Source organism: Urocitellus parryii, chromosome 11 (assembly GCF_045843805.1).
Source record: "Urocitellus parryii isolate mUroPar1 chromosome 11, mUroPar1.hap1, whole genome shotgun sequence".
NCBI classification, from domain to species: Eukaryota; Metazoa; Chordata; class Mammalia; order Rodentia; family Sciuridae; genus Urocitellus; species Urocitellus parryii.
The window spans coordinates 102494374-102634625 of NC_135541.1; the positions used below are offsets into that span (position 1 = coordinate 102494374).

At 46.5% G+C, this 140252-nt stretch overlaps 6 protein-coding genes and 1 long non-coding RNA gene across 16 annotated transcripts; 5 read left to right on the forward strand and 2 right to left on the reverse strand.

Moving 5' to 3' along the window:
* The first annotated feature begins 31368 nt into the window (after positions 1-31368).
* LOC113192602 (glutathione S-transferase Mu 1-like) lies at positions 31369-36609 on the forward strand. The gene is made up of 8 exons (XM_026402758.2): positions 31369-31497; positions 31804-31879; positions 32336-32400; positions 32687-32768; positions 32868-32968; positions 33853-33948; positions 34028-34138; positions 36136-36609. Exons 1-8 carry the CDS (start codon positions 31462-31464, stop codon positions 36223-36225), a joined length of 657 nt encoding a protein of 218 aa, XP_026258543.1. The 5' UTR covers positions 31369-31461; the 3' UTR covers positions 36226-36609.
* Positions 36610-50991: 14382 nt separating this feature from the next.
* LOC113192628 (glutathione S-transferase Mu 2-like) lies at positions 50992-56783 on the forward strand. The gene is made up of 9 exons (XM_077803707.1): positions 50992-51016; positions 51190-51283; positions 51609-51684; positions 52131-52195; positions 52529-52610; positions 52709-52809; positions 53724-53819; positions 53899-54009; positions 56320-56783. The coding sequence occupies exons 2-9, from the start codon at positions 51248-51250 to the stop codon at positions 56407-56409; spliced, it is 657 nt and encodes a 218-aa protein (XP_077659833.1). The 5' UTR covers positions 50992-51016; positions 51190-51247; the 3' UTR covers positions 56410-56783.
* Positions 56784-59814: 3031 nt separating this feature from the next.
* Positions 59815-66578, forward strand: LOC113192603 (uncharacterized). Of its 6 annotated transcripts, none has more exons than XR_013342130.1 (4): positions 59815-59881; positions 60108-60295; positions 60903-60968; positions 61518-63049. It is a non-coding gene; the product is annotated as an uncharacterized LOC113192603 (long non-coding RNA). The 6 variants fall into 6 exon arrangements; XR_003302036.2 differs by having other exon boundaries at positions 59821-59881; positions 60046-60295; XR_013342129.1 differs by lacking the exon at positions 59815-59881 and adding an exon at positions 59946-60022.
* A 494-nt stretch (positions 66579-67072) lies between these two features.
* LOC113192600 (glutathione S-transferase Mu 2) lies at positions 67073-72619 on the forward strand. Of its 4 annotated transcripts, none has more exons than XM_026402752.2 (9): positions 67073-68124; positions 68483-68558; positions 68990-69054; positions 69333-69414; positions 69514-69614; positions 69964-70059; positions 70136-70246; positions 70913-71089; positions 72150-72233. In XM_026402752.2, the coding sequence occupies exons 1-8, from the start codon at positions 67975-67977 to the stop codon at positions 71039-71041; spliced, it is 810 nt and encodes a 269-aa protein (XP_026258537.2). In that variant the 5' UTR covers positions 67073-67974; the 3' UTR covers positions 71042-71089; positions 72150-72233. The 4 variants fall into 4 exon arrangements, with proteins under 4 accessions (XP_026258537.2, XP_026258538.2, XP_026258539.2 ...); XM_026402754.2 differs by having other exon boundaries at positions 68046-68184; XM_026402753.2 differs by lacking the exon at positions 70913-71089 and having other exon boundaries at positions 67081-68124; positions 72150-72619.
* Positions 72620-76746: 4127 nt separating this feature from the next.
* Positions 76747-82632, forward strand: LOC113192601 (glutathione S-transferase Mu 2-like). Of its 2 annotated transcripts, XM_026402756.2 has the most exons (9): positions 76747-76830; positions 77114-77189; positions 77303-77401; positions 77619-77683; positions 77973-78054; positions 78154-78254; positions 79191-79286; positions 79365-79475; positions 81425-82632. In XM_026402756.2, the coding sequence occupies exons 1-9, from the start codon at positions 76783-76785 to the stop codon at positions 81512-81514; spliced, it is 768 nt and encodes a 255-aa protein (XP_026258541.1). In that variant the 5' UTR covers positions 76747-76782; the 3' UTR covers positions 81515-82632. The 2 variants fall into 2 exon arrangements, with proteins under 2 accessions (XP_026258541.1, XP_026258542.1); XM_026402757.2 differs by lacking the exon at positions 77303-77401.
* A 10898-nt stretch (positions 82633-93530) lies between these two features.
* Positions 93531-96476, reverse strand: Gstm3 (glutathione S-transferase mu 3). The gene is made up of 8 exons (XM_026402781.2): positions 96355-96476; positions 95937-96012; positions 95520-95584; positions 94789-94870; positions 94603-94703; positions 94194-94289; positions 93992-94102; positions 93531-93706 (listed from the first exon to the last, which is right to left on the reverse strand). The coding sequence occupies exons 1-8, from the start codon at positions 96400-96402 to the stop codon at positions 93608-93610; spliced, it is 678 nt and encodes a 225-aa protein (XP_026258566.2). The 5' UTR covers positions 96403-96476; the 3' UTR covers positions 93531-93607.
* A 4510-nt stretch (positions 96477-100986) lies between these two features.
* Eps8l3 (EPS8 signaling adaptor L3) lies at positions 100987-111852 on the reverse strand. Its single transcript, XM_026402786.1, has 18 exons — positions 111822-111852; positions 111626-111690; positions 109747-109905; positions 109344-109493; positions 109125-109180; positions 108892-109031; positions 108701-108816; positions 108420-108543; positions 108277-108338; positions 107989-108063; positions 107538-107686; positions 103578-103659; positions 103294-103328; positions 102598-102712; positions 102256-102384; positions 101872-101945; positions 101257-101389; positions 100987-100998 (listed from the first exon to the last, which is right to left on the reverse strand). The coding sequence occupies exons 1-18, from the start codon at positions 111850-111852 to the stop codon at positions 100987-100989; spliced, it is 1707 nt and encodes a 568-aa protein (XP_026258571.1).
* Between the last annotated feature and the right edge of the window lie 28400 nt (positions 111853-140252).

Below are 140252 nucleotides of genomic sequence, written 5' to 3' on the forward strand. Positions count from 1 at the left end.
GCACATCCTTCTCCGACATGGTGTACACCTCTTTAAAAAAGCTCAGTTCTTCCTGTCTGGCCCTGGGATAGCAGCTTGAAGAATGACCACGCTAGAGCTGGGTTCAGGCTGCCTGGCTCTGGGACAGGGTGCTGGGTGATCACAGACACCCCCCCTCTCTCCCCTGAACCCTGGAAGTGCAGGCTGCACAGCCTCCCCAGCTGCTAGTCCCCGTTCTCTGCCCCACCCTCTTTGTCTCTTCCCCATGTGCAGCCTGAGACCACAGGGCCGTCCCCTGGGTCAGAGTGTTCCTACTTCCTCCCTGCAGGCTGCACCCTGTAGCTAGTGTCCAGGGAGGGCTGCTCAGGCCTCCTTCCTGCTCGCCAGCATTACTAGGACAATGGTCCAGTTGTGGCTTTTTTTTTTAGGTTGTTGATGGATCTTTATTTTATTTATTTACTTATATGTAGTACTGAGCATTGAACCCGGTGCCTCACACATGCTAGGCAAGTGCTCTACCACTGAGCTACAACCACAGCCTCAGTTGTGGCCTTTGATCTACTCGTGGTCTGTAGTCCAGGGTTTCTCAACCAGGGCACAACTGCCACTGGGAACCACATTAATTCTTTGTTCTGGGTACCGCGCTGTGCATTGCCGGGGGTGGGGGTGGGGTGGGGGTGGGGGTGGGGGAGTGGGGGGGTGTTTAGCGGCACACCTGATCTTGAGAGGCCAGTAGCACTTCTCAGTCTGTGAGCATTGCCAAATCCCCCGAGGGGATAATCACCTCCTGTTACAGAGCAGTGATGTGGATGGAGAATGCCTTTTTTAATAAAGAAAAATAATTTTAAAATTTGGAATTCCACTTATGCAGTCAATCTGGGGTGTTTTTGACTTTACTTGTATTTTAATTAGTAATATATGTTGGTGTGTCCTGGGTCAGGTGGTAAATGTATTTCCTTAAAAAATTTTTATTTGATATAGTCTCAGACTTTGGGAAGATATGAAAAAAAAAAGCACAAAGAACCCTATGTACCCCAACTGTTCACTGTGTCCCCTCTCCTTCCCCACCCTTTTCTCTCTGACCCTCCCCAGAATGCTGGGCAGGAGCACAGGACACGATTGACTACACCGTGTTCTTTGTCTAAGATGCCAGCACCTGATAGTAGACCCAGACCTATAAAAGACAGGGCTTTGCAACCATCCCCACTGCATGTCTCCCCAGGGGACATTTCTCATGCCATACAGGGGTGGAATTTATGACAATTCATGTCACACCTTCCTTTCTGGAAAGCTTTGAAAATTCTTGGTACAAATCCCTAAGGCCAAGGATGCCTTTATTTTGCTTTTTCATTATTGCTTCCTATTACTCCATCAGATCTTTATTTCTTCCACACATTTTGTTGTGTTTGACCCACTTGGTTGCAATAGTCACATGTAGGCAAGAAAAAATGACCCCCTATTTTAGGAATCATTTGTACTGATTTATAAGTCTTATTTCTTAGTTCTGATTTGTGTAAATTTTTGAATTCCTTTTTGTTTTTGTGTTTGGACTAATGCTCAGTCAATGAAGGTGATGAGTTTAGAGAAGCAACTGTCAGCTTAACCACTATGTTGGTAGATGTTCCAGTAGATCCTTCTTTCTTTGTTTTTCAAGTTGCATGGTTTATTATTTCTTTTATGCTTTGATTTGCTTTGTTGAATTCTATACTGATTTGCAGTACAATGTTACAGTTTCTCATCTAACTTAAACACATTTTTTTACTGAATCATCAGGAGCAAGGCTAGGATGGGAATGCAGGGACCTGGACAGCTGAGGTCTGGCCCTGGCCTAGCTGTGTCCTGTGTGGAGTCCTCTAGGGTCCCCTATGGATCCGTTCCTATCTCCCTTTGAAAACAGGAAAAGTGTCTGCTCCTTGGAAAACATAATCTTCCACCCAAGCTCATACCCCAGCCATGACCAATGCATTTGTGTCTGCTCAGTGTGAGAGTCTGCAGACTGGTAGTACTGGTGGCACCTCAGTGTCCCCATTTCTAGTTCTTGGATTTTCTTGCACAAACAGGGCCAAAATACAAATTGGCTAATGGGTATATCCTTAGTCAGGTGACCACAGTTCTGGGTCCCTCAAATTCCCTAAAAGAAAATCCTTTAAAGGAAGACCACATGTTCTGTCGCCCCTGTCCTTGTATGGTTCCCACCAAATGACACTCTTCCTATTGACTTGAAACTGGGGAAGCATCGGCACCCCAGGGTGGAGGCTGGTGCTTATGAGTACACATGTGGGGATCCTTGGGGACTTTATTATGGCTCTTTGGATGGTTGGGATCTTGCTTTCAGCCATCATCCTCTCTCCTCTTGAGTATCTCCAGCGTTCTGTGTGTGAGCTGGGGTTGTACACTGATTTTCACGCTTATTCAGTGTCTCCTCCACATGAGCTTTGGTGTCAGGCCCAGTGGACATGTATGGAGGCCCCATCCTGGGACTGAGTGCAGCAGGGAACAGCAGGCACCTGACTAAGAGTTGCCAGTGGTGCCACTTGGGTGCTGAGGATCACAGCCTGCACATCACTTCAGAGAAACTCAGGGGTTTCCCCAGGTTCACGTTGACACCAATAAAACCTTCTTTGGTGCTGATCTGGGAATTTGAGACATTAGTATAGCAGGTTTCTCAGCCAGTGAGCTCTTGTTTTCCCACTCTTCATGTAGTAAAGCACTTTCTCAGCTACTTCCTCAACAATTCTGGTTTTCTGGTCTCTGCTGAGAGGCCTTGGGAATTGTCCAGGATGTGGCAGGACTATGGGAAGGAAGTGCTGGAGGGGTGGGGACCAGAGGTCTTGTGAGCCTGGCTTGTTGGCTAGAGCACCCTGCATCTTCTTGAACATGATCCACAGTCACTCTCCTGGAGGGAAGGCACATGATATAAACAGGGAAGAGATGGCCTGGGTCGTGGAAGTGTTGGAGATGAGCTAGTTTGGGGCTTAGTAGGCTTGGGATCAGGTACCTGGTAGAAACATTTGGACTTTCTAGTCTCAGGAGATAGATTAGATCTTTGCCCAGCAATTCTTTGTGGCTCTTCCCTGTGTCTCAGTTCATCCAGAATTTTCTTGTGAATAACTCAGTGTGGTCTTCAGTCTTTTCCAACAGACAGTGCACTGTTCTCTGCCCCTTTGTCCTGGTAAAATTTTTCTCTGTATGAAATTTAGGTATGGGCAGTTTTTAGTGCCTAAAGGACAATGTTTGTGCAAACTGGGAGTGACAAGGCCTCCGTAGGGGCACAGGAAGGGAGTGGAGCAGAGAGCACAGAACTGGAAAGGCAAGAGCCAGGCTCTCTCCAGCCCCTCCCACTTTCTCCTGTGTGAGCATGAGGAAGTTCCCTAAACCCTCTCCCTGCACCTCAGGTTCCCTCCTGATAGATGGTGATACATGATCAATCTTGCTGGGTTGTTAAGTGGGTTTTCTAAGCTGCATTGCAATTTCTAGTGCATATAATGCATTTTGCATTGCATACTCTCTTCAATCACTGCAAATTGAAGAATGTCCCTGAAGGGTGTCCTTCCAGACCCCAGAAACTGTGGTGACTGTGCGCTGCTCAGCACTGGCGCTCTCCTGGCAGGGCTGCTCCTGCACTGGGGCTGCTCCAGCCCAGTGGGACAGCAGCCCTGAGCTCCTGCTTCCTCTTGCCACTCACAGGGCCTGAAGAAGATCTCTGCCTACATGAGGTCCAGCCGCTTCCTCCCAACACCTCTGTATTCCAAGATGGCCACATGGGGCAACAAGTAAGAGGCTTTAACACCCAGACTGAGAGGAAGGAGCCATCCTTGGCCCTGCTGGCCCCGGGTTCCTCACACAGCTGGCTCTCTGCACCCAGGCACCAGTCTTCTCAGTCCTTGCTCCTCTTTCCACTCCCTCCTCCTCTGCAAGGCCTCCTTGGCTCCCTCCTCCTTTGGAACCTCTGCCTGCTTCATTTCTCAGTCTTCTTCAGCAATGTCCCTTCCCTCTTGCTTCTCTGTGTAATTCAACCTTGAATCCTTGGCTCTGATTTGCAGAGCAGACTGCACCCCTGCTCCTGAGAACTGTCTGAAAATCCAGTATTCCCTTGTGTGCAGCTCAGACCCCAGAGTGGCAGCTGATCCCAATAAAGGCTGAAACACACCTGCTGGCGTTACCTTGTTCTAAGTTTTCCTCCCTGGACTTGCCAAGTGTCACTACCACTCCTATAAAGGAACACCTGTGGAGGAATACCTGCGAGGAGGTGCACAAAAGAACAGACACAGACACAGAAAGTGCAAGCAGACAGACAGGAGGAGCAGAGAGGAGTGAAGTGAATGGTGAAGAAGAAGTTCAGAAGTAAAGTGTCCGCTCCTCCCTGCCTGGGAGTTTATTACCATGTTGATATTCTGATTCGTCTTACTGTACCCTAAGTCCTAGCTAACCGAGATCAGGTTCAGGTTAGAAGTAACATGGGGCTCCTACCTACCAAGGGCATAACCATGGAAACCAGATACTGCCCGCATGGTTGTCTCATTACCTCAGGGGGAAACGGCCGGGCATTCCAATCGTGGGAATCAGGGCACCAGTTACCCTCGTGAGTTTGCTCACCGGGGAATGCTCCCTGTCTACTTACCCACTTCCATGGCATTTGACACTGGAAATGGCAGGAGGCTTCACAAGGATTCTGACAGGATGAACAGGATTTGACAACCTGGTTCCATTTTTGATATCCTTAGAGCAGGTCTCCAGGAGGCTTTTTAGTGAATTTGTGGACACTGATTGTCCCTTTCCTTAGAGTTCCGTCTCCTGTTCTCTGGCCCTGCCAAAAAGACACTTGCTCAGTGCTTGTCCCTGTTCCTTTGAGCGCCCTGCCACACAGCCTTTCCTTGTGCCCAGTGAAAACTCAACCCCACTTGCTCAGCTTTTGTCTAATTGCATCGGCTCCCTGCACTGGCCACCTTTCCTTGCTACTTCCAAGGGAATGACTGATGTCCCTGGCACTTGCTGGGTTTCTGAGATTCTGGTGGAGTCTGAGACTTCCTGGTCCCATTTCTGACACCCTCAGAGCAGGCAGCCTAGGAGGCTGTCTAGAGAATAAAGGACCCCTTTATGCATGCAATCTTGCTTCCTCCTGTGGTCATGGAATCCTTCCACAGGACAATAGGGCTGTGGCTCACAGTGAGCAGGGACAGGGTAGTGGGTCCCCAGCAGGGAGACCAGGACCCTTCTTGCCATCCATATGAAATGGCTGGTGTCCATCTCTTAAGTGTCCAGCATCCTGGCTCTACTCAGTTTTCTAGATGACTTCAAGGTGTCCTCCTGGGCTTCCTCCACACCTGGCATGGGATCATCTTTCTTGGTTAGTCCCTCTTAGCCTACAAGCTTGGTATATTGATCTCTGTGCTCACTCTTTGTTACTTGTTACTGTCTGTTTTTCCTGAAGAATCGCTGTGGATGACTCTCCGTGTCAGTGAATCTCCCTGTGTTCAGCTCAGTTGACCATCTCAACCTGTGACTCAGGCAATTCCTGGAAAACAGGTCAAGGCTGAGCTTGTGGCAGACCCAGCCTTTGTTTGCCTCAGGATATTGTAAATTCCATCACCTCACGTGGTGCTGGTTTCTTGGGGTCCAAGGAGCTGTGCTGAGGGCTGCCCTGAGAACTAGTAAAACGTTTTGTTTGGGGTGTCTGCCACCATGTTTCCAGAAGAAATGGGCATCTTGAGTCATTAGGTTGAGTAGAGAAGACTCTTCTCAGTATTGGAGGAGGCCATCCAAACAGAGAAGACCCTGGATGGAAGAAATAGTGAGAGGACGTGTGACTTCGCCATCGTCATGCCTATGACATCCCTCATCTGCTCTGGGCCATCTGTGCTCCTTGTTCTTTGGATTTTAGACTTGAACTGGGATGTACCCCAGCACCTGCCTCCAGTCACCCCTGCACTCAGGTCTGTAGCCTGGGACCGAATACACCACAGGCTTCCTGTCTTCGTCTGCTGGTAGAGGGCAGATCATGGGATCCATTCACCTCCATGACTGCATGAGCCAATTCCCATAATAAATAAGGCATGCATGCATACCACATGAAACAATATGTCTATTCCTTTTATTGATTCCGTTTCTAACCTGAGTCGTACACACACAGCAAACAAATACACACATTTGTCACAAACATCAGTGACCAGTTTGGTATAGTCACACATTGCCCCAAACACTAGAGCATGCTCATTTACTTGGGGGCTTTTCCTGTTTGTCATGGACTCCCAGAGGTGTCTGAGAGCTCAGCGCTCAGGGGGCTTGGAGGGAAGGTATCTCCTTGTGGAGGTAAGGTACATACCTTTCTCCTGGTAATGCTACAGACAGCTGGGTTCTTGTCCCCAACACCAACCCAAAAATGAGGACAAGGGTTTGAGAAAAAGGAAAAATAAATTTTCTTGCTTTGCTGGCCAATGAGAAACTCCTGGGACCCTTGTCCCAGGTGCATCAGGGGAACAGAGGACTTTAAAGGTGATCCAAAGGCTACCTTCCAGGGGTGCCCAATCAGGGGTCGTGATTCAGCTGTAGCCTTGAAAGATGGCTGATTCTTGGTTCTTGTGGTGTCAGTCTGCAACGTCTGGAGTACTGCATTCTTGCGGTATGTGTGGGCTAGGGATAACTTACTTGGCTTAGGAGGAGAAGATGTGAAATATTGCTTCCCCAAGGCTAGAAAGTGGGGAGGGAGAGAAGAAAGGGAATAACCCCCCCCCCAATCCACTTCAGGGTCATGTTCATAGCACAAAGTGGCCCCTGTTACAGTAAAGGTTCCCATTCATCACCGGAATTTCAAGGGTGTTCAGAAGAAAATCATCTCTTTGTGGTCACTGTGCACAACAGTCTCTGTGCAGCTGTCGAGGGAGGGTGAACATGGGAAAGGACCTGCTGGCTAGGTGACTTCCAACCTGGATTTCCATGGCTGTGAATGTCATGAGAAGCTTATATATTCAAGATTTGGTGTCCCCTGCTCTGGTATTAATTGCAGGGAGGGTCTCAGTTATGCCATTGAGAATTGGAAGTGACTGGCAGGAACTTTCTGCACATCCTTCTCAGACATGGTGGACATGTCTTGAAAAGGGCAGAGTTTTTCCTGTCTGGCCCTGGGCCAGCAGCTCTGGAGGAATGACCACTGTGGAGCTGGGTTCAGGCTGCCTGGCTCTGGGACAGGGTGCTGGGTGATTACCAGACACCCCGTCTCTACCCTGAACCCTGGAAGTGCAGCTGCCCAGCCTCTCCAGCCAGGAGTCCCAGTTCTCTGCCCCGCCCCCCTCCTTGTCTCTGGCCTGATGTGCAGCCTGAGGCCACAGGGCTGTCCCTGGGTCAGATTGTTCCTACTTCCTCCCTGCAGGCAGCACCCTGTAGCTGGTGTCCAGGGAGGGCCACTCAGGCCTCCTTCCTGCTCGCCAGCATTTCTAGGGCCCTGTTCCAGTTGTGGCTTTTGATCCAGGGTTTCTGGAGCTGGGCACAACTGCCAGTGTGGACCACAAAAATCTTGGTCACAGGCTCCATGCTGTGTATTTCAGAGTATTAAGCAGCACACCTGAACTTGAGAGGCCAGTGGCACTTCTCAGTTGGGACAATTCAAGAAGTCTGTGAGCCTTGCTGAATGCTCTGAGGGGATAATTACCTCCTGCTTTAGAGCAGTGATGTGGTGGATGGAGAATGCCTTTTTTTATTAAAGGAAAAAAGACTTTTTAAAATTCAGAATTTCACTTATGCAGTCAATATGGGCTGTTTTTGACCTTACTTTTATTTCAATTAGTAATATATGTTTGTGCGTCTTGGATCAGGTGGTAAATGTATTTCTTTAGAAAAATTTATTTTGATGTAGTTTCAGACTTTGAGAAAATGTGTAAAAAGAGCACAAAGAACTCTATGTACCCCAGCTGTTCACTGTGTCCCCTCTCCCTCCTCCCCACCCTCTTCTCTCTGACCCTCCCCAGAATGCTGGGCAGGAGCCCAGGACACTCTTGACTACACCATGTTCTTTCTCTAAGATGCCAGCACCTGATAGTGGACCCAGACCAGTGAGGGACAAGGCTTTGCAACCACCCGCACTGTGCCGTCTCCCCAGGCAGGTCTCTCATGCTATACAAGGATGGAGTTTACGACAATTCACGTCACACCTTCCTTTTTGGAAAGCTTTGAAAATTCTTGGTGTGATTTTCTAAGGCCAAGTATACCTTTATTTTGATTCTTCTTTATTATGTGTTATTACTTCATCAGATCTTTATTTATTAAACACATTTTATTATTTTTGTGTTTGACCCACTTGATCATAACCGTCACACATAGGCAAGAAAAATGACCCTGTATTTTAGATATCATTTGTATTGATTTATAAGTCTTCTTTCTTAGTTCTGATTTGTATTAACCTGTAATTTCCTTTTTGTTTTTTTTGTTTGGACTAATGCTCAATCAATGAAGGTGGTGAGTTTAGAGAAGCAGCTATCAGTTTAACCACTTTGTCAGTGAAAGTTTCAGTAGATTTTTCTTTCAAGTTGCATAGTTTTATTATTTCTTTGATGCTTCTATTTACTTAGGTGAATTCTGTACTGGTTTGCATTATCATGTGGTATGACTCTCAAAGCCAGGAGATCCTGGAACAACATATACCAAGCTCTAAAAGATAATGGATGCCAACTGAGAATCTTAGGTCCAGCAAAATTAAGCTTCAAATTTGATGAGGAAATAAAAACCTTCCATAATAAACAAAAGCTAAAAGAATTTGTAGCAAGAAAGCCTGCACTACAGAACACTCCTGGCAAAATATTCCACATGTAGGAAATGTAAAACAACAATGAAAGTCTGCAAAGGGAAGAACTACAATAAAAGGAGAAACCAAGTCAAGCTAAATACCAAAAATAAACAAAAATGATCGGTAATACAAATCATATCTCAATAATAACCCTAAATGTTAATGGCTTAATCTCACCTATCAAAAGACATTGGCTGGTAGATTGAACTTAAAAAAAGACCCAACAATATGCTACCTTTAAGAGACTCATCTCATAGGAAAAGATACCCACAGACTGAAGGTGAAAGGTTGGAATAAAATATACCATTCACATGGTCTGTGTGAGTAAGCAGGGGTTTCCATCCTCATATCAAATAAAGTAGACTTCAAGCCAAAGTTAATCAAAAGGAATAAAAAAGGACATTCATACTGCTTAAGGGAAATATAGGTCAATAAGACATAAGAGTTATAAATATATGTGCCCCAAACAATGGAGCATCTACATTCATCAATCGTTCTCTTCTCAAGTTCAAGAGTCAAATAGATCACAACACAATAATTCTGGGTGGCATTAACACACCTCTTTTACCACTAGATAGATCTTCTAAAAGCTAAACAAAGAAACTATAGAACTTAATAATACAATCAATAACTTAGACTTAACTAACATATTAAGTATTATCCATTACACTTTCTTCTCAGAAACACATGGATCCTTCTCTAAAATAGACCATTTGTTATGCCACAAAGCAAATCTTAATAAATACAAAAAAGTGGAGATCCTACCCTGCATTATATCAGACCACAATGGAATTAATTTAGAAATCAATGATAAAATAAAAGAATAAAAGCTACTCCAACACCTGGGGACTAAGTAATATGCTATTGAATGAACAGTGGGTTGCAGAAGATATCGAGGAGGATATTAAAAAATTCTTAGAGGTAAATGAGAACACTAATACAACATATTGAAATCTCTGGGACACTATGAAGGCAATTCTAAGAGGAAAATTCATTGCATGGAGTTCATTTCTTCAAAGAAGAAAAAGTAAACAAATAAATGACCTAAAATTACCTCTCAAAGCCCAAGAAAGAGAAGAATAAATCAACCCCCAAAACAGTAGGAGACAGGAAATAATTAAAATCAGAGCTGAAATCAATGAAACTGAAACAAAAGAAACAATGAAAAAAACTGACAAAACAAAAAGTTGGTTCTTTGAAAAAATAAATAAAATTGATAAACATTAGCCATGCTAACAAAGAGAAGGAAGAGAGAAAACTCAAATTACTAACATCCATGATGAAAAAGGAAATAACTCATGATGGACACTACAGAAATTATTTCTTTCTAGAATATTTTATTTTATTTTTTTTTATTTTTTTTTTAAATATGGTTTTATTTATTTATTGGCATTGGGAATTGAACCCAGGGACATTTTATTTTTAAAGTAAGAGTGAGAGAGAGTGAGAAAGAGGGAGAGAGAGAGAGAACTTTAATATTTATTTTTCAGTATTTGGCGGACACAGCATCTTTGTCTGTATGTGGTGCTGAGGATCGAACCCGGGCCGCACGCATGCCAGGCAAGCGCGCTACCACTTGAGCCACATCCCCAGCCCTCTTTCTAGAATATTTTAAAACCATATTCCTTCAACTTGTTTTTATTGGATTTTGGGTCATTTTAATCCAGAAAATATATTTTTATTTTTCTGATAACTTTTTTTTTCCTCAGATTTAGTAGCTTTTGCTCACTTAAAAAAAGAAATTTTATTTTAGCAAGGTTTCATTCTCTACTTTAGGAAGCTGCTGTTTATTTTTTTCCCCCAAACCAAATTTTCATTGTTGGCAGTTAATTACCATTTTTTTTAGGACTTAGAAGATGGTTGATACCAGCAATCAGAAAACCTTCAATTTCATATTTCTCACAAAATATTTCTTTAAATTTTTTTAAAGTTTGATCCTTTTAGTTATACATGACAGTGGAATGTATTTTGACATATCACATATACGTGGAGCATAACTTCCCATTTTTGTGGTTGTACCTGATGAGGAGTTACAGTGGTTGTGTATTCATATACGAACATGGGTAAGTTCTGCTGTCTTTCTCATTTCCATGCCCCCTCTTTTCCTCTCACTCTGCCCTGTACAATCTGGTGAATCTCCCACCCCCCATTTCTAATCAGTAAAATGACAAATCATGCTCCTACACAAGCACATAAGATCCATCACAGTCATCTCAACCTCATGTTGAAAATGGATTTAAAACCAAATCACATGGTGTTAGATATTTTGAAAGTACTTTTGTTGTAGGGACAGGCGAGGCACCCAAGATATTTGGCTGCAGCCCAGGTTCAGAGGGCACAGCTTTTGCTGTAATCAATCAATCCCTGAACCCCAAGTTCAGGTAGTTTCAGAGTTTCATACAAAGCATGTCAGGGGAGGGGCTCAGAAGTCCACAGTCTGCAGAAGTTTACATAAAAACAGCCTTTTCTTTCACTCTTCTGGGCAAGTTAACCCTTCAAGGACAACACCTGAGAAGGGGAGAGCTTCTTCTCCCCTTTCTTTCCTCCCCCTGCCAGCTGTTACCATGGAGCCCAACTGGTACCTTCTCTTATCTTAGGAATGTAGACATCTCTGTGAAGCCCAGCTCAAAGCCAGAGGCCTTGTTTGCACATTTCTACAAACTACTGTAGTGGATACGTTTGTGAAAAACTAGAAAGGGGGTGTCCAGCACCTGGAGAGCTGGTATCTTCCCAGCCAGTGGCCAAGTAAAATAGGGTGACACGAAAATAGGAAGTTTATGTACATTGAACTCTTTTGCAGAGACTCTTTTGCTGACAGTCCCCAAATCAGCCATGGTGAAGATTTCTGGAGAAACCCAGTTAAGACTTTTCTGTGGAGAAAAGGGGTGCCACTTCAATTCCCCCCTTTAATGATGTTCTCCATAATTTAATTATTTTTTTAATATTTATATTTTAGTTTTAGGTGAACACAATATCTTTATTTTTTTTTAAATTTTTATGTGGTGCTGAGAATCGAACCCAGTGCCTCAAGTAGGCTAGGCGAGCGCACTACCACTTGAGCCACATCCCCAGCCCCCCCCCTAATTTAATTCTTTTAATTAAAGGGCATCATCATCATCATCTTGGCTTAAAGCCTTGTATAATGCCAGAAATTTTAGTTGTTGTCCTCCTTTCAATAGGGTTTCTATAGTGGATCTAATTGTTTTAATGCACAGTGGAGCCAAACATGGGATCAATAAACAGTTTAACAGCAGAATACCCACTATACCAATGAAGCTTCTAAATCCCCCACAAAGTGTGTTTGGGTCCCAAACTTTAATGCCTTTCCAGGTCTGAACTGGCACATGTGCCAGTTTTCTTATGTTGTTGGTTATATCCTTAACTGCTTGTCCATTGTCATCTATTTGGGTGCAACAAATCTGAGCTGTTGAACTTTTCACATATTCCTCCTTCCTCGGCCAATAGGTAATCTAAGGCCAAGCAGTTTTGATAGATAGCCGCTTGCATCTGGGTCTGTTGTGTGGCTATGAGGTCAAAACCTGTGGCAGTCTGATTAGTAATGATTTCTAGTACAGCTTGTAAGCGGATAATTCTGTTCAGCATGTAAATAGGAGTCCTATAACCCCAACTGCCATTTTGTACCCAGGTAGCAGGACCATAAGGGGCAATAATCCTCTGGGGTGTCCACTCATCTTCACCCCAAGATTGGTGACCTCCCAGACCAATCTCTTGTCCAATGGATCTCTTTTTTCTTAGCCCTAGATCCTCGTACAAGGGGATCCCTAGGTCTTTTCCAGTTGCATTGGGCAGTAAGAAAAACCCAGGTTTAATAGTACCAGTAGTACAAGTTCCTCTCCAATTTGTTGGGAGTTGGGTATAGGCCTTTTCCCCACAAATCCAAAATAGCCCATCAGGTGCTTTCCAGTTAGAGGGAGCTGGATTGCTCCAGAATTTATGGATCTCAGGGATGGCCCGAAAAGAACTGATTTGGTTAGTGTCTGGACATGTACAGTTAGTTAAAAAGCACTCTTTTCTTATGGGCTTTTTGCATCTTAGACCTCTAATCCCCAGCCAGCCTGGGTTATCTGCTCCAAACCAAGTAGGTTTCTCTGGCCACCAGGTGGAGGTCCAAAACAATATGTTATTACATGGAGTTTCACTGACCCATTGGGTGTGGTGGGGTCCAAATCTGCCAACACATTCTTCACCACATACTTCTGAAGTGAGAACCCAGCCTTGGGGCTTTCATTTCTTGGTTCCACTTGGGTCTTATTCCACAGTAGTAGGGTACAAGCATCTAGATTTATTCCTGTCCACGGCCATTCTTCACTCACAGCCCCCCGCCAAGACCCAACAATTTTTAACCCCAAGGTTTTTGGCAATTCTTCTGTTAGGTCCAGAAAGAGACTCTTTCCTAAGGGAGGAAGGTTGAGATTTGGGCTTGACCCCTTATATAGTTTAGCTTTAGGGTTAGGACCTATGGTGGGTCTCAAGGCACTTGGTTTGAATCACTTTTTATAAAACTTTTCCATGTCAGTGGCTGGGAGTCTAGAGGCCAATAATACCAAATTCCACTGGTAAAGGGAAAATTTCCTGGGCAAGTTATATTTCCCTTAAATTGGGATTAGTACAAGCCGTGTATTAATTTCCTTTTCAGAGACAAACAGTCATCCACCTATAGAATTCCTCTGGTGGGACAGGTCCTAAGTATATGTTTAATAATAGATTGGCTTGACACATGGTTCACGTGATCTCCACTGTTGGGATAGGAGTAGGGCAGAGCCCCTTAAGATTATCAAAAGAAACTACACTAAATGATAGACTAGCATTTTCATTAGCATAGGTTGAACAACATAAGTTAGTGAAGCCAAACTAATAACAGCAAACAAATCCTAGAAAACTTATATAAGCAAGATTTAAAAAAAATTTAAATTAAATTTTGTTGCCCAGAATTCAGCCAGTGGGAGTTATTATTATCAAACCAGCAGCAAAAAACCAAACAGAGAACTATGTATATACCTGGAAATGAGGGGTGGCAATGCATTACGCTATAAGAACTACCTTAGAGGTTGAAAGAGTCTGTTAGTCCTGGTTGGGAAGTTTATCTTTCACCGTGCATTGATCAGCCAGTCCCTCCCATGTGGCTGACACAGGGCAGTAGTCTCTTCAAGCTTCAACCATGCATAGACCATCCATAAGTCTCACTGGATGCTAAGTTTCACTATAGTCCCCTAATAAGAGGGGAGGGCCTCCCGAACATTATCTCATAAGAGAATCCAGTCCTAGTGGGAGTGGATCTAATCCTTAACAGTGTAATAGGGAGACGTTCATCCCAATGTAAGTGAGCCTCCTGACATAGCTTACCCAATTGAGTCTTTATTTATTTATTTAAAATACCTTTATATTATTTATTTTTTATGTGGTGCTGAGGATCGAGCCCAGAGCCTTGCACATGCTAGATGAGTGCTCTACCACTGAGCCACAACCGTAGCCCCCAATTGAGTCTTTAAAGTCCTGTTCATCCTTTTAACTTTACCAGAACTCTGCAACCTATAGGTGGTATGTAATTTCCATCTGATGTTTAAATTTTTGGCCAGTAATTGTATCACCTCAGCCACAAAAGCTGGCCCATTGTCTGAGCCAATAGTCATTGGGATACCAAATCTGGGAAAAATTTCCTGGAGGAGCATTCTGGCTATCTCCCTAGCCTTTTCAGTGTGGGTTGGAAAGGCTTCTACCCAGCCAGAGTATGAGCACACAAAGACCAAAAGATATTTATACACCTGTGAGCGTGGTAGTTCAGTGAAGTCTACTTCCAAGTCCTCAAAAGGTGCTCCTCCTATAGTTCAGATTCCTGGTGGAAGTCTTGGCCCTGGCGGGGAATGTTACATGCACAAACCTCACATTGTTCACAGATCACCCGGGTAATGCTTGTGAGCTGGAGGATATAGAAATGTTGGCTCAGAATTGTCTCAAGTGCTATACATCCAATATGTGTTCTCCTGTGGACTGTCTGATAAAGGCTGGGGCTAGAATCTCCAGTATGGCTATGTGGCCATTAGAAAATCTTCACCATCCACCTGGGAGATAGTTTCCTTCTTCAGACTTAAACAAATTACTTTCATATAGGGAATATTTTGGCTCCCATTGTGTTAGAGGATCAGGCTGGAGAGCAGCATTTAAATCTGGGACTGGATTTCCTTCCCATTTTTTTTTTTTAAGTAGCTAATCTGGCCTCTCTGTCAGCTCTCAGGTTTCCCTGAGCAACCACAGTATTTCCTTTTTGATGACCCTGGAAATGCATAATGGCAACCTTTTTGGGAGTCCACACTGCATCTAAAAGTTTAAGAATTTCCTGCCCATATTTTATGTTTTTTCCTCCCGAGTTAATTATCCCCTTTTCTTTATAAAAGTTCCCATGAACGTGAAGGGTAGTGAACGCATATTTCGAGTCTCTGTAAATATTTGCACAGACTCCTGCTGCCAACTGAAGTGCTCCAGTCAGAGCAATAAGCTCTGCCTTTTGTGCTGAGGTTCCCTGAGGCAGAGGTTCTGCCTCAACAGTAGAGTCCAAAGTGACCACGGCATATCCAGCAAAAAGTATCCCATCTTTTATAAAACTGCTTCCCTCTGTGAAGTTCTCTGCATCAGGGTCCTTGAGAGGCTGGTCTGTTAGGTCTAATCTGCTGGAGAACACTTCACCCATGATCTCAACACAGTTGTGATCAGGTTGTCCAGGTCCAATGGGCAGCAAAGTTGCTGGGTTTAGAGTTTGGACAACCTCAATGTAGATACTTGGGTTTTCACATAACATGCCGTGATAATTGACCATTCTTTCATTAGTCAACCAATAGTGTCCTTTATACTCTAACAATGTCAAAATTGAATGAGGAACCCTGACAACGAATTCTTGTCCCATAGTCAGTTTATCAGCTTCCAACACCAGCAGAGCTGTGGCTTCGAGGGCCCACAAACAAGATGACCAGCCTTGGGCTACAGAGTCCAGCTGTTTAGACAAGTAGGCCACTGGATGGTGCCATGTCCCCAGCATCTGAGTCAAAACTCCTACAGCTACTCCAGATTGATCAGGGACAAACAGAAAGAAAGGCTTTGCGGGGTCAGGGAGCCCTAATCCAGGTACACTGGTGAGTGCTTGTTTAATGTCCTCAAAGGCCTTTTGTTGTATTGGCTCCCACAACAGAGGATCTTGTTCTCCCCCCTTTGTGGCTTCATAGAGGGGTTTTGCCATGACTAAAAAGTTGGGGATCCATAGATGGCAGAATCCAGCAGCTCCCAAGAATTCTCTAATTTGACAGCGGGTGGAAGGGACTGGAATTGAGCAGATCGCCTATTTCTTTTCAGAGGCCAGCTGTCGATGCCCCTGAGTCAGATAGAAACCAAGGTATTTGACCTTTTCCTGACAGATCTGGGCTTTTTCCTTTGAGGCTTTGTAACCAGCCTTGTATAGAAGAGAGTGAGAAGCAGTTGTGTCCCCTTCATGCAGTCCTCTTTGGTTGATCCGGCCAGCAGCAGATCATCTACATACTGGAGCAGTGTGCACCCACACTGTCTTGCAGGAAAGGCTTCTAAGTCAGAGGCCAGTGCCGTCCCAAAGATAGTGGGTGAGTTTTTAAAACCTTGTGGTAATCTAGTCCAGGTCAATTGGCCTTTGTTCCCATTAGAATCTCACCACTGGAAGACAAAGAGCGGCTGACTCTGTGGTGCCAGTCGAATGCAAAAGAAGGCATCTTTAAGGTGCAGGCATGTGAAATAGGCTGCTTCAGCCGGGAGCAGACTTAAGAGAGTATATGGATTGGGGACCACAGGATGTAAGGTGACCATGGCTTGATTTACTACACATAAATCTTGGACTGGCCTGTAATCATCAGTCCCTGGTTTTTGGATAGGTAAAGAGATGTATCCCAGGGTGATTAGCACGGCCTGAGAATCCCATGTTGCAAAAGTCCGTCCAAATGTTTTTGAATTCTGAGTTGTGCCTTATGAGGAATATGATATTGTCTCAGGTGTACTGGCGTGGCTCCTGGTTTTAATTCCGCTGTTACTGGAGCAATATTTTGGGCTAGTCCTGGTGGACTGTCCTCTGCCCATACTCCTGGCACTTGGAAAGGAAGTTCTGGCTCCTGCTATGGTGTCTCTACTTGGCTGAAGAGACTCCATTCCTCTTCTTGGGGAATGGTGAGGGTTAAAATTTTCGCCTCAGGGTTTCCCAATGATAAGTCTGCCTGACCTCTTGCATAAAAAGTTATTGGGGCTTGGAGTTTTCCTTGCAGGTCTCGACCCATCAACCGTACTGGGCAATCTGGCATACACAGGAAATCATGAGTCACTTCTTGGCTGCTAAATTGCGTCGCTGGGGCAACAGGAAAGGATGACGAGCTTTGTTGCCTGTGGCCCCGATAATTTTGTGGTCTGTTTCTTTGAAAGTGGGCCCACAGGTCTGGTCACCACTGAGTGGTGAGCTCCAGTGTCCACCATAAAGTCCATGGGTTAGCCCCCTATAAACATTCGGACCATAGGCTCCTGGGGACCAAAGGGATGGAGCCCGGTCAGTCCTAGTTCTCATCATAACTTTCCATGGCTGCCAGTCCCACAGAATCTATCTCAGGGGTATCAGATGGGTGTTTGTGGCATTGGGCATCATGGGTGACCTGTTTGTAGGCTGGTATCACCCTCGAATGACTTCACCTCTCTTGTCCTGGTAAGGAGTAGCCGCAGCCCAGTTGTCTTTCTTCAGCCGGGGGCATCCAATCTTCCAATGGCCCTCCAGATGGCAGTAGCTGCACTGGTTTGGTCTCAGCTTAATCCCGGGATGGGATGGTCCCTCCAGCCAGAATTTTCTTTGGCTTTGCATTTGACCCCGATTTTGAATATTGTTTTGGTTTTGTTCTGGCAGGACACCCCCGCCCCTTTGAGTAATTCCTGAGTTCGCAATAAAGGCAGCCACAAGGAAATCCATTTTCTTTTTCATCTCTTGGTCTGCTTCTCATTGAGCCTCTTGGTCTCAATTGATAAAAAAACACTGTAGCGGCGACCTCAGTCAGCTCATTGGCACACTTTCCAGCAAAACCCCTCTAGTTTTTGTAATTTTCAGCCAATGTCATTCTGAGCTTGTCCCACAAAGGCTGCGTTGAGTGCCTCAGGATCAAAGGGAGTAAAGAGTCGGAAGGCCTCACTCAGATGTTCATAGAGTTGGCTGGGGCTTTCATCAGGTTTCTGGAGCAATTCTGATATCTTGTTTATATTTAGGGCTTTCTTTCCCTCTTCCTTGAGGCCTCCTGTGAAGGCTTCTTGATATCTCTTTATCTTTTGGAGGTCCTCCTCATTGTTGGGGTCCCACGGGGGGTCAGTGGCAGGAAATTGGGCCTGGGCATAGGCTTGGATGTTGCCTTGTACCTCTGGAGCCTGTTCCTCTAGCCATTTTAAAGCTGCTCAGGTTACCCATCTATGCTCCTCTGTATTAAATAGAGTCAGAAGAAGCTGGCAGCAGTCCACCCAGGTAGGCTGGTGGGTCTGGAAAATGGATTGTATCAAATCAATCATGGCCTGAGGCTTTTCTGTATAGGAGGGAGTATGATTTTTCCAATTTAAAAGATCAGTGGAGGTGAAAGGCTGAGACATACAAATGCATTGTCCCCCTTGAACATTTCCCTCCTGGTCAACATAGGCTGGTCCTCTAACCTCTCTTAAAGGCATCTGGAGGGCTCTCCTTTGGGTAATGGCTCTGGTCTTAGGATGTGTTCCCACTCCGGTCTCGGGAGGTGGAAGAGAAGACTTTTGTTCTGGGGAAGTTTCTGGCTCTGAGGATGAATTGGAGGAAGGAGTAGAAGGTGCTGGAGAACTATCATCTGTTATCTCTGAGGATGAGGGGGCTGTCGGGGCAGGCTGTTGTTCCAGTGGCCTTGGTAAGGTTGGGTAGAGTGGTGCATAAGGTGGTGGAGTCTCTTCTGGCTCGCTGGATTTTCTTCTAGCTTTTTTTGGTCAGGTTCCTTCTGTCTAGTTGCCTTCTGCTGGGTTTTAGAGGCTGCTACACTTCGTGCTAACATCAGCTTGGACTGTCCATCTAGACAGGCTCTCAACCAAGGGGGCTGTTTCTGTACTATTTCTTGCCAGAAATCAATATAAGGGAACTGGTCTGGGTGCCCAGAGGTTCCGACAACTATTAAAAGGACCTCAGCAATGACACTCTCATCTAAAGATCCTTCTGGTGGCCAGCCCACACCTAGGGTGGGCCATTCTGCTTCACAGAGAGTACATAACTTTTGTGGAGTGAGTTTTACCCCATAATTTCCCTTAAAACCCATCTTAAAATTTTTCAACTTACACTCCAAGGGGTTCAAGGAACTCTGTTTCCTTTGTGTGCCTCCCATGTTCCACCCTGTGTCAGTGTGGCACACTTAGGACAAGGCTCACTTCCCCCTTTCAAGGACTTAGGGCCCTCTTAGCCTTGCGGGTCGGTATCAACCCCCCCCCCCCTCCCTGGAGCTTTCACCTAGACGTTGGTTGGTGAAATTCCACCATAGACCATAGGAGGTGCCATAGAGCTGTGGATCACAACTCCGAACTCGCTTTGGCTCTCGGGTTGGGTTGGAACCCTCCCCTTTGTCTGTCTCAGTCACGCACTTTCACACAGACATGGCCAGAACAAAATTTCTATACCGCCCAAATTCCAACAATTCCAAACCAAACAAAAAGGGCGTCACGGTTTCCCCTCTGCTCGCTGACCCCGAACAGAGACTACTCAGGCAACTCCCTGGGTCGGTTTCAGCTCCAGCCACTTTGGAGGGTATTCAGGACCCAACTGAGGTTGATCAAGCCTCTCTTCCACCTGCTTAGGCCTCGAAGGGGAAGTCAGGTGGGCTGCCAAAACAAATGGACCTGGATCCTACTTGTTCATTTGGGTGGTGCTCCAAAACCCTAATTCTGGTTCCTGCTCCTTGTGGGTTCCATTGTACTGGGGGGGGGGTCGCAGCCCCAGGGTGCCCAGTGAGTTGATCCTCCTTCAGGCCAAGAGTGACCTATGCGTGCCAAGGGGAACACTGTCCCCCCATCACCCCGGGGAAGCTGGTCCCCGGAGACAAGAGAGGCAGAATAGCCTTCCTTACCTCCTCTGTTGTAGGGACAGATGAGGCGAGGCACCAAAGACAGGAGGAAACAGTTTTATTTAGCTGCAGCTAGATTCAGAGGGCACAGCTTTTGCTGTAATCAATCAACCCCCCTGAACCCCAAGTTCAGGTAGTTTCAGAGTTTTATACCCAGCATGTAAAGGGAGGGGTGCAGAAATTCACAGTCTGCAGAAGTTTACATAAAAACAGCTTTTTCTTTCACTGCTTTTGGGCAAGTTAACCCTTCAAGGACAACACCTGAGAAGGGGGGAGCTTCTTCTCCCCTTTCTTTCCTCCCCCTGCCAGCTGTTACCATGGAGCCCAATTGGTAACTTCTCTTATCTTAGGAATGTAGACATCTCTGTGAAGCCCAGCTCAAGGCCAGAGGCCTTGTTTGCACATTTCTACAAACTACTGTAGTGGATACGTTTGTGAAAAACTAGTAAGGGGGTGTCCAGCACCTGGAGAGCTGGTATCGTCCTGGCCAGTGGCCAAGTAAAATAGGGTGACACGAAAATAGGAAGTTTATGTACATTGAACTCTTTTGCAGAGACTCTTTTGCTGACAGTCCCAAAATCAGCCATGGTGAGGATTTCTGGAGAAGCCCAGTTAAGACTCTTCTGTGGGGAAGAGCCACTACACTTTCTGAAATTTTAGGCCTTCCTTATAAATATTTAATTAAAAATGACTGGTAAGGCAATGTGGAAAGCCATATTTTCAAGCACATACTGAAGAATGATAGTAAAGGTATTAGCCAGTGAGAAGTTGAAAATATCATTCAGACTTCCCATTTCAGCTCCAACACATGAAGAAGTGGGAAATAGTATTCCCATCCTTATAGATGTCCTGGTCAAAATCAGAGAAATCTGAGGAATTGTCACAGCTTAGAGGAACAGGAGACATCACTTCTAAAAGTACTGTGGAATACAGCATGAAATGGTATTTCTCCACATCAGCGCATTTCTTTAGCTTGAATTTGCAGCTATGTCGACAGGATTTCAGAGGTCTCAGTTTATAGATGGCTGACACCATTGCTCTGGGACCAACGTGAGACAGAATATCATGACAGAAGGTCAAGGCAGAGAAAAACAGCTCAGGACACAGCAACAGGAAGAAGATATCAGCAGATTTTTCTTTGTTTCCACAAATTTCTACCTTGAACTTTGGTGCTATTCTGTTGGGGTTTAAGTGTGCAGAGTTTAGCTCCCTCAGCCTGACACTTTGCAAGAAGCTATGGCTGTGATTTAGGTCAGCTGAAGGCATGGCTCGCTAGGAGGAGGAAAAGTCCTCTTCCCCTTATCACAAGACACAAGCTTCTGCATGGTTTGGCCTAGAGGAAGAAGCTTCCTGCGTACTGGACCTGGGAACAGTACATTTGGGGATTAGATAATGTCTACAAAGAACTTTGGGAGGGTACTTATCAAAAAGAACAGGAACAACTTGAATTTAGCTCTGTGTACCCACTGAGGCATGATATTTGGGCTATGTGGGTGAAGTGTTACTGAAGAATTGTTTGCTTTGTTAGAAGAAGAATATAAAAGGAACATGCAAATAAAGCTCAGCATGCAGTTGCAATTGCTGCCTTGGCTCTGCATCCCCTGTGTCCCGGTGATTTCGAGACCCTTACCCAGGGACCCGAACGCACTAGACGTTCACACTATTCTACTTTTTTGAATTGTTATTTTGTTTTGTCTCATTCTTAAATGTTGGATACATAGAACATTTTTTTTCTCAATTCAAATTTGGCAGCATCTTGTAAATGGTGATAATTGTTTCCTTTTTCTAAAAGTTTAAATCAAATAAAAATGTAAAACTCATGCACAAAAACAAGAAATCATCCACTTTTCTTGTGTACCATGTAATGTTTCAATTGTGTTCAACATATTTATCTCCTTAAGTGCTAGAGCCACAGCAAAAATATTGATACAGGCACCTTTGGGTTTAGTGACTGCCAACCAGCCATTCAGATTATGATTATGTTAAGTTACATTATGGTAATTGTCTCCTGCTGTTTACCTGGGCCCGTTTCGGGACTCAGGTTACTCATGTCACTCTTGTAATGGGAGAGTTCCCATTGGTTGGGAAAGGATGGTAGGAGGGTGTTCCGGGGGAAGTGGAGCCCCCCCCCCCTCAGGTAGAACACACGTGGTGGACCCACTTGTTAGGGGACGCACACGGCCTCTCACAAAATAAAACTTTGTCTCAGTTTGACTGGCTTGTGTTTTTGTGCCCAACCGGGTTGCAAGATTGCAAGCCGGCGTGCACTGACAGCCCAGCAGGGAAGCGCTCAGCAGGGGTGCGGCAGGCAGTGCTCGGCAGCGGCCGAGCAGCCTGCAGCACTTAAGTACATATTGTTTCTTTGTAGTGAAATAATTCAAAATCCTTACTTCTGGAGTTTGGAAATATGCAGCACATTATCATTATCTGTAGAAAATCCGAGTGTGCAATGGCACACCCAACTTTCCTGCTTCCATCTAATTGCAACTTAGTACTCATTGACTAACTTTGACTCCTTTCTCTTCTCTTCTCCTCTCCCCTGGTGACCACCATTCTCCTCTCAAAACCTATGAGATCAACATTTTAGATTTTGCAAATGAGTGAGTTCATGAAGCATTTGTCTTTCTGTATGTGGCTTATTTGACTGAATGAAGTGATCTCCAGTGCCATCCATGTTTTGACAAATGACAGAATCACAATTTTTATGGCTGAATAGTATTCCTTGGTATATATGTACCACGTTTTCATTATTCATTCATCAATAGATAGCCTCTCTACCTATTTGGTTAAATAAGGATAACACAGTCTATTGTCATCCACTCCTTCTCCCCTCCAGGGCTCCAATGTTGGACCTGTTACAGTGGGGACATCATCCTTGACTCTATAAAATAGATTACTTTTTACAATAGATATAACAGGACTTTAAGGGCCCTAATTATGAGTATAATGACAAATGCAAACATCAGGAAAGGCTGAAAACTGGTTCAGGCCCTCAGGAACGTGTCTCTCTCTTAGAACAATAGCTGAGAGAGAGAGAGAGCTATTGGCCTGTTTCCTCTGGATGCTCAACACTGTCTATAGTGCCTCCATAATTTGGGGTAAACACAATACACAAGAATCAGAGTTTCTCTTTGGGAAATTACACTAAGAAAAGGAATTTTAAATAATGCATTGATAAGAGCAACTAATCCAACCAGCCTGAGTCAAGCCTCATTACATGGTTGCTCACATTTTGAGCATCATAGTAGATAAAAAAGACTTTGAGGGAAGGGACATTGAGTGGTGCATCGGTAAGGGGTGACTAATCTGAATGGCTCAAAAGTCCTAGATAGGTCTCAAGGAGTGATCCCAGCAGCTTTGAGGTCCACAGGGGATTGAGCGACACTTCAACCTGGTGGAGGAACAATGAAGGAATGCCATGTGGGATGTCTTCTTCCTCCTTGTCTTTCAGAGGGGGGACACTCCATCTGATACAAGTAGTACTTATACCCTGGGATTCTTTTGACCCTCAGACCCCGGGGGAAGAAATGCCTAATGCCTTTCTGTACTCAAACCTGACCCAAATACCAGCAGGAGGATGGGGAGAGAGGGCTCCTGAGGGAAACAGGAACTATAACACCATCTTACGATTGGAGTTGCATGACCAATTGCCCAAACCAGTTTGAAACCAGAGGTGGGAAAAAGATGTCACTTTTAAATCCAAATTGATGGAGGACTTTTCTTGAACTCTGGGATTCTACTCTTTCAGTAAGTTCCTTCCTAAATACTACAGAAAGGGGGAGACCAAGGGGAAGGAGATCTGGAAAGGCCGGTTGCTCCAGGTCTAGGCCTTTTGAGAATGCTTAAAATGTCTACCTTCGGCTTTGAAAATAATGTAGCAGGTGTTACCCCAAATTTAAGGGACTCAGCTTCAGGAAACTCACATGATTGGCCCAGGAATGTCTGAAAACACCCTAATTCCTGCAGGGTTTTATCTTCAGGCACAGGAGATTAAAAAAAAAAAAATCCTGGGCTGGAGTTGTAGCTTAGTGGTAGGGTGCTTGCCTAGTACACATGAAGCACTAAGTTCAATCCCCAGCCCCACATAAAAATGAACAAATAAAATAAAGGTATTGTGTCCCCCTACAATTAAAAATAAAATAAAATAAATCCTGTTGGAGGAAAAAATAAAAGGATATGATGCTATATGTACAAGTTTATTTTTCTTTAAAAACATTTTCCTGAGAACTTCATGGGTCCCCATATTCTTTTTTTTAAACTTTTTTATTAGTTGTTGATGGGCCTTTATTTTTTTTTATTACTTATTTTTATGTGGTGCTGAGAATCGAGCCCAGTGCCTCACACATGCTAGGCAAATGCTCTACCACTGAGCTATAACCCCAGCTCCCCCGACATTCTTTAAATATCTGGTTGACAACTTTGATCCAAAAGTACACTCTGGTCTGACAAAGACGTTCCACATGAAGGAGCTGGGGACAGTGATGCACACCTGTAATCCCAGAATGTGACAGTGTGAGGCAGGAGGATTGCATTTCAAAGCCATCCTCAGCAAACTAGCAATGCCCTAAGTAATTTAGTGAGAGCCTGTCTTGAAATAAAGAAATTAAAAGGGCTGGTAATGTGGCTCAGTGGTTGAGTATACCTAGGTTCAATACCTGTATAAAAAAATAAACAATCAATAAACCCAACATGTTCCATATGGTCCTTTTCTAGATTAATTATGGCCATTACATTTTTTGGAGAATTATCTGTCTTTTTTTTAGCTCACTTTTTCTGGTGAATTCACCTTTAATCCTGTGAGATATATATTTAGTCAGATTTTTAGTCAGATTTTTCACTGCTGTGACTAAAAAATCTGACCAGAACAATTTTAGGAGGAAAAGTTTATTTGAGGACTCATGGTTTCAGAGGTCTTAGTCCATAAAAGGCCAGCTCCATTCCTCAAGGCTCCAGGTGAGCAGAACATCATGGTGGAAGAGTGTGTCAGTGGGATTCAGCTCACATGGAGATCAGGAAGCAGAAAGAGAGGTCTCCATTTACCAGATACAAATATGAACCCCAAAGCCATGCCCCCAATTCCCACCTCCTCCAGCCACACCCCACCACTTCACTTCCTACTCAGTTAATCTCTATCAGGGGATTAATTCATTCATTGTGTTCAGACTCTCACAACCCAATCATTTCTCCTCTGAACCTTCTCTCCTTGTCTTACATGTGAGCTTTTGGGGGACACCACATGTAAACCATAACATTCCATCCTGGCCCCCCCCCCAAATCCCACACTCATCTGACAATGCAAAATACAGTTAGTTCATTCCCAAGAGTCCCCGATAGTCTCAATAGTTCCGAGATTGCTCAAAGTTCAAGTCCTAAGTCTTCTCTGAGGCTCAAGGCAATCTTGCATGGTGAGCTCCTATAAAATTAAAAGCAATTTACAAGTATCCAGTATATAAAGGTACAGAGTAAACATTTCCATTCACAAATAAGGGATGTAGAAAGAAGAGATAGGACCAAAGCAAGACTGAAATCCATCTATGCAAACAAGTGCTATAGCTCCATGTCTGGCATCTGGAGTACATGGCATCTTGATGTTTTTTTCCAAAGGGCTTGTGTAGCTCCATATCTGTGGCCTTGGTTGAAGGATTTGGAAATGACAGCCTGAAACGACAACTCCCCAAGACAGTGTGTGGCCTGGGAGAGAGTGGGAGGGAGAAGCCAAAACATTGATCCTTCCCCTGAGAAGGAGATAACCATCAGTTGTTGGGAAGAGGACAAGTATTGATCCTTTCCAAAGTAAATTTTAATAACAGTGAAATGACACCTTAATCCTGTCTCTGTGACAATACAATGAACTCTGGAGGACAAGATTAAAAATTGAACACTGAGCTCTGAACCCTCCACCTTGCACTGTAAATACCCAGCCTAGTAAAAACAGTATCCAGTAAAAAACAAGTTCCAAATGTTTGCAACCTTTTACTCACATCCTGTTAAAGTCTTCAAGGGCTGAGTCACTTCCCAATGTAACCTATATAAACCCATAGACTTTCTGTAACTGGGAGCCATTTTCTACCCAGAAAATGAGCCCCTCTGATGGCCGACTCTGGTGCTAAATAAAAGGCACAGCTGATCCATGAAGTCTGCTCCTGTCCTGGTTATTTGTGCTTTCATTATGGGGCCAAAACCATTTTCATTATTTTTGTTTACATTGTTGGTTGCATCCCGAGCAGCCTTTCCGTTGACTTGCCTCTACTCAACACCTGCAGCTTTCCTAGGATGATGTCCCACATTACTGGCATTTCTTACTCTTGGGAGTCTCCACTGCAACTTTGACTTCCTCCTCACATCTCCACACTTTGCCCTCTCAGGGGGAGCCCACAGGTACTACAACCCTGTTGCACTTTGCCTGGCCTCCCAGGCCTTCCTTTGAAATTTTGGTGGATGCCTCCATGAACCCCTAACTCCAGCATCCTGCAGTCTGCCGAACCAGCCCATGTGGTTGAAGCCAAGGTCTGTCACCATCTTGAGCAGGATAGATATAGTACAATGCTAATTTCTAGTACTTATATGGATGCTAATTAAACAAAAGAGATAACTGTAAAATTACAGACATTAAAGTTAAGACCCATTACTCCCACTTAAAGACTGACGAGACTGGCCTCCTGGATGTTTTAAAACCAAAATTTGAAGCCTAAATGCAAGAAAGTTGAAAAGGCTCAGGAAAAAATAGCCAATATTTTGGTCCTTGCCTCTTAGGTTAGCCAAAACACATGGAAAAATGGGTCCCCACTAAGGGCTTTGCCATGCCAGTGAGTCACCTGATCTCCTGATTGGGGGATTGATAGGATACTAGAGGACAGGAAGCCAACCAGCGCACATTGTGTAAAGGGAAGGGTCCTTGAAGAGGGAAATGTCCCTGATGCTTCCAAAGAAACCACAGGTGGTCAGGTCAGCAAGACTCTGATCTGTCCTGGCAGATGGTATGACTGATATATAAAAACTTAAAGTCGTGTATATGTTTCTAACAATTCTGAATGGTCTGCCACTCACAAATCAGTGGCATGTTAGACCCCACTCTCAAGTTTAATGAGTCTCTGTCTTTGCAGTTTTCAGGGGATGGCTGATAGTACTGATTGCTTTTCTGCTGATTGTTTACCAAAAAAAATCATGCTTTGCTATCTTGTATGTTATTTGTCTTATCATGATCCCTGCCCTATGTGGGCCTCATCCAACTGCCACCAGAGACCTCTGGACTGCCCTAATGTGTGAGGTGCCCAAGCTATAAATGACTGTTAGGTCGGTGGCGGCGACTTGGCGGCGACTTGGCGGCGACTTAGAGGCAACTTAGAACAAAGCAGCCCGCAATGGAAAAGAACATTAATCAGATGCCGACGGAAACGCCTGTCAATCAGCCAGATCTCCTGACTAACGTCTGTCAATCATCAGGACCCCCTGGCCAATCCTGGAGTTCAGCCAACTCCTCTGACCAACTCCAAGGGGGCAAAGGACCCTAGAAACACCTTTTCCTGTCCCAAGCCCTTCCCTTCCTGCTGTAAGCCCCATAAAAGTCCAGTCCGGTCCGGCTTCCACGTGGTTTCTCCTCAGACCCTTCCCCTGTCCCCTCTGTGGGTCTGATGAGTTCCGCCCAGGAGTGATATCTCAATAAAGCCTGTTCAGCGGTCCTTTTAAATCTCCTCCTTTGGCCGCTGCCTGCCTCAGCTGATCTGACAATGACCTTATAGATAAAATCCAAAAACAAGCTTCCCTTCTCCTTAGAATTCATAGATAGGCCTCTGTAGCAGGACCTGACTGCTGTTCTACTTTGAACATCCCTTTTTCAGTCTAAAGTACCAGAGTAGTCATTGCCCTTTTTTCCTAAGGGCAGCTAGGGACATTTTTTCAGAGAGGGAAATGCATAAGATAGGATAATGTGTCCCGATTGAAGTTTTTTTTTTTTTTTCTTTTTAATGTAAAGTCTATGAGGTTAACCTGTAGAAACACTCTAAACATTCCAGCCAACTCATTTGTCCCAGGATGATGGAAATAGGGAGGCAGGACAGACCTGAGTAAAAGCAACAGACTCAAGAGCAACCAAGAGAATTCATATTTTCCCAATACTAGTGCAGCCATGTTTTTTTTTTTTTAAATAAGTGCTCCTACTAATTTAAAAAACAAGCCAATCTGTCTTTTCTGTCAACCCAGAGAAGCTCTGTTCTAAATCCCCTTGCTTCCTGAAGGCCATCTTCTTACAATAACTGTCTATAAAACATCTTCACTCCCCTCCCTCTTCACTTCCCCAGTACCTGTGCACATGCCCAGAGGCACTCACCTCAGGGGAAATTTCCCACCACAAGGGAACAAAGGGAGGTGGGGACAACTAAAAGGTATTTCTTTAAATAACCCAATAGGAAATAGTACAGTGGGCCCTACCACTGTAGGGTTGACAGAAAAGATAGATTGGCTTGTTTTTTAAATTGGTAAGAGGGTAATGATTAAGTACCCTCTTTCCTCAAAAGCTATTCATGCCAAAGATTGCGAGGTCAGCTCCAGCAGTGGGCAACAACCCAGTGCCTGTGTCAGTGATAAATGCTGAACAGATTGCCTGCTCAGTGCGACTGCTTTTGGCTTTGGTGGCTGTGTACCCCTTCTGCCCATGGAAGTAAAATTCTTACCCTATCCACAGAGCTGATTAGTCTCTGAGTGTTTATTCTGACCCCCCAAATTGCCATATAAACCCCTGGGCTAATATATCTAAGTGGAAAAACTGCTGTCAGGCCCCCTGTCAGCTTGCCAGAGATCTGTCTCTTCTATTTAAATGAATCCTATTTCTTTCACTCTTGCCCTCTGTGGTTGCCCACGGATTCATTCTTCGAATTTGCAAGATAAGAACACAGAAAGAAATTGGTGGTGAGCTTCCTGGGTCTGCCATTAAGAGCTGGAGCATCCCCTTCCATGGTAGTGGAGAATCTGGCTTTGCCTGCTGAGACCCTTGGAGCTGAGGCCAGCAGGCATCCCTTGCTGTGATTAGCTGCTAAGGTTAAAATGGGGTTTCTTGGCTGTGGTAGCTTGCAACTTACACAGACCCCACCCATCAGCAAAAGCAGAGAATTGAGTTTTGTCTCAAACTCTATATTTACCATGTTATCCCTTGGTATGCTCCTCCTAGCCCCTGGGACCCACCTTGCAGAGTCTGCTGGACTCCTTCTTCCCCTCCTTCTGCAGAGAGGTCCTACTCCGAAGGGTTCCTGTGCTCTGGCTCCATCTTCCCGGCTCAGAGTCTTTGTCCTGGGCAGCAAGGCCTCCTTGTATGTTCAACCTCTCTTCCTCTCCACTCTGCTCAGTGTTTTTTTTCATTATACAAAATACCTGTATGAAGATGTGAATTTGGTGTCAACATGCCTTATATACAAACAGAGATATGATAAATTATGGTATAAAGGTGTATTAAGAATTGTAATGCAAAAAGAGAGCTCATGTATAATGGCATAATTTGGCATGAACATACTTTATATACAGAGTTACGGAAAATTGTGCTGTGAGTGGATAATTACGAATGTTAAAGCATTCCACTATTGTCATGTATGTAAGAAATAAATAAAAAATAAATAAAAAATAAAAATACTACATACGTCTCATATTTCCAAAATCTCTCCCTTGTAGCTTCCATCTGACTTCCAGTTCTTAATAGTCAAACTGTAATTAAGCTTATAGACAGTCTTAGTCAAGGGGTATCTCTGTGTTAGCATATTCACAAGTGTATTTTCAAAAAGGAAGGGACCATGGGGCAGGGGCTGTGGCTCAGTGGTTGAGCATTTGCCTCACGTGCATGAGGCACTGGATTTGATCCTCGGCACCACATACAAAAAATAAATAAATAAAACAAAGATACTGTATTCATCTACAACTAAAAAAAATTTTAAAAAAAGGAAGGGACCAGATGGATGAACACCAACATACAATATCCATCCTATGCCTTTCAGAATTATGATTCTATTTAATGTTAGCATATAAAAATGATTTTTTCCCTGTAATTTCTGTAGAATTTTATCTGAAGATAAAATTTTAGCTCAAGATGTAGAAAACTGAGAATGACAAATCTTTAAAGTGTCATGAGAACAATAGCAGATCCAGGGGAGGTATTTTGCACGCAAGTGTGTTTGTTTGTGTGCACGTGCGCCTGGTGAGATGGTCTTGCTCTGGACAAACCTGCAGGGCAATTCACATGGAGGCCTAAGGCTGTAACCTAACTCTGAACAAGGTCCAGGAACCTGAGCTGTGTGCATGAACCCTATCTGAACTTGGAGGCAGCATTTGCAACAGGGAATGCATTCTGCAAGCCCAAGTGGTGTGGTCTCAGAGCTCCCCATATTCACAGTGACTTGCAGAATATGTGACTTCTCTGACTTGATGGGGATGAGGTGACCTTTGCCTGTGCTGCTCCACCCCCACCCAATATCTTGTCCCAGTGGTGGGAAACCTTTATTGACATGCTGGGTTCACACCCTGCAGTCCCAACAAAGTCTTAGCTAATTTCCAAACTTTACTTCCTGAAGAGCAACAATCTTGCCCTTTAACATGTAAACCCATTTCATTTTTAGTTCCACTCACCTATTTTCATATTTCCATTATGTCTTTTAAGATCCTTTATACAGGTACAATCAACAACGATACAATTTATCTCACCTCTCTTTGTTTTGAAATGGTCCTCTGCTTCTCAGGAAAAAAGTTGGCAATCTATTTGGGTAGGATGTTATCCTGATGAGGGATGCAGGATGCAGATCCCAGAGTGGCCTCAAAAGCCATTTGAGTCACCCTCTGATACCAAGAGTACACATGGGTCAGGAGTCAGGGTCAGGCTAAAATACAGGGACCTGGACAGTTGAGGATTGGCCCTGGCCCAGCTCTGTCCTTTTTGATGTCCTCTAGGGTCCTCTCTGAACCTCCTCCTGTCTCCCTTCTAACAGAGGAGGTGCCAAGGGCAGCATGAGCCGTCTGAACCCCAGGGAACTGGGCTGAGCGATGGGAGGATGTTGGGAAGAGAGAAAACCCTTGCTCTTGTCACCATATGTCTGGTCTCCAAGTGCACTGCCAGCTCCTGGTGGACCCCGTGGGGGTTTATTGGGGGGTGGAAAGCTGCTGGAAGACAGAGCCTTGCCTTCGGCTTCAGGGCCCACAGATTTTCTCCTTGCCCTATGGGGCTGAGGCTGGATAGGATCATTTATTTATTTATTAATTTAATTTAATTTAATTTAATTTAATTTTATTTTATTGGTTGTTCAAAACATTACAAAGTTTGCTAGGAAAGGTAGCAGAATACAACAGTTACTAATATGGCATTATGTAAAAATGTGGATGTGTAACCGATGTGATTCTGCAATCTTTGGATAGGATCTTAATCCTGTCTCCCCTTAGGGACTGATGGAGCCAGGCTTCAGGTTTCAGGGAAGTCTCTCAGGGGGAGGGCGGTGCATAAGAGGGGCAGGGCGGGACTGACCACCCGGTCCCGCCCCTGCCTTCTCTGTGCGCTGTGATAAAGCCCCCGCACAGTCCCACCGAGGCCAGTCGTCTCTGTTCACGAGCGCCAGCACCATGCCTATGATACTGGGTTACTGGAACATCCGCGGGGTGAGCGAGGGTTTTTCCTGGCGGCTGGAAGGGGAGGCGAGGCGGGGACCAGTGGAGCAGATGGGGTGCAGTTGCACGGGGTGGATCCAGTTCTGGATTTGCTGGATTAGCCGGCAGGGAGTCTCAGCCCTCAGCTCTCAAACTTCTGAGAAGTGTACGTGTTTACGCATTAGCTTGCTTGCACGTGAGTGTGCGTGCTTGGGAATTGGTGGTCACAGGGGCGGGGGGGTGGTCACCCGGAGGAGATGAAGTCATACAGCAGGGGTCTCTAAATCCCTGACCTGCACCTTGGGCTCTCTCTCCCAGCTGGCTCACCCCATCCGCCTGCTCCTGGAATACACAGACTCAAGCTATGAGGAGAAGAAATACACCATGGGGGACGGTAATGGCATCCCTCGGGTTCAGGTCCCTTCCGGGCTTCTGTTGATTGGTGCCCAGCAACTCAAGCTCCGCTAATTCTGACTACACAGAACTGGTGTTGAGTTCTGCGGAACTCCTCCTGCTGGACTCTTTCCCAAAAGGACTGGGGAGGGTGCAACATGATCTTGTAACACAGGATTTGGGGAGTGGAGTTTCTGGTTATCCCTCTGTTTATGTTTGGTTTGGGTTCCCTATTAAGGCTTGCCAAAACCATGTGAAAGCCGTAGTCATGTAGGTCCAGGACCCCTACTACAGATTTCTCCTTCACCCTCCTCCTCCCAAACCTTGGGATCTAAGATAGTGGCTCAGATTCCAGATCCACCATCTCCAGGGTCTTGTCCCTGACCGGTTAGGAGCATCCTGGGAAGGGAGGTTGGACTCAGGAGAGGTTTGTTTTCACAACATCTTTTCTTCACAGCTCCTGACTATGACAGAAGCCAGTGGCTGAATGAGAAATTCAAGCTGGGCCTGGACTTTCCCAATGTAGGTGTGGGGGATGGGGTGGTTGGGGAAAGTGATTGAATCCCTTCCTTATCTACATGCCCTGCTTAGAGTTTCTGGGCTCAGTGCATCTGCTACTCTCATTCCTGGCTCCATACTGTGTTTCTGGGATGATCTGTGTCCCAGGTCATTTATTCATTGAACAGTGTATTTACATAGGGATTCCTAAGGACAGTTACAGTGAGTGCCAAATATCTTATATCCCTAAATTAGGGAGAGGGGACTGAGACCTGGTGTCTCTCTTGATTTTCCTTGATTGTCCATCCAGCTGCCCTACTTGATCGATGGGCCTCACAAGATCACCCAGAGCAACGCCATCCTGCGCTACATTGCCCGCAAGCACAACCTGTGTGAGTGGGGCTGGCTGCAGGATGTGGGGGATGGTTGCTGTGTCCCTGACTTGGCTGGGGTAGGAGGCTGAGGGTGCACCTCTGTTGCATGGACTATAGGTGGGGAGACAGAAGAGGAGAAGATTCGTGTGGACATTTTGGAGAACCAGGTTGTGGACGTCCGCATGCATTTCATCATGCTCTGCTACAACCCTGACTTTGTGAGTCTCCCACTGTGTGGACCAGACATGGTTAGAGAGTTAAAGTTTTCCATTCGCATCTTCAGTGGACCGATATGCTGTTTGCATTAAGTAGTAGTAGGGATTCTCCATGCTTTCCTGTTCTACCAACAGAGTGACATTCATAAAACGGCATCTTGACAAACAGACTTGAAACAATCCCCACCCTTCTTATGATAGGGTTCGGACTCCCCAGCTTAAACAGTCTCTTCATAGACATTCATGTGTACTTTAAAACCCCTTTCATTCCTGTCCCTGACCTCTTCCACGGCCCTTCACATCATGTGCCTCCTGCTGGAGCACAGAGACTCAACCCATGACAAAGGAAAGTACAGGTTAGGGGAGTGGAATGTGGCCTGCTCTTCAGATGTCTGCACAGTGGCGTCCTTGACTCCAGCGTGAATGAGGACTTTTCCTAAGGGGCAGCTCAGAGTCCTCCAGAGAACCTCTGTCCTTTCCCTTCCTCCTTTCAATATCAAACACATCTCAGCTTTATGCACACTATTCAAATGTCTATTCGGAACTTCTGCCACCCCACTAGGTAGAACGTTGTCTGTTTTCCTGGGTACCTGCCAGATACTGAGTCTGACTCCCAGGAGGTGGTTTGGACCCATGAGTGGTGAGAGACAGTTTCAGGGACCATGTTGTGTTCCTGTCTGACTTTGCATCACTCTGAGAGATGCGAGATGCTACCAGATAGGAGTCTAAGCAGTGGTGTTGCAGGGAATGAAAACCTCACCCTGACACAGGCTGAGGGAAGTTGGCGGCCGAGCCCTGGCAGGTGGGCCATGCACACCACTGCTGATGCCAGCCCCTCAGGCAGGGAGCTCCTGTCTGAGGGTGGTGACAGCTGATTTCTGCCTCAGGAGAAAAAGAAGCCTGAGTACTTGGAGGCCATGCCTGAGACGATAAAGCTGTTCTCACAGTTCCTGGGGAAGCGGCCCTGGTTTGCAGGGGACAAGGTAAAAGGGGAGGAGTCTGGAGGTGTCACTCTTTCCAGGGTAGAGATTTTCATGCCCACTCATCCTGAGCTTTCTGCAGATCACCTACGTGGATTTCATCACTTATGATGTCCTGGACCAGCACCGTGTATTTGAACCCAAGTGCCTGGAGGCATTCCCAAACCTGAAGGACTTCATGTCCCGCTTTGAGGTGATGCTCCTGCTCTTTTTCACTCTTCAATGCCCTTTTTCCTTTCTGCTTTCCGGGAAGTATTTTTGAATCCCATAGGTTACAAAAAGAACAAGGAGTACATTTTGAGTTCTGGATTTCTGTTAGGACCCTTGGCCACATGTTATCTCCACTGTGACAAATTTATTGACACAACAACCTGCAAGGCTTTAGATAGAATTACCAGGCACATTGGACAGAGATGGAAACTGGGACTGTAGAGGGGAAGTCATTTGTTCAAGGTCCCAGGTCCAGTGGACGCTGTGCTGAGCTCTCTGTCAGCCTTGGCTTCTAAGGCCCTGGTGGGTGTCTTTCCTGCCTTCTGTCAGAAGGAGCAACCTCAGGCCCTCATGAAGCCTGGGTTTCACAGCCCAGGATGCTGTGCAGGGGGAGAGTGAGGCTAGTTGTGTGCAGCTGGAGGTGGGAGGCTGAGGTGAGGCTGGGGGACTGGCAGAGCAAGGCCCAGACAGTGGTGAGAGCTGCTCTGCAGCAGGCTTGGCTCCATCAGATGCCACCCAAGGAAGCACAGGTACCCCAGGATGGTGGCTGGTGCTGAGTGAGTACATATGTGGGGACCCTTGGGGACTTTATTATGGCTCTTTGGATGGTTGGGATCTTGTTTTCAGCCGTCATCCTCTCTCCTCTTGAATATCTCAAGCGTTCTGTGTGTGAGCTGGGGTCGTACACTGATATTCACTCTTATTCAGTGTCTCCTCCACATGAGCTTTGGTGTCAGGCCCAGTGGACATGTATGGAGGCCCCATCTTGGGACTGAGTGCAGCAGGGAACAGCAGGCACCTGACCAAGAGTTGCCAGTGGTGCCACATCGTTGCTGAGGAGGACAACCTGCACATCACCTCAGAAAAACTCAAAAGATCTCCCCAGGTCCACTTTTTGTCACCAGCAAAACCTACTTTGGTGCTGATCTGAAGAGGGCCAGCGAGCTCCCTTCTCTTCCCAATCCTCATGTCACGATGCGCTTCCTCAGCTACTTCTCATCAGCTCTGGTCCTGGTCCCTGCTGAGTGGCCTTGGGGTTTATCCAAGAGCTGGCAGGACTGTGGGAAGGAAGCACTGGAGGGGCGGGGACTGGAGAGCTGCAGCCTGAGACCTCCTGAGCCTGACTTGTTGGCTAGAGGCAGCCCTGCGTCTCCTTGAACACGATCTCCACAGACATTTTCCTGATAGGAAGGCACGATATAACTAAGAGCGAGATGGCCTGGGTAGTGTAAGAGTGGGAAATGAGCTAGTTTGGGCTTAGTAGCTTGGGATCCGGTACCAGGTGGAGACATTTGGACTTTCTATTCTCAGGAAACAGATTAGAAAGTTGCCCAGCAGTTCTTTGTGGCTCTTCCCTGTGTCTCTGGTCATCCAAAAAATTCTCGTGAAATTATGTTGTGAGTCACTCGGTGAGGTCTTTACTCTTCCAACAGGCAACGGATTGTTCTCTGCTCCTTTGTCCTGGTAGATCCGTCTCTGTGTGAAATACAGGCATGAATAATTCTTAATGCCTAAAGGACAATGTTTTTGCAAAGGGGGAGTGACAGGGCCTCCTGTCTGGGCACAGGAAGGGAGTGGAGCAGAGAGCACAGAACTGGAAAGGCAAGAGCCAGGCTCTCTCCAGCCCCTCCCACTTTCTAGCTGTGTGAGCATGAGGAAGTTCCCTAAACCCTCTCCCTGCACCTCAGGTTCCCTCCTGATAGATGGTGATACATGATCAATCTTGCTGGGTTGTTGAGTGGGTTTTCTAAGCTGCATTGCAATTTCTAGTGCATATAATGCATTTTGCATTGCATGCTCTCTTCAGTCACTGCAAATTGAAGAATGTCCCTGAAGGGTGTCCTTCCAGACCCCAGAAACTATGGTGACTCTGCGCTGCTCAGCACTGGAGCTCTCCTGGCAGGGCTGCTCCTGCACTGGGGCTGCTCCAGCCCAATGGGACAGCAGCCCTGAGCTCCTGCTTCCTCTTGCCACTCACAGGGCCTGAAGAAGATCTCTGCCTACATGAAGTCCAGCCGCTTCCTCCCAACACCTCTGTATTCCAAGATGGCCACATGGGGCAACAAGTAAGAGGCTGTAACACCCAGACTGAGAGGAAGGAGTCCTTGGCCCTGCTGGCCCCGGGTTCCTCACACAGCTGGCTCTCTGCACCCAGGCACCAGTCTTCTCAGTCCTTGCTCCTCTTTCCACTCCCTCCTCCTCTGCAAGGCCTCCTTGGCTCCCTCCTCCTTTGGAACCTCTGCCTGCTTCATTTCTCAGTCTTCTTCAGCAATGTCCCTTCCCTCTTGCTTCTCTGTGTAATTCAACCTTGAATCCTTGGCTCTGATTTGCAGAGCTGACTGTACCCCTGCTCCTGAGAACTGTCTGAAAATCCAGTATTCCCTTGTGTGCAGCTCAGACCCCAGAGCGGCAGCTGCCCAGGCCTGGTCTGATCCCAATAAAGCCTGAAACACACCTGCTGACATTTTGTTTCATTCCAAGTTTTCCTCCCTGTATTTGCCAAGTGTCACTGCCATTCCCATGGGATTGGATACTAGAAATGGCTGGAGGGTTCACAAGGATTCTGGCAGGATGGAGGGGGTTTGATAGTCCTGGTTTCTGTTTCTAATACCCTCAAAGCTGGTGGCCTCAGGAGGCTCTTCAGAGCATTTGAAGATGGTGTGACTGTCTTCCTTGGATCTCAGTTCATTGTTCTATGTCCCTGCAAAAGACCCCTCTTGCCTGGTGCTCACCCCTGTTTCCCTTTGAGCTCCCTAACAAACAGCCTTGCCTGGTCCTCAGGGAAGACTCAACCCCACTTGCTCAGCATTTGTTTAATCGCCTTTGGCTCCCTGTACTCGCTACCTTTCCCAGCTACTCCTGAGGGACTGACTCATGTTCCTGGTATAGGATAGGTTACCAGGATGCTTGTGGGGTCTGAAGGGGTCTGAGACTTCCTGGTCCCATTTCTGACACCCTCAGAGCAGGCAGCCTAGGAGGCTGTCTAGAGAACAAAGGACCCCTTTATGCATGCAATCTTGCTTCCTCCTGTGGTCATGGAATCCTTCCACAGGACAATAGGGCTGTGGCTCACAGTGAGTAGGTACCAGGGTAGCGGGTCCCCAGCAGGGAGACCAGGACCCTTCTTGCTGCCCATCTCTTAAGTGTCCAGCATCCTGGCTCTACTCAGTTTTCTAGATGCCTTCAAGGTATCCTCCCGGGCTTCCTCCACACCTGGCATGGGACCATCTTTCTTGGTTAGTCCCTCTTAGCCTACAAGCTTGGTATATTGATCTCTGTGCTCACTCTTTGTTACTTGTTACTCCCTATGTTTCCTTCATGGGAAGAATCGCTGTGGATGACTCTCCGTGTCAGTGAATCTCCCTGTGTTAAGCTCAGTTGACCATCTCAACCTGTGACTCAGGCAATTCCTAGAAAACAGGTCAAGGCTGAGCTTGTGGCAGACCCAGTCTTTGTTTGCCTCAGGATATTGTAACTAGCTGTGCTCTACTTCCATCACCTCACGTGGTGCTGGTTTCTTGGTGTCCAAGGAGCTGTACTGAGGGCTGCCCTGAGAACTAGTAAAACGTTTTGTTTGGGGTGTCTGCCACCATGTTTCCAGAAGAAATGGGCTTCTTGAGTCATTAGGTTGAGTAGAGAAGACTCTTCTCACTATTGGAGGAGGCCATCCAAACAGAGAAGACCCTGGATGGAACAAATAGTGAGAGGACATGTGACTTTGCCATCGTCATGCCTGTGACATCCCTTATCTGCTCTGGGCCATCTGTGCTCCTTGTTCTTGGAATTTTAGACTTGAACTGGGAATATACCCCAGCACCTGCCTCCAATCAGCCGTGCACTCAGGTCTGTAGCCTGGGACTGAATACACCACAGGCTTCCTGTCTTCGTCTGCTGGTAGAGGGCAGATCATGGGATCCATTCACCTCCATGACTGCATGAGCCAATTCCCATAATAAATAAGGCATGCATGCATACCACATAAAACAATATGTCTATTTCTTTTATTGATTCTGTTTCTCAAATAACTGTGAGTCGTACACACAGCAAACAAATACACACATTTGTCACAAACATCAGTGACCAGTTTGGTATAGTCACACATTGCCCCAAACACTAGAGCATGCTCATTTATTTGGGGGCTTTTCCTATTTGTCATGGACTCGCAGAGGTGTCTGAAAGCTCAGCGCTCAGGGGGCTTGGAGGGAAGGTATCTCCTTGTGGAGGTAAGGTACATACCTTTCTCCTGGTAATGCTACAGACAGCTGGGTTCTTGTCCCCAACACCAACCCAAAAATGAGGACAAGGGTTTGAGAAAAAGGAAAAATAAATTTTCTTGCTTTGCTGGCCCAGGAGAAACTCCAGGGACCCTTGTCCCAGGTGCATCAGGGGAACAGAGGACTTTAAAGGTGATCCAAAGGCTACCTTCCAGGGGTGCCCCATCAGGGGTCGTGATTCAGCTGTAGCCTTGAAAGATGGCTGATTCTTGGTTCTTGTGGTGCCACTCCTCTATGGTGGACATACTTCATCCTTGTGGTGTGTGTGTTACAGACAAGTGACTTGGCCTAGGTGTGGAAGAAGGGTAATATGGTTTCTCAAGGTTAGGAAGGGGGAGAAGGAGATAAGAAAGGAAAAAAACCCAGAAAGTCCACATCAGGGTCACATTCATAGCACAAAGTGGCCCCTGTTACAATAAATGTTCCCATTCATCACCGGGATTTCAAGGGCATTAAGAGGAAAATCATCTGTCTCTGGTCAGATGATTGCGTTGGGGACAAGAACCCAGGTCTTTGTCGGTTCTTAAGGAGGGGGAACATGGGAAAGGACCTGCTGGCTAGGTGACTTCCAACCTGGATTTCCATGGCTGTGAATGTCATGAGAAGCTTATATATTCAAGATTTAGTGTCCCCTGCTCTGGTATTAATTGCAGGGAGGGTCTCAGTTATGCCATTGAGAATTGGAAGTGACTGGCAGGAGCTTTCTGCACATCCTTCTCAGACATGGTGGACATGTCTTAAAAAGAGCTGAGTTCTTCCTGTCTGGCCCTGGGCCAGCAGCTCTGGAGGAATGACCACTGTGGAGCTGGGTTCAGGCTGCCTGGCTCTGGGACAGGGTGCTGGGTGATTACCAGACACCCCGTCTCTACCCTGAACCCTGGAAGTGCAGCTGCCCAGCCTCTCCAGCCAGGAGTCCCAGTTCTCTGCCCCGCCCCCCTCCTTGTCTCTGGCCTGATGTGCAGCCTGAGGCCACAGGGCTGTCCCTGGGTCAGATTGTTCCTACTTCCTCCCTGCAGGCAGCACCCTGTAGCTGGTGTCCAGGGAGGGCCACTCAGGCCTCCTTCCTGCTCGCCAGCATTTCTAGGGCCCTGTTCCAGTTGTGGCTTTTGATCCAGGGTTTCTGGAGCTGGGCACAACTGCCAGTGTGGACCACATAATTCTTTGTCGTGGGCTCTGTGCTGTGCTGTGCATTGCAGGGTGTTAACTACACATCTGACCTTGAGAGGCTATTAGGGCTTCTTAGTTGGGACAATTGAAGAAATCTTTGAGCCTCCATGAATTCTGTGGGGGGAATAGTCACCTCTTGTTACAGAGCAGAGATGTGGTGGATGGAGAATGCACTTTTAATAAAGAATTAAATAGATTTTTAAAAAAAATTCAGTATTCCACTTTTGCAGGCAAGAGGAGCCTTTTTCTTTTCTCTCTCTTTTTTTTAATTGTACTGTGAATTGAGGCCAGAGGTGCTTCTGTACTGAGCCAAATCTTTCACTTTTTTTTGGTGGTGGGGGGGGATACAGGCTCTAGGCTCTTGCTAAGTTAGCTTGAACTTTGGTTCTTCTGCAGGAGTCTCCTGAGTCACTGGGATTAAAGGCATGTGCCACCATTTCTGGCTAACATGAGCCTTTTTTGACATAACTTTTATTTCAATTAGTATGTGTGTCATGGATCCCCAGGTGAATTTTTTAAAACTTTTATTTTGATAGAGTCTCAGACTTGAGAAAATTTGCAAAAGAACACAAAGAACTCTGTGTACCCCAGCTGTTCACTGTGTCCCCTCTCCCTCCTCCCCACCTTCTTCTTTCTGTGTGACCCTCCCCGGCATGCTGGGAGGGGCACAGGGTGCTCTTGACCACAACACCATGTTCTTTCTCTAAGATGCCAGTGCCTGATAGTGGACCCAGACCACTGAGGGACAGGGCTTTGCAACCACCCCAGGGCAGGTCTCTCATGCCATACAAGGGTGGAGTTTGTGACAATTCATGGATCATGTTTCCTTTTAGGAAGATTGTGCATTCATATTGGAATTCCTAGATATTATGTGCTTTTGCCTGGTTATTTTTCTTTCTTATGCACCGTCATTTCATTGAGATCATTTTACTTTTAGCCCATACTTGGTTATGTTTGTGTTGGTTTTACTTATTTGTAATATTCATGAGTAGAAGAGAAAGCATGCTTCACCAATTTTAGAAGTCATTTGTATTAGTTTTTAAATCTTTTCTTAGCCCTGATATTTACTAACTAGAAATTTTCTTTTTGTTTTTTGTTAGAAGAATGCTCTATCAATGATTCTAATCGTTTTGAATGTCAACTATTGATTTTCTAAGCATATTGACGAAATTTTCAATATTTTTCTCTTTGGTATTGTTTCTTGTTTTTGACAGTTTTTATGTTAAATCGTGTTTTAATTCCTTCTTCTTAATATCTGAGTGTGTTTAAACTAATTATTGTTATCTTAGAAATGGAAATTCTCCTCAATTCTAATTTGGCAGCATCTTGAGAATGGTGATATTTATTTATATTTCTGAGATAAGAAAATACGCTGTATTTTCTGTGTTAGACCACGACGCAAGAAAAGACCACTGACTCCAATTAAAATCAAATTAAAGCAAGCTTATTATTTCGACCGGCCGGGCTGCCTTGCCCCTCAAAATCGTGGGAGCCAAGGACAGCCCCGAGGCTTCTTTGTGGCCCAGTTTTATAGCCCAAAAAGTTACACAAAATGGGGGGGGGGTTACAGATAACAACATTCTGAAGAGCATAACACAAGTTTACATTTTTGCTGGCCCCGGCATCAGAATTTATGGAGATCTTAGAGACTCAGAGAGGGTCGTTGTCTGGCCAGGGAGGGCCAGAATTTATGAGGCGTCACTAAAGTTTAGGAAAGGGTTGTTATATGGTCAGGGAAAACCGGACTTGGGTGAGTTCAGGGCACGGGCAGGCATTCCAATCAGCTTTACAACATCAACTAATGGCCAGGCCATACAGACATCCTGATATTTTTACAGAAAACAGAAATGAATCCTTCATAACTTGTGACAAGCTGGCTTCTAATCTAATGAGATAATTAGGCTAGGTATATTATTCCCCCCTTTTCTGATGTGTCCCTTTCAAATCTTTGATAGGGAGCAACCAGTAATGTCAGCAACATATGTTAATACTGTCGGTGGTACATAACAGAATTGAGTTGTAGCCCTATAAACCTGAGCACATAGTTAATAATGCATGGGACAATAACTAATAGGAGAAGAATACAAATTATAGGACCTGCAAGAGAAGTTAACCATGGAAACCAGTTTTTTAGGTCTGGCCAAAAGTTGTCCATTTGAATCTTGTTTATTTCCTTTTTCATTTCATCTATCTGTTGTTGAATAACATTAGAATAGTCAGTAATATTAAAACAGCACATGCCTGGGAATTGTTGGCAGCCCAAATGATGTTTCAGTAGCAGAAAGTCAGTAGCTGCTCTATTTTGTAGTACTGAGGTTCGGAGTTCTTTCATCTCTTGATTAATTTCTGCTAAAACTTGTGCTGTAAGGTTAGCTGTTTTGCTAAAACTACAGGCTAATTTAGTGATTTCTCTTTGAATTCCTACCATTAGTCCCGGGACTGGTAGAATGAAAGCTGCTGCAATTGCAACGTCTAGTGGATCCAGGAGGATTACATTGTCATTGCAATTGGGGGGCAGACTTCGGATAACTCGGTGGGGAGCTGCCAGGGATGGCAGTAAAGGAAAAATCCTCCCAACAGAGCAGATTCCAGAGAAATTGGTAGGCAACGCTTGGAAGGTTGTCTTATTACAGAGAAAAACCCATCCTGTAGGAAGTCGTTTGCCATTGGGTAGGGAGATATATTGTTCAATAGAACAATTTGGTGGGGATCGAGGAAGGGTGCAGTCTATGCATAAACAATGTTTCTGGACGATTAGTGAAGCCGGCAAGGCTGACTCTGTATGAGACACAGGCCAGTTTTGCTGTGTAACTCTATCCCCAGTCACCTTAACATAGTCATCATATTTTATAGACAGGCCCATAAGATTATTAGCTAACAATTGATGGACTGAGCTTCCTTCTTGTATGCAGAAGGAACTTTTGTTCATAGTATCAACAGCCAATTGTAGCCAGAAGTTCTGGTTATTTACAGACTCTAGGGGGCTCACAGAAACATCCACATTTAAAGTGGCACTTGAATAGACAGTATCCACCAGGGCTCCCTTTTTAAGCTTAACACAGGAATATTGCCCTGAATCTCGTGGGTGAGCTGAGTGTTTATAGATTCCAAAGTTTATATTACCTCTTTGGGACTGATCTGTGAGGTTTCTCCATGGTCCCTCCCTGAACACCTGACTAAAAACTTCTTGGTTATCTTTATACCATCTGATAGGGCCAATTATTGGATCCTGACAGGAGTAAGTGCAATTTAATATTAGTGGGGATCCTGCAATGGCAGGTCCTACCTGGGTTACAGAAGGGGTGCAAGGCTCGTTGAAACTGGCATAGCTAAAACCCAAGAATAAATATATACTACAACAAGTGAAAAACATTAGCATAATGTTTACAATGACAAGGAAAAAAATGAGAAGTTAATGACAAAACATTAACCCTTAGAAATTTTAATTTTAAAGGGTCCACGTTTAGTCACTTTCCACCTTTGGTTGCTTGATTTTCCTCCAGTGGGTTCTGCAGGTGCCTTCTTAAGCTGTGAATGGTGAATCCATGCAGGAATGCCAGCAACTTTGACGGCAGTGGGAGTGCGGAGAATCACGATGTAAGGGCCTTTCCACCTGGGTTCAAGACTGTTGGTTTTTAACCGTCTTATCAGCACAGCGTCTCCAGGCTGGAATGAATGATCAGGCGATCTGTGTCCGATGGGTTGAGCAGCCTGGACCTGAGGAAAGATCTTATCCATGATTAGTTGTAACCCTTTAAGTGCCTCTGAGACTGGAATGTCTCCCAGCAGATCTAGATGTATTCTGGGAACCACAGGCGGTGGCCGCCCATAAATTATTTCATAAGGGGTAAATTTTTCCCGATAAGGAGTACAACGGGCCCTCAGCAGGGCAAAAGGCAGGAGATCAACCCAGTTACCACCAGTCTCAAGAATTAATTTAGTCAGTGTTTCCTTCAATGTTCTATTCATCCTTTCTACTTTCCCTGAGCTTTGAGGATGATACATACAGCGTAATTTCCAGTTTATATTAAGGGCCTTTGAAATCAATCGAGATAATTTGGCCGTGAAGGCCGGGCCATTGTCAGACCCCAAAATTAGAGGGAGGCCAAATCTAGGAACAATCTCAGTTATTAGCTTTTTAACTACTATTTGTGCTGTTTCCGTCCGGGTTGGAAAAGCCTCTACCCAGCCCGAGACAGTATCAACAAAGACTAACAAGTATTTATATCCATATAGTCCAGGTTTAATTTCAGTGAAGTTTAGTTCCCAAAATTCACCAGGTACAGTACCTTGACTTCTGTTTCCTTGTGGAAGTTGGTTCCTTTTAGCGTTTACCTGTGCACATGTCATGCATCGATTTGAGATATCTTGAAGCATCTCTCGATGTCCTGGTAGCCAGACATAGGGTGAGATCAATTCTGACATCTTCTTGGGGGATAAATGCATGGCTTGATGAAGATTAGTTAACCATTTTCTCCCTAGTAGCTTAGGTATGCAGATTTTTTTTATCTGGGAGGGTCCACCAGCCATGACAGTTTTGCTGGGCCCCCATTGAGGAGTATGAGTTTATTTCTTCTGTAGTATATGACGGGGCCTCTTCCCAAAATTTAACTGGAAATTTTGGATAATTGGAGAGTTCTAGGACAGCTTGGTATTTTGGCTCTCCAAGGGCTATTTCCCTGGCTGTTTGATCTGCCAGGTTGTTACCCTGGGTCTGAGGACTATCGTCTTTGCGGTGTCCAGGCCAGTGGATAATAGCCAATTTGTCTGGTAACCAAATTGCCTCCAGTAGTTCAAGAATTTCTTGTTTATTTTTGATGGTCTTGCCATCTGAGGTTAGAAGTCCCCTTTGTTTATATATTTGTCCATGCACATGTGCCGTAGCAAAGGCATAACGGCTGTCTGTGTAGATATTCACCCGTTTTCCTTTTGCCCATCTCAATGCCTGTGTCACAGCAATGATTTCTGCTTTCTGGGCTGATGAGCCCCTGGGCAGAGCCTGGGCCCAAATAACTTCGTTTTGACCTGTGACTACAGCTGCCCCTGCATACCTTATTCCATCCCGGACATAGCTGCTGCCATCGGTGTAAAGGTCTGCGTCTCTGATGGTGAGAGGAATGTCAGTCAGGTCTAGTCGAGTACCTTGGATGACATCCAGCATCTCTGAACAGTCATGAATTGGCTCCTCTGGATTGCTGTCCGGCAGCAGAGTTGCTGGATTGATGGCCAGGGATTTACTGAAGGTTAATCTGTCTTTATCTAGGAGTAGAGCTTGATATTGAGTGAGGCGCGCATTTGACATCCAATGATTTGTGGCATCCCTCAATAGAGCTTCCACTGCATGAGGGGCAGTCACAGTTAGAGTCTGCCCTAGGGTAAGCTTGTCTGTTTCCTTCACCAGAAGTGCAGTAGCCGCTATGGCTCGTAAACAAGTGGGCCATCCTGACGCTACTGGATCCAGCCTTTTTGAAATGTAGGCAATAGGCCTTTTCCATGGCCCTAGATTTTGGGTAAGAACCCCTTTTGCAATGCCCTTTTTCTCATGAACATACAGATGGAAGGGCTTAGAGATATCAGGGAGGGTTAGGGCTGGAGCCTGTGCCAGGGCCTTTTTTAGATTTTTAAAAGCTAAGTCATTTTCTTCAGTCCAAACTAAGGGTGAGTTGCCCCCTGCAGTTGCAGTATATAAAGGCTTGGCAATCTCAGCAAATCCAGGTATCCAAAGACGGCAGTACCCAACTGCCCCCAGGAACTCCCTAACTTGCCTTTTAGTAGTTGGGATTGGGATCTTCATTATGGCCTCTATGCGGGCTTGGGATAGCAGCCTTTTCCCTTCCCTCAGTTCATATCCTAGATAAGTAACTCGAGGAGAACAGATTTGTGCTTTCTTTTTGGAGACTCGGTACCCCAGTTGAGCCAAGGTTCTCAGTAAACCCTGGGTGGCCCTTAAACAGTCCCTTTCATCCCTTGCTGCTAGTAAAAGATCATCCACATATTGGAGCAAGGTTATCTCGGGGTACTCACTGCGGAAGAGGCTCAGATCTTTGTTGAGTGCTTCATCAAAGATGGTGGGGGAGTTCTTAAATCCTTGAGGTAGTCGAGTCCAGGTTAGTTGTCCTGATATCCCCTGTTCCAGGTCAGTCCATTCAAATGCAAAGATGGGCTGACTCAGTTTTGACAAAGGAATGGAGAAAAATGCATCTTTCAGATCTAATACAGTGTAGACTGTATGTTCTGGTGGCAACATACTGAGCAAGGTATAAGGGTTTGGGACGGTTGGGTGTACAGTTTCCACCCGTTTGTTTACTTCTCTTAAGTCCTGTACTGGTCTGTAATCATGAGTCCCAGGCTTTTGGACCGGCAGCAAAGGGGTGTTCCAGGTTGACTGGCATCTAATTAGTATTCCCTCTTTTAGGAGACGTCTGATGTGAATTTTGACACCTTCTCTGGCTTCAGAGCTAATGGGGTATTGTCTAACCCGAATGGGCATAGCCCCAGAGGTTAGTTGGACTACGACTGGTGGCACATGTTTAGCTAACCCCGGAGGATTATCTTCAGCCCAAACTGCAGGAATTTCTTGGATTAATAGTTTTTTCCACTTTCCCTCTGAAGCTTGGATAGGATTTTGAGAAAGCAGATATTCCTCACTTAATGGGCATGTTATAGTTAAGGCTCTTGTAGGACTCCCCAATTGTAGTGTAGGCATCTCCCCTGAAAATGATATAGTTGCCTGAAGTTTGCTTAGAAGGTCCCGCCCCAGCAATGGGAAAGGGCATTCAGGGATAACAATGAAAGAGTGAGTCACTGTTCCTTGTCCTACATCAACAGTCCGATCTGTGGTCCATCTATAATTTTTAATTTCTCCTGTTGCCCCTTGTACTTCCATAGTTTCATTAGAGAGGGGTCCTAGGGGCTTCTGTAACACCGAATATGAAGCTCCTGTATCCACCAAGAAATTTACAGGTTGGCTCCCAATTGTGAAGGTTACCATTGGCTCTCGGGAGCCTAGTTTGAAAGAGCCATGGTCCCCCTATTCTTCTAAAGTTAGAGCCGGTTGTGGCTGAGGGGCTCTGGTCTGCAGCGGGGGAAAGTCTTTTCGATTTCGTTGGGGGCACTGATTTTTCCAGTGTCCATGTTCCCGGCAATAAGCACACTGATCTATTTGGAGGGGAGTCCTTCTTTTGCCCCTGCCATGTGCCGCCTGCATCTGTCTGGAATTAAAAACTTCGGGAGACCTTAGTGCAGCTACTGTGGCCCGATTTACTTTCCTTATCAGTAGATCATCCTGGCTCTCTCTGTTTTCGAACACCTTTTGGGCTATCTCCAATAATTCTGACCTATTCTTCCCTGCAAAGCCATCTATCTTTTGAATCTTTTTACGGATGTCTGGGGCTGACTGAGCTACAAAAGCCAGGTTAATCGCCTTCAGATTTGTCGGGTCCTCAGGATCTATAGGAGTATATAGACGGTATGCCTCTAGGAGCCGTTTGAGAAACGCTGAAGGCGATTCGTCTGGGTTTTGTTTCACCTCTGCTACTTTAGAAAGATTGGTGGGCTTGCGAGCTGCCCTCCTAAGACCCTCTAATAGAGCCTGGTGGTAATCGCTGAGTGCTCTCCTACCTTCCGCCGTTCCATAATCCCAGTCTGGTCTTCTTTTAGGTAAAGCCAAGTTGATTACTTCCGTTTTCTCGTCATGCGTAAGAGAGTTTATTCCAGGCAGCGCTTTAGCTGCTTCTGCCAGGATTCGCTCCCTTTCCTCCGTAGTGAAAAGGGTATGCAGAATCTGTTGGCAGTCATCCCAGGTGGGGAGATGATTAAAAAAGACAGAATCAACCAGGGAAATCAGGGAACTAGGATCCACACTAAACGGGGGATTCTGGTTTTTCCAATTGTAGAGATCAGTTGTGGAAAATGGTACATATATGTAACGACCTTCTGGAACCTGGCGGAGAGGAAGGACAGGGGCGGGAGTCACCTCTTCCTCTGGGATAGAAATAGAAACAGTGCCTGCGGGTCTGCCTGGGGAGGGGATCGAATCAGGCCTTCCATAGGGGCGACCCTGTCGGGTATGAGGAGGGGATGGAACAGGGGCTGGCTTATTTGGGGAAGTGATAGCAGAAGGAGTGGTGGAATGAGGTAGTTGCAGCGGCTCAGGGGAGGGGCAGGGAGGCGGTGGTGCAGTTTTTGCAGCTGTCTCCATTGTTCCCGCACCAGCAGCAGGGAGATAAAGAGGAGCCCCAGTGTACGGGGGGGGGGGGGGGAGGAGGAAATCCTCCTGAGCGTCCTGTAAAACAGGGCTCTTAATTGAGGGCTCCTGGGAAGTTTTTTTGGTCACAATCAGGGCCTGCCCTCCCTGTCCATTCCGGACCATACAAACCTTCATCCAAGGGGGTGGATTAGTTGTTGCTTCTGCCCAGGGTAGGATATATCCTATTTGATCTGGGTGGCCGGGGTTGCCAAGAGTGGTATTAGTTACAGCCCATGCCACCTGGGGATCAAAGGTGCCCTCAGGGGGCCAGCCGACTCCAAAAGTGGGCCATTCTGCCTCACAGAAAGTTCGGAGGCGATTCTTGGTGATGGGATAATCATAGCTCTGCTTAACAAAAGAGGGGTAAAGTTTATCAAAATTCCTTAAAACACAGTTCAAAGGGCTATCAGGCTTACTTGCTTTATTACCCATTTTGATGTCCACTTTCCTTAAGTTTCACCACAGAAGTCACACAACAAAAGACAGAAAAAAACATATAGAACACAGAACAAAACACAAGGAAACACAAACCCGGCACCGAAACAGAAAAACAGAGGAGCAATGCAACGTCTTGCCAAAGCTCCGGGGTAGGAGTGCGTGCGTGCCCGTCGGCACCTCTCTACCCTTCCAGAGGAATTCCCTACAGAACAGAACAGAAGACAGAACGATTTCTCGTTACTGTCCAGACAGGAGTATATGTGAGCCTCGCCAGGCCACCTCTCTGTCTTCAGAAGAGATCTCCCTTAACCAGATATCAGATGTTATAAAGGCGCCACTTACCTATGGAGGCCTCCTCCACCAGATGCTTGCTAATTGTTTTAGTGCGGCAGTTCACTCCAGCTCTCCGAGGACCAAAGGCTCACCCTGGGGCCTTGGAACGTCTCAAGGTGCGCACCCCCTAGAGTGGCTCTCCAGCCCGGAGCCCGGGAGCGAAGGTCCGACTTCAGAATTTCCAGCAGCCTGATATTGCAGTCTGGTCCTGCAGTTTGATCTCGCTGGGGCCTCCAAAATGTTAGACCACGACGCAAGAAAAGACCACTGACTCCAATTAAAATCAAATTAAAGCAAGCTTATTATTTCGACCGGCCGGGCTGCCTTGCCCCTCAAAATCGTGGGAGCCAAGGACAGCCCCGAGGCTTCTTTGTGGCCCAGTTTTATAGCCCAAAAAGTTACACAAAATGGGGGGGGGGTTACAGATAACAACATTCTGAAGAGCATAACACAAGTTTACATTTTTGCTGGCCCCGGCATCAGAATTTATGGAGATCTTAGAGACTCAGAGAGGGTCGTTGTCTGGCCAGGGAGGGCCAGAATTTATGAGGCGTCACTAAAGTTTAGGAAAGGGTTGTTATATGGTCAGGGAAAACCGGACTTGGGTGAGTTCAGGGCACGGGCAGGCATTCCAATCAGCTTTACAACATCAACTAATGGCCAGGCCATACAGACATCCTGATATTTTTACAGAAAACAGAAATGAATCCTTCATAACTTGTGACAAGCTGGCTTCTAATCTAATGAGATAATTAGGCTAGGTATATCATCTGTATTATGTAAGTTTACGTAGACATTAGAAAAAAGTCTTAAAAATTTTTTCATTAATAATGTCATAATTAATTTGTTTATAAGTTTATATTTTTAATACCAGGGATTGAGCCCGAAAGCCCTCAACCACTGAGACATAAGGGCTAGGGAGCCCTTTTTATTTTTTTAAATTTGAGAAGGGGTTTTGCTAAGTTGCTAGGGATTTGGTAAGTTGCTAGGGATTCGCCAAGTTGCTGAGGCTAGTGTTAAACTTGTGATACTTCTGCCTCAGCCTCCTAAGCTACTTGGATTAGAGGCATGCACAAACATGCCCAGCCTCATCCCATGGACTTTGATTATCCCACGGTGTTCCTCTAATCAGTTAGAACTGTTCTACACTGTACAGTCGGAGCACGTGGACATATAGGGGACCAGGCAACATTGGGGTGAATTTCTGTAAGGTCAGATCCACTAACAATCCTTGCTTCTGATGACTTTCTAGGGTCCCTAATCCCCACTGCTCCCTAGTGCCATTCAGAGACCCATGCCACCTCTTGGGGTGATCTTCCTGGCCTCTGGGGCCCGCCTTGGGGAGTCTGCTGATCTCCTTCTCCTCCTTCTGCAGAGCTGTCCTGCTCTGAAGGGCCTCGGTGCTCTGACTCCACCTTCTCAGCTCCTCAGAATCCTGTCCTCCGCAGCCTGGCCTCCTTCTCCTGCACTTGACCTCTCTCCCTCTCCACTATGCTCAGAACTAAACCTGCCTGAATGTGAAGGCAGCACTTGCAACAGGCTTTGCTCTCTGCCAGCCCAGTAAGGTAGCCTCAGAGCTCCCCTCTTCACAGAGACCTGCGGAGCATGTGACATCCAGACGACCTCTGTCTGAGCTTCTCCACCCCTACTGCATACCTTGTCTTGGTCAGGGAAGCCTTTTCTGACATGTTGGGGTCACTCCCTGCCATCCCAGCAAAGTGTTAGCTAATTGACAAATTTTATTTCCGGCAGAGCAACAATCTTGCCCTTGAACATGTAAACCCATTTCATTTGTAGCTGCACTCTCCTGTTTTCATCCTCTTGTTGTGTCTTATGAAATCCTTTACACAGGGCAAGACTGACCACAGAGCAATTTGTCCCACTTTTCTTCATTTAGAAACAGTCTCTTGCCTTCAAGGAAGAAAAGTTGGGAGGAAGAACAGTGTTCTTGTATAGGACCTTGTCCTGGTGAGAGTTGCTCCACAGGTCCCAGATCCCAGAGTTTCATCAAAGGCCATTTGAGACACCTCTTATACCAAGAGCACACATGAGTCAGGAGCCAGGGACAGAGCCAGAATATAGGGACCTGGACACCTGAGGTCTGGCCCTGGCCTACCTGTGTCCTGTGTGGAGTCCTCCAGGGTCTCCTATGGACCCCTCCTGTTTCCATTAGGAAGCAGGAGAGATGTCTGCTCCTTGGAGAACGTGACCTTCCACCCGGCTCTCACCACACCACTTGTGACCACTGCACTTGTGACTATTGTGAGTGCACCGTGAGTCCACTGACTGGTCTGTCTCCAAGCACACTGCCACTCCCTGTGCACCCAGCAGAGGGGGTAGGAGGGAGCCGCTGGTGGGGATGGGCAGCAGGCCAGCAGAACACTGCTTTTGATTTCTGCACGTGAGACCGGTCCTCGGACCTTCATAGCTGGGGTGGTGTTAGATCCTACTTGTCCCTCCGCTGGGTCATAGTTTACTCTCAGGGGTCTGTGATTGGAGGATTCAGGAGGTGGTGTAGGGCCGGACCAACAGATAACACTGACCACAACAAGTCCCCACTTTTCTGCTGGCCAGAGGCTCTCAGAACTGAAGGCCATCCTGACAGAGGCCTGTCTGCTCAGTACACAGCACCATGCCTATGAAACTGGGTTATTGGGATGTCCGTGGGGTAAGCAGGCAGGTGGGATGGGGATGAGAGACTAGGCTATGCAGATCAGCTTAGGGTGGTGGGTTCTAGAACATTGATCCTCTTTAGGATTTTCTGGAGTCTCCAGCCTGTCCCTGACAGGAGGCCTGTGCCAGACTCTGTATGTGTGTGTGTGTGTGTGTGTGTGTGTGTGTGTGCATGTGTGTGTGTGTGTGTGTGTGCATGTGTGTGTGTGTGTCCCCACTGGCATGAGTGCTGGTGATAGGTGTAGGGTGGTAGGGAGAGGGCTCACCTGCAATTAATGAATTCTTCTGTCTCTAACCTCTGTCATGACCATCTCTCCCAGCTTGCTAACCCCATCCGCCTGCTCCTGGAATACACAGACTCAAGCTATGAGGAGAAGAGATACACCATGGGGGATGGTAATGGCACCCTCCTGTTCAGACCCCTGACCAGCTCCTCCTGCTGATTGGTGCAATGAGACCATGCCTGGCCACTTTGTGCTCAGGCCTACAGCCCTCCTCCTGCTGGACCTAGGGCCTGATGCTTCCTGAATTTGAGGATACATCTTGGTGTGAAAAGGCATGATGTTGGCAGCAGAGTCCCAGATCCCTCTCCAAGAGCAACTGGGTTGGATTCCCCTTAAGACTTGCCTGAACCTTTCGTAAGCCTTAGTAGTTTAGGATCCAACAGTAATTATGAGCATTGTCCTCTCCATACCCACCCAAATCTAGGAATGTGAGGCTGAGTGACTCAGATTTCACATTCACCTTCTCAGGCGTCTTATCCCTAATCCCTTGGGAGGATGCTGGGGAAGGGGGGTTGGACTCAGGGGAGGTTTGCTTTCACATCATCTTCTCCCCGACAGCTCCCAACTACGACAGAAGCCAGTGGCTGGATGAGAAATTCAAGCTGGGCCTGGACTTTCCCAATGTAGGTGGGGAGGATGGGGTGGTTGGGGAAAGTGAAGCCATCTTTTTCTCATCTCCTTGGTCCAGGGTAGAGTTTCTAGGGCCAGAGCTTCTCCTCAACTGACCTCATTGCTGTGTGTTACTCTTTGCCCCAACATCACCTCTGATGGATGGGTGTCTACACTGTCTTTGAGTGATGGTCTGTGTCCCAGATCATGCACTTATTCCACAGTGTGTTTGTGTGGTGATTACCATGGGCCAGACACACTAATGCCAGGTCTCACATGTGCCCTAAATCAGGGAAGGGGGACTGGGATTAGGTGGCTCACCTGACCATCCCTGGTTGTCCATCCAGCTGCCCTACTTGATTGACGGGCCTCACAGGATCACCCAGAGCAACGCCATCCTGCGCTACCTTGCCCGCAAGCACAACCTGTGTGAGTGGGGCTGGCTGCAGGGTGTGGGGGATGGTGGCCGTGTCCCTGGCTTGGCTGAGTGGGAGGCTGAAGGTGTGTCCCTCTTGTGTGGGCCATAGATGGGGAGACAGAAGAGGAGATGATTCATGTGGACATTCTGGAGAACCAGGCTATGGACACTCGTGTACAACTTGCCATGATCTGCTACAGCCCTGACTTTGTGAGTCACAGTTCTGGAGCAGACAGGATTTAGGGGATTTAAACCTGTGCTTTCACATCTCTATTGGTCCAGTTCAACATTTGGATTCCTTAGTGGTACTCCTTCTCCAAGCTTTCTTATCTTGCCAACAGACTGACTCTCATAACCTATGAAATCTTGTCATAGAAACACTGGTGGATCAATTCTTACCACTCTTGGGGTACAGTCCAGACTCCAATATGACATCCAGTTTCTATACAGTAGAGTCAGGCATTCAGATTCTCTCCACCTTGACCTCTGCCGTGGCCACTGTCTTCCACAGCTTCACACTACCTCCCTGTTCCTGGAATACAGAGATTGAAAACTCAAGAAGTAATAGACGGGGGAATGTAATGCACTCTTCTCTTCAGACATGTTTCCCCCGTGTTTTGTCCTTGACACCAGCAGGTGTCAGAACCTTTCCCAATCAGCAGCTCAGAGTCATCCATCGAACTTTCCTTCTCTCCTTGCAACATCAAACACTCCTTAACGTTATTCATGTTACTCAGATATGCATTTCATCCTTTAACCTCCTATTGGGTAGAACTTTGTTATATCTTCAGAGCTCTTTTAGTACTTTGCTTCTTCAAGTCCATAGCCTGCCATGTACTCCTGAGTCTGACTCACGGGATATGTACTAGACCCACGAGTGGTGACAGTTTCAGGGACCATGTTGTGTTCCTGTCTGACTTTATATCACTCTGAGAGATGGGAGATGCTACCAGATAGGAGTCTAAGCAGTGGTGTTGCAGGAATGAAAACCTCACCCTGACACAGGTTCAGGTGCATGGCAGGTGCTCAGCCCTGGCAGGTGGGCCATGCACACCACTGCTGATGCCAGCTCCTCAGGCAGGGAGCTCCTGTCTGAGGGTGGTGACAGCTGATTTCTGTCTCAGGAGAAAAAGAAGCCTGAGTTCTTGGAGACCCTGCCTGAGAAGATGAAGCTGTTCTCACAGTTCCTGGGGAAGCGGCCCTGGTTTGCAGGGGACAAGGTAAAAGGGGAGGAGTCTGGAGGTGTCACTCTTTCCAGGGTAGAGATTTTCATGCCCACTCATCCTGAGCTTTCTGCAGATCACCTACGTGGATTTCATCACTTATGATGTCCTGGACCAGTACCTTATATTTGAACCCAAGTGCCTGGAGGCATTCCCAAACCTGAAGGACTTCATGTCCCGCTTTGAGGTGATGCCCTGTTCTTCCTCACCCTTCAATGCTTCTTTTCCTTCCACGAGACTTTCCATATCTCAGAGGTTACAAAAGGAACAACTAGCACGTTTTGAGGCCTGGATTTTTTCCAGGACCTGTGCTCAAAAGTTACGTCTACTTTGACTAATTTATTGACACAGCAACCTGCAAGGCTTTAGATAGAATTACCAGGCACATTGGACAGAGTTGGAAACTGGGACTGTAGAGGGGAAGTCTTTTGCTCAAGATCCCAGTTCCAATGGAGGCTGTTCTGGGCTCTCTGTCAGCCTTGGCTCCTAAGGCCCTGGTGGGTGGCTGTCCTGCCTTCTGTCAGAAGGAGCAACCTCAGGCCCTCATGCAGCCTGGGTTTCACAGCCCAGGATGCTGTACAGGGGGAGAGCAAGGCAGGGTGCGTGCTGCTGGAGGTGGGAGGTTGAGGTGAGGCTGGGGGGCTGGCAGAGCAAGGCCCAGACAGTGTTGAGAGCTGCTCTGCAGCAGGCTTGGCTCCATCAGATGCCACCTGGGGAAGCACCAGTGCTGGGTGAGTACATGTGGGGGACTTTGGGGATTTTGTCCTCAGTTGTTCCATGTGGGTATTCTGTGCCCTCCTTTTCATCATTTCTTCCTCTTCATTATCTCGCATGTTCTATTTTAAATGGTGTCATACTCTCACTTTACCTCTTATTCTCTGGGCATTCTCCTTTGTATCTAATGCTATGTCTGGAGAGTAGGACTGTAAAGATGACCCCATGCTGGGACCAAGTCCTGCAGGAAATGTCAAGCACCAGACTAGGAGATGCCCCTGGTGCTAGCTGGGTGCTAGGGAATGTGGTCTGGACCTCACTCCACAGCTAATTAGGGTCACCCTGAGTCCACTTGTTTGTCATCCACAAAGCCTATTTTTTTTTTTAAGAGATTTTAAAGATTTGAGAATTTGAGGCATTAGTTCAACTGGTTTTTCATCCTGGGATCTGTGTTCCTCTCTCCTCCCACTTCAGCTGAGAATGTACTTTGCTTCCCAGCTGGTTCTCATTAGCTCTGGCTCTGTTCCTGGGAGTGGCCTTGGAGCTTGTGTAAGAGCTGGCACAACTGTGGGGTCAAAGGATGGTGGGGAGCAGAGGGCTACAGCCTGAGGCCGGCTGGGCCTGGCTTGTGTGCAGGCAGCCCTGACACTAGGAATCCCTCAGATGTGATCTGGGTATTTTTCCTGGTAAGGTGGGTGCACAGCACACCCGAGTATCATTCAACCTGTTTTGCTGTGGCAGGAGATGGGGTAGTTTGGGGCACAGTGAAAAACAGGCTCAGGTATCAGCTGGATAAGTTTGAGCTTTTCTGATCCAGGTGGTGAATGGTTACAGCTGGCCAGTCCTTTCTTCGTGGGTGTAAGCTAAAATAACCAAAAAAAAATCTTGGCACTGCAATGAAAGTACAAATAACCCGGACAGGACCAGACTTCATGGTTCAGCTATGCCTTTTCTTTAGCAGCGGAGTTAGGCACTGGATGGCTCACTGTCTGGGTAGAAAATGACTCTGAAGACAGGGGAGGTATGGTTTATATAGGTTACATTGGGGGATGTCTTAGTCCTTGCAGATTTTAACCGCAGGTGGGCAAAATGTTGCAAACATCTGGAACTTGCTCCTTTTGGGCACAGTTTTTAATTAAACAGTGTTTTTAGAGGGCAGGATGGAAGGTTCCAGGCTCAAAGTCCAGTGCTCACCTGACCTCCGGGGGTCATTGTATTGACACCGGGAAGATCAATGTGAAGTTTCACTGACATGTCACTGAGAAAGGATTTATTTATCAGAAGGATCCAAGGTTCAGCTTCCCTCTCCCACCCTCCTCCGGAGTCACACACTGTCTTGGGGGGACGGTTATCAATGGATCCTCTAGCGTTCTTCGTCCTGGATTTGCTGAGTCACTGGGTGACGTCTGGGCTCTGCCAAGCTGCACAGGCTTGTTCTCAGCCCCTTTGTTCTGCTAGATCCTTCCTCCTTATCATTACCCAAATGCCAGGAGGCCCAAAGGTGAAAAAAGGAGAATGTTCGGCTAGGGAGTGCCCGGGCCTCAGTGGGGGGTTGTGGGGGAGGGAGGAGTGCAGCGAGAGCCCAGAGCCAGGCTGGGTTCAGCCCAACCCCACCCAGTAGCCCTGGGAGAATGAGGAAGTTGCTTTCCCTGTTTGCGCCTCAGATCCTTGGTGGATTTTCCGTATCCACATTACAAACTCAAGTGCCTGTTCCTGGACTGGGGCTGCTGGAACCCAAAGAGGCAGCAGATCTCCAGTCCTGCCTTTTCTTTCCCACTCCCAGGGACTGAAGAAGATATCTACCTACATGAAGTCCAGCCGATTCCTTCGCAGTCCTCTGTATTTAAAAGTGGCCCACTGGAGCAATAAGTAGGACCCTGTCATTTGAAGAGGTGGAATCCACCAATGCATCTGCTGGCCCTGATGTTCCTGGCACCCCTAGCTTCGATCTTCTTCCTTTTCCCTTCCGGCTCCCCTTTCCTCTGCAAGCCCTTGTCAGATCCCTATCTTCTGCCCAACTTCTCCCCCAGTAAATCCATTGTAAGCTAGAGCTCTCCCCTTTTTTAGGAAAGCCCCTCTTCCCCTTCCTCATCCCTGCCCTGAATCCAACCAGACAGTCCTCAGCTCTGCTTGGAGGAGCATGACTGAGTCCATGCTCCCCTGCACTGCCCCAACTCCAGTACTACCTGGTGAGCTGGCTCTGGTCCCCAGCATGGCAGCTGCCCAGCCCTGTCTGACCCCAATAAAGCCTGGACCACACTTGCTCTGTGTCTGTGTCATTGCCTCTTACCCTCGGGGCTCACTGTGTGGCTGTCCACAACAGGAACTGGGTGCATGGGGGTGTGGGGTGGGTGCTCTGTGTGGTCAGACAGGGTATGAGGTCATTTAAGGTTGTTGCTGTCCCCTGTCCATGTCCCTATGGTCCTCACCATGGGATTCCTATAGAAGGGTGCTCCTTCCATGCCAGGGTTCCTCATCCATGTGGTAGGGTATAAAGGTCCATAGGCCATGTGCAGCTAGGTGTCATGGTTCAGAGAGGTGCTGGGCTGATGGGAAGGGGCTAAGGAGCCCACAGGTGACCGTCTTCTGACCCTTCTCCTGGAAGTGTTCCTGGTCTGAACAGCCCTCCTCTGTGTTCCCAGGACATTCTCCATGAACACACCCCACTGTGTTGTAGTTGGTGTTGTGGCTGTTGTCACCCCACTCAGTCACAAGCTCATTGAGGAGAGGGTGCAGGGCTTGTTGGACTTTTTAATCTCTGATATATCTGGCAGTGTCTGGTATATGGTCAATGCTCAGGAAATTTGGAAATTGGAAAGGATTATCTCTGAGGAAGACTTGGCCTGCCTGCGTAGTAGCCAGTACTGGGATTTACAGCTCTGCAGGTATTATAGTATGAGCCAGTAGCTCTCTCCCACCTCAGCATTGAAGACGTTCTAGCTGTCCTTGGAACAATGTGACCTGAGATGCACAGGCCTAGTTTCCTGGGTTGTGAAGCAGCAAGCATGTGGTCAGACCATACATAATTACTAGGTAGAGCAGCATCCCACGGAACTTTAGTAACTCAGGTGACTGCAGCAGATAGACAAACCAAGAGCCAATTCAAACATGGGCAAAGGACTCGAATAGATGTTTTTCCAGAGAAGACACACAAATGCCAATAAATACGTGAAATATTGTTCAACTTTGCGAATCACTGAAAAAATGTAAGTCAAAACTACAATGATTGTCTCCCTTACACACATTAGGATGACGACGACGACAGCCATAAGTTTGGTAATTTTGCAGAGTGATTGGAAAACTTTTTCCCTTTTGGAGGGAAAGTAAAATGGTATAGCTACTGTAGAAATCAATACGATGGTACCTCAAAAAAAAAAATAAAAATAAAAATTAGAAGCACTCCGTAATGTACCAATTCCGTTTCTGGGTACATACTCGAAAGAAGTCAAAGCAACTTTTCAAATACATATTTCCAAATATGTATTAGTATACCCATATCTATAGTGGCATTATTTATAACAGTAAAATATGGATGCAAACCATGAGTCCACCTACCAATGAATGGATAAACAAAATATGATCTTTAAATACAAAGGGATATTATTCAGTATTGAAAGAAAATTTGACACATGATAAAATATGGATAAACCTTGAGTGCATTATGCTAATTGAAATGAAGCAGTCACAAACATTCCAAACCTTCAGGATTCCACTTCTTTGAGGGAGGCAGGATAGTCACAGTCTGGGATATGGAAAGTAAAATGGTGGTTTTCAGGGGCTAGGGAGAGAAGGGAATGGGGAGCTATTGTTTAGTGGGTAAAACTTCCATTTTCACAAAGCAAAAAGAGTTTGGGAGATGGGTGGTAGTGATGGGTGCACAATGTTAGGGATGTACATAATAATTACTGAACCGTTCAAATGGGCAAAATGCTAAATTTACACTATGACTTATAAATACAATGAATGAATAATGAGACAAAGCAGACAACAACACGTGGCAGTTCTTTCCTGATCCCTGATCTAGAAGCTCAAATTAAAAGAACAAGATAAGCCAGGTGTGGTGGTGCTCACATCTAATCCCAAGTACTCAGAAGGCTGAGGCGGGAGGATTGAAAGTTTAAGGCCAGCTTCAATAACTTAGTGAGACCCCCCTCTTAAAATAATTTTTTTAGAAAGGTTTGGGGGTGTAGATCAGTGGTAGAGTATCCCTGGGTTCAATCTCCAGTACCAGGAAAAACAAACAAAAACAAAAACTATATTAATCTGCTTATTAGATTTGAAATTTTATTTTACATTTTAAGTCACTTGCTCAAGGTCCCAGTGCCAGTGGAGGCTGTGCTGGGCTCCCTGTTAGCCCCTGGCTTCTAAGGGCCCCTCCCTGATTTCTGTTTAAAGGAAAAGCCATGCCTGATCTGGACCAGGCTTGGCTCAATCAGGTGCTCCACTGGGGACGCACCGAGACCCTGGGCCGTGAATGGGGCTGAAGGTGAATTATGTGGGCCCCTGAGGGAGGATTTTTTTTTATACAGGGGTGTTCTACAGTGGGACAACCTTCACTGTTCCTCTTTTCCTCCTTCCCCTCAATACCTTCAGCTTTATATCTGTGACATGGGGTCATACACGTATTTTCACTCACATTCACTGATCTTCTCTGTATAAGGTTAGCTGTCAGGCTCAGTGGGACATGTAAAGATGCCCCTATCCTAGGAAATAGCAGACACCTAACTACAAGGTGCCTGTGGTACACCTGGGTGCTGGGGATCACAGCCTGCAAGCTCACTCATTGTCAATCACAAGTCACCCCAAGTCTACTTGTTTTGCTTTTAATATATATATATATATATATATATATATATATATATATATATATTAGTTGTCAATGAACCTTTATTTTATTCATTTATATGTGGTGCTGAGAATCCAACCCAGTGCCTCACACATGCTAGGCAAGCCCTCTACCACTGAGCTACATAACCCCAGCCCAAAGTCCAATTTTTTTGTCACCAACAAACTTTTAGTAGAGATATGAGGATCTGAGGGGACAGTAATTCAGCCTGGGATCTGTTTTCCTTTCCCACTCCCTGTCTGAGGATCTGCTTTCTCAGCTAGTTCTCCTCGGCTCTGGATCTGTCCCAGGCTGAGTGGCCTTGGGGATTGTGCAAGGGCTGGCAGGACTGTGGGGCTGAGGCGGGGAGGGGTGGGGTGGAGGAGAGGGGAGGGCTGCAGCCTGAGGCCTCTGACCCCTCTGAAATGATCTAGGCACTCACTTTCCTGGGAGGTGGGTAGAAGACACAGGATACAACAGAAGGTCCTATGGCCTGGTCGGTAGCAGGCCTGGAGATGAGGTTAGGTTGGGGTACAGTGAGACTGCTTTCACTCAGTCTGAATTTTCTGTTCTGCTTCAGGGGAATGATTAAAGGTGGCTTGGCCTTTCAAGTTTGTTCACCGCCCAGTCCAATTTCACCCAGGATTTGCTGAGTCACTGGGTGAGACCTGGGCTCTCTTGTAGGTTGCACAGCTATATTCGGAGCCCCTTCATCCTGCTAGAGCCATCTTCTTGTTTTAAACCAGACATACCAGAAGCCTCCCCATGAAAAAGGAGGTTTATGCAGACGGAGAGGGACAGGGCTCCCTAACGGAGAGGACCAGGGGAAAGTGCGGCAGAGAACTCAGAACTGGAGAGACAGAGCCAGGTTCCATCCAGTCCGTCCAACTCACTGTGAGCTGTGTGGGAAGGGAAAGTGAGGACCCAGGGACAGGTAAGCGAGAAATGAAAGATGGGGACCAGGCAGAGATACACACGAGAGACAAATGAAGGCCGTCTCTCTGTAGGAGAGAGAGGCAACACAGGCCTGAGTTCTGGGACTTATGGGGGAGGCTCAGGAACCAGAGCCCGGAGGGTCCTAATGGGCAGTGAACAGGGTCGGGTTGGTATGGGGGAGTGGTGAGACTTTCTCAGAAATGCCCACAGGCCAGAAAGCAAGACTTTTTCCTTAAAATGGCGGCTGTCACTTAAGATGGCCGTCCAGATGCTAAGCCAGGACCTTCAAGTGTGAGCAAGAGGAAGTTCCTTAACCTCTCTGCCCTTCGGCTTCCCGGTTGATAAATGCTGAATATAGAACTTAATCTTGCAGGATTGCTGAGTGGATTTTCTAAACCTACATTGTAATTTCTAGTGGGTGTAAAACACCTTGCATAGGGTCCATTCACGGGAAAATGAAGGGTGTCCTTCCAGACCCCAGAAACTGGGGTGACTGTGTGCTGCTCAGCACTGGCGCTCTCCTGGCAGGGCTGCTCCTGCACTGGGGCTGCTCCAGCCCAGTGGGACAGCAGCCCTGAGCTCCTGCTTCCTCTTGCCACTCACAGGGCCTGAAGAAGACATGAAGTCCAGCCGCTTCCTCCCAACACCTGTGTTCACAGAGATGGGCACAGGTAGGGCCTAGGGGAGGGCAGGAGCAGGGTGTGAGGAGCCTGTCTCCTTCCTGCCCCCCAGGTCCCGAGGAGCAGCCAGACCCCCGCACCTTCTCCTTCCTTCCCCTTCTTTTTATTCCCTTCTCACGCCCAAGGCCTATCAGCCCCCTTTTCTCCCACCAACCCCAGTCCCAACCTTTAAACCTCGGCTCCTCATTTTCCCCATCCTAACCTTTCAGTGTCCTGAATTAAACCAACCCAAAGTCCAGCGGCTGTGCCAGCTTTGACTGTCCCCTCCCTCTGGAGCTAGGCCCTGTGCTGCCCAGTGTTACCCACTATTGCCGGCTGCTCACCCTGGTCCCCAGTAAGGACCCTGCAGTAGCCCTGGCCTGCTGCCCATCAAACCTGAACCCCACGTGTTCTTCACTTGTCCTGTTGCCTCTGGCTCCCTGCACTCACAGCCTTTCCCTGCTACTTCCAAGGGACTGACTCTGACCCGGGCACTGGTTCATGGGGATTCTGGTGGGGGTCAGAAGGAATTTTGAGACTTCCTGGTCCCATTTTTGACAGTGGCCCAGGAGACTGACTGTCTAGAAAATGGAGGAGTCCTTTCTGTCAGGAATCTCCCTTCCTCCTGAGCATCCCAGAGCCTTCCCAAGGGGAAGCAGGCCTGCGTGTGTGAGTGACCACGGACCAGGGTAGCGGAGTCCCCAGCTGGGACAGCCAGGACGCTTCCAGCCTTCCTGTTTGGCGGTGCCCCATCTGGATCCAGATGGACAGTTGTATGCCAACAGCTATACACAGAGGCATGGCCAAAGTTGTGAGCCACTGTAAGTTCCCACCCCCAACCTAACAAAAGGCCAGAGCTTAATCATTTCGGTGGATTTTGGTCCCTAGTTAATCTCTCAGGATCCTGGCTCTACTTACTTTTCTAGATGACTTCAAGGTGTCCTCCCATGGCTTCCTACACAACTGGAAAGGAGACCTTCTTTCTTGGTCAATCCTTCACCTCCTTGGGCCCCGGTGAAAACTGTAAATGTCTTATCCTGGTACCGGTGTCGTTAATTTTCTCTGAATGAGTATAGACCAGCAGGGTGGACCTTGAGTCTTCGGATGGACTTACTGACTCCTTCTGTAATAAGCACATCTGATGAGAAGGGCAATGACTGACTGGAGTCTCTGTGTAGATGGTCTGCTTTGATCCTTCACTCCGTCTCCTTCATCCTGAGGTCTCCAAATCTCTAAGCGATGGCACATGCCTGTAATCCCAGAACTAGGGAGGCTGAGGCAGGAGGATTGCAAGTTCAAAGCCAGCTTTTTTCAGCAATTTAGCGGGGTCCTGGGTAACTTAGCAAGACCCTGTTTCAAAATCAAAATTAAAAAAAAATGGCTCAGTGTTTAATGCCCCTGGGTTTAACCCCCAGTATCATGGGGATCTACAGGCTGACATTATACTACTTTACCCTCTTTCCCAAACATTCCTAGAAGAGGCTTATTCCCTCAGATTCCTTAATCACCATTCCTTTATCTGCATCCCATCCTCCAGAAATAATTTTAATTTCACTATAGAGGGAACTTATGAGGAAACTTCAAAAGAAGTTTCTAGTCACTCAGCAATTTCCATCCATGGTACCAGAATGAGTTGTTATACTTTGTATGTAGGTGTGTTTGTCAGCTTTCCATTACTATAGCAAAATACCTGAGATAATGAACTTATGAAGACAAAAGATTCATTTTGGCTCATGGTTTTAGAGCCACCGCAAGTTCTACCCACTACCTTAACAAGGCTGAAGCTTAATTATTTTGGTGGATTTTGGTTCATAGCCAATCTGCCTGCCTCAGTTTTTAGGGTGTATCTCATTTTTTCTTGTGTTTTCCTCACCTTGAAATAAAAAAGCTCTCCTAATTGCTGTATTTGCCTCATTATATACTTATATATCTGCACCAGGGTAATTATTTAATCTTACAGATAAACACAAGGATCAAGAAACAAAATATGACCCTACAATTGACCCTCAACCTTCAATAACAAAAGTTTCTAATAATTATCAGGGCTTAAAACAGATTATCCAGAAAGACATGCTGGTATTGTAGGTCAAATATTCAGGCAAAGCCCAGCTAGAAGAAAAGATTGCAAATCAACAAGATTGCTTATCCAAAAACTATATATTCAGAAATACATACATTAAATATGGGTCACTGGGTGCAGTGGTGCATGCCTGTAATCCCAGTGGCTTGGAGGTTGAGGAAGGAGGATCTCAGGTTCAAAGCCAGCCTCGGCAATGGTGAGGTGCTAAGCAACTCAGTGATACCCTGTCTTTAAATAAACTACAAAATAGGGCCGGGGATATGATTCAGTGGTTGAGTGCCCATCCCCCAATAAAAATATGGGTCAAGCCCTGTACATGCATGGCTCATAATTGTACATCTAAATGGCCAATAAGCACATGAAAACATGATAAAGAGCATTAGACAGCAGAGTGGTTATAAATTCCATAAGATCCTAGTATATGTCTACTATGATAATTGATATTACTAGAACCAACAGTAGTTGGTGAATTTACGGAGTAAGAGGAACTCTCACACATTGGTCTCATACATTGGGCAACCACTTTGGAATGCTAGCAATATCAAGCAGAGCTAAACATGCAAGAGCCTGTAGTCCCGGATCCCCACCCAACCAGAATGAGTACTTATGTCTTCCTAGAGTCACATGCAATGAGGTTGAACAGTTTTATTTTAAACAGCCAATAACTTACAGCCCCACAAATTCCACCAACAGAAGGGCAAAAAATGTGTTTTGTTAACATAATTCCATAATTCATATAACATAATACAATAATGCAACAAAAATCATGTGCTAATGCTACCTACGACAATATGAATAAGCCTGGCAGACATGAAGTTACATGAAGTAAAAGAACAAAGATGTAAGTTCATACTGTATCATTCCATGTTCATGAAAATAACTCCATGGTGATAGTAAGTGCATGATAGAGGTGGAAAGTTCCTACTGAAGGGACCTGTAGGGTGCAGGTAATGTATACTTTATGTGATTACACAAAATTTACAAATGCCAAAATCCATGTCTTTTTTTAAAAATATTTTTTAGACATTGATGGGCCTTTATTTTGTTCATTTATTTATATGTGGTGCTGAGAATCAAACCCACTGCCTCACACATGCTAGGCAAGTGCTCTACCACTGAGCTACAGCCCCAGCTCCAAAAACCCATGTCTTTATTATCTACTTTCCCCACTTAGGATGCCAACAGCAGGGGGTACATGTTTTGGTTTCTGTTTGTTCCCTGGGGTTATAGGTATCTATATCATATCTACAAGAGCCCCCATACTATTAGTGTGTGCTCAGTGAATAATTATTAAGCAAAATATTTTCTATCTTTTGTGATAGACCTCCAAATTCTCTTGATTTTTCTTGATGCCTATGTTTTAAGTGGGTGAGATTTTCATGTATAATACATTCTCAGACTCTGCTCCTCTTCTCATTCACATTTCACTTAAAAATCTGCACTTATTGGCAGTCCACATGTGTGCATACACCTCATAATGAATAGATCTCTGGCATTTTTCTGTAGGTAAAGTTTGCATAGTTGTCTCATGCTATTAGACAAGTGGATTTTTCTGATTTTGGCCTATGTTGTATATAATACTCTGTCTTTAAACCAATTTCTTCTTGTAATTTTGGTTTCTTTACCAGGCATGATCCCCAAAGCAGACACTATGAGGAAAGGATAACATGATTGATATTATTATAACAGATGATTTGAATGCTCTCCAGGGAACATAGACTTATTTAAGGTGACATGAAGAACGCTATGGATCTGATTTTGCATCACCTGAGACACTTAGGGGTCTAATGTTTTTTCCTACAGTACTTTTATTGGTTTAAAATAATACCATGAAGTGTGTTACCTTGACCCTTTGTTAATTATTGTTATTATTCTGGGGGGATACTGGGGATTGAACCCAGGGGCACTCGACTGCTGAGCCACATCCCCAGCCCTATTTTGTAGTTTATTTATAGACAGGGTCTCACTGAGTTGCTTAGTGCCTCGCTTTTGCTGATGCTGGCTTTCAACTTGGGATCCTCCTGCCTCAGTCTCCTGAGCTGCTGGGATTACAGGTGTGTGCCACTGCACCTGACTTGGATGTTCTCTTCACTAAGAAATGACGGATACTTGAGGTGATGGATATGCTAAAAACCCTGATTTGATTATTACACAACATTTTTATGTATCAAAATATCACATTATGCCCCATAAATATGCACAATTATTATGTGTCAATTGCAAATAAAACTTTAATAACATGTGAACTTTAAAATGTGAAAAAATAGAATAAAGCAATTTCAGGATGCAATTCTTTGTAGTTAAAGCAAGTCTTGTGTGATGAAGCTTTTATTTCAACTAATAATATATTTATATGTATCATGGATCATGTGATGAATGTATTTTTTAACTTTCTATTTTGATACAGTATCAGACTTTGAGAAAATTTGCAAAAAGAGCACAAAGAACTCTATGTACCCCAGCTGTTCACTGTGTCCCCTCTCCCTCATCCACACCCTCCTCTCTCTGTCTGACCCTCCTCAGCATACTGGTCAGGAGCACAGGGTGCTCTTGACCACAACACCATGTTCTTTCTCTAAGATATCAGCACCTGATAGTGGACCCAGACCTATGACCCCTTACGCCCCACCGCACTTTCTTCCCAGGGCAGGTTTCTCATGCCATAGAGGGGTGGAGTTTATGACAATTCATGTCACACCTTCTTCTTTGGAAAGCTTTGAAAATTCACGCCACAAATTCCTGAAGAACAAGTGTAATTTTGTGGTATCATTTTTCTTTATGGTGCATTATGACTCTATTCAGATCTTCATTTCTTTTAGCAAATTTTAACATGCTTGAGTTTGTTCTACTTAGCTGTAAGACGAATATGTTGCTGAGAAAAAAAATGCTTCCCTAACTTGAGAAATTATTTCTGTTGCTTTTTTCTTCATCCTGTTATTAACTTATTATTTCCCTTCTAATTTTTGTCATTGGACAAATGCTTTACAAATTTAAAGGTTTTAGAGAACCAACTATTGGTTTCTTAAGGGTTATTGATGAAAGTTTCAATATTTTTCTCCTTGGCATTCGTTATTATTTTCCATAATTTTCTAACCTTAAACATTGTTGCTAACTTTCTAAAATCCCTAAATTGCCTTATTCTTGGCATCTTAGGTATGTAGGGAATTTTTTTCCCTTAATTCCAATTTGGCAGCATCTTATAAACGGTGATTTTTATTTTCTTTTTTTCAGATTTAAGAGCATGTTCTTTCTATTCTGGATGTTCTAAGTTTACCTAGATGATATTTAACAGATTTAATTTCTTAAAAAATTTGACGGTTGATCTCTTCTTTCTTTCCTTTCCCCACTTCCTTCCTTCATTTCTTCTTTCTCTCTTCCTTCCTCCCTCTCTCTCTTTCTTTTCTCTTCCTTTTTTCCCTCCTAGGATTGGGAGATTGAATCCAGGGTGCTTTTCCACTGAGTTGCATCCCCAGATTCTCACAAAGTTGTGGAGGTTGGCCTGAATTTGTAATCTTCAGCCTCAGACTCCGGAGTCACTGGGATTACAGGCATGTGCCACTAGATCCAGTTGTTGATATTTATTTCTACTAAAAAAATTATTTTGTACTTAATTTTATGTTGGATTTCTATGAATTTTCCATGAGGGTGACTGCATGTCACCCACAGACCTGGAAGGAGTTTTGAAATCTAGTCCAGAAGTCACTTTGTAGGGGTTTGGCTAAATTTCACCCATATATTTTGATTATCCCAGTGTGTTCCTCTAAACATTTAGAATTGGTCCACACAGTACCATCAGAGCACGTAGATGTTCAGTGGAAAAGCAACTTTGGGGTGGGACTTTCTGAGAGGTCAGGTAGGCACAATCCCTTGTTTCAGACCACTTGCAAGTATCCTAATCCCCACAGCTCCCTGGTGCCTTTCAGAGACCCAAGTCACCCTTTTGGATGATCCTCCTCCTGGGCCCTGGGGCTCACCTTGGAGAACTGCTGGTCTCCTTCTTCCCCTCTTTCTATAGAGCTTCTTTCTCTGAAGGGGCCTCTGCGTTCTGGACCCACCTTCCTAGCTGCTCAGAGTCCTTGTCCTGGGCAGCATAGCCTCCTCCTGCACTTGACCTCTTTCCCCCTCCACTATGCTCACTAAGTATGTGCCATATTTCCAAAATCCTCCCAGGTAATATGCACTGAATTTTGGTCCTTAATAGCTAAACTGCATTCACATGAACTGCGTTCTATCACGTGTGTGGTGGGATCTCCACAAATGTTTTTCAGGTGGATAGAGACCAGATAGTTGAACATCAGTGTGTAACATCTGTCCTGTGTCTTTCAAAATCATTATTCTAATTCATGTTAATCATTTAGTTTACTCATTTATCATTCTGGTTAATGGTTTTTCAAAAAATCATTTCCACAGTGGGATCTAGAAATATTTTCTTTTGAAATGGAAGATGTGTAAAACCCAAAGCGAGAAACAGTTAAGGTACTAGAACGGTAACAACCAGGTGCCCAGTACCGGGTCCTGTAGCCTTTAGGGTAATTCACTTTGAGGCCAGAGGTTGCTTCTTGAGCCTGGACGGTCTTGGGATCTGAGCTGGGAGGTTTGGTCCTGTTTGAATGGGAGATCTCTAACAGAGACTGCACTCTGCTAACCCCAGAGACATGATTTCTGAATAGACACCTTGGTCGAGACGTGTAGACCACTTGATTTTTAGGAATTACTGTGGACGAAGAGGAGCATTAATCTCTCAGGTTGAATGATTCCATTTTGACGTGACCTGGCAGGCTGAGTCTTCAGAGCCAGATGGGGTTTCGCCCAGGAGCCAAGACTGAGTAATGTGAGGAGGGGAAGGAGGAACAACGACCTTGCTCTGTCACCAAGGGACCTGTCTTGAAGTGCGCAGCCGCTCCTGCACACCCAGTGGAGTGGGACGGGAAGCCACTGATGGAGACTCCTCCCTCCCAGGGTCCAGGCTCGCCCTCGGGCTGGAGGGAATCCGGGGCGGGGCGGGGCGGGCCACAGACCCAACCCAAACCAGGCTCCACCCCTCTGTGCGGGCGCCTCAGACTGAAGTTGGAGGCCAGTCTGGCAGAGGTTTGTCAGTCAGCTTAGCCCACCATGCCTATGACACTAGGATACTGGGACATCCGCGGGGTGAGCTAGGGGATGGCATGGAAGGTGGGATGGGGATGTGGCACTGGGACCTGAGGAGTGGCTGGGGGCTTGGTTCTAGAAGATGGGTCCTCTTCAGTGCTTACTGGAGCTCTCTGATTGTTCAAGAGAGTTTTGCCTCTCTCTCTCTCTCTCTCTCTCTCTCTCTCTCTCTCTCTCTGTGTGTGTGTGTGTGTGTGTAGGATAAGTGTAGAGGGTGAGTGGTGTTCCCTTGGAGGAACTGAAGTCGCACAGGCAGGGTCCCTCCATCTCTGACCTCTGCCATGGCCATCTCTCCCAGCTGGCTCACGCCATCCGCCTGCTCCTGGAATACACAGACTCAAGCTATGAGGAGAAGAGATACACCATGGGGGACGGTAATGGCACCCTCCTGTTCAAACACCAGCCTGCCTCTTGTTGGTTGTTGCCTAGCACTCATGCCCAGACCATCTGTTGCTCGGGTCTGCAGGCCTGCTGCACCTAAAGCCTGGCCCTCCCAGAAACCTCTTTGACAGTATATTTTGGCCTTTCAGTGCAAGATCTGAGAGGGGATTGCTGTGGCCTTCTGTATCTGTAATTAGAATGGGTTCCCCTTAGCCCCTGCCTAAACCCTTTTTAAGCCTCACTCATGTAGGGTCCACAGCCCTTATAAACATTCTGTACTCCTGTAACTTTGGAATATGAGGCTGAGAGACTCAGATTCCAGATCCACTCTTTCAGGGTTCTTACCTCTGATTCTTTGGGAGGGTGCTGGGGAACAAGGGCTGGAGTCAGTGGGGTTTGTTTCACATCATCTTCTCCTCCACAGCTCCCGACTATGACAGAAGCCAGTGGCTGAGTGACAAATTCAAGCTGAGCCTGGACTTTCCCAATGTAGGTGTGGAGGATGGGGTGGTTGGGGAAGTGATTGAATCCCTACCTCATCTCCTTGCCCTGCCTAGTTGTGAGGATCAGTGCTTCTGCTCAGCTACCCTCAATTCTGGGTATCTATACTGTCTTTCTATGGCAGCTGTGTCCCAGCTCATTCATTCATTCATTCTATGGTATGCCGATGTAGTGAATACCATGGGCCAGACACATCAAGTGCCAGGTCTCAGGTGGGGGACTGGGAAATGGTCGTTCCACCTGACCTTCCCTGGTTGTCCATCCAGCTGCCCTACTTGATTGATGGGCCTCACAGGATCACCCAGAGCAACGCCATCCTGCGCTACCTTGCCCGCAAGCACAACCTGTGTGAGTGGGGCTGGCTGCAGGGTGTGGGGGAGGGTGGCCATGTCCCTGGCTTGGCTGGGGTGGGAGGCTGAGGGTGTATCTCTGTTGTGTGGACTGCAGGTGGGGAGACAGAAGAGGAGAAGACTCGTGTGGACATTTTGGAGAACCAGGCTATGGACTCTCGCATGCAGCTTGGCAGGCTTTGCTACAACCCTGACTTTGTAGGTCTCCCTGTGGTGCTGGGTGAGGCAGGGTCCAAATTCTTGCATTCCCATCTACACTACTCCTACATGTCTTACCCACAAAAGGTGGTTTGTACATCAATGGTGACAGTCGTAGGGCCAATGTTCCACTGCTCTCTGACTTCCAATCCCCTCTAACAGATGGGGTCTGGTACCAGCGGGAGTTTAACAAATGGTGGTGCAGTGAATGGAAGCTGGACCCTGACCCAGACTTGGGGAAGATGGAGACTGAGCCCTGGTGGCTGGGGCTATGCACACCACTGGTGATGCCGGCCTCTCTGCCAAGGAGCTTGTGTCTGAGGGTGGTGACCACTGATTTCTGTCTCAGGAAAAACTGAAACCTGAGTTCTTAGAAGATCTCCCTGAGAAGATGAAGCTTTACTCACAGTTCCTAGGGAAGCACCCATGGTTTGCAGGGGACAAGGTAAAGAGGGGGAGGAAAAGTGTTCTTCTTCCCAGGTCGTGGAGCTTCCAGTCCACTCATTCTCGGCTTTCTGCAGATCACCTTTGTGGATTTCCTCGTTTATGATGTCCTTGATGTACACCGTCTGTTTGAACCCAAGTGCCTTGATGCATTCCCAAACCTGAAGGACTTCATGTCCCGCTTTGAGGTGATGCCCCTGCTCCTCCTCATTCTTGAATGTCTTTTTTCCTTCTCCCTTTATGATGCTTTCCTAGTCCTGAAGGTGAAGGAAGAGTAACCAGCATTTATTGAGCACTGTCTTTATATGCCAGGACCTGCACTCACATCTTGTATTTATGGCGTCAAAGTTATCTTTACAATATTCCTACAAGGCTGATGGAATTATGAGTCCCACTGGGTAGACATGGAAACTGAGACTGTAGAGGATAAGTCATTTGCTCAGGGTCACAGTGCCACTGAAGGCCCTGGTGGGTGGCTGTCCCTGCCTTCTGTCAGAAGGAACAGATGGGTTTCACAGCCCAGGATGCTGTGCAGGGGGAGAGTGAGGCAGGGTGTGTGCAGCTGGAGGTGGGAGGCTGAGGTGAGGCTGGGGGACTGGCAGAGCAAGGCCCAGACAGTGGTGAGAGCTGCTCTGCAGCAGGCTTGGCTCCATCAGATGCCACCCAGGGAAGCACTAGGACCCCAGGATGGTGGCTGGTGCTTATGAGTACACATGTGGGGATCCTTGGGGACTTTATTATGGCTCTTTGGATGATTGGGATCTTGCTTTCAGCCAGCATCCTCTCTCCTCTTGAGTATCTCAAGCGTTCTGTGTGTGAGCTGGGGTCGTACACTGATTTTCACTCCTATTCAGTGTCTCCTCCACACGAGCTTTGGTGTCAGGCCCAGTGGACATGTATGGAGGCCCCATCCTGGGACTGAGTGCAGCAGGGAACAGCAGGCACCTGACCAAGAGTTGCCAGTGGTGCCACATCGTTGCTGAGGAGGACAACCTGCACATCACCTCACAGCCAATGATGGGTCACCCCAGGTCCACTTGTTTGTCACTAACAACCTGCTTTAGTAGAGATTTGGGAATCTGAGGTGCTATTGCCACAGTTATTTCAGCCTGAGATTTTTTTTTCTTTCCTATTCCCCATCTAATGATATGTTTTTGTATCTAGTTCTTTTAGTTCTGCATCTGTCGGAGTGAGTGGCTTCAGGGATTGTGCAAGGGCTGGCAGGACTGATGGGGTGGGGTAGGTTGGTCTGTGGTAGAGGACAGGACAGGGCTGAAACCTGAGGACTGCTAGCTTTTTCCTGTGGAGATAGCCCAGGATCTTGAATCCATTCACATTTTGTGGGCACTGAATCCTGAAAAGATAGTGAACAGCACATCCAAGTGTCATTCAACCCAGTCTCCTCTAGCAGGGACAAAGATGAGGTAGGTAGGCACATGGTGAATCGGAGCTCAGTCAGGTACCAGGTTTCAGAGTTTGGGGTTTTTGCTCTGGTTGAATGATAAAAGCTGATCAGCACTTCTCTTGGTGGTTCACCTCTCCTTGTTTACCTATACCCAGGATTTGCTGAGTCACTGGGTCACTTTTCTGTCTATTAAACTGTACAGGCATGTTTGCAACCCCTTTGTTCTACTAGATTTTGGGCAAATAGAGACAAGAAGGAGCCTGGCTGTGCAAGATTTGTTCAGACAAAGAGTGTCAGGGCCTCCTGTGAAAAGGGGAAGAGAGATTGTATCAGAGAGGCCACAGAATTAGAGAGACAGGGCCAGGCTCCATCCAGCCCTTTCCCATGTACCAGCTCTGTGAGCATGAGGAAGTCCCTTAACTTCTCTGTACCTTGGATTCCTTCCAGATAAATTATGCACAAAAACTAATCTTGTGGGATCATTAAGTGTAATTGAGTATAACTTCCAATGAAATAAAACCCTCATCACTGCATTCAGTGTCCCCTAAGTCCCAGGAAATTGGTTTCCTTCCAGAGCTCAAACCTGAGCCAACTGTTCTGTGCTCAGCCCTTGAACCCTCCTGGCAAGCCTGCTCCTGGAATGGGGCAGTAGCCCTGAGCTCCCGCTTTCTCTCTCCCATTCACAGGGCCTGAGGAAGATCTCTGACTACATGAAGTCCAGCCGCTTCCTCTCCAGGCCTATTTTTGCAAAGATGGCCCTTTGGAATAAAAAATAGTAAACTGTCATGCCAAGGTTAAATGGGGATCCAAGGTTGCCCCTGCTGTTCTGGGCCCGGGGCACAACTAACTCTCAGCACCCTGGCATCTGTCTTCTCATTCCCTTCTTCTTTCTACAACCTTCTCCTCTGCAAGGCCTCATTGCCTTCCTTTTCTCCTAATCAACCCCTTGTCTAGTAAATCCACTGTACGTTACAGCTCCCCTTCCTTATCCCTATCCTAAATCCAACCAGACAGTCCTCAGCTCTGCTTGGAGGAGCATGACTGAGTCCATGCTCCCCTGCACTGCCCCAACTCCAGTACTACCTGGTGAGCTGGCTCTGGTCCCCAGCATGGCAGCTGCCCAGCCCTGTCTGACCCCAATAAAGTCTGGACCACACTTGCTCTGTGTCTGTGTCATTGCCTCTTACCCTCAGGGCTCACTGTGTGGCTGTGGTCTGTTGTCCACAGCAGGAACTGGGTGCATGGGGGTGTGGGGTGGGTGCTCTATGTGGTCAGACAGGGTATGAGGTCACTTAAGGTTGTCACTGTCCCCTGTCCATGTCCCTGTGGTCCTCACCATGGGATTCCTATAGAAGGGTGCTCCTTCCATGCCAGGGTTCCTCATCCATGTGGTAGAGTGTAAGGGTCCATAGGCCATGTGCAGCTGGGTGTCATGGTTCAGAGAGGTGCTGGGCTGATGGGAAGGGGCTAAGGAGCCCACAGGTGACCATCTTCTGACCCTTCTCCTGGAAGTGTTCCTGGTCTGGACAGCCCTCCTCTGTGTTCCCAGGACATTCTCCATGAACACACCCCACTGTGTTGTAGTTGGTGTTGTGGCTGTTGTCACCCCACTCAGTCACAAGCTCATTGAGGAGAGGGTGCAGGGCTTGTTGGACTTTTTATCTCTGATATGTCTGGCAGTGTCTGGTATATAGTCAATGGTCAGGAAATTTGGGAACTTCAAAATTCATTACAGCAATTCCTGAGTAACAAGTGTGTTTTGGCTTATGATTTTTCTTTCCTATGCATTATTAGTTCATTCAAACTTAATTTTTTAAAAAAATGTTGATATATTTGTATTTATCCAATTGGTTGTCTCCTCAATTTTGAAATAATTTGTACTAATTTTTAAGTCTTGTTTTCTTTGTCCTGAGGTTTGTTAACTTGAAATTTTCTTTGGGGTTTTTGTTGTTGGACTAATGCTCTATAATTTAGCTAAAGGGGCTGGGGATATAGCTCAACTGGTAGAGTGCTTGCCGCGTTTGCACAAGGCCCTGGGTTCAATCTCCAGCATCCCACAAAATAAGTAAATAAATAAATAAATTTAGCTAATGTTTAGGAAGAATTGATTAATGGTTTCCTAAGCATATTAATAAAAGTTCGATAATTTTCTTCTTTGTTTTATCTCGTTTTACACAATTTTTGAAAAAAACACATTGAACTGTGTTGTTATCGGTCAAACTAAAATCCCTACTATGTTTAACCTAATTGTTCTTTTTCTTCTTTTTTTTTTTTTTTTTTGTGGTGACAGGGATCAAACCCATGGCCTGACCCATACTGAGCTGTACCCCAGCCCTTAACCATTTCTTAATATGGTCAGGACGTAGGATGCTCTTTTTCTCATTCTATCTGGTGGAAATCTAGGAAATAGTGATATTTACCTGATTTTTTCAGAGATAAGAAAATATACTGTATTTTCTGAATTTACCAAAACAATATTTAAGAGAATTTGAAAAAATTTCCATGAAGTAGAACTTATTGAATTAATTTGTTGGTATTATTTCTATGGTGATATCTTTAAAATTCTGAGGCCATTATAGGTAGGATTTCTGTGATTTTTACCTTGAGAGTGTCAGTACATCACTCGCAGACCTAGAAGGAGTCATGGAATCTTGTCCAGAGGTCACTCTATGGGCCCTTACTCAAATTTCATCCCATATAATTTGATTATCCCATAGTATTCCTCTAATGTGGTCCACACAGTACTGTTGGGACAGAGCACATAGATATCCAGGAGACCAGGCAATATTGGGGTGAATTTCTTTGAGGTCACATCCATCTAACTGTCCCTAATCCCACTGCTCCCTAGTCCCTTTCAGAAACCATGTCACCCATTTGGATGGTCCTTCTGGACCCTGGAATCCCCCTTGGCGAACCTGTTCATCTCCTTCTTCCCTCCTTCTGCAGAGCTGTTCTCTTCCTCTGGAGGGGCCCCGGTGCTCTGGCTCCACCCTCCCAGATGCTCAGAGTCCTTGTCCTAGGCAACATGGCCTCCTTTTCCTGCACTTGACTTCTCTCCCTCTCCGCTATGCTCAGTGTAGAAAAACACAAAGATGTGTCTCCTATTTCCAAAAGTTCTTCCCTATAGTTCCCACCTGTCTTCAGTCCTTAAGAGCCAAACTGCAGGCAATTTGAAGGATGATCTCAGTCATGGGAGTGTCTCTGTGTTGGCACATCCACAAGTGTATTTTCAAAAAGGAGGGAACAACAGGATGCACACCAATGTAAAATATCCATCCTCTGTCTTTCAAAACTTTTCATCTCATTAATTTTGGTTTTAAAAATCACTTCCCTCAATTGGATCTAGAAATTTTATGTGTCTGTGCTAAGGATTTATCAAACTGATTATGACAAACCTTGATGTGTAATGAGAACTTAATAATTCAGAGGCCCGTGTATGTGGGTGTGCTGCTCTTACCTCACTTTAGGCAAAACGACATAGGGGCCTGAGGCTGCAGCCAGAGCTTAGACACAGGTGATTTGAGTTGGGAGAATTGAACCTGACTGAAGGCAGCATTTGTAACAGGGACGCACTCCAAGTGACATGGTCTCAGTCAGCTCCTCCATTTCACAGACATGCAGGGTGCATCATTTCTTTGAATTAATAGGGATAAGATGACCTTTATCTGTGCCCCTTCATGCCCACTCCACACCTTGTCCCTGTCGGGGAAAACCTTTACTGATATGCTGGGTCTACACCCTGCAGTCTCAACAAAGTCTTAGCTAATTTCCAAACTTTACTTCCTACAGAGCATCAGTCTTGCCCTTTAACATAGAAACCCATTTCATTTTTAGATCCACTCACCTGTTTTCAAATTTTTGTTACGTCTTGTCAAATCCTTTACATAGTTCAAAATCAATCAGAGCAATTTGTCCTACCTCTTTTCATTTTGAAACAGTCTCCTAACACCTTTCCCTTGGGGACCTCTCTCCTGACCTCCAGACCCACATGAGAAAGTCTAGCACAGCAAGGCAGCTGTCCTCAAGAAGGCCGGGTGGCCTTGTGGTCAGTGTTGACAGGTGCTGGTGCTACAGTTCTGAGGCACTCCTGCTGGACAGCCACGTGGCCATGGGACCCTGTGTCTGCCACTCCCAGCAGAGCCATGCTGCGGCAGGAGGCTGCCGACAGCAGACGGCACCTGAGAGCAAGGTCTCTGAGGCTCTTCGAGAACATGCTGCTGATGCCTCTCTGCTTTTCCAGCGGACTGAATTTTACAAAACATATTTTCTTTACCTGTAGCATACTTGGATAGGACCTTGTCTTGGTGAGGGTTGCACCCCAGGTCCTGGATCCCAGAGTGACATCAAAGACCATCTGAGACTCCTTCTCATACCAAGAACACGCATGGGTCAGGAGCCAGGGCCAGGGCCGGAATACAGGGACCTGGAGAGCTGAGGTCTGGTCCTGGCCTACCTGTGTCCTGTGCAGAGTCCTCCAGGGTCCCTCTGAGCCCCTTCCTGTTTCTCCATGGTAGCAGGAGAGGTGTCTGCTCTTTGGGGAATAGAATCTTCACCCAAGCTCATACCCCAGTTGTGGCCACTGCTGCTGCTCAATGTGAGAGATTCTCAGCAATTGGGCAGTACCTCAGTGTCCCCCTCTGTGTCTGGTTCTTGAATTTACTTACACAAACAGGGTCAAAATAGTAATTGGCTAATTTGTATACTCCTTAGCCTGGTGACTGAAGGGCCACATCCCCCAAATTCCCTATGGAAAAATAGGGAGACCACAAATTTCTGGGGGGCTTTCCTATTTCATTGACACCGTTCCTTTATTCACGAGGCTGCTATCACTTATAAAGCATTGAGGAACTTTGAGATTGTTCAGTGATGGATGCTGAATGAAACTCCCAGTTTGGGAGCACCTGGCCCTGGCTGCTTGAACCTCCCTGAGCACGCCGGAACTCGGCTGAGCAATGCAAGGTTGGAAAGAGCAGTCTTGCTCTTTCACTGTCTGGCCTGTCTTCAAGAACACTGCCAGCTGCCTGTGGACTCAGCAAGTGAGTCAGGTGGGGAGAGGGGAACAGGGAGCTTCTGGCCGGACTAAGGAGAAGGCTAGCAGAGCCTGGCTTTTGGCTTCTGGGCACCCAGCCCAGGTTCTGGGACCATCCCTGAACTGGATCTTACTCCTCCCTCCCCTGGGCTCTGGCTGGCACTCAGGACTCCGGGTTGGTGGGAATGGGGGGTGGGGTGGGGAGGGCCTAAAACCAGACCAGAACTAGGCTCCACCTTCTGCACCCCAGGCTCTCTCAGAAGTTGAAAGCCAACCTAGCAGAGAGGCCTATGCACAGCACCATGCCTATGACACTGGGATACTGGGACATCCGCGGGGTGAGCTAAGGGTCCATCTAGCCGGTGAGAGGGGGACTGGGCAGGCACTTTGCTGAGCAGTAGGGAGTCTCCTTCTAGGAGACAGATCCCTGTCAGCACCTGCTGGAGCTCTCTGCCTGTCCGTGTCAGAAGGCCTTTGCCACCCTTTATGTGTGTGTGTGTGTGTGTGTGTGTGTGTGTGTGTGTGTAGTGGGTAAAGGTGGGTGGGGTTTGTTTGGAAGAGAGGAAATCATACAGGCAGGGTCCCTCCATCTCTGACCTGTGCCATGGCCATCTCTCCCAGCTGGCTCACCCCATCCGCCTGCTCCTGGAATACACAGACTCAAGCTATGAGGAGAAGAGATACACCATGGGGGACGGTAATGGCACCCTCCTGTTCAGAACCCACCCGGCTTCTGCTGATTGGTGCCTAGCAATCTATGCCAGGCCACTGTTTTTCATCTTAACTCAGCCCTCCTTTCTCTGGATGCAGGGGCTGCCCATTCTTCAGACTTCCGTGAGGATGCATTTTGGTCTTACAAGACAAGACACTGGGAGTGGATTGCTGGCTCCTCTTTTCTTTGTGATTTCGGTGGGTTCCCCTTAGCCCTTGCCTGAACATTTTGTAAACCTCAGTCATGTTGGGTTTACAGCCCTTAGAAACTTTTTTTTTACCTTGGAAGGTGAGGCTGAGTGACTTAGATTCCAGATCCACTTCTTAGGGGTCTTGCCCCTGCCTCCTTGTGAGGGTCCTGGGAAGGAGGGTTGGACTCAGTGGGGTTTGTTTCACTTCATCTTCTCCTCCACAGCTCCCGACTATGACAGAAGCCAGTGGCTGAGTGACAAATTCAAGCTGAGCCTGGACTTTCCCAATGTAGGTGTGGAGGATGGGGTGGTTGCAGAAGTGATTGAATCCCTACCTCATCTCCTTGCCCTGCTTAGTTGTGAGGATCAGTGCTTCTGCTCAGCTACCCTCAGTTCTGGGTATCTACACTGTCTTTCTATGGCAGCTGTGTCCCAGCTCATTCGTTCATTCTATAGTATGCTGACATAGTGATTACCATGGGCCAGACACAACAAGTGCCAGGTCTCACAGGACCTAACTCAGGGAAGAGACTATGGGACCAAGTGTTCCACCTGACCTTCCCTGGTTGTCCATCCAGCTGCCCTACTTAATCGATGGAGTTCAGAAGATCACCCAAAGCAGCGCCATCCTGCGCTACATTGCCCGCAAGCACAACCTGTGTGAGTGGGGCTGGCTGCAGGGTGTGGGGGAGGGTGGCCATGTCCCTGGCTTGGCTGGGGTGGGATGCTGAGGGTGCACCTCTGTTGCGTGGACTGCAGGTGGGGAGACAGAAGAGGAGAAGATTCGTGTGGACATTTTGGAGAACCAGGCTTTGGACACTCGCATGCAGCTTGCCCTGGTCTGCTACAGCCCTGACTTTGTGAGTCACCCATTGCATGGGTCATTACATTGGAATAGGAGTTAATCTCTTTGGTTCACATCTAAACTGGTCCACAAGACTGATTCTCTAAGGAATTATTTGTCTAAACAAATTGACCCCCAGAATTCCAAATCTTATCAAATAAACACTGTGAGTCAATTGCCACCAAACTTAGGGTATTGCAGGTTGGAAATTTGGAAATTCAGTTCCTTGACGTAGAGTTGGTATTTAGGATCCTTTTAATCTCTGACCTTTAATCCCTGCTATAGGCTTTCTCTCCTAGCTGTTCATACTATCTGCCTGCTACTAGAATACTATGAAAACCATGAGAAAAAGAATCACAAGGTGGGGGATTGTAATGCATCCTTGTCTTTGGGCATCTGCCATATGTTTCCCCCATGCTGTGTCCTCTAGACCAGCATGAATCAGGACCTTGTCTTAATACACAGCTCAGGGTCAGCCAGGGCTGACCCTTTTCCTTCCTTCTGTCCCTTTTCCTTCTTCAAATACTTCCCAACCTTGTGCCCTACTCAAATGTTCATTTTATACCTTTTTACCCCACTAGGAGAACTTTGTTTTTTTCTTCTGAAATCTTTTAGTACTTTGCTTCTTTGAATCTATTCAACATTTGACTCCAGAGCCTGCCAGGTACTCCCATTCTCCTGGGTCTGATGCATGGAAAGTGGTGTGAAGATGAGTGGTGCAGTTTCAGGGCCTGCAAGTTCCTGTCTGATTTGTATCATTCTGAGAGATGGGGATGCTACCAAGTAGGAGCCTAAGAAATAGTGATGCAGGGAATGGATGTTGGCTCAGGCCCAGGCTGCGGGGAGTTGCCGCTCAGCCTTGGCAGCTGGGGCCATGGACACCACTGGCAAAACTAGCCTCTCTGTCAGGGAGCCCTTGTCTGAGGGTGGTGACAGCTGATTTCTGTTTCAGGAGAAAAAGAAGCCTGAGTACTTGGAGACCCTGCCTGAGAAGATGAAGGTCTACTCACAGTTCCTGGGGAAGCACCCATGGTTTGCAGGGGACAAGGTAAAAGGAAGAAATCTTTAGGTGTCACTCTTTCCAGGATACAGAATTTTGTGTCCACTCATTCTTGTCTTTCTGCAGATCACCTTTGTGGATTTCATCGCTTATGATGTCCTTGATGTACACCGTCTGTTTGAACCCAAATGCCTTGATGCATTCCCAAACCTGAAGGACTTCATGTCCCGCTTTGAGGTGATGCCCCTGCTCCTCCTCATTCTTGAATGTCTTTTTTCCCTTCTCCCTTTATGATGCTTTCCTAGTCCTGAAGGTGAAGGAAGAGTAACCAGCATTTATTGAGCACTGTCTTTATATGCCAGGACCTGCACTCACATCTTGTATTTATGGTGTCAAAGTTATCTTTACAATATTCCTACAAGGCTGATGGAATTATGAGTCCCACTGGGTAGACATGGAAACTGAGACTGTAGAGGATAAGTCATTTGCTCAGGGTCCTAGTGCCACTGAAGGCCCTGGTGGGTGGCTGTCCCTGCCTTCTGTCAGAAGGAGCAGCCTGGGTTTCACAGTCCAGGATGCTGTGCAGGAGGAGAGCAAGGCAGGGTGTGTGCAGCTGGAGGTGGGAGGCTGAGGTGAGGCTGGGGGACTGGCAGAGCAAGGCCCAGACAGTGTTGAGAGCTGCTCTGCAATAGGCTTGGCTCCATCAGGGTACCACCTGGGTAAGCACTAGGACCCCAGGGTGGTGGCTGGTGCTTATGAGTACACAAGTGGGGACCCTTGGGGGATTTTTGTCTACATTGTTCTATGGTGGAAGATGTTCTTTCCCTTCCTCTCTCCCTACCTGTTTTTTTCTAATACCCCAGCTTTTCATCGGGGTAGTGGAGTCTTATACTTATTTTCATTTGGTTTCACGGATAGTCTCCTCCATATGAGTTTGCTCTCAGCACAGTGGTGCATGTAGATATGTCCTCATCCTGGAACTGAGTGTAGCAGGGAACAACAGGCACCAGACTAGGGTACCCCTGGTGCCACCTGGGTGCTGAGGAGCACAGCTTGCACTTCATCTTAGAGTCAGTTATAGGTCACCCAGGTCCACTTGTCACCAACAAAACCTACTTTAGTAGAACTTTGGGAATTTGAGATGTTAGTGCAAGAGGTTTTTCAATCTGAGATCTGTGTTCCCTTCCCACTTTCACTGAGCTTAGAAAGTGATCTGCTTCTCAGCTTGTTTTTATCAGTGCTGGTTCTGGTCCCAGGCTAAGTGGCCTTGAGGATTGTGCAAGAGCTGGCAGGACCATAGGGTGAGGGAGGGAAGGTTGCAGCCAGTGACCAGAATGGCCTGGATTGTTGGGAACAGGCAGCCTGTTCTTTGAGTCCTTTAGGAATTATCTAGGAACTCAACTCTCGGTAAGAAGGCACACAATACATCTGAAATGTCATTTCTCATGGTTCCCTATATGAGGGCTTCAGGTGAGGTTGGTTGGTGCCCAGGGAGATTGAACTTCAGTACCACAGGGAGAAATTTGGACTTTTTGATGACCAAGTTTTAATTAGATCCCTGCCCAGCCTTTTCTTGTGGGCCTCCCTCTGTTTTTATACTGGCATCCGGGATTTGCTGAGTTACTGCATAATATCTCTTTGATCTCTGCAGAGCTGCTCTGGCATGTTCTCCTCACCTTTGTGTTGCTAGATCCTTCTGGTGTGCAAACTCAGGCAACAAGGAGTGGAAGAAAAAGGAGACTATTTCTGCAGATAGAGTGATGGGGCCTCTGTGGGTAGGGGAGGAGGGGATGCAACAAACAGAATACAAGATTAGAGATATGGAGCCAGGCCTTATCCAGCTTGTCCCACTTATTAGCTGTGTAAGCATGAGGAAGTCGCCTAACCATTCTGCACCTCAGGTACCCTCCTAATAGACGGTGACAGTAGGACCAATCTTTCAGGGCTGTTGTATTTTTTGAACCTACATTGTACTCTAAAGGTTCATCTACCCCAAATGGTAGTCCTTATTAAAGTAGTGCACTTGTTAAAGGAAATCAATGAGTGAATTTAGCTGAGCTGTGGAACTAAACTGACTGCTGTCTGTGCTCAGCATGTAAGCCCACTTAAAAGGCTGCTCCTGGAGTGGGCTGCTCTAACTCCAGAGGGGCAGCAGCCCTGAGCTCCTGCCTCTCCCCCATTCACAGGGCCTGAAGAAGATCTCTGCCTACATGAAGTCCAGCCGCTTCCTCCCAACACCTATGTATTCCAAGATGGCTGCATGGGGCAACAAGTAGGACTCTGCCTGCCAGGACCAGGGGAGGGGATCCATCGCTGCCCTGCTGGCCCTGGACCTGGGGCACAGCTAGTGCACTGCCTCAAGGCACCAGTTGTCTCCTTCTTTCCACTCCCTTCTCCTCTGCAAGACCTCATTGGCTCCCTTTCTTCTACCCAAGCCCTTCTCCAATCAGACCTCTGCAAGCTTCAGTTCTCTATCCTTTTTCAGCAAAGTCCCCTCCTCCTCTTTCACCTCTCTTCCCTGAATCCAGATAGTCCTCTCAGTGTCACAGGAAAGCAGGGAGCTGAAACTCTAAACCTCAGTTCTTGTATTTGGACAAAAGAAAATTTAAAGTCAGACACCAAAAGCCATGCAAGAGAACTGTATTATAAGTGACAATGGAGTGGAAAAGAGATGAAAATGAAGTAAAAGCAAAGTAAGGCACAAGCTGAGAACCCGAAGGGGGTGGCATCTCTGAGCACAGGATGACCAAGGACACAATCTGGTCTCCAAATTTATTACTATTTGCTGTTTACCAAGAAAACTGGGGACCAACTTCTACACTCTTTGCCAATCAGGTGTTCAATTCCTTCACGCTGAGTGGTAGAGTTTTTGAACTGTCATGGTAGTTATCCTATTTAGGGGGGCTTCATCTGCAAGTCATCTACAAGTTCCATGTTAATGTGGGCATTAGAGTCAGTAGCTGGTTAGAAGTTACCTCAGTGCACCTGCACTACTAAAGCAATCTTCCTTCCCAGACAAATAGAGACACCTTTAGCCATACTTCCTAGCTTCCCACCAACCTCAATGGAATTAGTCCCATTGATTCTATTTTTTTAAATATATTTTCCCATTAGTTCCTTTGCTTCTGTTTATTTTCTACAAATGAACTACCACCCTTTCCTTTCTCAGCCACTTTGAAGGTAGTTCAAAAAGAACCTAAAATAACTTAATACTTTTGACCTTACCATTCATTTCTTTGCTCATTACTGTCTACTACCTAACTCTCAGCTCTGCTTAGAGGAGCATGACTGAGTCCATGCTCCCCTGCACTGCCCCAAACTCCACTACTACCTGGTGAGCTGGCTCTGGTGCCCAGCATGGCAGCTGCCCAGCCCTGTCTGACCCCAATAAAGCCTGGACCACACTTGCTCTGTGTCTGTGTCATTGCCTCTAACCCTTGGGGCTCACTGTGTGGCTGTGGTCAGAGCCTCTTTGTTCTGTTGTCCACAGCAGGAACTGGATTCATGGGGGGTGTTGGGAATGGGTGCTCTGTGTGGTCAGACAGGGTATGAGGTCATTTAAGGTTGTTGCTGTCCCCTCTCCATGTGCCTATGGTCCTCACCATGGGATTCATATAGAAGGGTGCTCCTTCCATGCCAGGGTTCCTCATCCATGTGGCAGGGAGTAAGGCTCCATAGGCTATGTGCAGCTGGGTGTCATGGTTCAGAGAGGTGCTGGGCTGATGGGAAGGGGCTAAGGAGCCCACAGGTGACTATCTTCTGACCCTTCTCCTGGAAGCGTTCCTGGTCTGAACAGCCCTCCTCTGTGTTCCCAGGACATTCTCCATGAACACACCCCATTGTGTTGTAGTTGGTGTTGTGGCTGTTGTCACCCCACTCAGTCACAAGCTCATTGAGGAGAGGGTGCAGGGCTTGTTGGACTTTTTATCTCTGATATGTCTGGCAGTGTCTGGTATATAGTCAATGCTCAAGAAATCTGGAAATTGGAAAAAATTATCTCTGAGGAAGCCTTGGCCTGCCTGCATAGCCAGTACTGGGATTTATAGCTCTGGGAACAGCTATTTTAGCCCATAAAGGTGTAGAATAAGATGCAGAAGAGTTTATATATGCAGGTACTGGAGTTTGAGCCAGTAGCTCTCTTTTACCTCAGCACTGAAGAGGCTCTAGCTGTCCTTGGAACAATGTAACCTGAGATATACAGGCCTAGGTCCCTAGACCAACTGAAGCAATGTATGTAGTCAGAATTATTGTGAGTATTTTATATCAGGTCACTCTCAAAGAAGCAGGACTCACTGGAGAAGCACTTGATAAGCAGGTTCCCAAAATAGTAGCTAGAGAGAAGGAGTTGGGCCTTGGTAAGAAAGAACCAAGAATTACCTCATAATAGGGAGCAGATCTAAGAAGAGAGTCCTGTTGGCGTTGGTTCAGATGGTCGCTGTCTGCAGTTGCCTCTTGCATAAGAAACAAGGGAGCAATGGGCAAAATGTCAATAGTCACTGTGAATCAAATGATCAATTGAAAAGTTAAAACTGATAAGATGAAAGGGAAGCTAAAAGTTTGTGAAACTGGTTAAGATAAAAATTAGTTAAGGGCTGGGAATGTGGCTCAAGTGGTAGTGTGCTCGCCTGGAATGTGCGGGGTGCTGGGTTCGATCCTCAGCACCACATTAAAAAAAAAAAATGTTGTGTCCACTGAAAACTAAAATAAAAAATAAAAATATTAAAAAATTCTCTCTAAAAAAATTAGTTAAGCCAAAAGTTTATTGAATTTTGAAGATGGATCAGATGAAAATAAAAAAGGAACCAGGACATGTAATCCCAGTGACTCAGGAGGCTGAGGCAGGAGGACCACAAGCTCAAGGCCAGCCGCAGCAACTTGATGAATCCCTATCTCTAAATAAAAAATAAAAAGGGGGCTAGGGATATGGCTCAAGCCGTAACGTGCTCGCCTGGCATGCAAGGGGTGCTGGGTTCGATCCTTAGCACCACATAAAAATAAAATAAAGATGTTGTGTTCACCGAAAACTAAAAAGTAAATATTAAAAAATTCTCTCTCTCTCTTAAGAAATAAAATAAAAAATAAAAAGGGCTGGGGATGTAACTCAGTGGTAGAGCATTCATGGATTTAATCCTCAGTACTGCAAAAAAGATAAATAAACAAACAAACAAATAAATAAAATACAGTATTGGAAGAATAACACTATGATAAAAGTTGAGAAATTAAAATAGAAAAAAAGATATAAATTTAAATCAGAGGCCATAACTGGTTAATATTTTGACTTAAAGACAATAGATATCTGTCATATTTCCTCTGTTATGGTTGTGTAGAAGCAGACATATACCATAAACATAATGAATTAGTGGAGCTGTGTTCAACAGAACTTTACTTATATACACAGGTAACTGCAACCACTGTTTAAAAGGCAGAACCAATACTGGCCCAGGCAAAGAGACTTCACCAAATGGCTCACTTCTCCAGAAATAGTCAGAGTCAAATTAGTGGGAAAATATGTTTTATTCACAGCCAGATTTGAAGGAAAAATGGAAGAAACTTACAATTTTAAAAGTTTTATCTTCGAAATCCCTGAAGACAAGGAAAGCTTTAAAAGAGTCTGCAAAGAGAGAAAAGTCAGGAAATGTATATAGGTAGATTTAGTTACCTTGTGCTAACTTGTGAGGGGGCAGTTTCCCTTCTCAGCTTCCTTGGTATCTGTCAGGCCATGGGGGACAGGGACACACAGCCACTCAGCTTTTCTTCTCAGCATGAGGAAGCTGCTCTCCAAATCATACGTGGGGGCAGATTCAGTATTTCATCATCATAGAAATCAAACAACCTCTTTCAAAAATGGGCAAAGGACCTGAATAGACATTTTCCAAAAAGTATATTCAAATGCCAGTAAACATCTAAAAAAAATGTTCAATATCACTAATTGTTAGAGAAAGGTACATCAGAACTACCATGAGGTTTTACCTCACACACATTAGGATGACTACTATGAAAATGCAGAAAATAGTAAGTTGTGTGAAGCTGTGGAGAAGTTGGAACTTTTTTATTCCCAGTTGGTGGGAATGTACAATAGTATAGCCACTGTGGAAATCAGTATGGCAGTTACTCAAAAAATTAAAAATAGAGAAAGATGGAGCAAATTGGTAGATTGACAGATCCTCTATCAATTGTCTCCTCACAGACACACCAATTTGGACAGCTGCTCACACACCAAACTGTTCACAAGAGTTAAGGAATCTAGGGGAAAGACCATAGAGGTTTTAGTATTATAATAAGAAAAGGTGTATTAAAGAAAGCAAGAAGAAAAGGGTTGCCCATGTCACTCCTTCCCCAACTCCAGCAGCATGGAGAAAGATGCCTCTGACTTAGAAGAGAGAGAAGGAATTAAGTCCAGGCCTCACACCTGAAACCCAATGCCAGGTCTGCCATTGTGAAACCTTGGATCTGCAGAGCCCCAGTGGTAGTATCTGCAGACTGAGCTGCTAGAACTGTGTTCACCAAGGGGCCAAGGGGCTGCCTCCTTCAACCCTCCTCCAACTGTGGGCAGCAGAGGGTGAGCAAGATTCCACTCACTGGGGAGTAGGGTAGAAAAGCTGCAAAGGGCTTTGCCTGTGCAGTCCTGTTGTGATGAGACCTAGCAGCAGACTGTCGAGAGCCGCCATGAAAAGGAGCTGAGCATGACCCTTAGCCTTGAGCAATGGATGTGTGGAGAAGGCTTTCCTGTTCCAGAAGCAGATGGATCCCCACCTCCGCTCTGCAGGGGAATGAGGCCAATGGGACTGGGCTACACCCCCCTGAAACCCAATCCCTTGCCTCATTAGGGTGGAACTTTCTCAAGTGCCTTCCACTCAATAATTAGGGCTTCTGGCGTTCTCTCTCTCTCCCCCGCCCCCTTGCTTCCCTTGTGGGAGCTGAGGATGAGGAGCCATCGCTGAACCCCACGAAAAAGATATTTTCTCTGTCTCTGTGTGATTATTATGTGCCACCCCAATTCATCTGGAGTGACCCTGTCTGATTTCATCATGTGTTGTGATGGCAGACAAAACCCAAAGGTCCCTATACTCAGGACAGAGCCCACAGATAAAGCCTCTGATCTTTCCCAGTAGGTAGAGATCTATCGTTGGTGGGACAGACTCATGTTTTGGCCTTGATCACTGACAGTCTTGGAATGGGCCTGGAGAAATTCTTCCTTGAGACTAGTAACTCTCTGATGCTGTGAGATTCTGGTGTGACCCAGCTTAGTGTCAACTTCAGAGGCCAAGGGACTACCTTCATCAACACTGTCTCAGTCTCAGGCCACAGTATGAAATAAGACTCCAGTTTCTGGAGTAAGAATAAATAGTAAGCACAGGACTTTGCCTGGAACCCAGTGCTGGTGAAATAAAAGCCACCACCCACAGGCAAGTGCCCGTGGATGGGCCTCTGAACCAGCCTGTGTCAGGCAGAGTTGGACTTCTATCCTGATCAGCATCGCAGGTGGCTGGCTGTGGTGATCCTGAGCCATGAGTCCACCGCAGCATAGGCAGCCCATGGTATTGTAGGCCTTGGTCCTTCCCCTGTGTTGTGCAGTGGGCTTAGGTTGTGACATAGCATTCTGTCATTGGTGGCCACAGGTGTTACATACAAGCATAAGGCTAGGCCCTCCATGCTGATTCTGCCAGAACTAGGCAGAATTTTGCAGTGCTGGACCACAGGCCAGAAGTTGAGAATGAGTCATGTTGGCAGAGCCTGACCCAGGGAAGGGTTGAGGGGATGAATTACCCTTTGTTAGATACTCCCCTGCTTCATGCTGAATACACCACCTGTGTATTTGGGACAAATCTGAGCTCCAAACACCCTCTAGTGGTAAACAGCAACAAAACTCCAGCCGTAGACTCAGCAAACTTAGACTCAGGCCACCATCCAGTGCTGAAATAGTGGAAGTGACTATGGGCGCAGAGAAAATAAGCAGTCTGCTTAGGGTTTCTGGAAAGACAGGCTCAAAGCCAGATTACAAAAGACTAAAATAAATACCTAAGCCTTTAATGTCCAGATGATGCCACACACCAAGATGTATCAAAAACTTTCAGGGAAACATGACCTCACCTAACAGTTAAAGTAAGACACCAGAAACCAACTGTATTAGTAATCAGAATAGGTGAACTAGCTGGGCACGGTGGTGCACGCCTGTAATCCCAACAACTCCGGAGGTTGTGGCAGGAGGATCACGAGTTCAAAATCAGCCTCAGCAAAAGTGAGGCACTATGCAACTCAGTGAGACCCTGTCTCTAAATAAAATACAAAACAGGGCTGGGATCATAGCTCAGCATATGGTTTCCATTTTTTATGTCACCACGTAGTCCCAAATAGCTGCTATACTTCCAACCATTATATCTGCATTCCAAACAACAGGAAGGAGAAAGAGGATTGGGGATTGTTCCCTCTCTTTTAAGGAAATTTCCTGGAAATGACATATGACACTTCTGCTATCATTGTAGAACTTAATCATATCAGAAATGACATCTTTTGCCTGGGAAGATGGAGATTCTATGACAAAAGAAAATGGGGAGAATGGATATTGAGAGTCAACTAGCAGTGTCCTACCTTGGGGCAGAGGCCTTTACTTAAGAAGGATGCATAAAAGTTTGAATAATTGTAAACAAACAGAAATAATCCCAAATGTTGATATTTTGAAAATGACAGACCAAAGCATAATGTTGATGACTTGTAATATACCCTTTATAAAATAGTAAGGGAATAGGAAGTGGAAGCACTAAATAGAAAAATTTAGTCCCTGCCCTCTGGTGATTTACAGTTTAGTGGCAGAAACAGAAAAGTCAGCGAGCCATCCAATGCAGTAGACAAATTGTGCTCATATTTGCAAATGAGCTGGTTTGCATTTATTTACAATGCTTGCAGAATGGCCTTCTTTGATTAGAAGATTCCAAAGAGATGTTGCTTATAAACCTTTTATACTAAATATTGATATGAGCAAATGAAAGTCACTCCTTGGATTGGCTCTTGTCTCCATCTCTCTGGTGACCTCCCTCTCAGGTTCAGTGTTATCCACTTTATTAGTCTACATTTCCTTACTCATGTGGCATGTATGATAAGTGAAATCTCTATTGATGACAGACAAATGGAAACTGGCAGCCATTATCACATTGTAATTCAAGGCTTAGAATCAGAGAGCAACAGGAGCCTATCCTGGTGCATTTCAGAGCAACTCTGCCTGTTAATGCTAATTCACACTCCTTACAATCAGATCTGTCTTTTGGCAACCAAGTCTACATTGTGGGGTAGTCTCCAAATCCCTTACTGAAGCAAGTCCTACCTGTGAGAATTAACGGCCACCCTACATTTTCTACATTCCTGCAGTTCCCTTCTCATTTGAAATATAATTTTAGAAGAAAGCTGAGAGGGTTTCAATCACAGTTCAAAAAGAATATCTGCTGATAGAATTGGAAACACTGCACCATATCAGAGAAAATTCAGACCTATCTAATAATTCTACTTTTCTTTCAAACTTCTAACATGACATGTATATTATCCTACTGTTCTATTCTTATTCTATTGAAAACCAGTGAGAACACACAGTAGTCAGCACCTACTAACTTCAAAGTCAAATATATACGTATCCATCTAATTTTTTTCTTTTGGATTTAAATCCCACATATGAGTCACCTCTATTTCCATTGAAAATACCATAAGAACATGAAGATCCCATCCATGTTAGTTTTCAAAAGTATTTCAGACACCATATGCTTGTAATCCCAGCTACTTGGGAGACTGAGGTTGGAGGATCAGGAGCTCCAGTCTCGCAACTTAATGAGACTCAAAAACAAAACAAAACAAAACCCCAAAGTATTTCATTCCAATTTAGTCTTAGAAAAGAGTGAACCAGACCATGAAATCAAATAACCCACTTTCTGACCTCAGACTTCTTTGCTGGTCCTCAGAAACTTCCCTGAACCTGAACTTCTGTCCTGATTCCAAACACTTCAACCTGAAATCTGTTTTAAGAACAGGGCATTCCACTTTTCTGTTCTTCCTCCCAACCAGAACAGAAAGGAATTTTTAAAAGTTCCTTGAGGGCATTTAGCACTTACTCAAAGCGCACTCTTTTCTCATTTCAATCCTCATTAGAAGACAGGGATTCAACATATAGTTGTAAGCCTTGCTTTATGTCAGGCTCTATGCAAGCACTAAATATAAAAATGTAGTCACTGCTCTCTGGTGACTTACTACTGGCAGAAACAGAGATCTAAAAAAGCAACTGGAGGGGAGGGGACGGGAAGAGGGGAATGGAAGGACAGCAGAATAAAATGGACATATTTTTGCTGTGGGTATATGCGTGACTGCATGACCAATGTAATTCTGCAACCTGTACACTCAGAAAAATGAGAAATTATATCCCATCTGATTCAAATGTATGATATGTCAAGATGTGTGTTAATGCTAATTCATACTCCTTACAATCAGATCTGTCTTTTGGCAACCAAGTCTACATTGTGGGGTAGTCTCCAAATCCCTTACTGAAGCAAGTCCTACCTGTGAGAATTAATGGCCACCCTACATTTTCTACATTCCTGCAGTTCCCTTCTCATTTGAAATATAATGAGATTTATAATGTCATGTGCAACTAATTAAAACAAATTAAAAAATATTTTAAAAAAGCAACTGGAATTCAATGTTTTAAGTGCTGACACAGGAAAACAATTATAGGGGAGCAAAGATTTAAAATAAGTGCATTTAAGTTAGCCTGGGAGAGGAGAAGGAATGTCAGTCAGAATAAGCAAAACTCAGTAGCTTAGTATGTGTGTATTCCTTAATTTTCATGCCCCACTGTGGTTATAGGGATCCCTATTCTTCCTAGTCAATTAGACACCAAGATTGATGATGTCTTCAACTTGACACAAGATGCTAGGGTAGTAGCGTCACATAATAAGAGGCAGACATGACAACTTTTGCATTGGTTCCTCAAGTTTTTGCTTGGAAAAAGAGCATAATTTCTATTCATGTTTAATTGGCCAAAGCAAGTCACAAGGCTACACTGAAGTTCAAGAGGATCTGAAGCTTTCACACAGGAAAAGCAATCAGGAATCATTGGTGACTATCACTAACCACTTTCACAGTGGTTTGATTCTCAAACGTAATTTCTAGGCTTGGGTTAGAAGATGAGTAGGCAATTAAGCAAGACCAGGGGTGGAGCATGGAGGGCAGGATTTAAGGGATAGAAAGTACAAAAGTGTGAAAATACAAAAGAGAACATGATGCTTTCAGGATAATTTAGTTTTACAAACTTATGTAACATTGATCTGTCCTAAATGTTCTAGAAATATTGACTTAGTGCTCACAACTTATAGGGGAGGACTCACTTATCAGAGAAGATACTGTACACAGGAGGCCACTGATGAGTTGTGGCAGAGCCAGCAGTCCTGGCTCCTCAATCCATACTATGTCACTCTCTGAACCCAGCACTCCAGAGCCAGGGGAGAGGACACATGCCAAAAGATATAGCTGTAAAGGAAGCAGAGGTCAGATTATGAAGGTAAGTTGGGGGAAACAGTTATTTTACTGAGGCCTCAGATGTTATGAATGGTATTTAAGCAGGGGAATGAGAAAATATTCACATTAGAAAAAGCACTGGTTAACTTTCAATCCCTCCCCTCCCCCTCACTATCTATCTGAACTCCCTAAGTCCCTCTTCATCAGTTCATTTGAGACACCTGTCCTGCAGCTGAAGGGTAAGGAATGTATATTTCTATATACAGGCCAGGTGTTCTCATAAATCCTTCTAAAGATGACTTTAAAGCAGATTCGTGTATGTATCAGCATCCCCACTCTGCTCATTGAGGCAGTGAAATAACTTCTGCAATTAATTTTTTTTAATCACATTAGTTATTTCCTTCTGGCTTGAAATGCTTTAACCCAGTTGCTTAACCTTTGACAATGAATATAATCAAGTTTCCCTAATACTTTTGGGGAACTGCTCCACCAAATTTAATGCACCCATCACAAGGTGTTTTTCTTAATGAGGCTTTTATAAATCAGTACACTAATTTCTCAATGTTTTCACCTGTGTGCCTGTGGGATAATAGGCTTTTCCCCACCTTGAAAACTGTTCCTTGCTCGAATGCATCCAGTGTGATTGCATTCTTTTCTTGGTCTGTGTTACAAATAGAGTTAAGGGGCTGACTGGGGATTGGGAAACAACCTCTCTTGTGGAAAGGATCTGTGCCTTTCAGTGACCTTCCCAGCTTTCTGGATCAATAAGCTTGTTACGGGTAAATGTTAAGTGGATAATCACTAACCTAATACCTAGAAAAAAATTAGAAGATGTACTTTGTCTATTATCTATCTGCAATGCACATGAAATACATTTTAACCACAGACCTACGCTTTTTAAACTTTTCACTTGAGACTGCTCAACTCTTACCATGCTGCTCTCTCCTGTCACTGTCTTTTCCAGAATTCTTTACACAGAGGATTGCAGGACTGACTTCTTGTTTCCTTGTCTCTTACCCTGTGATGAAGACTGTAAGATGGTTCCCATAACTTGCCTCCTGGTACTCATGTCTGTGCAATCCCCTCCCCTTGATTGTGGACAGGACCTGTGACTTGCCTCTGATAGAAAAGGATAAAGCAATGTAATGTCATTGATGTAATGTCAAAGAATCCTGTGTCCTTTCTAGACTTCTTTACTGGCTTTGATGAAACAAGTGGCCATGGTGAGCAGCCCCTTTTGCAAGGAAGGGAAGCTGGTCTCTAGCTGGCAGTCAGCAAGAAACTAAGGTTCTCTGTCCAGCAGTCAACAAAGAACTGAATTCTATCAGCAATCACATAAACTTGGGAGGAGGTCCTCCTCCAATTGATCCTTGAGCTAATGTCATATTCCTGACTGACATTTTGAGTGTAGCTTTGGGATGAAAACATCTAAGCACCCAATAAAGCTGAGCCAGACTCCTGACCCATAGAAACTATGAGATGAAAAATGTCAGCTGCTAAATTTGTGGTAATATCATTATACAACAATAAATAAAATATCCCCTTTTCATTTTTGGTTGTCATCTATTTAGTCCCCAAGGCATGCTCAATTCTTTTCATTTAAGTCCAAAAGGTTTCCCTACAGCACACCACTCCCTCATATGCTGCAAATTTATATCAGTTATTAGACTGAAGAGAAACTTCTTGTCTTTACACCTCTTATAGCAAAATGTTCCCCATACCTAAAAAGTTGGCCTGGACAAACTATTGCTGGCAGGGGTGGCAGTTGAACATGTCTGTGTTACCCATCTTGAGGCCACCTCCTTACATCATTGGGTCTTATAGTCATCAAGCCCTTTTCCCCCCACTACAGAGAGATCCTTGGCTTCTGGTCCACAGGGGATAGCAATCTGGCCCACAGGTAACTCCTAAGGCTGTAAGTTTCTGACTTTGTAAGGACTTCTGACTTTGCTACGTAATGGAATAGTTGATGACAATTCAATTTCCATAGGAATCAGTTACCCTAAGTTTTGTTTCCTTAAAACTAGTTTTGAGGAGCTGGGGATGTGACTTAAGTGGTAGCGTGCTAGACTGGCATGTGTGCAGCCCTGGTTCCATCCTCAGAACCACATACAAAGATGTTGTGTCCACTGAAAACTAAAAAATAAAAATATATTTAAAAAAAAGGAGAAAAAAAACTAGTTTTGATTATGTAAGTAGGTCATGAATGCATTCTCCTAGTTTAAAAAAAAAAAAAAAAAAAAAGGAAAACTTGGCTGCATCTTAGAATTCCCCTTTAGGTTCTACCCTGAAGACTGGGCCTTCCATCCCTTTGTCTTAAGTAAGCCTTGTTATCAGTTTCATTGTTTCCCTCCAGTGCCCAATCACTTACATTGTGTATATATGGAAACACCTTACACGTTCTCTTTCAAAAATGATAAAAGATGTCATGCTGTATATATTAATTTGCAAACTAATTTTGAAATTCAACAATGTGTCTTGAAAATCCTTCCATGTGAGTTCACACACTTCAGTATCACTTTAACTGCCACATGGTATTTTACAGGATTAATGGGTATTTACATGATGTCCATGTAATGGACTCATTTAAAATAACTTCTTTCTCCAACTGTGCAGTACATTTCTAATACTTGCTCTCAAGTTTTGATGATTAATTTCTAGACCTTGAACTCAGTTGGGGAGTAAGGGAATATTAATGTTGCAGTGACTAAATTTATATCTTGGTTGTTGTTCACAGATCCTTACTCTCCTTTGGCCTTTACACCCAAGAGAAATTCAGCTGGACACCAGTAACCCAAGAGCTATTTATTGGAAAGAGCAGAGAAGAGTGTTGGCCCCTAGGTATAGGATGGAACAAATCAAGCTGTTTCTCTTGCTCAGCATATACACTTGTTGCCCCACTTGGCCATCTTGTTGTTGATGGGCATCTTGAAGAAGCGGTCAGACTGCAAGTAGGCAGCTATTTTCTCCAAGGCCTGAAGGGAAAGCACACCAAACTTTATAAGGACCCTTACCTAGCCCAACAGACCCAAACCAAAACAACAATATCCACATGCTGCCTGCCTCCAATTTTTCTCCATTTCTTGTAGACTATGACTTTGGGGTGTAGAAACCCTGCCCAAGACTTGAAAGCACAGAAGTATACAGCCATCAACCTCTTCAGGTAAAAGATGGTATTGGACAAGCATCTACTATAGTGGGACCCTGAGGGCCTAAGGAGCCTGTGAATGTTTCTGTAAGAAAGTTATAGACAGCATCACCTCAAAGCGGCACATGAAAGCCTTCAGATTTGGGAACTCATCCAGGCACTTAGGCTCGAACATACGGTTCTGGTCTAAGACATCATAGGTGAGAAAATCCACAAAGGTAAGCTAGAAGGAGAAAATAAGATGGTAAGGTGTGGGGAGTTCACGAACACCTGCAGAAACAGAAAGCTATCCTCTCCTTTCCTCTACTTCCTACCTTTTCCCCTGCAAACCATGAGTATTTCCCCAGGAACAAGGAGAATAGTTTCAGTTGTCCAGGTAGCTGTTCCAAGTACTGAGGCTTCATTTTTTCCTGGAAGAGAGGGAAAGACAGTGAGAATAGCCACCACCAGCATCTATATAGATATATTAGAGCACAGGCTAAGAAAGGACACTTTGTAGCCCCTTCTCCAGGGATTTCCTTCTGTCTTCACTTCAAGATGGCAGAATGGAAAGAAAAGGTTTGGAAAAGTGGAGGAACCCATATCAGAATTACATGACAAAAACATGCACCCCCCCGCCCCCCCCCCAAAAAAAAGTTCTACTTCCTATTCTTACAGATTGGGTTGGTGGGAACAACAGCAGAAAGGAAATTTGCTCAGCTGATGCCTGCTGAGAAAACTCACATGATCAGAGTTGTAGCAGAGGCGAACCAGTTGCATGCGGAAATCCATTATTTGGTTCTCCATGATGTCTACTCGAATCTTTTCTTCTTCGGTATCACCACCTGTAGGCCAAATAACAACCACCCTTGAAATCATATACCCCACTGTAAGCAAACAGATTTCTCTCACCAGCCCTACCCAACTCACACATGTTGTGCTTGCGTGCGATGTAGCGCAAGATGGCATTACTCTGGGTGATCTTGTTGTTCCCATCCATGAGATAGGGAAGCTGAAAGGAAAAGGAGAAGCCAAATGGACAATCTCTTTCTTCCGGGGAAGAGGAGACTGACAAGGTGGTAAACAAGAGAGAGAAGATGCTGTGTGAAGAGAAATTAAAAAATTAGGTAGAAGGTAGTAATAGGTTCCACCTGATTCTAGCAAGGGTTCTTAAGTCTATGTATATTGGGTACATATGTGCATGCCATGAAACCTTTTTCAGAATACAGTTTTAAAATGCAAATTGCATGTATTTAGGTAATTATAAAACATTTTACAGCAAAATTGTGCTAAAGTAATATATGCTTATTAATGTAATAGCAAAGGGATGTAATAACCATCGTAATTTTAGTGAATATAACATTTGAGATACCTAAAATACATTTATTAGAGCATGAAAATACCTGATTTTTACTAGTGATAAAGTCACAGATGTAGCTAATAACTCACATTGCTTATTACCCTTTTTCACAATGGAGGAATACTTTTGTTAGTAGAAATGAAATGTAATTTTTTTTTTCTCTAGTTCAAGGATCCTTTTATCTCTTCTATCCCTGTTAAGAACCCCTATTCTAGACCCTCTCAGATCAGAATAGGAAACAGTAAAATGGATATACTTGAAGGCCTTCCCTTCTGCCCACTCCTCTCCCTAGGACACCTACATTAGGAAAGTCCAGGTCTAACTTGAACTTCACATCCAGCCATTGGCTTCGATCATAGTCAGGAGCTGTGAGAAAGAGAAATGGGACTCAACATCTTTAACAGCCCACCTGATGAGTGGAAAGATCTAGAAATGACTTAGTTCTAATACTTCTAATACCCAGCTCCCCAAACTTCACCTTTTAGTCTCTGTGAACCATTCGATTAAGTATTAAGTAGGGTTGGGGCCATGGAGGTAAGGAGAATCCCCAGGTCAATGTAAAGTACGCACTTCTCACACAGCAATGCAAGGAGTTCCCTGGTGATAGGGGCAGATGTCCCACCAGAGTGGAGTGATGCCACTCTGGGCACAGGAAAACAAGGACAGTGGAGGCAGCTTGGCTTAGGGGAATGGTGTATGAGTTCCAAAGTGACATTACCTTCCCCGCAAATGTACCGTTTCTCCTCATAGGATGTATCCGTGAACTCCAGAAGCAGGCGGATCGCATGCGCCAGCTGCAGGAGACAGCCCCGGATCAGCGCTCTCGCGGGTCCGACCCGCGCCCAACCCCCGCCCGCCAACGTCCCCCGGCACAAGGTTGCCAAAGACCCTGTAACCGGCTGGGGGTGGTTGTTAAGCGACCCCCACAGACTGGCGGCCGTTGGGCCCTCCCCGCCGGGCCTAGTGATCCCAGAGGCCGGGCGGGGGTCGTCAGCGTCTGAGGCTGGGCAGCTCAGGGTGGTAGTCGCGGCGAAAGGGCTCCCACCTACAGCTTCTTCTCACAGAGCCGCTGCCCCAGAGCCCTGGCCACCTTCCCGTCTCTGACGGAGCTGCTGGGCAACTGCGAAGGCACTCACCCCGCGAATATCCCAATAACCCAGAACCATAGACGACGTGGACGACATGATGAAGCAACCTGCGGGCTTTCGAAGACTGGCGGTAAACCGCGAGCGGCGAGGTTTTATATTCGACGTATCTGGGCGGGGCCAACGTGAGCCGCCTGACTCCGCCCCCGCCCTCGTTCCCGCCCTCCGCGTGGCCACAATATCACGCGCATGCGCGACTTCTGCGGGCAGTAGGGTGAGGGCCCTCGCGCGGTCTGGGTGGAGACCCGCAGGTGTGCAAAGACCTTAGCTTAATGCAGTTGTGCTTCCGCACGGGCGGGAGCCGCACTTCAGTGGTTAATGTTGCCAGAGCGGGAAGTGCAACCAGGCAGTAGTTACCCAGGGAGAGTCAGATTCATGGGTGCGGTAGAGGACTAGAACAGTTCGCGATAATTGGACCTGATTCTGACCACCCAGCTGAGTCGCCATCTTTGGCTCCACTGTTAAGCAGCGGGGAAGGACTGGGGAATGAGAGCTTGATGTTAAACCCCTTAATTACTTAAATCCATGAAACTGCCAAGTAGGAAGTGATTCAGGGCACAAGACATCACCTAAGATAGTTCGGAGGGAGAAATCTCTTCAGGCCAGGACAGAGGGTGGTTCTAGGAAGGCTTCACAGAGGAGGTGGGCATTTGAGCAAGGTTACTGAGGAAGGATAGGCCGTGGGCATTGCCACAAAGGGCACTCCAGGCAGCAGTAGGGCAGAATAAATACGGGAAGGTGGGAAATACATGTGTGTTAGAAGAAACAGCAAGTACTGTCGAGGTAGGCTGGTTTATGAGGTGTTGAGGAGGCACAGAGAGAGGGAGGATGGGAAAAGCATGTGGGGGTCAGGTTGTAAAGGGCCGTGACTATGAGAAAGGGAAATTTTAAGTTTTTTTCCTCTGGTCTATGGGGAGTATCTAGATCATACTCTCCAATAGAAACGTAGTGGAAGCCTCACATAGGATTTAAAATATTTGTTTCTGGTAAAAACAGGTGAGTGGATAAATACATTTTATTTAGCCCCAATGTATTAAAATACTGTAATTTCAGCATATAATTAGTATCATATTATCGAAATATTTTTATTCTTTGTATTGTCTTCAATACACAGTGTGTATCTTACACTTAAAACTAGCCTCAATTTGAGCCAGCTACCGTTCACCTGCTCAGTAGCCACATGTGGCTCATGACTGCTCTATTGAACAGTGCAGATTTGGAAGCTGTGCTGAGGTGAGTGATACTGCCAATGTCCATTAGAGAAATTAATGTAGCTTCTTTGTGTAGAGTGGATTGGAGAAAGAAAGATACTATAATTTTTGCATTCACTCATTCATGTACCCAGCAATGTGTTTAACATGCCTGTCATGGGCAGCACTGTTTTAGATGCTAGGGATACAGAACACAAAAAAATTAGCAAAAATTCCTCTCTCTGAAAGCTTGCATTCTAATGGAGAAAGGCAGAAATAACCAAATACTTAGTGAATATATAATAAGTCAGATAGTGGTACATGTCCCATGGAGAGAAAACAGAGGAATACAGCTGGGGAGATAGCTCCGTGGGAGAGTTTTTCTAGCATTCAGTGGGTGCTGGGTTTGATTCCCAATGGATAGGGCAGGCAGTGGGGGATATTTTAAAGCTGGTTGTGGTGGCACATCCCTGTAATTCTGGAGTTACTTGGGAGGCTGAGCAGGAGGATCCAAAGTTTGAGGCCAGCCTGGGCAACTTAGCAAGACCCTGTCTCAAAATAAAATTAAAATAAGAGCTGGGGATGTGGTTTGTTGGTAAGTGCACCCCAAGGGTTAACTCCCAGTACTGAAAAGAGAGAGAAGGCAGAGGAGAATAAGAATTAATAGTGGTGGGGAAAGGTAGGGGAACCCCAGCAGGAAGGGGGTTTGTGTTTTTGATGAATGAATTTTGGTAGGTCTCACCGAGATGTTAACCTTTAAGCAAAGACCTGAAGCAGGTGTGAGATCAAGCTACTGTGCTGTGGGGGCTGTGGGTGCAGCAGGCTGGGGAGATCTCCAGGCAGAAGGAAGTGGTAAGTACAGGGAATCATTGTACACACAGCATTTCAAACAATGAGACCAAAGAGATTGCCATGGAAGTGAGAGCAGTGGAGAAGAGACGAGATCTGCAGGTTTTGGGGTGCTGTGGCACAACATTTAGAAGCTGGAGAATGATAGAAAGGAGTCTGAAAAGGAGTCTGGCCAGGGAGGCAGGTGGAACACCAAGTGAAGACCCTTGAAGGAGGAAATGAACAACTATGTCAAATGAATGGGATTGCTTGGTCAAGGAAAATGAAGACTGAGAAGTAACAGTTGGATTTAGCAATGTGGGTATCATGGGGACCTTGATACAGCCAGCAAGAGATCTGTGGGAGGTTCCTGCAGTCTTGAGAAGAACTACCCTCTGTGTTTATGCAGTGCTCATGAGAATGTAAAAGGGGTAGAGATTTGTAACAGTGTCAGTGTTGAGCAGGCAAGAGGATTTGTGGGAACACTATGGAGGAGTGGAAGAGGGGGAGTCTACAGCTGCTCTCAGGGTTCCTGTCTGGCCTGCACAGCATGGCCACCTAGAGGTCCAAGCCACTATTCCTCTAGTCTGGGTATGGGAGATCACATTATCTCAACCCTTTAGTTCAGCTAAAGCAAACTTAGGACTTTTAAAAAGTCATTTTGCTAAAAAGGGGGAAAAGTGCACACATAGGGACACATGAATTTATAATGCCTGTTTCTTTTTTTAATGTTTTTTAATAGTTGTAGATGGACAGCATGCCTTTATTTTTTATTTATTTTTTAATGTGGTGCTAAGGATCAAACCCAGTGCCTCACACATGCTAGGCAAGTGCTCTGCCACTGAGCTACAGCCCTAGCCCAATGCCTGTATTTCTTTTCCCAAGAGAACAAGGGGGCTAGTCCCAAATTAACTTGAGGTATAAGACTAGCATTTTTTTTTAATAGCTATGATATGCCAGGCAATAGCACAGGTGTTTCATATATGTTAGGTAATTTATTCCAATCTAAGCATCACAACAACTTTGTAAAGTAAATGTTATTTTCATTTTATAGGAGGTAAACTGAGGCCTGGAGAGGTTAGGTGAGTCGCTTAAGATCCCAAGGATGATCTGGGGTTCAGACTCATGTCTAATACTAACTTGTGGTAGTGTCACTGTATTGGGGCAGCCCATCATTTCACCTCAGTCCTTTCTCTGAAACTTGGGGAACAATGTGTTAAGGTACTATTCCTTTTTCAGGCCCTGTAGGGTTTCCCTGTGGCCAGTGCTCCTTCAACTCTATGAGGCCTCAGGGGCAATGGGCCTTGACTCATTCTAAGAAATTAACTTTTTTGGCTAAGTTTGTCCTTGACAAGTCAGACCCTAAGGATTTTGCCCTTTTTCTCTTGTGAGGGAATTTTTTGCTTTCCTATTCTGTGTTACCACCTACAAGGAATGATTTTCTGAGGCCGGAAAGTTGAGGGAATGACCTAGGCAGTCTAAAAATAGGGCAACTTGGGCCCCAGACAATGTTAAAGTCATAGACAAATTCAGCTGAGAGACTAAAGAACACTTTAAAAACCCTCAAGGTAGACTTGAATTCATAATTGTGGATTAAATCAATTAAAGTAAAATTCTGATTATGTGGAGATAAGTGTTCATACCATGACAGTTTCGAGATTAAAGTAGGTTACTTGCACTAAAAGATATTGGAAGCTACAGCCAATCCACACTCTTTACCTAATCTTAGAACAGGAACCCAGAGGTGGGATGACTTGGTAGAGTTTACACTGCTGACTGTGGGATTTTTCACCTATCAGTTCCTTATGCTTTGTCACTAAAGAGAAACGGGAGGGAACTTAAGATAGGCTCATTTAACAGCAGGGGCAAAGTTGCATCGAAAGAGGAAGTTAACAACTTCCTGGAACACCTGCCTTGTTTTAGTTAGTGCTTCTCTGGACCATCAGCCAGTGATGGTTAAAACCTACAGCTGTCACCCTGGTGCTCTTTACTACTTCTGTGCCCTCAGCCGTGCTGGATGCCTTGGTCTCTACTAGGAGACATATACACAGAAGGATGGGGCTGGTGACCATAGCTTCATTTTGGTGTTTGCTTAGAAAGAAGAACTTGGACCATAGCTCTCAAATTCTGATTCCCAGTTCCAGGTTGTAGTGTGAATTCTTTCTCCCATTCAGATCATCTGACCTGGTGACGAATGTAAGGTTGCTGCTGTTTCATGCCCCAGATCTTCCTACCTCACAGTCTTTGGCTCCCATAAGGCCCAGAAGAAGCAGCAAGGGAGACATATGACAGACTTAAAGATGCTTTTATTGGGAAGATGAGGGAGTAAACCAACTCCTGACAGGCCTAGTCATAAGTGAGCCAGACTTAGGAAAGAGGTACAATAAATAGGTAGTAATTGGGGATGATCCCAGCACAGCAAGAAAGGGTACCATTTGCCACAACATCTGGGCCTGTTAATCCTCTTTTCTGTTTGAGCTCTCCAGCTGTGTGGTTTGCTGCAAACTGAGGAGCTGGAAGAGGAATTCTCAGGGTTCTAAAATATCAAATACTCCATCTTGCATAGGAGAGACATCCTTGGTCTTGGAAGTGTTTGAGCTGGTGCCTAAGGACTCATCTGAGGGAAGAAAAGAATTCAGATGAGGCTCTGCCAGGTGAGAGAGCCCCAGAGGTCCTGCCACCAATAAGCTTGGAGCCTCCAGGTATGCCTGAATGCATGAAGCCACACCCTTGGAGGACTATCTCATGCTCAGTACCTTCCACGCTCAGTTCCACCCAGGGATGGGCCTGCTGGCTTGTCTCCCCAGCACTCAGACTCTCTTGTTGGGAGGACCAGGCCCTCTCAGCAGGAGCCAGGACCCCAGAGTGTCCTTACCCCCAGCATCCTTCTGACAGCCTCCAGCCGTGTCTGGACTCGTGAGGCCTCTTGTGGACACAGCATCTGTAGCTCCCCAGGTCTCATGTGAAGTAGCTGGTTCCCCATCAGGGACCCTAGGGTCTTCACCGTGCTGTGAACAAAAACAGGAGAAGCCACCAAGGGTCAGGTGGAAGGATGCTGGGCCTGAGTATTTGGGTAGAGAAGGGCTGTTTAGGATTGGAGGTTGGGGTTCCAGGATGATTTGTAGCATGGGGTATCTGAAAGTGCTGGTATAAGCCAATTGGTTTGGCACCAACTGATGTCAGAACACCCAGGTTTGAAGTATCTTGTAAGAAGGCATGGCTGAGCTGTCAGTTTTTTTTTTTTTCCCCAAGTTCACTGTCTTGATGCTTGCTGCCTTTACCATGGCAGGAGCACCCCACCTGACACCCTAACCTAGGTTTAGGCAAGTCCCCTTCCTCTGATCTCTTTCACTCAGCAGAACCTGTATCTGAGATGGAGTTGACAAGCACAGTGGAGGCCAGTTGCAAATTTGGGTCTCTGGGTTTCCATAGTCCTCATCGGAGCCCATTTTAAGGTCCCCTCTCCATGCCCCTCAGACTGGGCACTTACACAGTGGAAAAGTTTTCTGCCTGCAGCCAAGCCTTGACTTCCTCAGGCCTTGAACTGAGTCGAAGCATTGGAGCCTGGATTGGTGGGGCGGGGGGCGGGGGTGGAGGAATAAGGGGTCAGAGATCATCTCACAAACACACATACTTCCCAACCCTAGGTTTCTTCTCTGGGCTTCCATCAGATCACTTATAACAGCCTATGATTTTATGGTCTGGTAGGAACCCTGTTTTATTACTTGCTTTGACCCAATAACAAACTTAACATGCAGTAAGAACTGATTAAGTAAAACCAGAACTAATTCTTCTGCTTGTCACTGAATCCTCCCCACCCTGACCTCCAACTCAGGACTTAAGCCTTTTGGATAGCTTAGGCCAGGTAGTGTACCCGTGTGGGTGACTGGCCCTGGCTCCCAGGGCCTCCCATCTGCAGGGGCTCCAGGATGTTGCTGGGAATGTAGCCACTCTGTCCTGCCTCATTCTTCACCAGCCACCACCGCTTGCTGTGGTCCAGAACCTGCCAACAGTCACCATCTCAATCACCCAAACCTCTGTCCAGGCAGGAGGAAAACACACAAGGGTTTTATTTTCCCTCCCAGCCCTCTCCCACTTTCCTTCTCCATCTCCAGGCCCCCCACCCTGGCAGCTCCAAATCTAGACTGCCCAGTCCAGGCTACTGTAGCTCCCACCAACCACCACCTCCTTTTCTAGCGTCAAGCCCAGACCTTACCTCCAGCACCTCACCCTGAACCACAGTTAGTTCCTGCGGGTTCCTTGCTTCAAACTCATACAGAACTTGCATTTTCAGGACTGATTTGACAGGTCTAGGGCTGGAGGGTGGGATGCTGGTATCCCCAGGTTGAGGGCCATTGTTGTAGGTCTCCTCCTGAGCAAAGTGTGAGGTACTCCCTAACCTAGCACTTTTGCCAAAAGAAAGAGGGAGGATGGCTGGAAATGGGCCTCAGAAATTGAGCACCTATCCAACTACCAAGAACCCCAGGTATCTCCTGGCTACATCTTATGGTGACTTTTATGGTTCCATAGAGTTTAATAAGAGGTCTGTCTTAGGTGGGGCTTGGGGTAGAGGTTTCTGAGGACAAGAGAGGTCTGAAATATCATCGATCTCTAAAGACATTTACAGCAGTGGAATTTTCTACATCTGAGCTCTGCTGTGAGCACTTTATATCTGAGCTCTGGGAAACCAGAGATGTGTATGGATGGTATCATGAAAAGAAGGGATTGGAACCTAAGAAGGTCAAAAGCTGCTTTTGCATCCAAACTAGGGGAGGATGTGTTTGTGTTATGTCCTTGTTGACTAAGAAGAGAGCTCAGAGGGTCTTTGAGATATAGAGATCCAGAGATCAAAAGGCTTAGTTCCTTCATTCCCTCCCCACCCAATTCAGTCCCTAATAGCCTTGAGCCATACCGGAGGGCAATAGAGTCCTGATATCCTAAGGGTGCCTGTAAGGAACAAAACAGAAAGTGAGTAAGAGCAGGAGGCAACCACCATGGTGATAGGGAGTGGCTGTCAGACACCCCCAACCCTTACTCCCACAGCTTTCTCCCATCCTCTTCCTGGCCATCCTCACAGTGATGGACCAGGTCCTCACATAAACCCATACATGGCCTAGTGGTCACGTGACCATGGGGATGGTAGAAACTAACCAGAGCCCAGGGCTTTGGATAGGACTCTGTCTCAGCATTTCTTACCAAGGAGGAGCGCTCTGGAGGTTGCCAGCCATCATAAAATGTAGGTTGGTAGTGTGGAGGCTCTTTGCCTGTCCAGTCAGCCCTGGGGGGAGAACAAATAAGAGTCCTTGTCCACTCTGTGCAAGGCTGTGGGATGTAGAGAGGGAGGAGATGACAAGGCCTAACCTCAGGATCTTAATGGGGGCATAGTCCATTGTGCACAGATGAAAGGCCTCAGAACACCCACAGAGGAGCAAATGGTTAAGGATGAGCAAACCTCACAGCGCAGGATCTGTGGAGCAGCCCTACCACCACCCACGAAGTGCAGATGTATCACTCCCCTGGGGAAACAGTAGCTTTGCTGGGGCGTTTGAATTAAAGTGGTAGAAATCAGAGTGTAGGTCCTAAAGGCCTCCTTATGGTTTCCTGCTGTTTTTCTAACCTGTTTTCAGTGTCCCCACAGTAGGTCTCTCTAGCTAAATAGTGTGTGGAACTCTAATTTTGAGACCATCATGGCAGGGCTGTTCTAGCTGACACCAGGATGGGTCAGTTTCTTGCCTCTTAACCTCCCTCTCGCCCACCACACAGGGCCCATCTGTGTGCCATCTGTGGCTTCCAGGCTTTTTGTGCATGGACAACCACTACCTGGCTGCAGGGGAAATGCCCTCGACTCTTAGGGAAGTTATTCTCCCTGCCTCCTCCAGGTAAATATTTCCCCTGAACTTGGTGTACCTGTGGATTAGTGCTCCTTTCACGCTCTACTGCACATGCTCTTTACATGTCTGTGTTGTTTTGTTTTTTTTTACTATATTGAACTCTTTGGGAGCTGTCGCCCCAGGACTGTGGCTGGTGTATAAGCTGCAGCTAAGAAATGTTTATTCAGTGGACCACAGAGACTGTTCCCTTTTCTGATCTTCTTCATTGGTCCTTTCTTCTTGGCCTTAGAAAGATGCTCAGGTCTTCCCTTGACCCACTTATAACTCCTTGTAAGCTGTGGACCTATAACCCTCTCCTTGCAAATTTCCTGAGAATGTACCTAAATACCCTACCTACACGTTCTCACCTCGGTCCTGTCATTACTCCAGCATCAGATTTTCTCTGTCATTACTTTATTGGAACCAGACTATTTAAAATCCTGATAATCTTCTGGCTGACAAATCAATGGCCTCAGATGTTCTCCATCCTTCTGGATTACCACAGCATTCAATGACCCATAGCTTTGGGTCATTTTGTCTAAAATCAAGTCATTGAAATATAATTTGTCAGAAATTCAACTCTATTTAGAGTTTTTACATCCCTATAATTATTCTATTTTCTGTGTTTCTGTTGCAATGATTAATTTCTGGTTATTTTAGGAAATTAGAAAACATCTAGGGGAATAACTGACTTGATATATTATTTAACAAGTGTATTTCAGTTTATGAACACTGGAGTTATTTTGCATCTTTAAGGGTACTTTTTTTAAAAATCACATCCAGTCCAGCATGGTGGTGTACACCTGTAATCCCACCAATTTGGGAGGCTGAGGCAAGAGGATTGCAAGTTTGAGTCCAGCCTCAGCAACTTAGTAAGATCCTGTCTCTAAATAAAAAATAGTAAATAGGGCTGGGGATGTAGCTTTGCATTAAAGCTCCTGAGTCCAATCCCCAGTACCCCCTAAAAAAAGAAAAATCTGCTGATCCATTTTTCTAGGGTCTCAAATTCTTCTTTTTTAAGGATTGTATTTTATTTATTTTTTAAAATATCTTTATATTTATTTTCATTTATTTATTTATTTTTATGTGGTGCTGAGAATCAAACCCAGGGCCTCGTGTGTGAGGGGCAAGTGCTCTACTACTGAGCTACAACCCCAGCCCTCAAATTCTTGAAATAAACTTGGGCTTTGAAACACAAAATTATATATTTAACATGGTTGCTCAATGTTAAAGTGGCTGAATAAAATTACTTGAGGTCCATTGCAGAACCTCTCTTTCCTCCTTGTTGGTGCTAGATGCCAGGGCTCTCTCCCCAGACAATGTGAGCCCAGCATAGCCATGGGAACCAGCAGACTCTGAGACTAGCTCATATAATATTCTGGACAAATGAATATTGTTATGGGAATCCAAGTATCTGTTGACAAATGAATGAATAAAAAAATGTGGCATGTTCACGCAAGGGAATATTATTCAGCCACTGAAAATAAGGAAATTCTGACCCATGCTATAATGTGGATGAACCTTGAGGACATGCTAAGTGAAATGAGCCAGTCATAAAAGAATAAAGAATGTGTTCCACTTACATGAGATACTCATAGTAGGAAAATGTAGAGAGAGAATAAAATAGAGGTGCTAGAGGCTGGGGAGGTGGGGGAATACAGAATTATTGTTTTGTGGGTATAGACTTTTTGTTTAAGATGATGAAAAAGTTTTAGGAATAGATAGTGTTGCCTGTGCAACATTATTAATGTGCTTAATGCCACTGAATTATGCACTTAGAGCAGTTACAATAGTAAATTTTGTTATGTGTATTCTACCACAGTCAAAAACATGCATTGCATTAATTGATTCATGTCTTTAACAAACTAGATGAAAACTCCTTTGAATGGGGCTGAATTAAAAATTCTGTCTTTAGGCAAAAGGCGTGCTAGGAAAACTGGCTTATTTCCCCCATTGACTTCTCTGTCTTTCTGATCCCCTCTTCTCTCTTGGTTTTTATTTTCTCTGTCCTTGTGGTTCTTTTAACTCCCTGGGATTTCTTTTTCCTTTTGCAACCTGCATGTAAGTTTCCCACTGTCCTGCCATCTTCCCTTGTGGAAGAGAAAGTACTGTGCTTATTAAAGTGAGTTCTGGGTCTCCCACGGGCATGCTCGCCTTTCCCCGAGGCCCCCCTTGTCAGGTTTTACCACAGCCAGGCCAGACACCTCACCTGGGGCGGCTGCCCTGCCTCTGTGGACTGTTCCCCTGACACCTCAGCTCAGCCAGGGGAGCCAGTTTCCTCCCCCACCCCCCAAGGCTCTCTTCAGTTTGTCCTCCTGCCAAATGCTCATGTCAGCTTTGGGATCTTGTGGCATCTCTTTCTCTCCTAACTGGGGCCCTGCCAAATGGTTGCCAAGTCTTACTGATGTTACATTTGTAGCATCACTTATGACAGTAATTCAGAAATTCTGGGCTGGATTAAGATAAAGTTTTCGCTTTGGCCTTGACAAAAATGAGGTTGGCTCCCTAAAAAACAAATGCCAAATGTCTTCTTTGATATAAGGAGAGTAACTAAGAACAGAGTAGGGTCGAAGAGCATGAGAAGAAGATTAACATTATACAGGGATGAGAGGTGGGAGGGAAAGGGAGAGAGAAGGGAAATTGCATGGAAATGGAAGGAGACCCTCAGGGTTATACAAAATTACATACAAGAGGAAGTGAGGGGAAAGGGAAAAATAATACAAGGGGGAGAAATGAATTACAGTAGAGGGGGTAGAGAGAGAAGAGAAGAGGGGAGGGGAGGGGAGGGGAGGGGAGGGGGGATAGTAGAGGATAGGAAAGGCAGCAGAATACAACAGACACTAGTATGGCAATATGTAAATCAATGGAAGTGTAACTGATGTGACTCTGCAATCTGTATATGGGGTAAAAATGGGAGTTCATAACCCACTTGAATCAAAGTGTGAAATATGATATATCAAGAACTATGTAATGTTTTGAACAACCAACAATAAAAATAATAAATAAATAATTAATTAATTAAAAAAAATGAGGTTGGCATCTTTCCTTTTGGGGAAGAATTGTTGTTTTCTGAGACAATGCTTTTCCTTTCATAGTGAGTAAAGGTGATAATATATATATTTTAATTGGTCATACTTACCTTAATAAAGAGTTGGGAACTTCATGTAGAGTCCCCAAATTGTTTTGAAATATTTCTGGTTTGTGTCAACACAGTGCCTGGCTACCTCTCGGGTCCTTCCCCAACACCCCTCAGCCCCAGTTCAGTTTAGATCTTGTCTTCACTCACCGGCTGGTGGTCCAGGCCACACCCAACCCCTTCCAGAGGTTACTTTCAGATGGGCTCAGACAGGACTGCAGCAGGTCAACGGCTTTGGGGGTGAGGAGGGGTGAGACCACTTGAGATGGTAGGTCAGCATCAGGGCACTGGGCCAGGATCTGGGGGAGTGATGGAAAGTGTCAGGAAGCCTAGGACAGAAAGGCCCAGATTCTCCAGCCCTGCTCAGCTGCCCATCTCCTGCAGAACCCTAGGGACCTTGTGTCTGACCCCTGCTCATAGAGTCTTCTGGGGGTGTTGGTCCCACGAGGGATGTGGTCTTGGGGTTAAGGAGGTGGGTGTGCTGGGCAGAGCAAAGGGAATCCCCATGGCCTCCCTCTACCCTCTCTCAGCCTCCTTTCCTCCCTCTGCTCCTGCTTGGCTTCAGCCTGTCCCTCTTCCACCCTGTCCTCCCACTACTCACAGAGTCCAGAGTTTTGAAGAGGATGTGCACAAACTCAGGGGCACTCGTCTCCTCCAGCCTGAGGGCCAGATTTCCCTGGGGACACAGGGCAATGTCTGTCACCACATTTCATCCTGCAATATCTTCTGTTCCCCATAATTGTTTATGCCTCAGCTAAGAGCCTGGGACTCTCCAAAAGCCCCAAGAAGGGGAGCAACTGAAGAAGGGAAAAACTTAGACTGTCCAGAGACCAGTGACTGTAGGGTTGTTGGGGGAGGAAGGCTGGGGAAGTGGTGGGGAGCCACAGACCAGGAGGTTGAAGCTGTACTTGATCTTCTGGAAGCAGTCAATGTAGTGTGCCCGGGTTATTCCTGTGGGAGCAGGGACAAAGGCAGCATTCACAGATCATCTCAGGACAACTCCACTCCTCTCCCCTGGCCCTCAGCACTCACCCTCATTCTCCTTGTTCTTTTTTTTCCTAAGTCTCCTCTTCTTCTTAAGGCTGGTCTTTGCCTGAACCTCCTTCAGTTTTCCCATGAACAGCTCAATGTCCCCTAGGACATGGTTCAGCACCTCCTGGGTCCCAAACAATCCATGATCGTGAGTGGGCAGTTAGGACTGTCCTGCCCTGACCACCCTGGGGCCCTGGGCTCCTGGGTGAGGGGGAGAATAGGTATACTCTCTTCCCCTGGGCCCGGGAAGCCTCAGCAAGCCCAAGACCATCCTTAATTACCTCATCTCTCTGTAGATCCTCTGGGGATGGAGACCGTCTTGGAGGAGGCCGAGCGAAGGCGCTTGGTTCTCTGGCACTGGGGTGGCGTGACAGGGTCCTTGGGGATGGTGGGATGCCTGCGATGTAATGGGACTATGGGCCTAGAACTCCTTTGACATTCTCTTCCACCTGCCCCTGTCCGCAAAACTTACTGTGCTCTGGGGTCATCTGGTAGGGCTGCTCTGGAAGGGGCCCCCGCTCCAGAGAGGGTGCCTGCTCCAAAGGAAGTGACCTTTCCAGAGATGGTCCCCTCCATCTGTTCTGGCCTGAGTGAAGGCCTCCAAATTGAGGTCTACTGAAGACATGGTGAAGGGCACTTCTTTGACAAGGTTCTCGGGACAGAAGCCTTGCCCACACTTCTGCTGGCTATGCAGAGACTGCTTACCTTTGCTCAAGCTCCTCCTCCAGGGCCTTCTGCAGGCTGGTCCTCAGCCGTTCTGCCTGGAGGAAGCAACAGTCAGGCAAGGTGTGTGTGTGTGTGTGTGTGTGTGTGTGTGTGTGTGTATGCACGCACGCACGTGGTGGGGTGGGGATGCACGCATGCACCTGCACAACCTGCACACACAATGGTTATGGTTTTTGAACCTCACCCCTGGCCACTCACCCCTACTTCATGGCACTGGAAGAGCAGAGTGCTAGTGCTTGGCAAGCCAGACTCCTGCACAGTGATGGACAAGATGGAGTTGTAGGAGCAGGTGTTCAGTGCCACATCCATGGCCTTGATGTTGTCTAGGCGGTAAGAGTCCAGCTCCTCCTGGGCCAGGTGAAGAAGTCAACTGTGAGGCCTAAGAACTAAGTTTGGCTCCTAGAAACTCCTGATAGGCTTGCCCCTGCCCTCTGGTGGCCTGGATCTGGGGAGTCATCTGTTCTGACTTGTGCCTCTATCCCCAACCCTCATCTCCTCTCTTCGTAGGCCTGGGTGTCTGCTGAGTATGGGAGGTAGCTGCTGTTGGAGGCACCTGGCACTTGCTCTTCCACAGCATGGGCTAGACAGTGGGAGGGCTGACCTTGGTCTCGATGTCCAGCAGCTGGAGCCAGCCATCTCTGACCTGCAGGATCAGGTCTTGGCTCCACACTCGGCCCTGTGTGTCCATGTCCTGCAGCTTCTGCAGTGCATCCTTGGGTTCCCGGACTTTAGGTGTCCCCAGCTTACATGTCATCAGATGCTATAAAGGGAGAGGAAAGGGGCCAAACCAGGAAAAGTTTTGAAGGAGGTGGTGGTGGGAGAGGAAGGCAGCAGAGGGGGAAGGGCAGATCCCAATAGCACCCTCTGGGGACAATTTAAACTGTGTAGAAGCAGTAGGGCTAGGAATGGGCCTCCAGGTCTGCGGCTAAAGGGCTTCATGAGGGATTTTAAGACTCCAAAGGAATGACAATTGTGGGGCGGATGTGTCCTGCTGGATGTGAGCTCCAAACACCCAGCATATACTGTCTGAACTTCTGAGTGGGCCAGAGGACCCCTGGGCTCTGTTCTTGGCTTCCTTTGCTGCATTTGGGATGCCACCCCTCCAGCCTGGTCTTCTCACTGATCCAGGGTTGCTGTTGCTGTGCCTTCGCTCATACTGTTCCTCATACCCAGATGCCTTTCTACCCTCTGCCAATCTAGCACCTCGTCTCTCAGGAAGAGGGTCAAGCCCACCTTTCCTGATTCTTATCCAAAGAGATCCATAGTGATCTTAGTCTCCACAAAAGTCCTTACCTGCTGCTAGCCTGAAGATTGGTGGGTCTTTGCCCTTGTCTACTTCCTCCAGGAGAACTGCCCACACCCCCCACTCCTCACCCTGCTTCTCCCAGCTGCATGTTGCCTTTCCCAGTCTTCTCCCCTACCTGGTGTCTGTCCTTCCCCTTGACCCTCCCTCTCTACCCTGGCAGCTCCCCATCCCTTCCTGGGTCCAGCTCCTCTCTCTGTTCACCCTGCCAGCAGCTCAGGCAGCAGAGGGGAAAGGGCAGATCCCAGTAGCACCCTCTAGGGACAATGTGAACCGTTTAGAAGCAGTACGGCTGGGGATGGGCCTGGTGTCCCTGTCATCCTGAATATGTCTCCTGCTCTTAATTCCTATGAAGCCAGTTCCCAGCCCCACCCCATAAAGCAGATGAATACTCCTGCCTCTCCCCGGCTAATGGGGCAGCCCTTTCTGCCTTGATGTTGTCTATCCCTCACCCCAGTGTGGCTCCCTGTTATCTGCATTAGATCCCTAACACATGAGACTGCTGGGGTGGGGGTGGTTTCTCCCTCACCGCTATGTCCCCCACCATGTCCTCAGCAGTGCCTGCTGGTCTGGCGACACCCTTGTAGCCTGCACTTTGCTTTCACTGTGGTGCCGACATCCCTTCCTGTAACTAGATCTTTAAGTAGCAGTTACCCTCCTGGGGGGTGTGCGTGGCAGAGACACCATTCCAGCAGATCAGTGGAGGGGGGTCACCTCACTCCCCAGGAACTCAGACTCAGCTACTCCCCTCTTAGTGGCTCCTCAAATCCGAGAGGGCTGTAGACCTCATACTTTCCCTCCTTCAATAATGCCCATTCTGAGCAAAGAGCAACTCCCTGGCATTGGGTGTGGTTGGGGGTGCATCTGGAACAAATGGGGTTGGGCAGGGGAGGTTCTCAGTGCCTCTAGGCCAATCCCTTTTCTACTTCTTACTGTCTGGGGATCAGACCTCTATCTGGGCCTGCTCTGCCCACCTCCATTCCCCCTCCTCCCCAGAACTTAGCAGATGCTTCATTAGGCTGCAGGCTGGTTGGATCCAAGTCACAGGATTAGGCCAAATCAGGCTGTTAGCTTCCACAGCAGGAACATTTGAGGCATCTCTATTTTGGCAGGGCATTGGACACACAGAGACACTTGGCTTCAGTTGGAAACCACCTGGGGCTCTGGCAGTACTCACCTCCACCCTGTGCTGCAGGAGGGTGAGCTCTGAGGCCAGGCTCTGGGAATACTCTTTCCGGTGCACTGCAGAGTAAAAAGTCAGGGACAGGAGGTGGCAGGAGAGTGAGATGAGGCTTAGGCAATTGCAGGGTGTGAGAAGGGAAAGGTCAGAGGATAGGGGCTTCAGCAGGGCAGAGGGTTCAGAGAGAGCTTACAGTAAATGGCTTTGCTACTGGGCCGGGACATGGTGACGCTGCTGAGGCCAGCTACCTAGAACCCCAAGTGAAACAGAGACAGCCATGAGAGCTGGCAAGAGGAGTACCAGGCCCAGTGGGGACAGAGGGCTGCTACTGTCAGGGAGCAGACCAAAGCCCTGGCTCCAGGGATCTTTCCAGAGCCATCTGCAGTCAGTGTCCTCCCTTAAAGAGCCCTCCATCTTGGTTGGCCCTGAAGGGCCAGACTAGGAAAGGGAGAGCCTAGGTCAGGCTCCAGGCTCCCACTATTTGGATCTGGGACCAGATTCTAGACTGGGCCTGGATGTGAAAGATGCCAGATAAGTAAGCTGCACCCATTTCTGTAGGGAGGGCAGAGGGCTCAGCAGCCTTCCCTGCCAGACCAAATCTTCTCGTCCAGTCCTGTTTCAATTCTGCAGACCAGGAGGAAGCTGACATTACCCCATGAGCTGGAGACCCTCTCAACAGGAGTGTATGCACCTGTGTGGGTGCGCACCTACATGTACCTGTCTACCATGGTGTAGGACTTATCAATGATCTGCACTTCCCTGATCATCTAACCAATACTCCTGTCTTTTTGACCCCCTGTATTCCATACCCTCTCCTAGAGCCCTTCTCCACCTCAACTATTTAAATCCAGTGCATGGATCACCTCCCTGGCGAATTTCTCCTTGACTACCACCCTTTCCAGATTGCCCCTGAATACCATGTTGAGCTTTGTACATTCTTCTGTGACAACAGTGGCAGTAGTAGTTAGTACCATGAGACTGCTGCCAAGCCCCTCATGAACATTCAGTCTTCACCACCATCTGCTCATGCTGACTTGGTGCCAACTGCTGCTCACTGGTCTATGGGCTTTATCCTCCATATCTCATTTAATCCTCAGAACAACCTTACTAGGTGGGTTTTTTTTTTATCCCCATTTAGTGGATGAGGATTCTGACACTGAGGCCTGAGGTTACAGTGATTATTTAACAGAGATTCTATGTTTTAGTTGTTTATGTGTCCCTATTACTGGGTGGTGAGCTGGCCCAGAGGGGGTCTAGAACATCAATCCATTGAAACAAAACCAAATGAAATGTGGTGTGTGAATGTGCAGGGTGGGGTGGGGGCTAGTCATGAGTGGGTCAAGAGTGGGTGTCATCTGAATGAGGTGTGTATGCATCATGCATAGATGTTGGTTTTGTGGGTCTCCACATCTGCGTGGTATGCCTGGAATACCCTGGGCAAAGTATAAGAGAGCACCCACACCCATTTATTACGACTGTTATGAAAATAACAGAGGCTCCGATAAGATGAATCAATGATGGGAAAATGAATCGTCATTGAGTAATTATGAAACTGCAGGAGGCGGCTAGGTCTCTGTTCCCTTGTTGGGGAGGACCCCTTTTCCTCTGCAAAGAAGGGGTGCTGGAAATAAATCTTCTTCCCCTCCTCCTGCCTCTCTCAGGCTGTGACACACTTCCTGTTTCTAGACCAGAAGAGAAATGAGTGCTTCCCTACTCAGCCCCTCTCTACTCCCCCACACCAGGATGGTCCCTGTGGGTCCCTAAGGGTCCCTGTGGGTGGGTGGAGGTAGGGAAACAGCTGCTCTGAAGATCCCAACCCCAGGAGGAGAGGCTGGCTTTGGCCTGCCTGGCCCCTTGTGGTGTGGGAAGCTGGGCAGTGTTGTTCTGCCATTTCTTCCCCAAATGTAGGGGCTTGGAGCAGGGAAGGGGTATCTCTATCACAGACAATGGGGGAAGCCTGCAGAGGGACTTTTGGAGCCCCTTGCTCTGCTTCTTAGCCTGCTAGTCAGCAGCTAAGTCCTACCCTCCCTGGGCCTGAACCTCCTGCCTGCATCTCCAGATAGGCTGGAGAGAAGCTCTGGCCTGGAAAAGCTCCTGTCCTGAGTTTTCCCCACCTGTCCTGCCCTGCCTGGGGCTGCGCCAGGCCCTGATAGTCCCTGGGGGATAGGCCCTTACCTGGGTGCCAATGCCTCTGGTGACTGATGGCCCAAGGGTCTGGCTTTTGAGCAGTTGATCTGGTGCCCAGCAGTTGGTCCTCTGCTAGCTGCCTCAAGCAGCACCCTGCTGGTGAGCAGGTGGCCCCCGGGTGAGCGGTAAGTCCCGTGGTGTTGAGTCTATGGAGGCAGCCACACCTGTGCTCTTTGGACTCTGGTAGGTGGGGAAACCTCTCAGGCCACCGCCCACCCAGCACTGAATAGGACGCACACCTGTGCCGGCAGGTGCCTTGAGCCTGGCCAGAGACCTCTGCTTCCTAGCTTCCTCCTTACTGTCCTCTGGCCTTAGGTGTAACCCCTTTGTCCCTCTGCCTTTTGAGTATCTTGTCTTGGGCCCAGGTCAGCATCAGGCACCTGGGCCAGGAGCAGAAGGAAAGAGCATTTTGGCCTGCAGAGTGTTCTATGATCAGGGGACAGGCCACCTGGAAGTGGGCCCCAGGCATGTGGGGAGATGTGGACTGGTGAGTGTGCTGTGTCTGCACATGTGCTCCATCCATGGGCATGTGACCATGTATGGCCAGGTAGTGCCTGTGGACAAGACATGGACCTGTCAAAGAAGATAGGGACAGAGGCACTAGAACACTGTGGACTTTAATGGAGGGCTGAAATTACTGTGCAGCAGGGCTCACCTTGTTCCTCCTTCCTTTGGTCAGTCCACCCAGCAGGGAGCCCTCCCACTCCCACATTCTTGTTCTTGTTCTTCTCTTTCCTTTTCTTTTCCATCCTACCTCATGTCCCCAGACCTGGGGCAGATCTCTGGTTGGCTTTAGCAAAGACAGAAAACTGAGGTATACCCCCTGTCACTACTCAAGGACTTACCCAGTCCCTGGATGTTGTTGTATTTAAAAATCTCCTTTGGCACCCAGGGCAGATGAGGATCCCCATCTTCTGGGGACTCACAGCCCAGTGAGGGAGGCTTGGCATAAACAAAAACCAAAAGAGAAGCAGGAGGGTAAGAGAGGGGAGGGGAAATGCCAGGTAGGAACTGATTTTCCTGGGACAGAGGCTTAAGGCCCTGCAGGTGTTGAATCTGTGGGACAGAGTCCTGTGGCCTCCAACTGCAACCTGCATCCTGTCCTTGGCTTCCCTGGGATCAGCCCAGGAGATCCTGGCCTGCGCTGCCACCCTTACCCTGGCAAATAGTACCTTGGATGGCCTGGAGTCCGGGGACTGGATCCCAGTGAGAGGCCTCCCCTACCTGAACTGGTGAGGGTCACTGGGAGGGTCCTGGGGCCTGGGGTCAGGTGCCTGTTGGGCCAGCACCTCTTCATGGCTGCATGGGAACCAGCCCTCCTGACCTCCTTGGCTGACTTATTCCCTGGGTTTTAGCCTCTGGGACCTCCTTCAGCCTCATTCAGGACAGGGTCATCTGTGCCTTTTTGCTTGCTCCAGTCCTAGCCCCAGTTCCATCAAGGTCACATTCCACTGTTAGCCCCAAGTTGGGTGCCCAGTCAAGACCTCATTCGTAACCAGCTCAGACCAGGTCCCATCCTCTTGCAGGACTCTCCCATGTCAGTGTGAACACAGCAGGGACTCTTGTGGGGGACATGGGGACAGGCTGAGATGGGACTTAATCTGTTGCGGAGTTCCACATGACATCTTTGAGCAGAGTGCTCTTGAGGGGTGCTCTGGGAGCCTGCAGGTTTCCTCAGTGAGGAACCCTTTGTGGCTAGTGTGGAGGCTGGGACTGGGGCTTCTTTGGGGACAGGTATTGTGAACCTTTGCTAGACTGAAGCCTCCCGGGGAAAGATGTGTTAGGAAGAATGGAGAGGTCAGGCCACCCACCTGGGCCCAAAGACAGCCCCAGGTGCCCACGCATCCTGGGCTGAGGCAGAATTTGGGACCCTGGTGGGAGAGAAAGAAGTCGGACCTGGGAGCATCTTCCGGAAGCTATGAGGCTACAGTGGGGGGAACCTGTTCATTCTTTTGCTGGGGCTATTGGGAAAGCCATCCCTGACCAGGGCACAGAGGCAAGCTGCTGCTCTGAGTGTGACAGAGGAGTCAAGGAGAGAGAGATAAGGTCCCTCCCTTTGGGGCTTACATTCCAGAGGCAAAAGAAACAAACACATATAAAGATAATCAGGGTCCTGTAAGGGATAGGAAGGAAATAAAGAAGGGGATGTGGATGAGAGCATGGGCGTGGGAGGTGGCTTTGATGTAAGGAGTCGGAGGAGATCCTCTGAGGAGGGAGCCTGGAGCTGGGTCAGAGGGCAGGGAAGGAGCCAGGCAAGGAGAGCAGCCAGACAAAGGCCCCCCCAGCGGAGGAGGCCAGGGTGGCTGGGGTGGGGTGAGCAGGGGAGGGGCCTGAGTGGTGGGCAGCGGCCAGAGCACACCGAGCCCTGCAGGCCAGGAGCCCAGCTTGCATTCTAGAGCAGTCAGAGGACACAGAGGTCTCAGGTGACGGAGCGTGGGGGCTGATCTGTTTTAGAGGGTCTCTCAGGCCTTGTGGGGGTCGATGCATTATAGTGGGGTTGGGGGCGGACAGAGCAACCTAAGGAGCAGCTGCTGTGGCAGTCCCAAAAGACACCCTCCTAGGCAGCAGGAGGGCAGCAAGGATGGAGACAGGCTGCCTGTAGGAAGGACAAATGTGCCATGGGTAGACGGCTGGAGGCTGGTGAGGGGGAGAGAGACTGATAGGTAAGAGGAGGGCAGAGGCAGCGAGCTCCCAGGAGAATGTGGAGGGGACAGTGTTTCAAGAGGACACCTGGAACAGAGCTACCAAGAGGGCAGAACCTGTATATTTATCCATGTGGCAGTCATGGGTGGTCCAGAGAGAGTCCCCTGGGGGTATAGTAGGGGCTAGAGCGAGGAGGGGACTGCAGGGTGGAGTGTGAGGAGGTGGGGACGGTGAGACGATGAAGGAACGCACTGTAGAGGCAAAAGCCTTGGCTAGTATGGGTGCTGTGGACGCTTGTTCCCGTGTGCCTAGGGTGGGAGACATTTTGCCAGTGGAGAGGTCAATGAGAGCAGGTCTGGAGGAGTGATGGGTGAGTGTGGGTTGAGGAGCCTCTGGGAGGCCTGGGAGGAGATGGGCCTGTCTGACCCCGTCCTGGTTGGTTCCTGCTGTGCTCCTGTGATGCCTCCCACACAGAGGCAGAGACGCAGGAAGAAGGCTGGGGGAGGGCGACTTGAGGGCTGATGGCCAATTCTCAGGGCAGGGTGATGTGGGAATATTCAGGAGAGAAGGCCAGCCCTGTAATTGAGAGTAAAACTAAGGAAAACCTCTAGCTTCACTTGCTTTTAGTTTGTTTTTAAAATCACTACTTTGGCGGTTATAGAGCTGAGCAATATCTTTAGCCTTTCCCTGGCTTTGCTGTAGATGACACCTCTGACAGAGAGGTTATGATAATGGTTGCCAAGTTACTTTTCAGGGACTTGAAGGCCACTGACGCTCTATTTGGGCCTGCAGATGTCCAGCGGGTGACTTAACAGGGCATAAGCTTAGCATGACTGCCTTCACATCCCATCTGTCTCCTTGGCTGGCTTATCCTTTGGCTTGGACTGTTCCTGTTCCACTCTGTACATAGATGTATCAGTTGTTAGGAATCATGTGGGTCCAGAACTGGTAGTTCAAAGGCTGATTTTCCTGAAAATTCCCTAATCTCTCTCTCCTCCACCTTGAAGGCTGAAGACACCAACATAATAGTAACTAAACTATTTTTAAATATTTACAGGGGCATCATTGGTCAACAGACTACGACCACCGTGTTCACAGTGTCCCACTCCCAACCACTGGATGGGCTCTTATAAGTCTCCAAGCATCGGTTCTTTTTAACCCGACCCCCACTTCATGCCCCTGGCGAGGGGTAAAAGGAGCTTGGATCTTAGGCCTAATGGTCCCTCAGGGTGCTGGTCTCCATCTTAGTTTTGCAGGCTTACTCAGTCTTTTCCCTTGTTTCAACAACTTGTCCCTAATTCACTGGGCTGCTTTTTAGCAGCTAGTCGATGGACTTGTGTTCAGTAACTTGCCTTTGGTGCTCCTGGAAGCCTCTCTGTCCAGGAATGGGAGATTGGGGTCAGGACCTCAGACTCACCCTGTTTTCCTAGCGTTCCCTGGGTTCCTCAGTCTCCTAAACCCCAAAGTCAAAGCCAGTGCTAAGGAGTATTTCTCCTCCTTTTTTTCTTTTTCTTTTTTGGTGGTACTGGAGAGTTTACCCCGGGGTTGCTCTACCACTGAGCTACATCCCCAGCCCTTTTTACTTTATTTATTTATTTTTTATTTTGAGGCAGGGTTTCACTAAATTGCCTAGGTTGGCCTCAAGGTTGTGATCCTCCTGCCCCAGCCTCCCAAGTTAGCAGGGGTTACAGGTGTGTTTGTGCCTGGCTCCTCCCTTTTCTAATTGCCCTGGCAGCTAGATGTCAATCTAGATTTTCCTCAGCCCCCACACTACACACGTGGTTCTGGGCCTCCTCATCCTGGGACTCTTGCACATGCCTCCTCCTTTCTTCCCTCTGCATCTCACCCCTCATCCAGGCAGATGGTCATGGGCCTGGATTTCCCAGCTCCCTTTGCCCTGATAGCCCTAAAGGAAAGGTTCTCAGAGACATGTGGAAAGCCCTTCACTGGACCTTGACCTGTGATTCACAGCAGGCTTCTCAGGAGTGTGGGGCTGAAGAAGAACCACAGGTCAGCTGGGAAGGAGTTGCTTCAGCCTCCAGGAAGTAAATGCCCTTGATGATCTGCAGGGTGGGGCCTGGCCTGGGCCCAGCTTACGTGTGTCACGTGTTGGGTGTCAGGTGGGGGCAGGGTGGAAATGGCGAGAGCTGGTTCCATCACTATGCGCACAGTGCCCAACTGTCTAGGACTTGGTGGCCTGAGGTAGCCTGCCCCTGGTCTGTCCCTGGGTCTGGCCATGGCCATGCCTTCACCTACACCTTCTGCTTCTACTTACACTGTGAGCCACCGCCCAAGCCCCACATAAGACAGCCATTCAAATCCATGTGGTAAAAGAATATTCAAGATGTGGTACAAAGTTCACCATGTAATGTTAAATGAAAAAGGTAGGTCATACAAATTAAGGTTTTAGTTTTGCAAAACAAACACACACATAAACAAATAAATAAGGAAATTGAAGTCACATAAACTGAGACATAAAAACAATCTCAGTAAAATCTGCATTAATATAAATCTAAGCAGAAAACGTTGCAATAAACATTACATAAACCTAACATAGAAAATGTTCATGATGTAATATAATGTGAAAAAAGATGGTTACAAAATCGATTGGTTCAAGATGGAGGAACAGAGAAGGTCACTTTCCTGGCTGCTTCCTGGTATGAAACCAAGAAAGCAGCTTCTCAGCAAGGTGGGTGAAGAAAAAAAAAAAAAGATTGTTACAAAATAGCAAAATTCAATTTTATAAACAAAACAAACAACAAAACAAAACAAAACCAAAAAAAACTATACTGAGAAAAATATAAACAGAAAAAATTATAACCATGTGAACTAAGTATTTGTTCAACACTTCGGTGACAGGCACCTATCTAAGTGCTTTATAGCGAAAGCTCACAACTCTTTGAAATAGATACTGTGGTTTTCATCTCTCATTTACATATGAAGAAACTGAGGTACAAAGAGGCACAGAGAAGTTAAGTGATTTGTCCCATGTCACATAGCCAGGCAGGCATGCTATTCAGACCTAAGCAGTTGCACTTGCTGAGGAGACATTGAAAGAATTATCTCAAGATATGCTTGTGCAGGGAGGACCTTCTGTATGGTTTACTTTCTTTGTGCTTTATTTTCTGACTCTTTCCCAAAGAACATGTTACTTTTGTAATGAAGGCATCTTCGCTCCCACTCCATCCGTTAAATAGGTAACAATTCTAAAAGGAACAAAATAAGGCAAAAATGCCCTGGGAAGGTACTCCTTCTGTAGCACCAGGCCTCTGTTGTACCCAGGGGTGATTGTTTTGAAGGGCAAGATCAGTGACCTAGGGCTAGGAAGACTGGTGAGAGACTCTAGCCCTTTTGCCACGTGGCCCTTGATGGTCCCAAGGGCTCTGTCCCTGAGGAATCTCAGGCCTCCCCACTGAAGCCACCTCCTTCTTGGGCTGGGGCCAGGCCTCAGCCTCATTGGCCTTGACAGGTGCCACCTTCCCAGAGCTTCAGGGAGGAGGGCCATGGGCGGGGGGCAGTGCATGGCCAACACAGAAGAGTCTGGGAGCCTTTCCTGGCTTCTTGACCCCACACCTCCATGTGGATTCCCACCCCCACACCAAACAAGATTCTCCTCTGCAGCCTGAGCTGCTGCTGGGACCCTCCTGTGTGCAGAGCAGTGATATGAATAAAATCCTGGCTTCTGACTCTCTCCTGGCTAAGTTTGTCCTGGGAGCTGTCTGCACAAAGGCGCAGGTCTAGATGCCCCAGTTGCTATGGTGACGCTGGCCTGAGCAGGCTCCAGGCCAAAGTGCAGAGCTGTTATCAGTGAGGCCTTGAGTTCAGCACCTTCTCCCAGGAAAAGAGACTTCCGAGCAAAACAAGACGACCCTAGTATCTCTCCTGTCCTATGTCCCTCACACTGCCTGCTTTGCTGAAACTGTCCCACAAATAACCTTTTTTTTTTTTAACAAAAAAATTGTTCTAATTAGTTATACATGACAGTAGAATGCATTTTGACACATCATACATAGATGGAGTATAACTTTTCATTCTTCTAGTTTTACATGATGTAGAATTACACCAGTTGTGTAATCATATATGCACATAGGGTAATAATGTCCAATTCATTTCTGTCCTTATATCCCCTCCTTTCCCTTCACTCCAAAGTACTTCTACTTTTTCCTAGCCTCCTGTCCCCATTGTAAATTAGCATCCACATATCAGAGAAAACATTCAGCATTTGGTTCTTTGGGACTGGCTTATTTCGGTTAGCATGATATTCTCCAGTTCCAGCTATATACCGACAAATGCCACGATTTCATTTTTCTTTAAGGCTGAGTAATATTCCATTGTGTATATATACTACAATTTCTTTATCCATTCATCTGTTGAAGGGCATCTAGGTTTGTTTAGCTATTGTGAATTGAGCTGCTATAAACATTGATGTGGCTGTGTCCCTGTAGTATGCTCATTTTAAGTCCTTTGGGTATAAACTGAGGGGAGGGATAACTAGACCAAATGGTGATTCCATTCCAAGTTTTCTGAGGAATCTCTGTGCTGCTTTCCATAGTGGTTGTACCAATTATCAATCCTACCAGGAATGTATGAGTGTGCCTTTTCCCCCACATCCTTGCCAACATTTATTGTTGCTTGTATTCTTGATAACTGCCATTCTGACTGGAGTGAGATGGAATGTCAGTATTAATTTGCACTTCTCTAATTGCTAAGGATGTTGGACATTTTTTCATATATTTGTTGATCAATTGTATTACTTCTTCTGTGAGGTGTCTGTCTAGTTCCTTAGCCCATTTATTGATTAGGTAATTTGTTGTTGTTGTTGTTGTTGTTGTTTTGGTGTTAAGTTTTTTGAGTTCTTTATATATCCTGGAGATTAATGCTCTATCTGAGGTGCATGTGATAAAGATTTTCTCACATTCTGTAGGCTCTCTCTTCATGTTCTTGATTATTTCCTTTGCTGTAAAGAAGCTTTTTAGTTTGATTCCATCCTATTTATTGATTCTTGATTTTACTTCTTGTGTTTTAGGAATCTTGTTAATTTCCTAAGCCAACAAGGTGGAGATTTGGGCCTACTTTCTCTTCTATTAGGCACAAGGTATCTGTTCTAGTGCCTGAGTCCTTGATCCACTTTGACTTGATTTTTGTGCCAGGCAAGAGATAAGTGTTTAGTTTCATTTTGCTACGTATGGATTTCCAGTTTTCTCAGCACCAGGCTATCTTTTCTCCAATGTATGTTTTTGGCACCTTTGTCTAGTATGAGGTAGCTGTATTTATGTGGGTTTGTCTCTGTGTCTTCTATTTTGTACCATTGGTTTACATATCTGTTTTGGTGCTAATACCATGCCATTTTTTGTTACTATGGCTCTGTAGTATAATTTAAGGTCTGGTATTGTGATGCCTCCTGCCTCACTCTTCTTGCCAAGGATTGCTTTGGCTATTCTGGGTCTTTTATTTTTCCAAATGAATTTCATGATGCCTTTTCTCTTTCTATGAAGAAAGTCATTGGGATTTTAATAGGAATTGCATGATATCTTTATAAATCTTTTGGTAGTATGGCCATTCTGACAATGTTAATTCTGTCCATCCAAGGGGAGATCGTTCCATCTTCTAAAGTCTTCTTCAATTTTTTTTGTTAGTGTTCTGTAGTTTTCATTGTAGAGGGCTTTCACCTCTTTTATTAGATTGATTCCAAAATATTTTATTTTATTTTTTTGAGGCTATTGTGAATGGGGTAGTTTTCCTAATTTCTCTTTCAGTGGATTCATCACTGATATATAGGAATGCATTTGATTTATAAGTGTTAATTTTATATCCTGCTACTTTGCTGAATTCATTTATTAGTTCTAGAAGTTTTCTGGTGGAATTTTTTGGATCTTCTAAATATAGAATCATGTCATCAGCAAATAGAGATAGTTTGAGTTCTTATTTCCCTATTCTTATCCCTTTAATTTTTTTTTTCTTCTGTCTAATTGCTCTGGCTAGAGTTTCAAAGATGATGTTGAATAGAAGTGGGGAAGGGCTCAGATCACTTGCCTAGCAAGTGTGAGGCACTGGGTTCTATCCTCAGCACCACATAAAAATAAATAAATAAAATAAAGATACTGTGTCCATCTACAACTAAAAAATATTTAAAAAAGAAGTGGTGAAAGAGGGCATCCTTGTCTTGTTTCAGTTTTTAGAGGGAATGCTTTCATTTTTTTCTCCATTTAGAATGATGTTGGCCTTGGGCTTAGCATATATAGCTTTTACAATATTGAAATATGTTCCTGCTATTCCTAGTTTTTCTAGTGTTTTGAACATGAAGGGTGCTGTATTTTGTCAGATGCTTTTTTTCTGCACATATTGAGATGATCATATGATTCTTATCTTTAAGTCTATTGATGTGATGAATTACATTTATTGATTTCTGTATGTTGAACCAACCTTGCATCCCTGGGATGAACCCTACCTGATTGTGGTACACTAGCTTTTAAATATGTTTTTGTATTCAATTTGCCAGAATTTTATTGAGAATTTTTCTATCTATGTTCATCAAGATATTTGGTCTGAGTTTTCTTTCCTTGGTGTGTCTTTGTCTGGTTTTGATATCAGGGCGCCACTAGCCTCATAAAATGAGTTTGGAAGTGTTCCCTCCTTTTTAAACAAATAACCTTTTGATGAAACCTATATAATAAATGTGCTGAGCTGGCTTGGTGTCAGTCGAGCCTCATCAGGGCTTGGATCACCCCCAGGGCTTTCTCTCTATGTGTGACTGTGTGTGTTTTTCTTCATCCCCCATCTTTTGCTCCCCTACAACCAGTCTCCCTCTAATTAACTGCTATGGCTTGAAGAAAGAAGAGTGGGTTGCGGCACTCCTGGTGACCAGGAGATCCTTACTATGGCAATGAATGAGGCCATGTGGGACACTCTTCATGGTACAGAGGAAGAGGCTCAATGTTAGAAATACTCTATTTGAACCCTGTTTCTGGCTCATAGCTGTGAGTCTTGGAACCTGAGTTTTTTGAGTGTGAGGTTCATTGTTTGTCAAAAGGGATGATGCTGACTGCAAAGTTTACACAAGGCAACCCCTGTCTGAAGTTGGGGTGTGGGGGAGTGGGGAAGTGGATAAATCTGTCTCCAAAGCTGGCCTCCCTATGAGTCCTTCCTGCTGCTGCCTGCTCTCCTGGTGAGCCACCCAGAACAGATCCCACCTCACCCTCCACATCACCTCCTTGGCAGGCAGGCTGTCCTCAGCTCCTTTAACTGCCTGCAGGACACCCCTGCAAGCTTCCATTATGGCTGCCATTGTGGCTTCCCAAATGCTTGGCACCACAAAAATCCCTGGAAGGCTTCATGAAATGAAAAAAACCTATAGACTCCACACACCGACAGTCTGATTTAGGAGATTCAAGAAAAAGTCTCAGAATCAAAATTTTTATAATTTTCCCAGGGCATCACCATGCAATGTCCTGCCTTTAGTGTGTCTCCAGAGGTGACCAGTGCCAAGCTACAGCCTGACCAGTTTTGATCTGAGAGGATGTCCCCCTGGCTGCCTCCTGTGTTCCTCACACAGCTGCCTGGGTACACCTCCCTGGAGGTGCTTGGGCTTGTGAATGCTCTGAAATTGGTCAGCAGATGGGGCTGGAAGCTGGGGCCTCCCCGACTCTGAACCTACATACAGACATTGGCAGATGGCCTCGCAGAGTTCCTAGGATGAGCCTGATGAGCATGACCTGTGACTCTGCCGCCCTCCCCATCAGGCTGGGGTCATAGCACTGTGAACAGAGCCCAGAACTCAGGTTACCAAAGATCCTGTCAGGCAAGGCCTCCCCCGGATTCTAGAACAAGCCCTCCTTAGGAGTGTGCAGCAGCTGGTGGCTGCCCCTGGGTCTGAAGATGGATCCAGAGGCCTCTGGAGAAAATTCCAGACCTCTCCAGCCCTAAGAGTGGTCAGTATGAGGTCCTGGATGGAGACAAGCTCTCAGAAGAAGGGGCACAGCCTCTGTGACTCAAGACAGGCACCCACTCTGCTTGGCACAGTCCTCTCTGAATGTGGCTTCCTTGGAATGGAAGGGACCTTCAGGGAGACCGACCACCTCTTAATTCCTGACTCCTGAAAGTTTCTCTTATACACGGTGCTCACAGCCAGCCAATGCAGGCTCTGTCCCAACCTTTAAGCTCTGTCCATTAGAACAGTGCTCCGGTCAGGCATGGTGGCACACACCTGTAATCCCAACAGCTCAGGAGGCTGAGGCTGGAGGATCACGAGTTCAAAGGCAGCCTCAGCAACTTAGCAAGGCCCTAAGGAACTCAGGGAGACCCTGTCTCTAAATAAAATATTTTAAAAGGGCTGGGGATGTAGCTCAGTGGTTAAGTGCCTCTGGGTTCAATTTCCAGTATCAAAAAAACAAAACAGAAAGAAAGGGAGGGAGGGAGAGAGAGAAAGAGAGGGAGAGAAGGAGGGAGGAAGAGAGAGAGAGAGAGAGAGAGAGAGAGAGAGAGAGCGAGAGAGCGCAAAGCAGTGTTCATTAGGCTTGGCTTAGGCCTAAATTCCTGGAAATCCACCCTCGGCTGCTCTTTAAAGGTGAGCTCTTGAGATATTTAGAGATGGCACTGTGCCTTCCCAGGAATCCCCAGGGCATCGTCAGAACCACAATGCCTTGGTTCCAATGAACTCTTGGAATGCCAATTGCCTCATCTGTGGAATGGAGACAACCACAGCTATTATTTATTGATTGCATACCCTGACCAAACTCTGCACTAAACAGGTCATACTCCCAGCATCGTGGTGATTTATTAAGATTTCCTGACCCTTGGTCAGCTGCAGGACTCTGGCTCCAGGCTGTCTGCAGAGGTGCAGACGCCCTCTGCTGGACAATAGGTGAACTGCAGTCAGGACAGGCGAGAATGCGGTGAAATTGTCCACGGTCAGGGTGAGAGGGACCGCAGAAGAGATTTGGTCCCAGCCTGGTATTCTACAGATATGCAAAATGAGGTCAAGGCCAGCCACCTCACAGAATGGCCTCCTGGAAATTTTCCTGTGTGGGTTCTGGATTGTGGCGCTCCCCCCACAGCAGGGAGCTGAGCAAGTCAGTTCTAATGGGTTTCCTGACTCCCCCAAATCCTTTGGGGAACACATCCCACCCGGCTTCTCTGGAACTGCACCTTGGAGTGGCAGGAGCCAGCATCACAGGGGAGATATTGCCAGGGCACGGCCTTACTTCATCTGGTGAGCTGGATTCCCAGGGAAGGTCCTGAGGGTGAGGAGAGGTCAGGAGGGCTGAGTTGTGAGGACCACATAGAGAGTACCATCCCTGGGAAGGACAGAGGTCTGGAGTCTCCCGCAGAGCTGGGGTCTCCCAAGGCATGTGCTGCTCAGGGAAGCTGAAGAGACTTAGGCTGCAGGGACATCTAGATCCTGACTGGATTTGCTCCTCTAGTTGGTGATGAAATGGGTGGGTAGAGGCCCAAGGGGGCTTCCAATGGGGAGTACTACCAGACTTGGAAGATTCTGGAAACTTTGTAACTTCTCTCTATTTGCTATTCATGGTCGTAGCTCTCATTGATTGAACATCTCTCTGAAAGGAGCTGTGCGTTGTGCTTAATAGGTATCATGTCTTTTACTTTCAACAATATCACAAAGTAGGTCTTTTAAGTCCATTCCATGAATGGGGAAACTGAGGCTTGGAGATGTAAATCAGTGGTCCTGGATCTAGGTAAAATGGGATATGAGCTCATGTCCTCTGATGTGAATACCTTCCCACTAGCCTCACTGCCTTGTGTTTGTTCTTATCTCCTTGTTCCCTCAGTGATAAGTCACAGAGCCTCTAAAAATAATGGGTCCTCCTTTTCAAAAATCTCCTTCTTCCTTACTGTCCGTGGGCAGGGTGCTTCAGACACACACTGTGAGTTGAAGGTATGTTGGCCAATGACTCCAGTCCCCATCTCTCTGGATCCCTGTCTGCATCTCTTGGTCACCTTGGGTCAGTGTCCCCAGACATTTCAAGCTCACCGTGCTCCAAAACTGGGGCCACCATCTCCACAGCACCCCACCTATGACTCTCATTCCATGGTCCCACCATCCACTCCCCACATCTGTATTTGTCTTCCTTAAAACTCCAGAAACTTCTCACAGCTTTACCTCCCCATTGTTTTTTGCCTTAATGTAATAATCCTCTCCCCTTATTCCACCACAGCCTCTAGAGTCTCCCTTTCATCTTCTCTTTGGAAGATTCTTCCTTCTGATTCTTCCCCATCCTGCCCAAAAGAACTTTCTAAAATTCCGGTCTAAGCATGTCACTCTTCTGCTTATAAATCCTTCAGCTGTTCCCATTGCTTAAAAATATATATTTATATATCAAACACCTTCATTTTGCCCATAGCACTTGAGATCTGCCTCTGCCCGCATGTCAGTTCACACCCTTTCCACCCCACAACCCAGTGGCAAAGATTAACTGAAACTCCTGGCAGGTGTGTGTGGCCGTCCCCCCTGACGCCTTGTATCCCTTCGGCCCCACCCTTCTTTGCCTGGCTAATGCCTGTTTCCTCTTTCCATTGCACCTTGATCATCTCAGGGAAGCCTCCTCGGCTGGATCAGGGGTTGTGATACGAAGCAGCACACCTCTTCAGTCCCAAACCTTAATGTTAGGATGTGAGTGAATATCTTAATTTTGTCTTCTCCTAGACCATGAGTCACCTTGAGGACAGCATCATTTCTGTGTGATACCCACAGTCAGGTCAGGGCCTGGCACCTAATGGGTGATCTCTGAGTGAAGAAAGGAAGAAAGGGAATTTGGAGAGCAGTGACCAGGGAAGAGGAGTGGCCCAGAACCCTGCTCTGAATGGAAGTCAGTGTTCCTTGGACACAAAATTCTCCCATATCTGACTGCATGTCACTGGACTCTCCACCTGTTCCTGCTGCTCCTTGACAGCCCAGTGACTCCTGGACACTAGACTTGGGAGGGCTGGAGGCCTGGAGGTGATCAGAGACCATCCCATCTCCCTCCCCAAGGGATCCTGCCAGTTTTCCCAAGGGCGCTATCCAAGGGCGGATGGGAGGAATGGAAACACAAGTGGGATGTGATCTTCTTTTGCACCCAGTACTGCTTATGTACCAACTGTATGCAGGGCCCTCCTCTGAACCCTGAGTTTGTGCATGTTCCAAAATGGCCACCCTTTGATCTAGTGGAGACCATGGTGGAATGAGAATCCAGAGCAGGGGCAGTCAGAGAGGAACAAGCTGGGTCTCAAAACAAGAAAGGCAAGGGCATTGGTGGCAGAAGGGATAGCCTCTGTAAAGACGGGAGGTCAGGTCACTCCCAGCCAGTGAATCCAGAGACAGAGAACAGCTGCCTTACCTGGAGCTGAGTTTCTGCAAGAGAGTGGTAGGAAAGGGATATTGGAGTCATATTCTGGAGGGATTGGCCAGACCATGAGGTTTGGATTTGAACCAGAGGATCCCCAGGACATGGTGCTGGTCCTGGGATGGTATTGGTTTTCTGAAACACTCCCGGCCTGGCCAGCTAAGGGGCCATTCCCCAAAGTGACCAGCAGGGGGCAGGATGAACTCACATTCCCTCAGCCCAGAACCCTTCTAGTTTAGGATTCAGAGTCCTGGGAGAGGACTGGAGTCGGGCAACCCTTCTGGGAGTGGAGAGGCTCCGCAGGCACAGAGGAAACAGGCCAGCTGCACACAGCTGGAGGTCAGCCAGTTTATGGCCAATGAAGGGAGGTCGGGTGACCTTCCTGGGCATTTGCTCCCCACCAGTGGCCCAATTTCCCAGCTGTGCCTCTTTGCCTTTAGTTTTCGTAATCCTTCCTTCCCAGTAGGAGAACACTCCATATTGTGAGGTGTCTGAATTGGGCCTCTAGGGACATGATGGCTTCTTTGGAATCCAACCAAATCCAGGAATGCAGCTGGGGAGAAACTGTACCCCTTGCTCACTTCCTTCCCTGAGGACAGGGAAGGCTGATAGGACCATGTGCACATGGGGCATTTGACAGACATTTATCCAGTGGCCTCTGGGCTAAAGATGGAGACACAAAGATGCAAATGCATCCAACCGAAATGGCATCCCGCCCAGGACCCCCACCGCCACCCCATCCACAGAGTAAACAGCTCTGTGACTCATTTGGTAAGGGCGGAAGGAGCTAGGTACTCAGTGTCATGGAAGCCCTGAGGAGAAGAGAGTGCTGCTGCTGGGCAGGGCTGTAGAAGATTTGAGAAAGGAGGTGAGACTGGAGCAAAGAGACCTTGCTTGAAAACCCTGAAACTTGAGTGGGATTTTTACCAGATGGAGATGGAGGGGTACCCCAACAGGAGCCAAGGCCTGGAGGTGAGGATATTGATGAAAGATACCCCTGTGCATGCTGCTTAATGACCACTTGCTATATGGCCAGCTTTGTGCAACAGTAGTTATTTCTAATTCTCACATCCACCCTGAGGATGCTATGATCCCTACTTTATAGACAAAGAGTCAGAGGGTTAGAGAGGTAAAGTGACAGCTCCGGTAAGGAATGCTGGAGCTGACATTCCAGTCCTGATCCATGTGGCCCTACCTGCTTCTATAGGACTGGAGTTCAGAGGTGTATGGGAGGGGGTGGCACAAAGAACAGAAAAAGTCCCTCTTTCCTAGAGGACCTCACCCTTGGCCCTTGGCCCTTAACTTTAGCATCTGCGGCCAGGTTGTGAAGACCTTCTGGTCAGAAACCTGTTCTCAAACAGCCACCTATCAGGCTGCCTTTTCACTTTTTCTTTTTCTTTTTAGAAAAGTTCTTGTGCAAATTCCATTTTTATGGGTCAGAGATTTTGTGGAGCCTGGGTCAGAGGGAGAGAGGAGGAGCCCTGAGGTGGAGCAAGAGGAGGAGGGACTGCATCAGACCCTCAAGGCAAGCAGACTGTTTCTGCAAGGCATGTGGTGGCATTTAAAGGCTGGCTCATCTCCTCAGTCTCCATTTATCTTGTCTGTCTGGGTGGGACAGAGCTGCTGAGAGGACAGACCTCCCTACATGGGCTTCCTCTACCAAATGAAAGACAGGCTGCTTCTCCAGGGCTCCTCTCCTCTGCACAGTACCTTCTGGGCTCCGTAGGGTCATCTCCATACCTTTCAGTGGTCCTATTCTCAGTCTGTTCAGGTTGCCCTAACAAAATACCATAGACTGGATGACCTGCAAACAAGAGAAATTTATTTCTCACTGTTGTGGAGACTGGGAAGGTGCCAGCAGATTGGCATTGGGTAAGGGCCTGCTCTCTGGTTCAAAGATGGTGCCCTCTAACAGTCCTCAAAGGGTGGAAGGGACGATCTAGCTCTTTGGGTCTCTTTTACAAGCGTGGTAATCTGTTTTACAAGGGCATAAATCACCTCACAAAAAATCCCATCTCCTAATACCACCACCTTGGGGGTTGGGATTTTAGCATATTGGGGGCATTGCAAATATTCTTTCTGTTCCTGGCATTTCCAAATTCATGTCATTCTCACATGCAAAATGCATTCATTTCACTCAATAAATCTAAACATCTTAACTTGTCTCAGCATCAACTTTAAATTCTAAGTCCAAAATCTAATATACAGGTGAGACTCAAGGTACTGTGTATCCCCTAGACCAGTTGCTCTCCAGGTACATGCCTGTGAAATCAAACTAGTCCGGTGCTTCCAAAAGACAATTCTGTGCCGGGCACGGGATAGACATTGCCATCCCAAAAGGGAGCAATGGGCAAGAAGAAAGGACAACAGGTTCCAGGTAAGTCTGAAACTCAACAGTTTAAACAACATTAAATCTTAAGATTTGAGACGATCTTCTTCTATCCCTAGACACATTGGAAGAGGGGTTGACTGTGGCTCTGTTGGTGTCTCACATCTGAGATCTTGGGGGTGACCCTAGCCCAAGAACCTCTGGAGACATTGCCCTGAGTGGTGACTGTCTTTGGTGGCCTCACCATCACAGTGGCTTTTGGTCTGAGTCACACAACTGAGACTCCTGATGGCTCTGATCTTCAAAATCTAGGTGGAGGTATCCATGACCCCAGAGCTGGTGTGTTCAGCATGCTGGTGGGGATGGCACCTCACCTGGCTCTCAAGGTATACCACCTGGGCCCTTCAGAGGAGTGGCCTCCATGGCCCATGCTGCACCAGGCCCACTGCAGCCATACCTGGCATAGCCAAGGAGTGTGGGGAGTGGAGACTTGAACAATTGTTCTGCCCTCTGCCCTCCACCTCAGGCCCTTGGCCTCTGGGCCTACCAATGGAAGGGGCAGCCCAAATAATCTCCAAGAGGCTTTCAGCAACTTTCTTTCATTTGCCTGGATGAATAGCATCTGGCTTCCTTTGAGATGGTCTATCCATATTCATCTCCAAATCAGATTTAGCTTTCCCAAACACACTTTCTCATTCCTTTCAATATAGGGTGGCTGAGAACTTCCCAAATTTTAAAATTCTGGTTGAAATTTCATCTTTCAATCATTTCTCTCTTCTTGCAGTTTACTGTCAGGATTTTTTTTAAAAAAAATATTTATTCCTAAGTTTTAGGTGGACACAATATCTTTATTTTACATTTGTGTGGTGCTGAGGATCGAACCCAGAGCCTTGAGCATGCTAGGCGAGCGCTCTACCGCTAAGCCACAACCCTAGCCCCATATTATCAGGTTAAGAGAATTCCAAAGCCACATTTTAGGTATTTTTACACAGCACCTCACTCCTAATACTAATTTTCTGTTTTAGACGGTTCAGGCTACTATTTTTTTTTTTAAAGGCTATATAGGTTAATGTTTTATAAACAACAGAAACTTACTTCTCACATTCCTGGAGGCTAGGAAGTCCACCATCAAGGTCCTGGCAAAGTCAGTGTCTGGTGAGGGCCTGCTCTCTGGTTCATAAATGGCACCTTCTGGTTGTGTCCTCACATGGTAGAAGGGAACAATTTTCTCTTGAGGTTTCTTTTGTAAGGAATGTAATCACTCACGAAGACCCCAACTCTTAATACTGTCACCTTGGAGTCAGGATTTTAACTTGTGAATTTGAGGGGATTCAAGCATTCATACCATAGAAGACCCTTTCTCATGAATTGTCTAGTCCTCCTAAATTGGGGACACTCAGCTTTTCCTTGCCAGGGACCCTTTAAAGAACTAATTTTGAAATTATGGGAAATAAAGGCTGATTCATAGTGGGGTTGGGAGGGGGAGCATGAGAGGATTAGATGAACTCTAGATAGGGCAGAGGGAAGGCAGGGGAAGGGAGGGGGCAAGGGGGTAGAAAAGATGGTGGAATGAGATGGACATCATTACCCTAAGTACATGTACGAAGACATGAATGGTGTGAATATACTTTGTATACAACCAGATATGAAATATTGTGCTCTGTATGTGTAATATGAACTGTAATGCATTATGCTATCATATGTAAAAAATTAGAATAAAAAATAAATAATTATGGGAAATAATATAATAACAAAGAAGTGTATATGAAAATTAAAAGTGTTGTACCCACCCTTTCCCTTTGTTTCATCCATTCCACAGGGAACTCCTCTTAACAATTTATTATTTATCCATAAGAAATGTATCTCTGTATACACAAGCTATAGGTTATTATATGTGCTCTTCAAAATACATATACAGGGTTGGGGAGGTAGCTCAGTGGTATAGCACTTGACCAGCGTGCATAAAATGCTGGGGTCAATTCCCAAAACTGCAAAAACTCTCTCACAAAAACTCTCTCTCTCTCTCTCTCTCTCTCTCTCTCTCTCTCTCTCTCTCACACACACACACACACACACACACACACACACTCGCAGCTATACCATAAACATCGAGTTTTACAACTTGCTTTTTTTCTCCTTGTTTCTTTTGTGTGTGTGTGTGGGAGGGAGAGACCAGAGATTGAATTCAGGGGTGCTTGGCCACTGAACCACATTCCCAAACTATTTTTATTTTTTTAAATTTTAAGACAGGATCTTGCTAAGTTGCTTAGGGCCTCTTTAAGTTGTTGAGGCTGGCTTTGAACTTTCGATCCTCCTGCCTCAGCCTCCCAAGTTGCTGGGATAACAGGCATGTGCCACTGTGTCCAGCTCCTTTTTATTTCATTTAATATCAGGTCTTGGACACTTTTTCATGCCAGTACCGATAGATCTACCTTTTGTTCTTAATTACTGCAAGTTCATTGTAAAGATGTGAGTGACCAGTTTGTTTTCAGAAATATTTAGGCTGCTTATAGTCTTGCCATTGAAAATAATGCTGAGATGAACAATTGTACTTGTATATTACTTGCCACCTGATTGGTAATGTTTGTGTTTAAAATTTGAATAGTTGCTCCTGAATTACCTTCCAATAACTCTAACAATTTATGGTTCCAGTAATAGTATATGAGAATGCCCATTAAGAATACTGGTATCCATCTCTAGCAGTCAGAGAAATGCAAATCAAAACCACCCTAAGATACCATCTCACTCCAGTAAGATTGGCAGCCACTATGAAGTCAAACAACAACAAGTGCTGGCGAGGATGTGGAGAAAAGGGTACTCTTGTACATTGCTGGTGGGACTGCAAATTGGTGCAGCCAATTTGGAAAGCAGTTTGGAGATTCCTGGGAAAGCTGGGAATGGAACCACCATTTGACCCTGCTATTGCCCTTTTCGGACTATTCCCTGAAGACCTTAAAAGAGCATGCTACAGGGATGCTGCCACATCGATGTTCATAGCAGCACAATTCACAATAGCTAGACTGTGGAACCAACCCAGATGCCCTTCAATAGATGAATGGATAAAAAAAATGTGGCATCTATACACAATGGAGTACTATGCAGCAATAAAAAATGACAAAATCATAGAATTTGCAGGGAAATGGATGGCACTAGAGCAGATTATGCTTAGTGAAGCTAGTCAATCCCTAAAAAACAAATACCAAATGTCTTCTTTGATATAATGAGAGCAACTATGAACAGAGCAGGGAGGAAGAGCAGGAAGAAAAGATTAACATTAAACAGAGACATGAGATGGGAGGGAAAGAGAGAGAAAAGGGAAATTGCATGGAAATGAAGGGAGACCCTCATTGCTAAACAATATTACATATAAGAGGTTGTGAGGGGAATGGGAAAATTAACAAGGACAGAAATGAATTACAATAGATGGGGTAGAGAGAGAAGATGGGAGGGGAGGGGAGGGGGGATAGTAGGGGATAGGAAAAGTAGCAGAATACAACAATTACTAATTGGGCATTATGTAAAATTGTGGATGTGTAACCGACGTGATTCTGCAATCTGCATTTGGGGTAAAATTGGGAGTTTATAACCCACTTCAATCTAATGTATGAAATATGATATGTCATGAGCTTTGTAATGTTGTGAACAACCAATAAAAAAAAAATTAAAAAAAAAAGAAAAAAAAAGAATACTGGACTGGTATCATCAAACTTAAATCTTTACTAATTTGATGGATGAAAATGATATATAATTTTAAATACTTAAATGTCTTAAAAGTCAGGCTGAAGTGGGCACAGTGGTGCATGCCTGTAATCCCAGCAGTTTGGGAGATTGAAGGATTGGGAGATCAAAGCCAGCCTCAGCAATTTAATGAGACCCTAAGCAACTTAGCAAGACCCTGTCTCTAAATAAAATACATTAAAAAAATGTGGTTATGTGTCCCTGGGTTCAATCCCTGATGTACCCCCACCCACCCCCCAAAAAAGAGTGAGGCTAAGCATATTTGCCTCCTTATCCTTTAGAGATTCTTTCAAAGACCTTCAGTGGATGCCTGAAACTGAGGGTTGTATTGAACCCAATATGTCTGTCTGTCTGTCTGTATGTATGTATATATAGATAGATAGATAGATAGATAGATAGATAGATAGATAGATGAAATTTAAGGCTGTGGCTCCCATTGTTGAGCCCCAGACTTCTATGTACACACACACACACACACACACACACACACAAATTCAATGCCTTTTCCACCATAACTTACAATGCACTGTGGATGCAACTTTTGCAATTTGAGGTGTGACAGCAAAACTAACATGAATTACTTTTCCTTGATCACAATTTCACAGATAGATTTGTTCTTACCATTGATTTAGCAACCTTAGCATATGATTTTTTTTCTTTCCTTATTGAGAATTTTTACCTTTTCACTTGAAGGAAGCTGCTCTTTGGCATACCCAAATTGTATCATTGCCACCCTTGTATTTTGGGGCCATTATCATGTAAAGTAAAGGTCACTTCAACACAAGCTCTGTGGTACCACAACAATTGATCTGATACCCGAGATGAGTGCTAAGTAACTAGTGGGCAGATAGGATATAAAGCATGGATACTCTAGACAAACGGATGATTCATATCCCAGGCAGGATAGTTGGGTGGTGTAAGATTTCATCACACTACTCAGAACAGCAGACAATTTTCAACTTAGATATTGCTTACTTCTGGAATTTTCCATTTACTTGCGGCGGACCGCAGGTAACCGAAACCTTGGAAAGCCAAACCACAGATAAGGAAGGAGTAATGTATTTGTTGGCTAGTTGAGCTTCTTTTTCTCCTGAGTGTGTGTGTATGTGTGTGTGTGTGTGTGTGTGTGTGTGTGTGTGTGAGAACCCCATGTTGTTGGCCTTTGACCATTTGGGGAAAGGCTAATCTTTCTCTATTCAGATTTGTAGGAATTGTATATTAAGGAAACCAGCATCTAAGATTCATCTTATTATTTTCTTCATTACAAAGTCCATGTTTAGAAAGATTTTATAAGCAGCAGTTGTTAAGTTATTACATGTTCTTCCATTTTCCCTATCTGACCCATGTATACTGATCCTCAAAATGTTTATCAGCACAAGATGGTCAGTGTTTCTGTGTTGAGTTGATATAATTCCAGCCAAAAGCAAAGCCCTGGAATTTTTATTAATCCCAGAAACCCCACCATGTTTAACTGAAGGATAGTCATTGGCTTTCTGAGATATTTTAAGTGGCTTGAGGAGCCCTTGAAGTCTGGGGCCCAACAGTGGGAGCCACAGCCTTGGATTTGGACCTTTCAGCTGGGTCTCCTTTGGCCAACCCAGTTCACTAGAGCCAGCAGTGTGGTCTGCACCTGCACGCACCACTCTGTCCAGCTGTGGATTCTTCTGTTCTCGTGAGTGGGCTGAGTGTTTGCATATTTTCCCCTCTGTTTATAGGCACATATGGGTGTGGGTCCCTCAGAAGGTTGCTGAGGCTGGACTGAACCTGCCCCAGGCCAGGCCCAGTGGGACTTTATCTGTGCTGACCCCTGGGAGCTGAGGAAGAGAGGGAGGTGGGAAGGGGCAGGAAGAGGCTCATCCTGAGAACCTCCCAGCGGGCCCCAAACCCTCCTGCCCATCCTTAGCTTCTCTACTTCCTTGGGGGAAATTTTCCCCAGGGCTATGTTCTGTGTTGCAGAGAGTGAGAAAGGTCCTCTGGTAAAGATGGGCCGGGATGGTTGGCAGAACCTTACATGAGAGAGCAGGGTGCTGGACACCAAATATGGGCCCGAAAGGGAAATGGTCACTAATGTGGCTCTTTCCTCCTAGTTCTAGAGTGGGGGCGCTGAGCTCACAGTTGTAGGGAAGAGCAGAGGAAGGGAAGCCAGAAATCTGCCTCTGATCCTTGACCAGCCCAAGCCTCTGCAGCTGACTTAGAAGCTTCCAGGTTGGTTTGTTTGTTTAACCGAGGGCTGACTTTTAATTGACTGCCACATTCCAGAGTTTGGCAGGGAAGGTGATTAATGGGGTTGGCAGCAGGAGGTGGAGTCGGAGGAAGTCAAAAGAACTCCAAGATGAGAGAAATGAATGACAATAGATGGGGTAGAGAGAGAGGAGGGGAGGGGAGGGGAGGGGGGGATAGTAGAGGATAGGAAAGGTAGCAGAATACAACAGTTACTATTATGGCATTATGTAAAAATGTGGATGTGTAACCCATGTGATTCTGCAATCTTTGTAGTGTTTTGAATAACCAATAAAAAAAATAATAAATAAAAAAAAAAGAACTCCAAAATGACTCCACTGGAGCCCTAGCTTCCAGTGTGATTGCCAGGTGTCTCCTCAGCTCACCCCAGGATGCCCACCTCTGCAGGGTGGGCAATGAGCTCTTGGGCTAAGAAAATATTCCCTTGTCTCTTCCCATTAATATCCCCCAGAGCTGGCATGTGGGCATCAGAGTTAGGCCTCATTCTCTGCCTTGGGACATAGAATACCCACCTGAGCAGACCCAAGTTTGGGAGCCCAAACAGAAGCACCTGGGTCTGTGCCCTAGAAACATGCCTGGGCAGCCAGGGACTCACCCTGTGATGCCTGAGCCTTTCCCTTAAAGCATGGCCAGCGAGATAACATATAGACAGCGCCAGGCTCCAACTCTCATTAAACGTTATCTCATTGGCTCATGAACCTCTCTGAGAAGGGAGTGAGAAAGAAACACCTCTGCTCTTGCAGTCAAATGGTCTCACTAAATACACCACTCTACCTTGACAGTGAATTGGAAGGGCATTCCTGAGCACGAGGCAGCTTCCACGGTGGGTTAGCTTCCATTCCCTTCATCCTAGTCCCCACCGCAGCCAGACTGAGGGGACCCCAGTCTAACATTTGGAACATGGTGATAAAGAATGTGGCATTGGAGCCAAGCAGATGAAGGACAAGTCAGGCCCTGTCACACAGGAGCTGACTTCAAGGGTCGGTCCCACATCTGTAAATAGGAACCTGGCCGTGCCCTCCTGCCCTGTCTGTTGTGAGGAATGAGTCACAGCGGGAAGTGAGTGCTTTGCAGAGGGCCCTAGTGGAGTGTGATTGAGTCCCTGTGTTCTCCCTCTCCTTCTTCGGGCTCTTCTTCCTTCTCCAGAAGTGATTCCGCCAGGCCCCCTGGACAGGGCTCTAGGCTGATCTTCTCCTTCCTAGAAAATGCTCAGGTCTTGAAGCCTTTTTCAGTCCCAAAGTCTGAGGATGATCTCTATCACTAGCTGTGGCCTGGGCTGTCCCATGATCAGTTTAGCAGACTGGATTCAAGGAGCCTTAGGCCAAGAACTCGGGACACAGCTGTTTGGTGTGAGAGAGGTCAGGAAAGGCCTGGAACATGAAGGAAGCCCAGACTCTAGCTGGGGGTGAGAGAGGAGATGCTCAGTGTCACTGTGTGTGTGTGTGTGTGTGTGTGTGTGTGTGAGAGAGAGAGAGAGAGAGAGAGAGAGAGAGAGAGAGAAAAAGACTCAAAATAACATTTGTCCCATTTTCTTTTTCTAGATCTGGACTGACTGAGGCAGGGTCTGCCTTCAATCTTTCAGGACGGGGTGAGTATGTGTTGGGGTTAGATGTGACCAGCTATGGCTTTACCTACATAAAATAAAGTCTTCTACATTTTTGGGTGCAGTTTGGGTGCTATTTTAATGCCTCGGTCATCAATGAAATCAAGGATTTCTAGTTCATTGATTCCTTCAAGGGATATATTGAGCGAGGCCAGGAGACAATACCATACATAGGTCTAGAGACCAGCCCTGTGCTGGGCACCAGAGATAAAGCCAGAAGGAGATGTGATTCTGCCGGCCCCTGCCCCTCCCAGCCCTGTGGCTCACAGTGCAGAGTTCAGGGTGGTGGCATTTGGCAAGCTGTGGGGGCCAGAGGGCTGCTTTTACTCTGCCTGGGTGGGCAGCAGGAAGCCCCACTTCAAGGAGGACCAGATGGATATCTGTGAAGGCCCTGTGGCAGGGACAGTCACTCCAGGCCATAATCCCATGTGTACCAGCACTTACCATTGTGACAGAACACAGGCAGTGTGCTAGATGTGGCCCTGAGCAGCCAGACCATTGGAGACAAGGACAGAGAGGACAGACAAGATGGAGATGATCATCCTAAAGGTCATATCACCAAATACTCAGGGCATAACTGGGGAATCTGGACTTTGGCCTGTGGGCAGGGGCTGACATTGCTCTAGGGAGGGCACGTGTTGTCCTCTCAGCTCCAGCCGTTATCCCAGGTGGGAAGGCAGACACAGAGAGCCGTGTCACCCAACTAACTCTTTCAGAGAAGCTGGAAATCTGGGTTTTCATGTGGCACTGTCATTTTGAAATGTAGATTCCACAAATTCCACAAAACAAAACACACAGGCTCAGGCCAAACAGAAAAGGTCTACAATCCCCATCTGGCCACTAGCATGTGACCTCTGCCTCTTATAGGAAGAGAGGTGCCTGCGGGTCCCAAGCAGGAATGACTGTGTCAGAGTTTGACCCCTGTGTTAGCATTCTGGGGATGGCTGTACGGGAGGCCAGAGTCCAAAGAGGAAGCGAGATCAGTTAAGAATCTAGTAGGAAAATCTCATTCTTCTTGATCCATTGATTTAATAAGTATTTATGGAGCATGTTCTGTGTGCCAGCCAGGTGCTATTGTGGGAGGCTTATCCTCATTGTCCCCACCTCTAGGCCAAGTTCCAGCTAATTCTGTTGATCCTTCCTGGCATCCGGTCCTTTCTCTGTCTGACGCCAACACTTCACATCCCAGGAGAAATCTGTTCTCTGCAGGGCGCCTGGAACCCTGCACATCCTCTCCTGCAGACTTTGTCCCCTCTGGTCACATCCCTCCCTCTCCTCTTTTGGAGTTGACTGCTCCTTCTCAGCTCTGCATCTGAGCACTTGTCCTCCAGGAGAGGAACTTCCTTCTTCAGCTTTCCAGGTCTTGTCATCGGCAGGAAATCAGCAGAGTTTTCCTCTAGATCGGAGCAAACACTTGCATATTTCTGCATCTAGCTGAGCATCCAACTCGGGCCTGGGCTAGTCCCAAAGCACTAGGAGGTATAAGGGTTCCTGTCCTTGAGGTTCTCCCAGGTAGGAGGGAATGAGCCCTGTTCACCACAAAAAGCCGTTCAATGCCCAAAGGCTGGTCCCCATGAGTCTGCTGGGGGCCTCGGGAATGTGGCATTAGGCACTTACCCTTCACAGCCTCATGGAAGTCTCACCACAGCCTATCAAATTCAGCCCCGTTATTGTCCCGTTTTCCAGATGAGACTGAGGTTCTCAGAGTGGAATAACCAGTCAGTCCAGGCTTGCAGAACTGTCAGCAGCACTTGGGTTTGGCCCCAGGTTGGTTGACTGCAAAGCTCATTTCTGTCACAGTCGAGGGGGCATCCGTCGAGGGTGAGGGCCATTCATTTTGGGCTGAGGGCCCCAGTCTGAGGTGGTAGTGGAGGTGACCATTCCCCTTCTTCCACTTTCTTCTTCTTCTTCATTTTGGGGTGTGTCCATTTCTTGAATGGGATATGAGAGTTGGGGAACTGCTGGAGCACATCCCCATGACGTCTGCCTAGGGTTTCTCCAGGATGGCTGGTGCTCGACAAAATGATTGTGAGGGACCTGGCTGCTAGAGCAAGCCATGCAGCCACCTCACCCTCCTCTGGCCTCATCCAGCCTCTCTGGCCTCTGACTCCCCTCTCCAGTGTAACCCTCCTTCTCTTCCTCCTAGATGAGGAGCCTGAGGCAGTGAATGTGCAATGATTTGGAACCAGGCAGGGTCCATTAACTCATCTGTGACCTTGACTCTGGGCCTGCAAAATGGTTATAAACATTGACTATTCCAGAGGGAACTCGTGGAAATCAAACAATTGGAGATTAACAGAAGAAAGATGCTAAAAAATTATGAAGCATGAATTTTTCATTCATTCCACCAAGATTTCTTGAGTGTGAACTCTGTGGCTAGCCCTGCCCTGGATTCTAAGGTTCAGTCCTAAGGAAGACAGACACAGCTCCCGCCTGCACAGAGCTTACAGTCTGGGGACAGAGGCAGATGGTTAAATACCATCTATTAAAAATACCATTATTAAAAAACAGACTTGAGTCCAGCAAGATTATTTAACAGGG

What these genes read in the sequence shown, in the direction of transcription:
- LOC113192601 (XM_026402756.2), top strand. Translation starts at nt 76,783, where the DNA reads ATGCACAGCACCATGCCTATGACACTGGGATACTGGGACATCCGCGGG. An exon ending in TGCCCGCAAGCACAACCTGT is followed by an intron (nt 78,055 to 78,153) that starts GTGAGTGGGGCT and finishes CGTGGACTGCAG; the next exon opens with GTGGGGAGACAGAAGAGGAG. An exon ending in ACTTCATGTCCCGCTTTGAG is followed by an intron (nt 79,476 to 81,424) that starts GTGATGCCCCTG and finishes CCCCATTCACAG; the next exon opens with GGCCTGAAGAAGATCTCTGC.
- LOC113192602 (XM_026402758.2), top strand. Translation starts at nt 31,462, where the DNA reads ATGCCTATGATACTGGGTTACTGGAACATCCGCGGG. An exon ending in TCTGCTACAACCCTGACTTT is followed by an intron (nt 32,969 to 33,852) that starts GTGAGTCTCCCA and finishes TTTCTGCCTCAG; the next exon opens with GAGAAAAAGAAGCCTGAGTA. An exon ending in ACTTCATGTCCCGCTTTGAG is followed by an intron (nt 34,139 to 36,135) that starts GTGATGCTCCTG and finishes TGCCACTCACAG; the next exon opens with GGCCTGAAGAAGATCTCTGC.
- Eps8l3 (XM_026402786.1), bottom strand. Translation starts at nt 111,852, where the DNA reads ATGTCCCGGCCCAGTAGCAAAGCCATTTACT. An exon ending in TCCAGTGCCATGAAGTAGGG is followed by an intron (nt 109,181 to 109,343) that starts GTGAGTGGCCAG and finishes TGCTTCCTCCAG; the next exon opens with GCAGAACGGCTGAGGACCAG. An exon ending in GAGGAGGAGCTTGAGCAAAG is followed by an intron (nt 109,032 to 109,124) that starts GTAAGCAGTCTC and finishes TGTCTTCAGTAG; the next exon opens with ACCTCAATTTGGAGGCCTTC.
- LOC113192600 (XM_026402752.2), top strand. Translation starts at nt 67,975, where the DNA reads ATGGAGACTCCTCCCTCCCAGGGTCCAGGCTCGCCCTCGGGCTGGAGG. An exon ending in TGAGCCTGGACTTTCCCAAT is followed by an intron (nt 69,055 to 69,332) that starts GTAGGTGTGGAG and finishes TTGTCCATCCAG; the next exon opens with CTGCCCTACTTGATTGATGG. An exon ending in CATGGTTTGCAGGGGACAAG is followed by an intron (nt 70,060 to 70,135) that starts GTAAAGAGGGGG and finishes GGCTTTCTGCAG; the next exon opens with ATCACCTTTGTGGATTTCCT.
- Gstm3 (XM_026402781.2), bottom strand. Translation starts at nt 96,402, where the DNA reads ATGTCGTCCACGTCGTCTATGGTTCTGGGTTATTGGGATATTCGCGGG. An exon ending in GTTATTGGGATATTCGCGGG is followed by an intron (nt 96,013 to 96,354) that starts GTGAGTGCCTTC and finishes TGTCTCCTGCAG; the next exon opens with CTGGCGCATGCGATCCGCCT. An exon ending in TCTGCTACAACTCTGATCAT is followed by an intron (nt 94,290 to 94,602) that starts GTGAGTTTTCTC and finishes CCTCTCTTCCAG; the next exon opens with GAAAAAATGAAGCCTCAGTA.
- LOC113192628 (XM_077803707.1), top strand. Translation starts at nt 51,248, where the DNA reads ATGCCTATGAAACTGGGTTATTGGGATGTCCGTGGG. An exon ending in TCTGCTACAGCCCTGACTTT is followed by an intron (nt 52,810 to 53,723) that starts GTGAGTCACAGT and finishes TTTCTGTCTCAG; the next exon opens with GAGAAAAAGAAGCCTGAGTT. An exon ending in ACTTCATGTCCCGCTTTGAG is followed by an intron (nt 54,010 to 56,319) that starts GTGATGCCCTGT and finishes TCCCACTCCCAG; the next exon opens with GGACTGAAGAAGATATCTAC.